Source organism: Podarcis cretensis, assembly GCF_951804945.1.
Source record: "Podarcis cretensis genome assembly, chromosome: 6".
In the NCBI taxonomy this organism is placed as follows: Eukaryota; Metazoa; Chordata; class Lepidosauria; order Squamata; family Lacertidae; genus Podarcis; species Podarcis cretensis.
In genome coordinates, this window is record NC_137175.1 from 4,263,024 (window position 1) to 4,381,904 (window position 118,881).

Sequence of the window (118,881 nt, forward strand, 5' to 3'; positions counted from 1 at the left end):
TTTCACCCTCAATAAAAGCTTCTTTAATTCCTCCTCACTTTCTGCCATCAAGGTTGTGTCATCTGCATATCTGAGGTTGTTGATATTTCTTCCGGCAATCTTCATTCCGGCTAGGGATTCATCCAGCCCAGCCTTTCGCATGATGAAATATGTGATTAGTATATGTCTGTAGGAGAGTCGGGGGCGGGGGAGAAAGAGGGAGCAGCCCGCTCTCCCTCTCCCGCCTCCTCCTCCTCCTCCTCCCTGAGGGGCAGCAGCCAAGATGGCGGCGGCGCCTGCTCTCCCCTCTCCCTCAGCCTCCCCTCTCCCTCTTTGCCCCTCCCACCGCGCGCGAGAAACGGCTGGGCGTGGCTCCGAGCTGCCGACTCCGGCGAGGCGAGGCCGGGCGGCGACGGCGTTGGGCGGGGCTTCCGTTCTAAACGGCAGGGCGCAGGCGCGGCTCCTCCCTCCTCCTCCTCCTCCTCCTTCGCTCCAGGCGTTGGTGGTTCGTCCGCCGTTGCTTCTCCTCCTTCTCGCCGCTGCCGCTCCTCCCGGTGCGCCTTTGGGGACTAGCATCGCCGCGGGCCGGGCCACATGGGCGTGCGCGTGGAGACCATCTCCCCCGGGGACGGTGAGCCGAGAGACCCCCCCTCCCCTCAACCGACGGACCCCCCCCCCCAATCAAGAGGTTAGGGGGCACCAGCCCCCTTTTCTCCCCCCCCCCCATTAATTAACTGCCTTTTTCTCTCATCTAGGGAGGACCTTCCCTAAGCGCGGGCAGACCTGCGTGGTGCACTACACGGGTGAGTCTCGTCGTCTGAATGACCCTCTTTTAACAACCCCCCCCCACTCGCCCCACTTCCCGGAATGTGGGGGTGGGGGGGGAGGCTTTTTGGTTGGGGTGGGGAGGGGTCGTCTGCAAACGGTCTCTCTCTGTGTCTGGTGGGGAGGGAGGGGGGGTCACAGCTGCGTTTTGTGCTTGGAGCAGAAAAGGGAGGGGTAGAGGGGGCAACTGTGCGAGTGGGGGGGGCGAGTGTGTCTCAGCTTGTAGGGGGTGAAATGTTATGGGGGGGGGAAGAGGCAGGAGCAGAAATCTGTGTGTCCCCCTCCTCCTCTCCCTTTCAGCAAAGGGTTAGGGTATGGCTGGGCACGCTGGCATAAGGTGCAGTGGTTAGAGGAAATCCTTAATTGTCAAAGGGGGGGGGGATGAGTGGCAGGCTGAGGCTCTTTCCTTACCTGGTTGCAAAAACAACCCCCTCCCTCCCTCGCATTTTAGATTAGATTAGATTAGATAAATTTATTGTCATTGTCCATATATACACAGTATACACAACAACGAAAATCAAACACCCAAGACCGGATTCACATACACATTTGCACGTATCTCCAACACTCTCATCCTATTCAGACATAATCTATTAAAACATACATAATCCAGAATATAACACAACCTATTAGAAGCATAGCATAACCTAAAACCTAAAACCGCCTCTTGGGCATCGCAACCGACCAACCTGCTTTTGGAAATAGGGTGGTGGGGACTCAAATCTGTGCCCTTTCTTCCCTTGGCAACAGATGCTCCTTGGGTCTTGCTGCATGCATTGAAGAGGGGTGGCTGTGTGGGGGTCTCTCCGCATGCCCCCCCCTTCCACGCCAGCGAGCTTTGTGGTCTACGGCACCCATGTTTAAACCCAATGTGTGGTTTTTCCCTGAGCTACCACCTGCTTAGAGGTACTATTGGAGCAGCCACAGATTCCCAAGCAGCTGTGCTTGGGCTAGGCGGAAAGGACCTCGCCAAAAGGAAGGTACTACTTAGATAAGCTGTTTGCCCTTAATACTGCAATTTCGTCATAAATCTTGTTGTTTCTGGCAGGGGTCTTAGGCTGTGGTTGGCATCTTGTGGGGTTTATGCCGCCCTCGCCTGCAACCGCATGCTTCTCCGTCTGCAAGGCTAAAAAACATGGTTGAGGTTTCTATGTTTCTGGTCTGCTCTGTTTCCCAAGTGATTGTCTGTCATGCCAGCTCTTGTAAGGGAGATCCAGTCTGCCCAAATTTATTTATTTGTTACAGTAGCTTGCTTACTTGCTTTTGAACGGTTGGAATATTTAAGGAACTTCCATCAGGACTGAGTGAAAAAATGTGTTTCATTTTGGGGGGCTGGGTTGTTGTTGTTTTTTAAATACTTCAGAAAAAAGCCTAAATTTCTTGGGTAGTGAGTGGAAGGAAGCACTGAGGAAGGGGCCATAGCTAAGTGATAGAGCCTGTGCTTTGGGTGCGAAAAGTCCCAGGTTAAGTACCTGGTCTCTCCAGGTACTGTTGTGGAGGACCCCTCCCTTCTGAAACCCTGGAGAGATCCAGTGGTTTGATTGAACATAAGGCAGATCCTTGTGTACTCTTGTTTCAGTGCATCTTTATATTTTTATATATGTACAAAGCTGCCTTAGGCAGACAGACCTTTAGTGCATTTTGCCTAGTGTCATTTATTTCAAGTGTCAGTGGCCTGGGTCCTTTTTCAGAAGCTGCTATGCCTGACATCCTGATCACGAGGACAGGACATGAGGTGCTGCTGCATGCTTTTGGTTAGTCTGGGTTGGTTAGTGGTCTTTGCGAATGGCTGTTAATGTGGAGTTCATTTTTCACACCTTTGTGGTTTTAGTGATATGTGGATAGGTCTGAGGTTCCATTTATTACTACATATCCGTTTGTGTGTGTTTAAAAATTGTGCTACCTTTCAGGTAGTCTCTGTTATCAAGTGTTCATTAGCATGTCAGTCACTGTTTCTGCACTCAGGCTGATTCTTTGGTGCTACATAGGTCATCTAACATATTTTTGTACTGCAAAATCTAATATTGGCAATGTGAGGAAAGCACAGGTCTTCAAACGATTGTGCCAAAGTACTGTACTTAATCACCTGGGTGCAGTACTGTGGTGATTTGCATATTATATTAGAAGTACTTCCATTTTGGCTCATGTTAAACCCTTTTAGCAAAGAGCTTGTTGCTCCCTAGGTTGATCAAAAGTGCCCAAATCATTGAGCGACGCCATGAATTTGATCTAGTTGGAAAGTCAGCTGCTGTGCTATGTGCAGTGAGAAAGCATTTAGTTGAAGCATGTTGCCTGTGCCCCTTTTTTGAGAACATGCCCCCCGATTTTGAGGGTGGCTCTAAATCTGGTGGAACGTGAATTCTGTGTTAACCTTCTTTGGTAGATATTTCGCTTTGCTGCTTGAAGCCCGATTGGTTAATCTGTGGAACTGACAGCTAATTTGTCCACTAAGGTGTTCCCCTTTCTGTACTGGGATTCATTGCTAGGAAGAGATGGAGGCGACAGCCCAGTCTCTTGGAAGAAGGCTTCATAGGCACCCATGGAATTGCTGGCTGCCCTCTATCTCTTACGGCTTCTAGCAACTTTAAATTGTAAATATTCACACAGCATTCTGAAATCCCTTGCCCTTCCTGCATGCAGTGAGTGATGATCCATACGTGAATTACTTATGGAAGGAAACCAGGGTCTGAGTATGGCAGACTTCTGAAGGGCTGTTGGATTCCACTACTGGATAGCAGCTGGCCGAAAGAGTCTCTATAGGCTCCATTGCCATTTTTACGGAGAGCCGTCTCACATCATTGCCTGACCCATGGAGAGACTGTGTGTGCCGCATAGAAGAGACCATCTGGGACAAGAATACAGGCAGTGACCATTCTAGGTACGTCCAAAATGTGTGCAAATGCACACACTTGCATTGTGCCAAACCTGGAAGTGAGTGGGTGTTTTGGATTATACATGATTTCACGTAAGTGTGCAGTGCCACGGAAGGTAGCCCCCGTGCAAATCGATCACGGCCTGTATCATAATGGCTCTAATGTTGGGAGTTGGTGCAGAGTTCCACATTCCTGATGCCACGCAGTGAACGGTATGCATTGTGCACCTGCAGAGCTGGCTGCCCACGAGGAGTGAAGGTTTGAGTTCTTTCCTTGTAGGGGCTTGAAGCTGTTTGTGGCGGGAGGGAGAACACCATGAAGTATGCAAGGCCAGAATACTTTGTCGAGGTTGTGCTGTAACAACCAAGCTGCTTATATGGGTAGAGCTTCTTCCAACAGCGGTTGGTTCGATGGATGGCCTGGTTCTTAGCAGCGTAGTGGCTGATTTTTCTTCTTGGCACCCCTTGCTTTGTACGCACTTCCAAGGGTTCTCATTGCGCCAGAAATATGAAGAAGGCGTAACGCTAGCTGAGTGGTAGCTGCTCTTCAAACATCCCTGGGTGGCGGGGGGGGGGGGGTAAGGGAGACAAACGGGTGGAAGCAGTAAGATAGCAGTTAAACGTGCAGTCTGGGGAGCGAAATCTTTTTTGGAAGCCTCCAGGGAAATTCTGGGAATGCTGTCGATGGAGAGTATCCTGTTTTTAGGGGAAGACGCCAGGTTGAATAACCAGTTCTTCCAGTTCCGTGATGTAGTTGTGGAAGCCAAAGTGATTTTCTGGCCTCCAGGCTGTGGGGAGTTGGCACGGCACCCCTTGGGTGCTTATGAGGGAGGACTCCCTGTGTAGCAGCCTTACTCTGGTGTGAGTTAAAACATCAAAGGGCCTGCCCCCTTGGAGAGGTTCTCTTTAGCTCTGTCCTGTATAGCTCGTGGAATGAGCTAGTTCTTCACTGGACTGCCGTCCTCCCCTTGCGATCTCCTTTCTCCTTCCTGTGTAGTATTTCCTGGGGACCCCGTTCTTGGATGCCAAAGGGAAGAAAAGGGAAGGCTTGGTGCCGACGCAGACCTCCTCCCTCTCCGCCTCTCCCGGATTAGCAGCCACTCCATCTGTTTCTCTTTCCTTCCCTGCTGTCATTGGGTGGGGAAAGGAAATGAGGATGGTCTCTCCCTGCCTCTTGCGCTGACAGGAAGAACAAAGGGATGGCTGGCAGGGGACCTGGAGGCTGTTGGTTGGGACAGGAGATTCGCCCGCCCTCTGGTGCTGGCAGCGCAGCCTTCCTTTTCTGTGTCTGTGGAGAATTTTGGGAGGGCTGAGGCATAGGCAGCGCCTTTCCGTCATCTCCACCTCATTTGGGTGTGTGGGTGGGTGTGTTTGGACAACACCGTCTTACCTTGAGCAAGCCCCGTGGTGCTAAAATGCAGCCGCTCTCCTTTCTCAGGTGTTTCATGCACTGGTTTAGCTTTTTTTTTTGGCAAGGGTGACATCTGCTCAATAGGTTGGCCTGGTCTGATTTAGCGAGCGGCATCTGATGTGAGGAGGATAGGGATCGTGATACAGACAGTGAGCAGTGACTACGTTATTACATGAGCACTGTTCCACAGCATTTGATATTTTCATTTACATACATTCATTCGAAATAAGATGGGTTTATGAAGCAATTCTATATCCTCCCACCACGCTGACGAAGAATTCTACGAAACAGTAGTCAATATCTGGAATCACTTTTCAGTGTTGGACATCATATTTGCCCAATACACAAAGCTTCACAGCTTGTCTTTCATCATATAAAGTCTGGTACCTCACATCATTTAAAGATTTACAGAGACTTTGAGACTAAAGATTTCATTTTGTACTTGTTATGGTTTGAAGGAATTCGATAAAGATTGTCTATTGCGTATGTACATGGCCATCGTGTTGCCTAGACATTGCTGACGTTCTCTTGGCAACACAACAGTTTTGGGAACAAAGCATGGAAGAAGAGGAGAAATGGTTTGGGGGCATGAGGGTTGCATGTTCTGTAGCACAGGAGTTAAAAAGTTAGGATGGTTCTCCGCCACAGCCTTCAGGGCATGTGTTGTGTGCTGGGAATTCTAAACTGCGATCCTGACCACACCTCATGGGGCAGTTTTGGACTATGCAAGCTATAAATGAATTATCTCTGGTGCCAGTGTGGGAGCAACAGGGAACCTGGGTCAGGTTCTGTGCCCGCAGCCTGTGTATTGGGGGCAGATGTGCTCATTCTTGTTAGTGCCTGAACTTCTTAGGAGTGGCAAAGACTGCGTAGCATTTTAGATGCATTTACAAGAACTGTCAGCTTAGTAGGAGCAGTTTGGGTTTCCCCACTGCAAGTAGTTTCCAGATGTGGCAGGCAAGGTGCTCCTCTCGCAAGCATGAAATTCATTTAAAATCAGCTTTATGTGATTGAGAGCAGGCCCTGTTTTGCACAGTCGACTTCTCCAACTGGCCTGGTGGGGTAAGAAGCATCTGTGCCCCCACCACTCCATTTTCATAACTGAACTGGAAGCAGGACACCTCTTAAAAAGAGAGCTGAACCAAATATCTGGTTTCATTCTTCAGGTAAAGGTAAAGGAAAAGGTACCCCTGCCCGTACGGGCCAGTCTTGACAGACTCTGGGATTGTGCGCCCATCTCACTCAAGAGGCCGGGGGCCAGCGCTGTCCGGAGACACTTCCGGGTCACGTGGCCAGCGTGACAAAGCTGCATCTGGCAAACCAGCGCAGCACACGGAAACGCCGTTTACCTTCCCGCTAGTAAGCGGTCCCTATTTATCTACTTGCACCCGGGGGTGCTTTCGAACTGCTAGGTTGGCAGGCGCTGGGACCGAGCAGCGGGAGCGCACCCCGCTGCGGGGATTCGAACTGCCAACCTTTCGATCGGCAAGCCCTAGGCGCTGAGGCTTTTACCCACAGCGCCATCTGTGTCCCCTTCATTCTTCAGGTAGAAGCTAGTAATTCTGAGACAAATGGTGTTCATATTCTTTTCTCTTCAGTCGCCTCTGATCCCATTAATTCTCCTCAGAGTATTGATCTCGGGTGATCTCAGCCATTCAGGGATCATGAATGCCACTGTATAGCCAATGGAAATGACTGTGAGATGAGTGTGATTCACCTAATGAACTCTGCCAGCGGAAGCCCTGCAAAAGGGCTTCCACTTTCGAAATGGGATTCCCCCCCCCCCTTATATCCCTGTGCTCCCTGAAACTTGCTCTGGGGTTTTGGGGTACCCCCAGAACAGTGCAAGGGAAATCTTTCTGCCTTGCAAGCGAAAATGCTTTTGCAGACCGAACACGTGTAATAGTGTGGCACTAAATTGCATGCACCCGATGTCATTTCAGACTGTTGAGGGTCAGGGCCAAACAACGTATAGACGTAGTTTGCAGGGGATGCCAGACATTGATAGTGTCAGCTTAAGGACTTATCAGACTGGTAACAGAAGTTAAAAGGCAATCTTCATTTTTCACCACGAGTTGGGAAAGGATTTTTCCTGTTCATGTTGGCCAGTATCCTTCACCTGGGATGTTGTGTGTCGGCATCTTACATAGCATGTTGCAAAACTTGCTGGGATGCGGCGCCGAATTGTTTAGGCCGTGTGCTGTTCAGATTACTATTTTGAGGAAAATAATATATATATAGCTTCTTCTGGCTCACTCGAAGCACACTTTTGGTTAGATCAGTGCTCCTGCAATGGGTTTTACTGGGTGCTACCTGTGGTGCTGTGGGTTAAAGCCTCAGCGCCTAGGGCTTGCCGATCGAAAGGTCGGCGGTTCGAATCCCTGCGGCGGGGTGCGCTCCCGCTGCTCGGTCCCAGCGCCTGCCAACCTAGCAGTTTGAAAGCACCTCTGGGTGCAAGTAGATAAATAGGGACCGCTTACCAGCAGGAAGGTAAACGGCGTTTCCGTGTGCGGCTCTGGCTCGCCAGAGCAGCGATGTCACGCTGGCCACGTGACCCGGAAGTGTCTCCGGACAGCGCTGGCCCTTGGCCTCTTAAGTGAGATGGGCGCACAACCCCAGAGTCTGTCAAGACTGGCCCGTGCGGGCAGGGGTACCTTTACCTTTACCTTACCTGTATTTTAAGGGACACGGGTGGCTAGTTAAACCACAGAGCCTAGGGCTTGCCGATCAGAAGGTCGGCGGTTCGAATCCCCGCGACGGGGTGAGCTCCCATTGCTCGGTCCCTGCTCCTGCCAACCTAGCAGTTCGAAAGCACGTCAAAGTGCAAGTAGATAAATAGGTAGCGCTCCGGCGGGAAGGTAAACGGCGTTTCCTTGCGCTGCTCTGGTTCGCCAGAAGCAACTTAGTCATGCTGGCCATATGACCTGGAAGCTGCACGCCAGCTCCCTCGGCCAGTAAAGCGAGATGAGCGCTGCAACCCCAGAGTTGGCCATGACTGGACCTAATGGTCAGGGGTCCCTTTACCTTTACCTGTATTTTATTTTACTTCTACACTTGGAACAAGCTAATTTAAATGGGTGGTTCTGCCCCCGTTTCTCATGTATACCATCTAATGGCTGCCTGAACGTGGTTGCCAGAACATGTCCTGGTTTTGGTCTGATCCAGCAGATCTTCTCTTATCCACAAGGAAGATGATCAGAGTTTGTTAAACCAGTTTTCTTTGACATCCAAATTGGGCCACTGTGTCCTTATTTCTGCTTGCAAACAAAGATATCAGACTATGATGAGGAGGCAGCACATGGGCCCATTAAGCCATCAGATCATTAGGTCTGAAGTGGACCAGGGTGTGTTCCAATCTTAAGAGTTAGATCTGGACCTAATGGCGGAGCCTTCAGTTGTCATGTCACACAGGAACACATCCTCTTTCATGTGTCTGTTCAGATGAAGGACTGGTTTCAGTTCATGGCTAGTGTTTCTAAAATTGCTGAGCCCCATGCTTTGCACAACCTTGGCAGCTGTGTAAAATTTGGTGGTGTCTGATCATTGGGTACATTTGGGGTACATTTATTTGGGTTTATACCGACTCCTAACTAAGTGGTCCTCCAGAAGCACTCTTCTGCTGGAAAAAAAATACTGTGTAGGCCCACAGATTCCTAACCATATCACAATTGTCCTTAATTTTTTTTTTTTTTTACATCTTTCCTACAGTGCTGGAGAAGGTTCCTTGGGGCTGGGTGATATATCACCCCAAATCAGTTTGAAATCCATATTGTGGCATCAGTTTCATAATTTTTGACCCAGCAATATATCACCGTGTGTGTGTGTGTGTGTGTGTGTGTGTGTGCTATGCAAAAATCACAATGCGGGGAAAACCATGAAGCCTGCAGGTGCTTCTGCATGGCTGCATCCTTATTTCAGACACTGTGATATATTAGCTGGTAATATATCCCGATGTTGAGAGCCAGGTATTGCCCAGCCCTAAAACTCATAACAGAATTGTGTGAGACTGTGGGATTAAATAAAAATTATCCATTAGAAACGTACAAAACCGTGGAAGCTGATAAGTAATAGCCAAGGCCAACTCGTAGGCTTGAGGTTTGAACTTGAGTCTTCTGGGTTCACAGTGCAATCTGGGTTTGACAACACTGCCCCTTCTCTGTGGTTTGTGTGTTGAGTTACTTTTGCTGAGGAATTAAGGATAACAGGGACAGAGGAGGGTGGTTGTCTTAGTGATCTGTCCAGTTCATGTTCTAGAAGTGAGATTGGATTGTTCCTTGCAGAACCATTCAAGGTTTCGTCGGCTTGGCTTTGGCAGTTGTTGAGCTCCCTTGTCGCTTGGATGATGCAGGAAGATGGAGATTCTGTCATGTCAGCATGGTGCACACAATGTTGTGGCTGCAGGTTTTATTGACGTAAGGCCCAGCTGCATATTTCTGCAGGGGGTTGAACTAGAGCAGCCTTTCTCAACCTGTGGGTACCCAGATGTTGTTGAACTACAACTCCCATCACCCCTAGCTAGCAAGGCCAGAGCTCCGGGATGATGGGAGTTGTAGTACAACAACATCTGGGGGCCCACAAGTTGAGAACTGCTGAACTAGATGATCCTCAGGGGTATCTTCCAACTCTGATTCCATTTTCTTCCATGAGAAAGCATGGGGGGGGGAGGTGTTTCTGGGGTGGGTTTTGGGTTATGAGATAAGTGACACCCTGGAAAGCAGTGGTCAAGAACACAAGAGCATAGATTTCAGGGGTCTAAGCAAAGCAGGTTGTCTCTGGGCTCTCTGCAAAAAGTGTGCTTGTAAATATGCCCACCTGCTTGGCAATGCGTGGCCCTGGGTGCCGAGCATGATTTGGGCCATGTCATGGCAGTTGAGGGGAGTGAGCCATTCAGAGGCAGCGCTGACAGGTGCCAAGAGACGCAGGCTCCTTTGGAGGCCCTGTTTGCCCATGAGTGCGCAAGCAGAGCTTTGTGGCTTTTCTGTTCCTCACTGGTCAGTGCTGGAAACTGGGGAAGCCCCAGCTTGCCTGTTCTCCCTCCCGCGTTCCCCTTTCCCAGGATCCCTTCCTTCTAAGCGAGCAACGTGTGTGTTCTGCCCTCCAATGGCCTGTGTCTTCTGGGCAGCTGCTGTGAGTGGTCTCCATCTTGCCTTTTTGTAGAACCTGACGAAGCTGGCCAAAGTTTGCAAATAAGCTGTCATCGGGTGACTGTGCCCTTTCGTATCCCGACTTAAATCTGGACCTTTGCCCACCACCGCCAAGCCTCTTGTTGCTAACAGGACCGGCTCCAGGCTCCATAGGCTGCCAGGGAATCGCGTCTCCGTTCCAGTGCAGCAAGATGGCACTCTAGGAAATGTTGCACATTCTGTTCGTACCTTCCCAAAGTAAACGGCTCCGGGACAGGAATGCCCATTGTTTCTCCAGCCGCTGGCTTTAACGGGGACGTTTGCCTGCTTGGGAAGGACTTTACTGTGTAAGGTGATGAGGAGCCTTTGTGGCTGAAAGGCCAAGTGTGCCGCCGGCACTTGAAGCGGCAGCGAAAGCAGCCTCTGAGGCGCTCCTTGCTCTCTCTGTGCTGCAAATCGAAGTGGGTGGGAACTCCTGGGCCGCCTCTTGCCAATTTGCACATTGCCTTCTGAGGCTCTGGAGGGCAGCCTGCCAACTGTGGCAAAGTCCCAGTGAATGCGAGATGTCTGCCCTTCTTGAAATGGAGCCATTCTTCATTCAATTCAAATTGCACGTATAGGAGTGTTGCCCAGGCTACAGGCACTCAGAGGGCTGCAGTTTCTCACTTCCTGCAACAAATGCAGCCTTTTGTTGTCTTCTGATCAAGTAACCTTTCAAGAGAGGGGCAGTGAGTTGCAGCAGAGTTACACAGGGTGTCTGCCGTCTGCGGCAAATGCTACAATTCTGTGCAAGATTACCTTGAGAGTAAATCTACTTGGGAGTGATTTTTACTGAAGGTGGGAGAGATAAATAAGTAGCACCGAATTCAATGGGGCTCACATCTAAGCAAGCTTAGCATTAGGCTTTAAATTGCTTTATCTAATTCCACAGTCAGAGAATGGCATTCAGGGCAGTTGATATACTTTCCTGCCCCTCTGTCTGCCAATTCACCTTAAGTTGACTTTGTGGGAGCTGCTCCATTTGAACCAGTGTGACCCACAGAAAGGTGAATTGGCTAATAAACGATGGCTGCCACAAATGCATGTTCAGCGGCTCAGTTACCATCTTTGTCCATACTGACTAGTTTTTAGCATCCTTGGAATTCTTCCAGCTTTTGAGAGAAGGATATGGATTTCCTTTGCAGGGGGCTTGAGCTCTTGAGTCGGGAGTGGAATCTTAGCTGTGCAGAATTCGCATGTTGTGGTTATTTGGAGTGCGTACTCAACATTTTTTGGATGCGGGTGGCGCTGTGGGTTAAACCACAGCGCCTAGGACTTGCCGATCAGAAGGTCGGTGGTTCGAATCCCCGCAACGGGGTGAGCTCCCGTGGCTCGGTCCCTGCTCCTGCCAACCTAGCAGTTCGAAATCACGTCAGAGTGCAAGTAGATAAATAGGTACCGCTCCAGTGGGAAGGTCAACGGCGTTTTCGTGTGCTGCTCTGGTTCTCCAGAAGAGGCTTAGTCATGCTGGCCACATGACCTGGAAGCTGTACGCCGGCTCCCTCAGCCAGTAAAGCGAGATGAGCGCCATGAGAGTCGGCCACGACTGGACCTAATGGTCAGGGGTTCCTTTACCTTTACTCAACATTTTAACTTCTTAAGATCAATTCAGGAGCCAGCCGAAAAAGGCTTTAAGGAGCGTGCCATTGTGTTCATGTCCTGCTTGGCCACTGAAAACAAAGTGCTGGATCTTTCATCTCATGCAGCAGCCAAACTCTTGTTAGGTTCATAATTATTATTATTATTTGCATTAGATACTGCATGCTATGCCATTTTACTTCGGTAAATGCATGCTGCATTCCTTGAGATAAGCCTTAACCCCCACACACCCGGGCAAAGATAAAACAGCCAAATGATGTGAAGTGCAAAAATAAATAAAATAAAATAGAAATATTAGCCAAATACAATTCTTGAACTGTATTTGGCTGCTATTGAACAGGAATATTTTTACCGCCTTCTGCAAAAAGGTGCCTCAGACATCTCTTAAAATATAATTCCAAGGAGCTAGAAAGCACGACGCCTTGTCCCAGGAGGAAGCTGAGCAGGGCTGCTGCTTCAAATGTGGAAGCTCTCGTACAGGCATTGGCCTCTTGCGAAAAACGGATGTTTGCTGCTTGGATCCCTCGATGTCTCAAGCTCCGCGTCCAAAGCTGCACTTTCTACCTTGTCAACTTTTCCTCTTTGTTCTCGGCCGTTCCCCTCCTTATCCATGGTGGCAAACATCTCCATCCATCCTCCTGCTCTGGAGGGGAGTCCTGGCTTTGTCTTCGGCTCTCCTCCTCCTCCTCCTCCTCCTCCGCCTCCGCCTCCTCCTCCTCCTCCTCCTCTTCTTCCTCCTGCTCCAAGTGGGGACTGTGCCTTGTCAGTATTTGGCAGTCTCCCCCGTGCTTGGAATGTTAGATTTGATTTTGCTGCAAGAATGTGTTTTGATTCACAAAAAATCGTGTGGGTTTGGTATTCTTTGGCCGTTTTGGAGGCTGGCTTAATTTGATAACGAGGCCAGTAAACATTTGTTACCCTAAGTGGGGACTATTATGCAATTCTGCATACATGGGGAAAAAACAAACCCCAAACTGTTGATTTCTTGTTGAGTGCTGCATTCTGAAGAGGATAAATGTCTTTGGGTTTAAAGAAAAAGTTTTTAAATTCCTGTTCCTCCAAGGCAGCCCAGAAAGATAACCATAGTTAGTACTGTACAGAATGCCTCTGAGAGGGCCAGGAGAACAAACAGGCTTTTGCTTCTTCACCTATCTCCCCTCCTGTGTCATCTGCTTGTGCAACAGAGATGGCTTCCAGGCCAAAATCTATCCTAGGAGGCATCTAGCATAACTAGTTTGAATCCAGAAACCCTAGAGTCATATTACGCAACCTGGTGGGTCAGTGGGTGTTCAAATCAGAGGGGTCCAGATATTATTTTCTTTCCAGCAGAGGCTGTATCACTGTCTCTTTGAATACCAAAGGCACAGACCTCTCTCTAGGGCAGCGGTTCTCAACCTGTAGGTCCCCAGATGTTGTTGGACTACAACTCCCATCATCCCTGACCCACTGGTCCTGCTAGCTACGGGTGATGGGAGTTGTAGTCCAACATCTGGGCACCCAGAGGTTGAGAACTGCTGCTCTAGGGGGAGCGGTTTCCACCTTCCACACACAGCCTCCCTTGTCCTTGTGTCCTGCTCCAGTGTTTCTCAAACACCAGCTGTTGCTGGACTACAACTCCCACCATCCCTGACCCCCTGGTCCTGCTAGCTAGGGATGATGGGAGTTGTAGTCCAACAATAGCTGGAGACCCACGTTTGAGAAACACTGTCCTACTGTTGAGCAAGCCCAAGTACTGAGGAGATTTCACCCCTCCCATATCCAAGAATCTCCTGACGAGTCTGCTGATTCTCCAGAGAGGAGGAGCAGTGTTTTGCTTTCTACTTATTCAGCTCCAGCACCAAGTCAGTCAGTCAGTGTGTGTGTGTGGGGGGGGGGGGGGAGAGAGAGAGAGAGAGAGAGAGAGAGAGAGAGAGAGACTGAGTGTTAGAGATCGTGTGTAGAGATAAGGTTGCTGCTAAGAGCAGCTGCAGACACTCAGTGCAGCATTCATTTATGCTTAGACCTATTTAGCTCTGTATATAGTTTTGTATTATAGTTGTAGTTATAGAATAAAAGAAGATACTGTACAGAGCTGCTCTCCGAGTCGTGTATACACTGCCAGACTCTGCTATACTCTGCTGTGCGACTCTGCTGTATTGTGAAAGTGAATCCGGTGCTCACAACTTTAAGCTGTGAGTCCACAGCACTTTGACCAGGTGGTCTCTGGAAGTGCTACCCAGCTCGCCTAGCCAAGTCGGGGTTGAAGTGCATGAGTCCAGTTGGTGACACTGGCTCAAGGGCGATGCTGACAAGTACAAGTAATGAAAACAATGCAGCTACTTCCTCCCTTTGCTCTTTTGAATTGCCCTTGGGCAAGGATGTGTTCCCTTGCACTGATGTGCTATATAAGTCTGCATAAGAGCGCACACTGTTCGAATCTGGCTTGGGCTGGGGAGAGTTCTGCCCAGCCCATGTGCAGAAGGGAATGCTGGCAGCGGAAGCAGACCCTGATCACGCCCGGTGCACAACAAATAGGAGATCTACACCTGTGTGTCTGCAGCTCCTGACATCAAAAACCAGGACTGTTAATGAGATCCATATCTGAGGTGCTTTAATACAGGGCATTGGCAACCTGAGAGCAGGTAGGTAGCGCAGGGGAGCTGTTGTGTTCTTCCCTACCTTCCCCCTTTGCAGGAACCTGGCCTTCGTTCCCCAAAGCAAAAGGCGCAAAGCATCGCATGGATTTTTAGGGATTATTCGAGCTCAGGTGCCTTTTGTGCTGTGCGCACGCGCATACAAGTTTCTCCTAAGAAGTCATTCTGTGAAGACATGTGGTGTTGCCCCAGAGTTCTTGTCAGCTCCCTAGGAAGAAAAAGAGAGTCGCAATTGTGGTAGTCAGGCAGCCTGGGAAAACCGGGGTATGGCTCTAATGAAGTCCTGTTTCTGTGCAGTATATACTTAAGAAATCTGAGTGCATGCAGCCACACCACTTTGTCGCCGTTCTTTAGTCCTAAGGCAGGATGTGCGTTACCGGCCGGCCTTGCCCTCCTTCTCACCACTTTGCTATCGCTGCTGTGGGCTCACACTATTTCAGTTTCAACCGCTGTCCTCACAGCTTTCAATGTCTTGCTGTTCAGGTCTGCCAGTCTGTCGGACTTCTACTGGCTAAACCCTTCCACCTTCCTCCAGCTGCTGCCCTGCACCTTCAGCTCATTTGATCTCTTTAAGGAAGGGACTGTGGACCCTTTTAGGCCTGTTTGGCACACCTCTCCTGCCTCAGAACAGTGTGGAAGGAAGCAAGAGGTGCATAGATCACACATCACTTTCCCAGAGGATCTGTGTAGTAGTAGTAGTAGAAGAAATAAATTATATAAATAAAATTTATTATTTATTCACTAGCCACTCTGGGCGGCTTCCAACAAGAGATTAAAAATACATTAAAACATCAGTCATTTAAAACTTCCCTAAACCAGGGTTGCCTTCAGACCTAGTCAGTTCCAGTAGAATTAATCCGAACCTTCAGGGGCACATACAGTCATACCTTGGTTTTCGAACAGCTTAGTTCTCGAACGTTTTGGCTCCTGAACGCCGCGAACCCGGAAATGACTGTTCTGGTTTGCAAACTATTTTTGGAAGCCGAATGTCCGACAGGGCTTCTGCAGCTTCCAATTGGCTGCAGGGGGTTCCTGCAGCCAATCAGAAGCCGCGCTTTGGTTTCTGAACGTTTTGGAAGTCGGATGGACTTCTGGAATGGATTCTGTTCGCCTTCCAAGGTACAACAGTACAGCCAAAAGTGTAAGTGGGAAAGAGTGCCTCTTTTTCAGCCTCCTCCTTGTCAGGTCTCAGAGGGGGAAGACCTCAACGCATACATGCATTGTGCCCTAGGCCATTGCAGACATTAGGCGCATGGAAGGTTTGCCAGTCAAAAGGAGTGGCTGGAACAGGAATGCATCCCTGGAGAGCAGTGTGACGGGGAGTCTGGAGAGCAGGATGGTGGTAGCATACAGATGCTCAGTTCCTTGCTCTCCGGTAAGATCGGAATCAAACCCTCATGCATCATTTGCAATGTGCTCTTTCCCTCACCCCCGTGCAGCCTCTAGACGTGTGTTCAGAACACTTAGGAGAAAATATCAGTCTGGTTAACCATTTTGTCGACAAGGTCTGTTTCTCAAAACTCGTTGTCATCAAGTTACGGGTGACATGGATGCTCCATGCAGAGAAGGACTCTGTTAGAGTCTGTCTGTCTGTCCCAGCCAAAGATCTGAGTACAGTGGTGCCCCGCAAGACGAATGCCTCGCAAGACGAAAAACTTGCTAGACGAAAGAGTTTTCCGTCTTTTGAGGTGCTTCGCAAGACGAATTTCCCTATGGGCTTGCTTCGCAAGACGAAATGTCTTGCGAGTTCTTGCGAGTTTTTGCGGGTTTCCCCCCCTTTTTCTAAGCCGCTAATAGCCGCTAAGCCGCTAATAGCCATGCTTCGCAGGACGAAAAAACCGCAAGACGAAGAGACTCGCGGAACGAATTAATTTCGTCTTGCGAGGCACCACTGTATTCCTGGCTAAACTGGGCATGGAACCCCTTTGCGTGATGACAACGTGTAACATGTTTGCGTTCTCCTTGAATATGTTTACCTGGCTAGAATGTGTCCTTGAAATCTGGTCACCCAGATGCAGAAACTGGCCTTCTGTAAAAAGGCAACGCCCACCAATGGCCATGTAACTGTTGGCAGGTTGCCTGGAAGAGAGTGCAGCAATTGGGTTGGAGGGAAAGGGTTCCTTGCTCCTGCCATGCACGTATAATTAGGTGTAAATCCCATTGGCCTTGGTGGGGCTTACTTCTGACTAGACGAGGACGGATTGCACCGTGAACATACCCAAACAAAACTGCTGATGCTTATCTTCATTGCTTGACTTGGGTCGAATTGCCTGGCGGGTTTAAATTTCCCAGGTTCCAAGAGTCCTTTTGTTCAGGGCTCTCCCAAAGGTCCTTGTGCTTGGATCCCAAAGGCTAATCTAGGCGTGCTCAGTGGAATTTTTCACACTCCCCGCAGCAGATTATCAAGCCAGCTCACCAACTTTGAAAAAGAGTTTCCCTGCCATGGGGCTGAGGCCTGCTCTTTTATAATACAAGGCCAAAGTTCTGTGGATGCTGAGAACTTTTAAATGTGTTGTGGAAGTGGGGCTTATTGGGTTGTCTTTGTCTTTATTGTGTATTTTGTCTTTTTTATATTGCAATTATACGTTGTGAATCGCCCTGAGATCTACAGGTATAGGGCAGGGACGCGGGTGGTGCTGTGGTCTAAACCACCGAGCCTCTTGGGCATGCCGATCAGAAGGTCGGCGGTTCGAATCCCCGTGACGGGGTGAGATCCCGTTGCTCTGTCCCAGCTCCTGCCAGCCTAGCAGTTCGAAAGCATGCCAGCGCAAGTAGATAAAAGTAGATAAATAGGTACCACTGCAGCGGGAAGGTAAACGGCGTTTCCATGCGCTGCTCTGGTTTCTGTCACGGTGTTCCGTTGCACCAGAAGAAGTTTAGTCCTGCTGGCCACATGACCCGGAAAGCTGTCTGTGGACAAACGCCGGTTCCCTCGCCCTGAAAGTGAGATGAGCATCACAACCCCATAGTCGCCTTTGACCATCCAGGGGTCCTTTACCTTCATAGGGCAGTATACAAGTTTTATCATCATCATCAGGCTGCTGTTCTTTGGATCCTGGACACGGTTTCTAGACCACCCTTGTCCTGAAGCATCTCTTAGATACTTACTGTTGCCTCAACACAGGTGTGAGCCTAGTTAGCCTTCTCATTTCCTTGACCAGTTAAACTTGGGCAAGTCATGGTTGACATAGCCAAGGAAGTGAGGATTTCAGAATGTGTAACATTCTTTTAGCTCCTGGGATCTATGCCGTTGTGCCTTTCAATTGACCTGTTTTAAAAATAACTGTGCGTGATTAATTCATCTGCTTTTGTTTAAGCTGTATTATGTGTGCACATTTTAGGCAAACGGTGCCTCGAAAGGTGACTTAGAAGCATGTTCTAAATAAAAGTGGAAGAATTGTGCTGAACGTGGGTCCTCACTCCTTCACCAAGCTCAAAACCTGTGAGCGCTTCAGGTTCAGAATTGGCCAGTGGGGGAAGAAGCAGACTAGACAAACGTACCAACCTCCTTGCTCTGGACATGAATGTCCCTGTATCTAGCTCGGCTGTCTCCCAAGATGAGTCTTGCCCTTTTAAAATGGAAGCCGATCCTGTCAAGCTTACCATTACAATGCAAGCTCACCACGGCTCTTAATTTGTAAAGAGCCCCATGGCAGGAGGGGTCCTGCACTGGATGTATACAGGACCTTCAAACAGTAAAGAGCTCCTTGCTGTTTTCTTCCCTGGACCAGAATTTAGGTCCTTGGAGCCTCCTTCCCTGCTGGTCTTAAGTTCTTGGCCAGCCCTGTGCTTAGCCGCATATCTCACTTAATCACAAACTAATCCTCTTTAATGGTTGTGGCAGTCCTGTTGCGGATGCCTGCGAGCTGCAAGGGCTCCCCAAAGGCTTTTCTCAGCTTGCTTTCTGCCTTTCCTGGTGTGCTGGAAATATCAGTCGGTGGGTCCTTTCTTGCAGCTACATGTGACCCGCTTTGCACAGTTGTGAGAAGAGAGCAGCACAGTTTACGTCTGGAAGCCTCCCCTAATGATACTTAATGTTCGTAGACTATTTTATAGTCAAAGCACTTCACAAAACTTATCACATACCGGACTTTTCTGTGTATAAGACTAGGTGTTGTTTTTTTTAATAAAAAAAGTATGCTAAAAAGTTGGGGTTGTCTTATACATGGATATTACATAGGGTAGGTGTTTGATTGGTTGCTGCCGCTGGTGTCAGCGGTTATTGGGTGTGTTATTGGTGGCTGCGTCAAGGGCAGTAAAGGTAAAGGTAAAGGGACCCCTGACCATTAGGTCCGGTCGTGGCCGACTCTGGGGTTGTGGCGCTCATCTCACTTTATTGGCTGAGGGAGCCGACGTACAGCTTCCGGGTCATGTGGCCAGCATGACTAAGCTGCTTCTGGCAAAACCAGGGCAGCACATGGAAATGCAGTTTACCTTCCCGCCGGAGCGGTACCTATTGATCTACTTGCACTTTGACGTGCTTTTGAACTGCTAGGTGGGCAGGAGCAGGGACCAAGCAATGGGAGCTAACCCCATCGCGGGGATTTGAACTGCCGACCTTCTGATCGGCAAGTCCTAGGCTCTGTGGTTTAACCCACAGCGCCACCCGCGTCAAGGGCAGTCCTCTCCACTAAAAAAGCTCAACAACTCTGTGCCACCCCCCATTTTCTAAAACATTAGTCCCCCATATACATGGGGGCGTCTAATATACTGAGAAATACAGTATTGAGAAGCAATGTTTTGAGCCTACATTATCTGCTTCCTTTAGTCCAGTTGCTGAAGAGCAAGTGGGAAGGACCTTTGACCTTTGAGTGCTGGTTCATGGCTGTTGAAAATAGGATACTGGACTTTCTACTAGTCCCCAGGTCTGTTCCAGGAGGGCTGCTTGTGTAGGCTTTGAAGGTCCTGTGTGAGTGTCTGGAGGCGGTTGGAGGATGGATGGTGGCTAACAGATTGAGGTGGCTAACAGATTGAGGGCTCATGGGAGTCCCTGGATAGGGACATCTCAGAATAGTAAGTGTGTGGCCTGTTTGTATGGAGTTTTACAGAGAGCTTATTTCTGAACAGTGTATGACCTAATTATCCATTGGCCTTAGTTAGACTCCTGGATTTGTTTTTTGTTAGAGCCTTACTGTGGCTTCTCATTCTTATTTTCAAAAGAAATCAAAACTCATTTTTTCAATCGTTGAATGCTGGCGTTGAGTGGTAGTTCTTTTAAGAGTACACTAAAGGCGTGTTATCAATTCTCTCCACTGCTTCCCAGAGGCGATGTGGGGCAGGCAAAACACAAGTTAATGTTGTGGTCCTCTCGTTTGGTGAACACCACAACTTCCTGTGCATCTAAGATGCTGTCGCTCTGTGGTTTCATCAGCCAAACTTGGTGTCGTGTAGCAAAGTTGGTCACGTTAGGTCTGGATGTTTCTGTAACCTCTGTAATTAAACGTGAACTTGGGGCACAAGGCTGATTTTGGATAACCCTGGGCTGGCCGAGAAAAAGTTAGTATCCTGCTCATGCCCCGCTACTGGAAAATTTCACAGTGCTTTAGAAGCAGCGCCTTTCCTTTAAAAAAGATTTTTTAAAAAAATATTGGTTTTTTAGCATATCATTTTCAACAATTGTTAAATATACTTTTATATCTTATACATTTTTTTTGCTTACATCTGAAAATTTTCCAATGTTTTCCACTTAATTTACATTTCTTACTTCCACTATTACTTTTAAATATAACTAATGTCTCTCTTCTTTTCTTTTCTTTGCAAATATTTCATATATTCCTCCTTACAAAACTTCTTGTAGTCCTACTAGCGTAATTTGATTCCAGTTGCTCTTCAAATAATTCGTATCTTTCTTCCAATGTTCTGTGAATCTCTAGTCCCGCAGGTTTCGAATCCTTCCTGTCATTTTATCCAATTCTACGTAGTCCGTTAATTTCGTCTGCCATCAGTATTTCTTCTTGCTTCCATTTCTGGGCCAACAATACTCTTGCCGCTGTCATTGCGTATAAAAACAGTTTCATATCCTGTCTATTCATGTCCTTACTTATAATACCAAGTAAAAATGCTTTAGAAGCAACGCCTGTCCTTGAAGGACACGTTGCGGTTGGGGTCTTAGGCACTCATTCAGCAGATGCAAAAGCTGTCAGCCAGGTGGTGGGTCTGTTCTGGTTTCTGCATGACATGGCATCATTCAATGAGTTGGCTACAGTGCTGGTAACCAAATCCCTGTCTTGTAATTCCCTTTTCCTTCCATGTTTCCGCTTTAGCAGCAGTGGATTTGGGGAGGCATTGTGTAGACATGACCGTGGTTTGAGGAATCCTGACTAATTGGGGGTGGGTGCTGGCTGGTTTTATCAGGGTGGGGTCTTTCTCTTGGTTTACTCACCAGAGCTCAGGAAAATGGGGTCATAGCATATTTTCATCTGGCAGCAGAAAGGGTTCAGAAAGGACATATCCTCTGCCCCAAGCAGCTTACAATCCCAAGTTTCCTTTGCACGGAGGAAGTGAAGGAAGGAAGAAATAGCAGAAATATGTGCAAACACAGTTAAGACGAATTAAACTTCCATTCAGTTGGGGAAGAGGACTGAGGGTCAAGTCTGTGGGATTCACTGAAGAATCACTGAGAAGGGATCTGAAGAAAAAGGGAATGGGCTCCATCTTTGTGGAGAGCGTCTCCCTGGTGCCTGGTTACCGATTTTGTATTACAGTCATACCCTGGTTTTCAAATTTAATCCATTCGAGAAACCAAGACGCAGTTTCTGATTGGCTGCAGGAGCGTCCTGCAGCCAATCAGAAGCTGCACTGGACGTTAGAGTTCCACGGCGTTCTGAGGTTCCACCGTAGTTGACCATTATCGACTGAAATCTGTCTCACTGAATTAATCTGCCATCTGAATTCCTCTCCCCACCCTAGTTGAGAGCCCTGTGCTTTTTGACATGTGTCGGATTTGTTTACTTTGTTGGCACCATCCTCCTGGGAAATGTTTCTCTTGGGTGTATTTTGCCCCCAGGATGACATGTGCTTCCTTTTCCATCGCAGGTATGCTGGAGGATGGAAAGAAGTTCGACTCGTCCCGTGACAGGAACAAGCCATTCAAGTTTGTGATGGGCAAACAGGAGGTCATCCGTGGCTGGGAAGAAGGGGTTGCCCAGGTGTGCAGGTTTGAACAGTGCCAGGTAGCAGGAGTTGGGCGGAGAGGAGAGTTGGGGGCTCTTCCTGCCTTCTGTGCACGAAGCGGGAAGGTTTGGCGGCTGAAAGGGACGGGGCGATATTTAGGGCCGGCTGGGATTTCTCCCCGCAATTGGGATCTGGCTCGTAATGACCTCAGTGGGGTTTACCTGGAGAGAACAACCTCTGTCTTATCCCTGCCTTTTGCATGTGAGTCACAGTGGTGAGAGATTTGCATATCATGCCAGCCATCTCGTGTTAAGACTGAGGTGGATGCAGACTAGAAATGGAGGCACCTCTCAGCATCCTTTCGGGAATAGTTTGCAGCTAAGCCTGTCTGCCTTGTCCTCGTTGCTGGAATGGAGGGAATATGAAGGATGTGGCCAGCCAGTGTCTCGCGGTCCGTCCATCCCCGACACAGCAGGGAAACCTGAGACCTTTTGCTGGCAGGCTTTTCTTTGTCCCCCTGTTGTGCACCTTGCCTTTTCCGGCCTGTGTGTTTCAGAAACGGGGATTCAGACACCTTCTGGAGAGGGAAACAAAGGCTGAAAGCGGGAGGTGGGAATAGGCTTCATCTGCTCTAACGGCCTGCTGTGTTCCTTTTGCAGATGAGCGTTGGGCAGCGAGCCAAGATGATAATCTCGCCAGACTATGCCTACGGTGCCACCGGCCACCCGGGTATCATCCCACCCAATGCCACCCTAATTTTTGACGTGGAGCTTCTAAAAATGGAATGACAAGAGGCATGTGTTCTTCCATTTCCCTGCTCCGGGGTAGGTGACGGTATCGGAAGACTCCTCTGTTTGTGTTTGTGCGAGAGAGAGAGAGAGAGAGAGAGAGAGAGAGAAGAGGCACTTCCAGTGGCTCAGGGAGAGGCAGTTGTTGGGAGGCCTCCGTCTGCGCAGTAATCTCTAGAACGAGGCATCCCGGCCCCATTCATCAGCCTGGCACAGAGCGTGACTATCTTGCCATAAGTGGCAATAGCAGGAGATTGAGAGCTTCCTGCCAGAGCTGAACTTGGCACCTGAGCAGGGTTGCCTGGGCAACTAATGGGTACAACGCCTTGAGTCAACAGGGCTGAGGTGTCGAATCTTCTCCACCTCTTTTTTATTTTGGCATTTGCGCCTGTTTTCTAGGCCCGCCCCCCCCTCTCTCTCTCATTCTCTGTACAGTGCAGCTGCACCCCTCCTCTCCAGGGCAAACTCTAAAGCAAGTTCCTTTCCCCCCCCCCCCCTTTTTCTCTGCTTTGACAGGTTTGGCACATGGAGAAATCCAGAAATCTCTGCTTCAAGACGAATGCACATGAATTTGTATGGAGCTTTCCCAGCTGTCCACTACATCCACCCTGATTTGAATGTTTTTGGGTCACTCGGCTCTGCTTCTGATTCTCCTTCCTTGTTTCCTTCCAATATTTGACATTTTTAAGCTACATGCTGTAAAACCTCAGCTTATCTGTTCTCTTGTTTTGGGGTTTATTGGTTTTTTGTTTTGTTTTGGTCAGGTTCTTTAATCTTATTATATATTTTTTTGGTGTAGACTTGAGTTGTGTATGATCGAGCATTGCTAGTAAATATACTGGTTGGTTCACATTATATAGGAAAAGTTGCTTGAAACGAGGCAAGCCTTTGTTTCGTTTCTGTATTAAAAAACCCGATTTTTCTGCTGCAAAGCCATACAAAGCAGTTTGAGAGGCTGTCAAGGGCTGAATCACCGGGCAGCCTCAGTCATAGGAGTTGATACGGTTCTCTGCCTGAAACCTGGGGCCACAAGGGACTCTTCCCCCCTCCCCCACCACTACCATCTTGGGGAAGGGGCATCTTCCATGGTGACGTAGTGTCAACCTTGTTGCTCTGGGGGCAGCTCTCTCCCCCAGCCCACTGACCTCTTCCACCGCACCCCCGCCAGTATTGTGGTGCGTGGTGTTTTCTACTGGATTTTCAGGATATTTTTACCTTTTAGCAGTCTGAATCCCCGCAGCTAGCTAAATTCAAGGACTTCAAAAGGTGCTGCTTTCCCCACGGGGGGTGGTGGGGGTGGTGTGAACCCGTGCCCGCCCCCCAGCCCCCCCCGAGTGCGGACACACCGTAGAGAGTTCTTAACGGAGATCTGATGCTGGTCATCGCAGCTTGCCACAGCCGCCTGGGCAATGCACCGGCCCCCGTCCTGGTGTCCTGCTGACCCCCTCCCCCTCCCCTCACGTAGTGAGTTTTGGTAAGAGAATTGCCGCTGCCTCTTCTTCCTCCGCCGCCGCCTCCTCCACCATCACCACCACGTAAACACATAGAGTTTTATTATTGCAATAAAAACGCTTTACGCTGGCTTTTCTCAACTCTGGGCATGTTGTTTGTCTTGGTTATTGCCTCCACTTGCTGCTCTGGGAAATGGGTTGGCCTCCGGCGTCTTTATTGGCTGTGTTCTTGTCCTGTTCTTTCCTTCGCATCTTGGCACCCGAGGCATCCAGCCACACGCCAGCCTAGCTCCTGCAAAGGGTCAAAGTGGTTCTGCAGTTTGGGCCCACGGTTTAGGCATGAGGTGTGTGGATAACCCTGTGCCAAGGTAGAATTCCAGTGTCACAGCTCAGATCAGCTGCCAAGAACCTGGCGTATTTTCTTATTAAAACAGGGGTAGGCCACACTGTGCCCTCCAGAGGTTATGGCGACGACTCACACCTTCCCTGACTGCTGCCCGTGCTGGCTGGGCCTTGTGGGATCTGTAGTCTTAAGACACCTGGAGGCAACATTTGAAATTAGCCAGGCACAAGGCACATTTTGCACCTGGCTTTCAACCACTTGTACCCAAGTGAAGGTGTCCAGGTGCCCGACACCTGTACCATCTGGAGGTACATGCCTGGGGGTGGGGGGAAATCCTTGGATCTTGACTGTTTTAAAACACAATAATAGCACATCCTGTAGAATTCCATCAGTTATATTTTATCTGCACAATCGGAATGAGTTTCAGGGACCAAAATAAGTTTTCTGTTTCACCTTGAGCAGGATCAATGAACAATTTTCTAGTTAGTTGCTGTAGCAGTCTTCCTCAGCCTCGGCCCTCCAGATGTTTTTGGCCTACCACTCCCATGATCCCTAGCTAGCAGGACCAGTGGTCAGGGATGTTGGGAATTGTAGTCTCAAAACATCTGGAGGGTTGAGGAAGCCTGTGCTGCAGCTTGTCTTCACTTGCCCCCAACACACTCCCCTGCTCACAGTTGTGAAGACTAGTCCTGCATTATGAATGGCCCATGTTACCATTAAGAAAAGGAGGTAAAAATAGACTTACTACCTATGTGGTTTGTCCCTGGATATAATAATAGTACAGTTACATTTGCTTCATGTTACGTTTTTTCAGGTTGCGTCCCATGGTGACCCAGAAGTACCGGAAAGGATTACTTCCGGGTTTCACCGCTCGCGCATGCACGCAAAATGATGTCATGTGCATGCGCAGAAGCGGCAAATCCCGACCCGCATGTGCGCAGACGCGGGTTGCGTTCCTTTCATGTTGTGAATGGGCCTCTGGAACGGATTCCGTTTTCAACCAGAGGTACCACTGTATTATTATTATTATTATTATTATTATTATTATTAATAATAATAAATTATTTAGACCCTGGCCATTTGGCTGGGTTTCCCCGGCCACTCTGGGCGGCTCCCAACAAAATATTAAAAATACAATAAAACGTCAGACATCAAAAACTTCTCTAAACCGTGCTGCCTTCAGATGTCTTCCAAAAGTCTGGTAGTTGTTTATTTCCTTGACATCTGGTGGGAGGGCGTTCCACAGGATGGATGCCACCATCGAGAAGGCCCTCTGCCTGGTCCCCTGTAACTTCGCTTCTCTCAGGGAGGGAACCGCTAGAAGGCCCTCGGAGCTGGACCTCAGTGTCCGGGCAGAACAATGGAGGTGGAGACGCTTCTTCAGGTATACTGGACCGAGGCCATTTAGGGCTTTGAAGGTCAGCACCAACACTTTGAATTGTGCTCGGAAACAAACTGTGATTCTTTTAAGTAGCCCTGTGTTGGTGGCACCTTAGTGTGCCCCTTGTTTTTAGAATGTCTCATCCATCTTCCTCCTGGGACATTTTAAGGTTTCCAGTCACGTGAAACTGAGCTGGAAACTTTGGAAGGTGAGGACGACACAGGCGAAATAGCCAGGTCTTCCTTTTGAAGCGCAATGTCCCGTTTGCGCTCAACAAGTAAGCGCTCCGCTTCGAGCCCCCTCCCTCTCCTGCTTAGGAGTGTCACTGACAGATCGGCCTGCCCTGGTGGACATCTAATTGCATTATGGTAAATCTATTACAGTCTCCTCCCGGCCTGCCACTTGAGACGAGGAGCGAGTGTTTTGTGCCTTGAGTGCCACCTCTCTGCTTGGTACGGAGGATTAGTCTCTCTGCGCGGAGATGGCTCCGCTTAAGAAGGTTGCGGTCTGAGCTCTCGATGTCGCTGAGCGGCGAGAAAGCCCAGGCGCTATTGTAGAAAACCCCACAAAGTCCAAGGGACCTGTAACTGGTATAAGGCCATCAGTGTAATTGGCAGAAATAATGCAATAAATTACAATAGTAGTGCCCGAAAAAGTGGGATAGGCATGAAACGGATTAATATTGCAAGACCCCTCACCCACCCGCTAAACAGACTGCAAATACAAATTGCTGAATGCTGAATGAATAGCATTGTTGATAAGATCTCAGGATCGTTGCTTCATCACAAGCAACTTAGAATTGAGAAATCTCTTGCGGTTGGCAGCTGAAAAACAACACATTGGCATCTTGTCTCTCTTCCAAAATTGGTTCATTTGCCCGTGCGCCGTTTAGGAGTCTCATTGACTTTGTGGTTTTGGGGACAGAGAGATACACCAGGGCCTGTTCATTTTTTTCCTGTGACCACAGCTCAGGAGGCTGCATTCTGGCGATCGTGGCTGTTGCTTTAACCTTTCGAAGCTGAAAACACGGCTGGCAGCTGATGAAATCTAGAGGGAACTGAGCAATGCCAGCATAGGTGGTTTGTGTCTCCCCTCGGAGACCCCACCTCTCCTAGCGCAAGCTGGATGAAACATGCCGTACAATAAAATATTGGGGCAAATGAAGGTTTGTTTGACAGTATAAAGTGTTCAGATTCTTCCTTGGCAGCATCCAGAAGGAAGAAGATTTCACGTGAGACGGCCTGGTGTCTTCCAGATGTTCCCAGCTATGGTGACGGAGCTGGGATCCAACATCTGGTAGACCCAGGCTGCGGAAAGGTCTGTCTTGGCACCTTGACCTGTGCGAGAGCTCTCTTTTGTTCAAAATTGTGTTACAAAATCTCGGCAAGAACCCAAGCAAACATTTCCCCATTTGCCTAATCAGTTCCTTTGCTTCGTTCTGCTTGGCTGATGTGGGCGAGGTAAATCGATTGCACCCAGGGCGTCTGACTTCCCTCTTCGCACTGGGGTGGGAGCAGGAGGTCTGCAAGGCCACCGCTGGAGCAAGTGGTATAGCGGTCTTTCTAGCCGAGGTGGTTGTGGTCAGATGGCAATCTTTCCTGATACACCATTTTGAAGGCTTCTGAAACGCTGCTAACAACAATGCTGTAAATACAGTGGTACCTCTGGTTAAGAACTTGATTTGTTCTGGAGGTCCGTTCTTAACCTGAAACTGTTCTTAACCTGAGGTACCACTTTAGCTAATGGGGCCTTGCACTGCCACTGCGCAATTTCTGTTGTCATCCTGAAGCAAAGTTCTCCCCCTCCCATTTTTTTTAATTCATTTTATAACACAAATAAACAACACAAACAGAAAAACAAACAATACAAACAAATTCTTGTCTTATTCTTATTTTTTCTAAACATTGTTAGGTGGGCTTCCCCAAATCCCCCCATCTGATTTTCATTTTACCTCATCTATAGCAGTTACATATATCGTAATTTCTAACCATTTTTAAAAATCACACTTACTTTAGAGCTGAAGCAAAGTTCTTAACCTGAGGTGGTATTTCTGGATTAGCGGAGTCTGTAACCTGAGGCATCTGTAACCTGAAGCGTCTGTAACCCGAGGTACCACTGTACAAGGAGAGGAAACTCCCATTCCAGTGTGGTGTAGTGGTTAAGAGTGGTGGACTTGTAATCTGGGGAACCGGGTTTGCATCTCCGCTCCTCCACATGCAGCTGCTGGGTGACCTTGGGCCAGTCACACTTCTCTCTGAACTCTCTCAGCCCCACTCACCTCACAGAGGGAGGGAGGGAAAGGGGGTTGTGAGCCGCTTTGAGACTCCTTCAGGTAGTGATAAAGCAGGATATCAAATCCAAACTCCTCCTTCTACTGGACCATGTGCAGCATGGCATAGTTAAACTATGGAACTCTCTGCCACAAGAGGCAGTGGTTGCCACCAACCTGGGTGGCTTTCAAAAGAAGGGGCGCTTAACAACAACAACAACAATAATAAATTTTATTTATATCCCGCCCTCCCCAGCCAAGACCGGGCTCAGGGAGGCTAACACCAAATATAAAAACAATTGATTGAAATACAGCTTAAAAAACAAGATTAAAGTACAACATTAAAACATTAAAATGCAGCCTCATTTCAGTGGAAACTCAATCAAAAACTTTTTTGGGGATGAAAACGTCAAGTCTTCACCAAGAACTGGTCCTACATGGGCCAGAAAAAAGCCAGGGAAGTCCCCAAATAGGAGTTCCAACACAGAAGGAGAAAGGAAAAAAGAGGAAGGGAATCAAGTTGATTCCAAGCCAAAGGCCAGGCGGAACAACTCTGTCTTACAGGCCCTGCGGAAAGAAATCAGACCCTGCAGGGCCCTGATCTCATGAGACAGAGCGTTCCACCAGTGTTGAAAAGGCCCTGCCTGGCTCTGGTTGAGGCTCACCTGACTTCCTTAGGGACCTCTAGGGTGTTGCTATTTATGGACCTTAAGGTCCTCCTTGGGGCATCTCGCTTTCAGGCCGAGGGAGCCAGCGTTTATCCACAGACAGCTTTCTGGATCATGTGGCCAACATGACTAAACCATTTCTGGTGCAACTGGACACACTGATGGAATCCAGAGTGCATGGAAATGCAATTTACCTTCCCACCGGAGTGGTACCTATTTATCTACTTGCACTTTGTGCTTTCGAACTGCTAAGTTGGAAGGAGCTGGGACCGAGCAACGGGAGCTCACCCCGTCGTGGGGATTCGAACCGCCAACCTTCTGATCTGCAAGCCCAAGAGGCTCAGTGGTTTAGACCACAGCGCCACCCTTTAGTCCAGAGGATGCCAGACTAGGATGTGCCATTGGCTTGATCCAGTAGGCTCTTACATTCTTCTGGTTGGGTCACGGTGGCTGTTTCTGCCATCTCTTGATTTCTACTCAAGACAATGACTCGCCGCTGAGTGAGTCCCTTGAAGCAAACTGTCACGCCGGGTGAATTATGAGTGGGTGGTTTTGATGTCTCACTGACACACGCTTTTGATGCCTTGGTGAGTTACGTGATAAACATCCCCGTGCCCAGAGCTCTCTGGGTGTGCGTGTGAAGACCCAGCTCTGGTTAGCGGGCCGGATTCATTCATCCTCCTCTCCAGCACCCTCTGAGCCAATCTGGGCTGCCCCAGCTGCTTTGTGGTCTTGTGGCTAAAAAAGCAAGTTCACCTGAGGACTTGGGCCGCCCTCGCTGCCAAGAGCTTAACTGAACAAAAGGCGCCCATTGCAAAGAGCAGTCGGCGCTTCCGAATGGTCCGATACGAAATTCTTCTGGGTGTGCAAAGCTCCGGAGGCCACGCGGATTTGCCTGGTGTTCCGGCGCCAGCTTTGTAGTGCCCTGGAAGACGGGCTAAGTCGTGTGAGAAGATTAGTCTGGTTTTCATCAGGTAAATCATTCACTCATCTAATTAATTGTGCATGAGCTCAGGTGGCGTGGAGCCAATCCAGCAGCTGCCTTGTCCGCTTGCTCTGCCGGATAAGCCCCCACCTGGCTCCTCCCAAGGAACAATAATAATATAATTTATTGTATATACCCTGACCATCTGGCTGGGCTTCCCCAGCCACTCTGGGCAGCTTCCAACAGAATATTAAAAAGACAATAAAACATCAAACATTAAAAACCTCCCTATACAGGGCTGCATTCAGATGTCTTCTAAATGTCAGGTAATTGTTTATCTCTTTGACATCTGGTGGGAGGGTGTTCCACAGGGCAGGTGCCACTACCGAGAAGGCCCTCTGCCTGGTTCCCTGTCGCTTCACTCATCGCAGGGAGGGAACCGCTAGAAGGCCCTCACAGCTGGACCTCAGTGTCTGGGATGAATGATGGGAGTGGAGACGGTCCTTCAGGAACCCTGGGAATTATAGTTTCGGGAGGGTTGAGGTCAGTTAGCACAACCCACCGTACAAATCGTATCAAGTCCTGAGACGCTGAGAACTACAGACCCTTTCAGGGGCCAAGATCGGTGGGTGGAAGGCATATTGTTTGGTCCACAGCCTTCAGAAGCTTGGTGGAGCAGGGTGATAGCCTGGGAAATGGCCTTCTCTTTGGTGGCTCCAAAATTTTGGAATGCCCCACACCGACAAATGCTGAAGAGGCGCCTCTTTACTGTGGCTTTTGAACCCAGAGGTGTATATTTTTACACCTTATTTCTGCAATTTTGCCTTGAGCTGTTTTATTGTGCAATACATTGTGTATGGGTGTTAATATTATGCTTTAATTGCTGTAACCCATGGGTAGGCAAACTTAGGCCCGGGGGCCAGATCTGGTCCAATCGCCTTCTAAACCCGGCCCATGGACAGTACAGGAATCAGCATGTTTTTACATGAGTAGAATGTGTGCTTTTATTTAAAATGCATCTCTGGGTTATTTGTGGGGCATAGGAATTCGTTCATTTTTTCCCCTTCCAAAATATGGTCCGGCCCCCCACAAGGTCTGAGGGATAGTGGACCAGCCCTCTGCTGAAAAAGTTTGCTGACCCCTGCTGTAACCTGTTGTGGGGCTTGGGGTGGTTTTATAATAATAAATAACTGATTTGTCGTTGCCAGTGCCCTGTTGCTTTTCTGTATGAAGTTTTATTAAGACATTTTGCAATACAATGAAAAGCAAACTCTTCAAAATGGAAAATGATAAAAGAGAAGAGAGAAAGAAGAAAGAGAAGAGAAAAAGCCAGAAGAACACAAAGTAAAAGAAGATAATAAAAGAACAGAGAAAAGAAATAAAGAGATCGGTAAAAGCAAAGAAATGAGTATAACAGAATAAAGCAAAAGAGAAGAGATATAAATAAAAGTGTTTAGGGAAGCTTTTAATGTTTAATAGGTTATTGTATTTTAATATTCCGTTGGAAGCCGCCCAGAGTGGCTGGAGAAACCCAGGCAGATGGGCTGGGTATGAATAATAAATTATTATTATTATTATTATTATTATTATTATTATTATTATTATTACTATTACTACTACTACTATTACTTTAATCCAATGTTTAACCCCGAATGACGTTCTTCCTCTACTAGCTGATGTTTTCTCAATAATTAATTCAGGCATCTCCCCTTGTTCCTCATCTTTTCCATCCAAGAGGTCCTAGAGAGGTTCTCCAATTATTATTCAATATAAGAATCCCCTGCTGCTTCTCTAGATCACACCAAAGGTCTTTGTGATCTGGCATCCTCTGTCTCTCTCAGAAACCACCCTGATGCCTCTGGCCAGCAGGACCTGAGAGTGTCAGACTAGGACCTGGAAGACCAGAGTTCGAATCTCCCACTCGTGCAGGGAGCTTGCCTTGGGACAGCCGCTATCTCCCAGGCAACACATGTAGGGTTCAGACCTTCTGGGCTCCAGCAAGGTTGGAAATTCCTCAGGTTCCTTCCCAGCTCACCTTATTCTCTCTCCCTGGCAGGCTAGCGTTGTTTCGTGCTTAGGAGAAGGTTATGCAAGGTTATGAAAAGACTTGTCTACATTTTTCCCAACCTGCCACCTCCATCCCAGGGACATAGGATTTATTCCAAACTTCCCAGAGTTCTCCCTGTAATGGGGCAACATGCAAATAAAGACGGCTAATCATAGATTTAAAAGAAAACAAATATTCAAAAATTGAAAGCTCCCCTCCCCTCTCAAAAATATCCCCTCCCCAACACCCTGCATTTGAGGCAGGGCAGGGAAGACTTCCCAGGATGGGATGCTGGGAGAAAACTAATTTTGTATTTAGATTAGTTTGGTTTTCGTTGGATGGCACGTCGAAAAATTTCAATAAAAACTCCTATCAGAAATTGTCCCCCCAGCACAAATATACAGGTGAAACTCGAAAAATTAGAATATCGTGGAAAAGTTCATTTATTTCAGTAATTCAACTTAAAAGAAACTGAGCAATGCAGAAGAGCTGAAGGCTGCTATTGAAGCATCCTGGTCTTCCATAACACCTCAGCAGTGCCACAGGCTGATAGCATCCATGCCACACCGCATTGAGGCAGTAATTGAGGCAAAAGGGGCCCAAACCAAGTACTGAGTACATATGCATGCTTCTACTTCTCAGAGGTCCAATATTGCTCTATTTGCAATCCTTGTTTTGCTGATTTCATTTCATATTTTCATTTTCTGAGATTGTTAAGTTGGGGGTTTCATCAGCTGTATGCCGTGATCATCACAAATATAACCAATAAAGGCTTGCCATATCTCGCTTTGCATGTCATGAGTCTATCGCATATATTAGTTTCACCTTTTAAGTTGAATTACTGAAAAAAATGATATTCTAATTTTTCGAGTTTCACCTGTATAACATTTGACTAAAATGTTAATTGTGAGTTAAATCCAGCTAAGAGAAGCTTAGGCTGGATTTCGGCGACCTGGTGGCCTTCAGATGCTGTCAGACTACAATGCCCATCGGCAGGCTGGATGGGACTGGTGGGAGTTGTAGTCAGAAAACACCTGGAGGGGCAGGGTGCTGATGGGAATTGTAGTCTCATGCCTTCACAGCTGGTGGAGATTCTGAGGGCCCAACATCCACAGCAGGAGTGCCCCCTGGGGGCACAAAGCGGAGAGACAAAGGGTTGACACAGAGTTTGCAAAGAGCATTCCTGAATTGCGATGGTTGTTGCTGCTGCTCCTCCTCTTTCTCCTCCCTTGGGTTCCATTACATAAAGTTTCCATTTCCAGAGGACTTGTTCTCCTGCAGCAAAAACAACAAAGTCTTGTGGCACTTTAAAAACAAAGGCTTTTATTCAGGCGTCGGCTTTCGTGAACTTCGGTTTGGGTGGTGCAAAGCAGTGAGTTGCAAAAGCAGCCTGCGATTCCGTTGATTCTCCTCGATCTCTCAGCAGCTTTCAGGGCCATCAACCACGGTCTCCATCCTGGAGATGCCATTGGCTATTGAACCCAGGGCCTGCGGCATGCAGAGCAGATGGTCTGCCACTGAGCCATGGCCTTCCCTTTGTGTTTCACCACCACCACCACTTTGTGGTGGTTCTGGTCCTCCTCGGCCAACTTCTCTCAAAACATGAACTCATGAACGTCCAGCGAAGCTGATTCAGTTGGAAGAATCAGGACAGAGATAAATACTTCAACAACAACAACAACAATTTATTATTTATACCCCGCCCATCTGGCTGGGTTTCCCCAGCCACTTTGGGCGGCTTCCAGCAAAATATTACAATAGTCTATTAAACATTAAAAGCTTCCCTAAACAGGGCTGCCTTCAGATGTCTTCTAAAAGTCAGATAGCTGTTTATTTCCTTGATATCTGATGGGAGGGCGTTCTACAGGGCGGGCGCCACTACCGAGAAGGCCCTTTGCCTGGTTCCCTGTAACTTCACTTCTCGCAGTGAGGGAACCGCCAGAAGGCCCTCAGCGCTGGAGCTCAGTGTCTGGGCAGAATGATGGGGGTGGAGACGCTCCTTCAGGTATACTGGACGGAGGCCGTTTAGGGTTTTAAAGGTCAGCACCAACCCTTTGAATTGTGCTCGGAATCGTACTGGAAGCCAATATAGTTTTCATGTAGTTAATGAATAGAACTGAGGGGAGAGAGACTTACTGCAGGCAATGGCTTTTCCACCTGTCTTGTCCTACCCAATGGGCATAACCAGGATTTTGGTTAGGGGGCGCTTTTTTTAAAAAGCCTGGAACAGAAAGACAAGGTTCTATGTTGTGAACAAATAAACTCAGGTAAAGGAGCATTTGGATATATATTTAAAAGTCTCTGCAGCTCCCATTTTTCCCAGTGGGGTCTGTGCAGTAGAACTTCCCGATGGACTGTCCCCCTGCTACTTTAAGATCAAAATTGAGCGTGGAGACTTCATACCCATTGGGTTCTCTTTCCTTCTCTGCTGTTGACTCACAGCATGGACAACGGGTCACAATCTCCCTCTGTGAAATGGGCACAAGACCTTCAAAGAGTGCAAGATGTTCATGTAATGAATAGCACAGGATCCCAAGGACACCTCAGTCATGGCAACGCAGTGAAGCATGGAGAGTTGTCACCGGAAATGGATGTGATAACAGCAGGTTAGTTAAGGACTATGGCATCTGACTTCACCATTTGTCTCCAGGGCTGACCTGTCTACTAGGCAGCGCTGCAGGTAATTATACTCTAGACAGCTTCCTTGATTTATCAGCTGCCCAATTTGCTGAAGGGTGTACGGGTTGCCCTTGCAAATTCAAGCATGGAGAGGTATGGCCTCTGATGAGCAGAATCTGTGACACATTCGCTTGCAAGAACTTCCGGATTGCCTTGCTGAGTGAGGCCAGGTTATCTCTCGCTTGGACTACTGCAATGCGCTCTACGTGGGGCTCCCTTTGAAGGTGACCCGGAAACTACAACTAATCCAGAACGCAGCAGCTAGACTGGTGACTGGGAGCAGCAGCCGAGACCACATAACACCGGTCTTGAAAGACCTACATTGGCTCCCAGTACGTTTCCGAGCACAATTCAAAGTGTTGGTGCTGACCTTTAAAACCCTAAACGGCCTCGGTCCAGTATACCTGAAGGACCGTCTCCAGCCCCATCGTTTTGCCCGCACACGGAGGTCCAGCGCCGAGGGCCTTCTGGCGGTTCCCTCCCTGCGAGAAGCCAAGTTACAGGGAACCAGGCAGAGGGCCTTCTCGGTAGTGGCACCCGCCCTGTGGAACGCCCTCCCACCAGATGTCAAAGAGAAAAACAACTACCAGTATTGGCGGCCGCTCCCAGTCACCAGTCTAGCTGCCTCATTCTGGATTAGTTTTAGTTTCCGCGTCACCTTCAAAGGTAGCCCCACATAGAGCGCATTGCAGTAGACGAAGCAGGAGATAACCAGAGCATGCAGTCTGCAGGCAGGTAGGGTCTCATCCTGTGTACCAGATGGAGTTGGTAAACAGTTGCCCTGGACACAGAATTGACCTGCGCCTCCATGGACAGCTGTGAGTCCAAAATGACCCCCAGGCTGCACACCTGGTCCTTCAGGGGCACAGTGACCCCATTCAGGACCAGAGAGTGCTCCACACCTGCCCGCCCCCCTGCCCCCCAAAAATAGTACAGTGGTGCCTCGCAAGACGAAATTAATCCGTTCCGTGAGGCTCTTCGTATAGCGGTTTTTTTGTCTTGCGAAGCAAGCCCATTGACAGCTTAGCGTATTAGCGGTTTAGCGGCTTTTAGCAATCAGCTGATAAGCGGCTTAGCGGCTTAGGAAAAGGGGGGAAAAGGGGGGAAAAACCCGCAGGAACTCGCAAGACATTTTCGTCTTGCGAAGCAAGCCCATAGGGAAATTTGTTTTGCGAAGCGCCTCCAAAACGGAAAACCCTTTCGTCTAGCGGGTTTTCCGTCTTGCGAGGCGTTCGTCTTGCGGGGCACCACTGTACTTCTGTCTTGTCAGGATTCACCCTCAATCTGTTAGCCGCCATCCAGCCTCCAACCGCCTCCAGACATTAGCAGCGCTGAAGTGACCTTCCTCAGGACGCAAGCTTCGGCAGTGTGCCTGGAGGTCTTCAGCTGCCCAGGCGACAAGACCCACCCCCCAGCCTTGCTAATGTGTTCCGAAGCAAAGCTGAGCAAGACGTTGTGTACCTGCTGTGGACTGAATATATTCAGCTGCAGGCTGACCTTTGGAGGAAAAAAAATGAGGAGGACAGAATGGAGTTTCCTGGAAGAGGGTCTGGCTGACCAGCTGCTCCTCTTCAGGGTTCCACCCCACACTGCTGCAAATTCCACTTGCACTGGGCCGGCTGGCTGAAGTCTGTCACCTGACGTTCCTCTGCTTCATTGCAACACATGGCAGAACCAGTGCCTCTCTAATCTGAGCCGCCTCCCCTGACGTCATCCAGGTGCACTGACCTGGTTCTCTCTTCTGCCACCTGAGTTTCGCTTCCTAGTCAGCTGATGCCCCCGCCCAGCCCAGGCTGAGCCCTGGCCCTTGTTATAAAGTCAGAGGCAGGCTGGGAGCACGCAAGCCAAGAGCAGAATTCTTGCCAGAGGCAGCAGACAGGTAAGAGCGCCGCTCTGTTTTGTGTGTGGAAGGGGGAAGGGAGAGCGAAGGCATCTATTTGGATAAAATCTACGCTCCCACCTTGGATTGTAAAACCCAGACAGCTGTTTGGAAAGGCTTCTAAAGCTGCTCTGCATCTGCCACCCTGAATTTGCAAAGAGGGTGGTTTTCCTTGCTGCTCTCCACTGAGTTGGGAGAGCCACTGATTCCCTGCTCTGGATGCTGCTTGTGGCTGCTATTAATTAGCCGCCAGTTAGTTAATAAGCGCTCTCTTTCCAGCATTTTGTGTTCTCCTGGACTCCCTCACCAGGGACTTTCTCTCGCAGTCCCAGGATGTTCAACTTTTACGAACTTCTGTTAGAAGCTGATTTTGCAAACCAGAAAGGCAGCTGCCGATGTCCTGACCATATTTAGTGAATTTCTTAAAGTTATTTTGGAGGAGGATTCTTGAGGACGAAAGAGGCTTTTGGACCTACTGTCTTTAAACCCTTTCGTGACATTTTGTTACGTAAAATCAAGGAGTTTACACAGGAAGATATGGAAATGGTTCTCATCTTGGCAGTAATTAAGAAATGAATTAAGAAAGGAAGAATCTGCTCTAAGTGGATTGGGTGTTGATATGAGAGTCGACATATTTGTGTATCAGAGTAGACCCACTGATATTAATAAACCTAAGTTACCCATCACCATTTTCTTCAACTCTGAGTAGGATGAGCCTTGAATATGCATTGATTTTAAAGTGTTCCATTTTTATAATGTGTTGGAATATTAAGCTGCAAGACTATGTACGACAACAGAAGATATTTGGAATTATTGCAGATGCGATAAATTTGTTTACATTGTATTCTTAAAGCATTATTATTGAACATTTTGAAACCTGATGATAGTTTTACTACATTTGGTTTAACATTAAGCGATCTATTTTTTGTGTGTAAGTTTGTTCTCAGAATAAAGGCTCAATTTTTTATTTTTAAAAACACAGAATATTGGGCTACTCGAGTTGTAGGATTCCTTCAACAATGCAATTCTTCTTCTTTAATAAATATAGTTTTATTGATTTCCAATATATAACAATTACAAAAGAGAGACAGAAAGGTGTAAAAACAAAATCCCAAAGCAATTCTTGTACTTAAGAAAACGAGAAAACTTTATCACAAATCAGAAGAAAAGAGCTATGTGGTTGGGAAACAGAGTGCTATGTAAACTGGGGTCAGAGGTCATGGTAATGGTCATAGTTTACCTTCTTGCCAGAGCGGTACCTATTTATCTGCTTGCACTTTGATGTGCTTTTGAACTGCTAGGTTGGCAGGAGCAGGGACCGAGCAACAGGAGCTCACCCCATCGCAGGGATTCGAACCGCCGACCTTCTGATCGGCAAGTCCTAGGCTCTGTGGTTTAACCCACAGCGCCACCCGCATCCCAGTATATTAATAGTGAAATGCAATTAAGAAGAAGTATATTTTTTTTGGGGGGGGCCAAGAGAGTGGGGCCCTAAGTTATAGCTTGTTTAGCTTATACGTAAATCCGGCACTGGATATTCCCTCTTTGCCCTGGTTGTTGCAGTGATGGCATCCTGCTGGCTGGAGGGGCAGTGCTGGTGCCACCCGTGGAGAACTGCCAGGCTTGAAATCAAGTTCTTCCAAGATCTAATTTTAAAACCGCCCACCCCTGTGGCACACATGCCAAGTGGCGAAATGCAATCATTGCATTGTCCTGGAAGATCCTGCATTTTCCTATGACTAACTTTTTATGATCCGGTGATCACTCCTGTGTGTGATGCAAGTTAACCTGTGATCCTGACTCCCATGGCATCAATTAGCCGGGCACGATAACACCTATCAAGTCATCGTCATGGGACAATCTTTTTCAAGTGATTGAGCAACTGCATTGCGTAGTTCCTAACCATTTTTTAGAAAATAGCTGCCGCATTAATCTGTTAAGACAATTAGATGAATCTGTTAAAGGAACTTCTAGCCAGCGACAGGTGTCACCGGGTACCTTTGGGTGAAGGGCTGGCGATAACTTTTATAATGATAATTATCCTGATTCATAGAATGGCAGTGGTTGGTTTGCTTTTAATCCTTGTGTGTGTCTCCAAGTTCTTTTTAAAACCTGAGGGTCAAACTAGCAGGTGTGGATTTATTCAAATCTGATTGCATATGGCTACTCAATTAATATACAGTCATACCTCGGGTTACAACTGCTTCAGGTTGTGTTTTTTCAGGTTGCGGACCGCCGAAACCCGGAAGTACCGGAACGGGTTACTTCCGGGTTTCAGTGGCCGCGCATGCGCAGAAGCGCTAAATTGTGCTTTGCGCATGCGCAGAAGCGCAGAATCGCAACCCGCGCATGCGCAGACGCAGTTTGCGAGTGCTGCGGGTTGCGAACGCACATCCCACACGGATCACGTTCGCAACCCAAGCGTCCACTGTGTTTTTTAAATTAAAAAATCAGTGACTGTTCCCCCCACAAAGTGGCAGTACCTCCCCAAAAGTAGAACATTGAGGAAACACTGATGTTCTCCTGCGTATTCAGGAACCCAGAGCTGTAGCCTCACCTTGGCATCTTCCTCTGTGTGCTTCACCCCCCAGAAAGAAGCAGCAAACATGGCGACGTTGTACCCATCTCTCGAGGACATGAAAGTGGACCACGTTCTGAAGGTGAGAGACCAGTCGGTCCTTCCCTTGGGCTTCTTCCTTTCGTTTTTTGTTTTTATTATGTGTTTTGTGTTTTGATTTTGCATTTCTATGCTGTAAACCACCCTGAGATCCCTGGATGAAGGGCGGCATAACAAACAAAACAAGCAAACAAACAAACAAACAAACACACCAGGCGGACATCACTTCTGTTGCCTTTTTGCCTTATTGCAGGGCAGATTCGAGGGTAAACCATACATGGAACGAGTCTGCCCCTGCGGCTTGATGGAGGTAGAAACTGTCTCTCATGCCTTGTTACGCTGCCGTTTCAACGGAGTTATACCGTTGGTATTCATCACTCCTGTTATACAAAAATCTCCAAATGGGTCCGAACTTCAGTGTCTAAAACTCCTGGTAGAGGACAAGGATCTAGAGATCACGCCAAGAGTGGCCAAATTCTGTGCAATTGCCATAAAACTCAGGGAACAAGCTGTACTACCAAAATGAGTAAGGTTTTAAATGACCATTTTAGGTTATATTTTAATGATCAAGATTTAATATATATATATATATATATATATATATATATATATATATATATATATATTTAACTGCCGCTATATCTGAATTGTCTCTGTTATACCCATTGCAATTCAATGTATCCCTGTTGTGTTTTATGATTTTCCTGATATTGTAAGTGAGCCGGAACTGGTCTGTGAGCATAATAATAAAATTCACTCACGCCTTTTTGCCACCCACTAAAGACCTTCCCTTTCCAACAAGCCTTTTAAATGCAGGTCTTGACACTGTTGTTCCTATAAACGAGATTGTTCTTAATTGCTTGTGTCAGGGGCTCAGGAGCAGAGGCACAGGGGAGAGAGGAAATGGAGAGCGAAGGGGAAGAATCTGAGGGCAGCGTAGGGGAGTATGACAGTGGCACGAGAGATTCCATGAGCTTCTCCAGCGAATCAGAAGATTCCCAGAGGGGGGCGCCGAGGGCCAGGGCAAGGGGGGTCCCAGGGGGGATGCACCAGAAGCAAGGGGCCAGCGGGGACTCCCAAAGCAGCAGCGGGAGATCAGGACCAGCTCCCCCACCAGAGCGTAGTGGGGGGGGAAGAGTCCCATGTATCAGGGCCAGCGTCTCCTCCAGCAGGGAGAGAAGATGAGTCAGGACTGACCACGCCTCTATCGGAGAGTGAGGGAACGGAGGGGAAGTCAGGTCCAGCTAGCCTCCCCGAAGGGGGAAGCAGTGACAGGAGCAGTGTAACGGTCAGGAGAAAGGTTGCCGGCTGGGCGCGCGCGCCAAGTTCGAATGTACAGGCACGCGGGATGGCAGAAAACCCGGATTGGGAACCAGGTCCTAAAGCCCGCCGGAGGGAGGGGGCAGACTCAGGGGACTCAGCGTCAGAAGAGTCTAGAAAGGGCAAGACCCCAGCGGACAGGCGGACCCAGAGGAGGAAAGAGCAAAGGAAGAGGTGGAGCAAGGCTAGAGTCTTAAACTGGTGTCTGGGGGGAGGAGATTCAGACGGAGCTTCAGCGGTCTAGAGTTTGAGACGTAGAGCTGCGCGCCGCGGCTTTGAAATCGAAACTGAACGTCAATAAAGACTTTTGTATATAACAACGAACTGGCGTTGGTCCTTTGTGAGCTGGGACCTCGGGCAGCCCTGACAGCTTGTGTCTTTAATTGGCCAATTGCTCCGAGGTGTTTCCTAGAAAAGGATTCCTTTATGGAAGCATATAAACAGCATGCACATGGGACCTTCATGCATCGGCTCAGTCCTGGTTCAAATCGCTCCTCCTGGAAAGCAGGATCTTTGGGGTCCGGTGGGGAGGAGAAGACCCTGGAGATGCCAACCTAATCACTTGCCCTTCTTGCCTCCGCAGGCCCAGGCACACGCAGCCCCCAAGGCGCCAGCCTCCATCCCTGCTCCGCTCCCTGCCCTCGTTGTGCCATCAGCTCCTCCAGCTTCTCCCGCAGAGAAGGCCGAGCCACCCAAGCCAGCAGGTAACACAATCCAGAGGTGACAAAAAGCCTTCAGTGGCACCAGAGGCTCGCAATGCAAGCTTCAACAGTGCCGAGATGTCATGTAGCTTTCTTTGTGGCTTAGGGTCCTCGTATCTACGGGACTGCCTCTCCTGGTCTGCCCCGTAGAGGAATCATAGAATCATGGAATCATAGAATCCTAGAGTTGGAAGAGACCACAAGGGCCATCGAGTCCAACCCCCTGCCAAGCAGGAAACACCATCAGAGCACTCCTGACATATGGTTGTCAAGCCTCTGCTTAAAGACCTCCAAAGAAGGAGACTCCACCACACTCCTTGGCAGCAAATTCCACTGTCAAACAGCTCTTACTGTCAGGAAGTTCTTCCTAATGTTTAGGTGGAATCTTCTTTCTTGTAGTTTGGAGCCATTGCTCCGTGTCCGCTTCTCTGGAGCAGCAGAAAACAACCTTTCTCCCTCCTCTATGTGACATCCTTTTATATATTTGAACATGGCTATCATATCACCCCTTAACCTCCTCTTCTCCAGGCTAAAATGCCCAGCTCCCTTAGCCGTTCCTTAAGGTCCATGAATAACCTTAAGGTCCATGAATAACCATAGTTTAGAGGTCCCTAAAGAAGTCAGACTATCCTCCACCAGGGCCAGGGCCTTTTCAGTGATGGCTCCGACCTGGTGGAATGCTCTGTCCCATGAGACCAGGGCCCTGCAGGATTTAACCTCCTTGCATCAGGCCTGGAAGACAGAGCTATTCCACCTGGCCTTTAATTTGAATTCAGCCTGATCTTTTATTTCCCTTTGCTTCCCCTTTTATGAAGATCACCCGCTCTGAGACCCCACAGCTAATTCTCCCCTGGCCCAAGTAGGACCAATTCAGCCAGCTAGCCCTGGAGATTATCTAATTGATTTTTTATTTTTATTGTTATTCATGTTTTTATACTGTATTTTATGCTGCTTTTATAATTAAGTGTTTTAAATTTGTTGTTAGCTGCCCTGAGCCCGGTTTTTGAGCCAGGAAGGGCGGGATATAAATAAAAAAGTATTATTATTATTATGTAGAGAGAGATTGTAGAGTTGGAGGAGGTTCAGAAAACGGGATGGACCTCTAAGAAGAACAGTTACAGTGTCTGGGAGTTTTTAGCTTGCAGAAAAGGCGAGGAAAAGAACACATGATAGAAGGTTTACAAAATCATGTAGGGCATGGAGAAAGGGGAGAGAGAGGAAAGCTTTCCTTCCTCTCTCATAACGCTAGAATTCATGGGAAGCTGAACGTTGGAAGATTCAGGTCTGATAAAAGAAACTCACACCGCACAGGCGGTGATTAGACGGAGGGCTAGCCCTTATTGTCAACATGTGCAAACACATCGTGAGATCTAGAGACTTGATTTTTGTGTTTTGTTTTGCATTCTCCACAGCTGACGCACGAAATAATGCGCAGAGTGCATTATCGTGCAGCTTACGCTCTGAATTCACTTCTCCCTCTTTCTTTCCTCTCCAGCCCTGCCAGTTTTGTACCCGAACCTCACGGACTTAAATGATTACATGGGCCTCTCCCTCTCCAGTGAGGAGGTCCAAAAGAATCTGGGACTTGCCCCGGCAGGTGGAAACGTAAGCATTTCTGAGGGTCATCTGCAACAGCTTTTCATTTGTCGGTTGCATTTGCAGATTCCCTGTGCGCAGGGGCATTCTGCCAAGACCTGCCTATCTCTAACTCTTGGATAAATCTGCCGTCCAGCGCGTTTCCCCTGGGCCAAACTCTGTGGAAAACGACCTAGGCAGAGGTGCAGAGTCGCAGCGGTTGCCTTCCGTGTGAGAAGAAGAAGTAAAAAGTCCAGAGACTGTTTCTTCTATCTCTAAAAGCGTTTATTTACAGCCATAAATCAGTCCACAAAAACCATCACAACTTGGAGACATTCTCTCAGTGCCGGAGCACAAAAGACACACTCTGTGTATCTCAGCGTCTCAGCCTAAACTGAAAGTACCGTATTTTTTTGCTCTATAAGGCTCACTTTTTGCCTCCTAAAAAGTAAGGGGAAATGTGTGAGCGTCTTATGGAGCGAATGCAGGCTGTGCAGCTATCACAGAAGCCAGAACAGCAAGAGGGATTGCTGCTTTCACTGTGCAGCGATCCCTCTTGCTGTTCTGGCTTCTGAGATTCAGAATATTTTTTTTCTTGTTTTCCTCCTCCAAAAACTAGGTGCGTCTTGTGGTCTGGTGCGTCTTATAGAGCGAAAAATACGGTAACTCACAGACAAAGAACTGTGACGCACAGCTTCACATGGTAGCTCCTCCCAGATACAGGACACCACTGGAGGTTAACCCTATAACCACCATACTCCACACTAACTCTGGGGTGGAGAACCTTCTCCACCAAAGGGCCACATCCCCCTCTGTGTAACCTTGGCAGGGCCACATGCCAAGGGTGGGTGGGAACAGAGTCAAAAGTGAGTGGAGCAATGAATGGGAATCATAGCAGTGTTGCATAGTGGTTAGAGTGTTGGCCTAGGACCAGCGAGACCTGGGTTCAAATCCCTGCTCCGTCCTGAAACTCATTGGGTGACCTTTAACGGTGGCCTCAGATCCTGGTGGTTCCTTGATTTCCCACCATGACATTATCTTGCTGAGTCAGTCGGAGGAAGATAGAAAGCTGCCTTCTGCTGAGTCTGGACCGCTGGCCCACTTAGCTCAGTATTGTCTACTCGGACTGGCAGCAGCTCTCCAGGTTTTCAGGGATCCCCAACCCTATGGGGAGATGCTGGGAATTAAACAAGGGCCTTTCTGCATGCAAAGTGGGTGCTCTAACCACTGAGCCATGCTGCTTTTCTAGGAATGCAAATTTGTACAGTGACCCAGTGAAAGGCTGTTCTGGAACTAGGATAGCCAGGTCAGGAGCATTGCAGACCCTGAGATTTCAGTGACCTAGAAGTGACCTTTGGTGATTCTCCTTCTGTGCTACCTCCCACCGCTGAGCCTTGGAGATGGAGGTTAATTGGGAGATGGGAGGAGGATAGACGCCCGAGCTAAAGCTTGCAGGCTTCACACATTGAATGGATATTCAATGGCAGGCCAACCTGGAGATTTCAGGATAGCCCTGGACTTCAGGAAACTTTATCAGGAATGTCCCTACCACACAGGACAGGCTTCCTCAACTTCGGCCCTCCAGATGTTTTTTGGCCTACAACTCCCATGATCCCTAGCTAGCAGGACCAGTGGTCAGGGATGATGGGAATTGTAGTCTCAAAACATAATGTGGAGAATGAACCAGCCGCATTATCCAGTGTGTGCGTGGGTGAAAATTAAATTGACTGTTCCACAACTTGGGTTCTTTGGCAGGCTGTGACCTCAGCGCCCACCGCATCGGGCTTGGTGGTTGCCCCCGTGACGGGAAGCGACCTGGGGATTCGTCGGGCGGAGATCAAGCCCGGCTTGCGGGAGGTTCACCTCTGCAAGGACGAGCGTGGGAAGACAGGACTGAAGCTAAGGAACATTGATAAGGTGAGTTCTGAGGTTAGGACTTTCGGAGGCAGGAAGAGCCAGAGAGTGCTACTGGATGAAGCCAAAGGCCCATCTAATTCAGCCTTGCGGTTTTTACAGTGGCTGTGTCTGGGTCAGCGTTCTTTGTTGTTGTTTAGTCATTTAGTCATGTCTGCCTCTTCGTGACCCCCTGGACCAGAGCACGCCAGGCCCTCCTGTCTTCCACTGCCTCCTGCAGTTTGGTCAAACTCATGCTGGTAGCTTTGAGAACACTGTCCAACCATCTCGTCCTCTGTTTTCCCCTTCTCCTTGCACCCTCTATCTTTCCCAACATCAGGGTCTTTTCCAGGGAGTCTTCTCTTCTCATGAGGTGGCCAAGACTGCCTTTAAACCTCTTTTGTTGACCATTACGCTTTCCATTTTTAAGTTCGGAATAGAGTAGTTGCTTTGGAAGACAATCATCAGGCATCCACACAACATGACCAGTCCAATGAAGTTGACGTTGAAGAATCATTGCTTCAACACTGGTGATCTTTGCTTCTTCCAGTACACTGGTAATCGTTCGCCTGTCTTCCCAAGTGATGTGTAAATTTTTTTGGAGACACCGTTGATGGAATCTTTCGAGGAGCTGGAGATGGCGTTTATAAGTGGTCCATGTTTGTGATGCCAATCAGCCCAGCTGTTGGGTGCCCAAGCCATCAACTCCCTCCCCTTCTGAGAGATGTGGGACTGGCTTCCTCGAAATCCCATCTCACCTGCTGCCCAGGGACGCCTGCCTCTGGGCTCTAGGCAGATGTGGCTCTTTCCTTGCTGGTCTCGTTTTAGAAAACAAGTATGTCGGTTTTCACCAGCCCAATGTCTTCTGCAGGGCTTGTTTGTGCAGCTGGTCAAGGCCAACTCCCCGGCTTCTCTGGTGGGCCTGCGCTTTGGAGATCAGATCCTGCAGATCGACGGGAAGGATTGCGCAGGCTGGAACACGGACAAGGCTAAGCGGGCGCTGAAGAAAGCCTCTCCGGAGAAAATCGTCATGGTGCTCCGGGACAGGTGAGGAGCAGGAAGTGGCTGTGGTTATCTGAGTCGTTTTATCACCCTAAAGGGCTGCCTTTCCTAAGAACCATAGAACTGCCTGCAATATTAAGGATTGTCAGGGACTCAGCGGGAGCGCAGGGAGGAGAGGAGATGGAGAGCGAGGGGGAGCAATCCGAGGGCAGCGTAGGAGAATATGACAGCAGCCCGATAGATTCCACGAGCCTCTCCAGCGAATCGGAAGATTCACAGAAGGGGGCGCCGATGGGCAGGGCAAGGGGGGACCCAAGGGGGACACCCCAGAAGCAAGGGGCCAGCGGGGACTCCCAGAGCAGCAGTTGGAAATCAGGACCAGCTTCCCCACCAGAGCGTAGTGGGGGGGAGGAGTCCCAGGTATCAGAGCCCACATATTCACCACCAGCGAGAGAAGATGAGTCAGGGGTGGCCACGCCTCCATCGGAGAGCGAGGGAACGGTCAAGAGGAAAGTTGCAGGCTGGGCGCATGCGCCAAGTTCAAATGTACAGGCGAGCGGCACAGAAGGTAGCCCGGATAGGGAACCAGGTCCTAAAGCCCGCCGGAAGGAGGGGGAAGAATCATCAGGGTCAGCGTCAGAGGAGTCCAGAAAGGATGAAACCCTAGCGGGCAGGAGGGCCCAGAGGAGAAAGGAACTTAGGAAGAGGTGGAGCAAAGCGAGAGTCTTAAACTGGTGTGGAAGGGGCGGAGACTCAGACGGGACTTCGCCGGTCTAAGGTCGAGACGTAGAGCTGCGCGATGCGGCTTTAAAATGGAAACTGAACCTCAATAAAGACTTTTGTACATAACTACAGCCTAGCGTTGGTCCTCTGTGAGCTGGGACCTGGAGGCAGCTCTGACAAGGATGCTCATAAAATGCAAGTCCCAGGCGCTTCTCCTCTGCTTGCCTTTTCAGGAATACCATACTTTTCCATCTATAAGATGAGGATTTTTAATTAAAAATTAGCTTTAAAATTATCCCTTGTCTTATACATGGGTAGGGACGCGGGTGGCGCTGTGGGTTAAACCACAGAGCCTAGGACTTGCTGATCAGAAGGTTGGCGGTTCGAATCCCTGTGACGGGGTGAGCTCCCGTTGCTCGCTCCCTGCTCCTGCCAACCTAGCAGTTCGAAAGCACGTCAGAGTGCAAGTAGATAAATAGGTACCGCTCCAGCGGGAAGGTAAACAGCATTTCCGTGTGCTGCTCTGGTTCGCCAGAAGCAGCTTAGTCATGCTGGCCACATGACCCAGAAGCTGTATGCCGGCTCCCTCTGCCAGTAAAGCGAGATGAGTGCCGCAACCCCAGAGTCGGTCACGACTGGACCTAATGGTCAGGGGTCCCTTTAACTTTACCTTATACATGGGTAGTGGAGAGGTGGGTTGGGCGATTGGTCGCAGCGGCAAGTGGGAGATTCTCAGCGGCGATATTGTGGGTGATTGGTGGCTGTGAGAAGGGCTGCAGGTGATTGGCTGCCGCTACGGCAATGTCTTCAGCAACATGTGCAATTGTCAATGGCGGGTGAGTGGTTTTCGCCAATCAACGACTCTGGGCAATCCTCCCCATTTTCTTGATTTGGAGTTCCCAAAAATAGGAGGTGTCTTGTAGATGGAAAAATATGGTATATCTAAAAATATAGGAAAGGGGTTGAAAATAAAACCCACCCAAATCCTAATGGCTTCCAGGCTCAAAGGCCTGGTTTCCCAAGCTCTGGTTTTCTGGATATTGGAAATGGCTAAGCCGGTGTATGCTCTTTTCCCCGGCAACTCAATCAGAAAGGTGGGGTACAATGAGTAAAATGATAATTGTATTTATAGTGTGATACGCTATTACATGACTTTAACATTATAATCTTTGCTCGGTAGGCCCTTCCAACGCACGGTGACATTGCACAAGGATAGCATGGGCCATGTGGGCTTCATTGTCAAGAAAGGGCAAGTCAACTCGCTTGCCAAAGGCAGCTCTGCGGCTCGGAACGGGCTCCTCATCAACCATTACATCTGTGAAGTGAACGGGCAGAATGTCATTGGCCTGAGGGTAAGGACTCTTGTGTGAAAGGGGCAGTGGAGCAAAGGATGCTGCGGAGAGCTCTGTGGAGCCACGGAAATTTCGGGCTGTGTTCAAATCCTTAAAAGCTGGAAACTTGCTTTTTAAAAAACACAAAAACAAAACACAACTCAATCAAAAAATCCAAGCTGTATTTTGCACCCAGTCCCCAAATCCAGATGCAGCCATGCCCATTTCTCTCAGTGCTCTACTGTGACTGCGTCAATATTATTACGTTTATTTGCAAGTCCTCTGTTATGTGCAGCATCTAGCATTCTTTGGGCACATATACAGGTCCACACCTTCTGCCTGGTTTTGTTTGGAACTGATGGGTCAGAGGAGGTTTGGAGGAAAGATTTCAAGAGCAGGGAGAAAGCGGTGGCTGGCATAAAATAGTCCTTTTCTGGAGGGGTGTCCAGGCATGTGGGGCAGCGAGAAAGAGGAGGTCCATTTAGGGCAAGCATAGGAAATCTCTGGCATGGGTTCCAGTCTGCCTCACAAAGCTTTCCACACCCCAGCCACACTTAGAGCAGAGCATTCCAAACTTTTCACCTTGGTGGTGCACTTTTGAGACGTGCATCATTTTGCAACACAGTAATTCAGTTTTGCATCATTTCATGACACAGTCATTCAGTTTTACTATCAAACTGGAGGTTAAACTAACCCCTTTCTAGCCCCAGGAAAAGCGCAGGGAGAATTTGTGCGGTGTAGCTACACACTGCAGCCGACACACTAACGTGTCACGACACACAGTTTGGAAAGCTCTGACGTGGGGTGAGCTGCCAATGCTTCCCTTTGACGTTGGGTCGCCCGACATCATGGTGACATCGGGTGATTGACAGGTGGGCAGGTTGAGCCTGCCTGATTGTCAGAAGTGGCCTCTGGGAGTTCATGGGGAGAGAGAGAGATGGGAATCTGGCCCACCAGCTAGATCCTGTCCCCGCCCTCCCGATTTGAGGTACTTGGGGACATTCTGGACGGGCAAGTCTTAGTGGAGCTTGGGTGGCACAGGACAGAACATACTGGGCTATGAGGGGAGAAAGGTAAAAGGGGGGGCAAGCATGGATAGCTCAGTGGGTAGAGCGTGAGACTCTGACTCTCAGGGTTGCGGGTTCAAGCACCACGTTGGGCCAAAAAGATTCCTGCATTGCAGGGGGTTGGGCTAGATGACCCTTGTGGTCCCTTCCCAACTTTCCAATTCTACGATTCAAGATCCTCCTTCAAATAGTGTTGGGATCTCCTGGCTTTGCTCTCTTTCCCCCAGGGAGCTGTCAGGGGCCCCAGACAACAGGGGGGGGGGGGCACAAGAAAAAATGTCGTTTTTTAATGGGTACAGGAAGGGGGGGCTCCCTTGTGTAATTCAGTAAAGGGGCAGCTCGCCCCATCTTTGTTTTTTTTTGTTTTTTCAATTTTTAAAATTGATTTTCCAAAACAAACAAACAAACAAACAAACATACATACATCTTAATTGTACTTAATCCAATCTTACTAACATTGTTAAGTGACTTCCTCAAATCCCCCTGGCTGAATTTCAGTGTATATCATTGTAACAGTTTTCCAAAACCAATTTTCTCATAAAATTAACTTAATCACTTAACATCTTTCTTTCTTTTCATTTTAACTTTAAACATGTTATTCTCTAACATTACATATTTAAATCCTAAGCCTATCTGGTATTTGCAAGTTTTTCCAGTTAAGTTATCTTAGCATATTTAGTTAAATATTCTTTAAATTTCATCCATTCTTCCTGGTACTCCTCCTCCTTCTGGTCGCGGACTCTTCCAGTCAGGTCGGCTAGCTCTGAAAAGTCCATCATCTTCATCTGCCATTCCTTCACTGTTGGGACTTCTTGTGTTTTCCGATTCTAAGCTAACAAAATTCTAGCTGCAGTTGTGGCATACAAAAACAGTCTAACATCTTTCTTGGGCAATTCCAAACCTGTTATTCCATCTTTGAGCAACCTTCTTCTTGAACTCTTCCTTCTCAAGGACAAGGAGATCACAGAGGTCCTCACCAATGCCGGCAACATCATCACTCTGACCATTGTCCCTGCCGTGATCTACGAACACATGGTCAAAAAGTGAGTAGCCTAGGGTTTGGGGGAGTGGTAGTGGGCAGAACGGCTAAGTGAGGGAGCTGAGAAATGCCCACCCAATCCGTAGGTCACCCCAGCTGGGAACTTGCTGCCACAGAGATGAAGAACCTGTGGCTTTAGATCTTGAGAACATCAGAAGGGTTTGCTGGACCAGACCCATCAAGTCCAGGATCCTGTTCTCACAGTGGCCAACCCAATACCTTTGGGAAACTAGGAAGCAGGACATGGGCAAAGGGGATCTCCCTCCAGCCACTGGCATTCAGAAGCATTGCTGCCTCTGTCTATGGAGTCTGAGCCAAGCCATAATAATAATAATAATAATAATAATAATAATAATAATAAAAAATAATAAATTTTATTTATATCCCGCCCTCCCCAGCCGAAACCAGGCTCAGGGCGGCTAACAACACTAAAGTAGTGCAACATTATAAAAACATTATAAAAATTAATTAAAATCAAAAATTGATGGCAACCATAAACTAAAGTTTTGTAAAGATTGCCAAAGGAGGGAGTCAGGCTGTGCCCTGACCAAAGGCCTGGCGGAACAGCTCTGTCTTGCAGGCCCTGCGGAAAGATGTCAAGTCCCGCAGGGCCCTAATCTCTTGTGTCAGAGTATTCCACCACGTTGGAGCCGCAGCCGAAAAAGCCCTGGCTCTAGTTGAGGCCAGCCTAACCTTTCTGTGGCCTGGGACCTTCAAGATGTTTTTATTTGAAGACCGTAAGTTCCTCTGTGGGGCATACCAGGAGAGGCGGTCCCGTAGGTACGAGGGTCCTAGGCCGTATAGGGCTTTGAAGGTTAAAACCAGCACCTTAAACCTGATCCTGTACTCCACCGGGAGCCAGTGCAGCTGGTATAGCACCGGATGAATGTGATCTCGCAGCGAAGACCCCGTAAGGAGTCTCGCTGCGGCATTCTGCACCCGCTGGCCTGTAGCAACTGATAGCCCTCTCCCCCTCCATGAACTTGCCCAACCCTCTTTTAAAGCCATCCAAGTTGATGGCTTCTTCCTGTGGGTGGGAGTTCCATAGTCTAATCATGCACCACATGAAGAATTGCTTTATCTGCTCTGAATGTTCCGGGACATTGTTGGAGTCCAAGCTTCCATCATCTCTGAACGTTGGCCACCATGGCTGGGGTTTGATGTGACTTGGAGTCCAGCAACCTCCAGGGGGCCACAGATTCCCCCAGTCCTGTGCCAGACAAGTCACAGAAGCTCCCAGTCTCTGTTGTCCACCTTGAACATAAATATAAGAACACAAGGAGAGCCCAGACCAAGGGTCAAGTAGTCCAGCATCCTGTTCCCAACGGCAGTCAGCCAGAGGCCTTTGGAAAGTCCATAAGGAGGGCATGAAGGCAACACTCATCCATTTTTGACCCTTAGCAAATGGCATTCCGAGACAGATTGCCTCTGAATCTGGAGGCTCCATTTATATAGAATGGCTGAAGGGCCCAACCACCATGAATTGGTCTGTTCTTCTTTTAAGAGTCACTTAATGGCTAGGGACGTGGGTGGCGCTGTGGGTTAAACCACAGAGCCTAGGGCTTGCCAATCAGAAGGTTGGCGGTTTGAATCCCCGTGATGGGGTGAGCTCCCGTTGTTCGGTCTTTGCTCCTGCCAACCTAGCAGTTCGAAAGCACATCAAAGTGCAAGTCGATAAATAGGTACCGCTCCAGCGGGAAGGTAAACGGTGTTTCCGTGCGCTGCTCTGGTTCGCCAGAAGCGGCTTAGTCATGCTGGCCACATGACCCGGAAGTTGTACGCCGGCTCCCTCGGCCAATAAAGTGAGATGAGCGCCGCAAACCCAGAGTTGTCCGCGACTGGACCTAATGGAAACGATGCCTTATGAGGAACAGCTAAGGGAGCTGGGCATGTTTAGCCTGGAGAAGAGGAGGTTAAGGGGTGATATGATAGCCATGTTCAAATATATAAAAGGATGTCACATAGAGGAGGGAGAAAGGTTGTTTTCTGCTGCTCCAGAGAAGCGGACACGGAGCAATGGCTCCAAACTACAAGAAAGAAGATTCCACCTAAACATCAGGAAGAACTTCCTGACAGTAAGAGCTGTTTGACAGTGGAATTTGCTGCCAAGGAGTGTGGTGGAGTCTCCTTCTTTGGAGGTCTTTAAGCAGAGGCTTGACAACCATATGTCAGGAGTGCTCTGATGGTGTTTCCTGCTTGGCCGGGGGTTGGACTCGATGGCCCTTGTGGTCTCTTCCAACTCTATGATTCTATGATTTACCTTTACCTTTTAAGGTAATGGCAGGCACCATATCAGAGGCAGGAAGCAATGCAATCTAATAATGTGTTATGAAAAATAATACTTCCTTCTGGCTCTCCCATCGCTAGTCAATTTAACTAAGTGACTTTAACTTCTAGTATTACTCGGGTGGGAGAGGAGGAAAAAACTTTTGTGGCCTTAGCTGTAAAACAGAATTTTGCAGGGAGTATTTTGACCCCTTTTAAAGGGCTCTTGCGACACTCAGGCTGATTCCTGTTCCTTCTGTCTCCTAAGGCTTTCGAGTGGGCTGGCAAAATCTTCCATGGACCGCTCAGTTCCTGATGTTTAAAATTGCTCAAGACTTTCCACTGCCTCTCTCTTCCGGGATGAAATACACCACAGATGACTCCTCCAGAACCCTTTCAGTCTCACTGGAGAATACTCAAGAGGTGCAGAAAGATTAATCAATTCCTTGAAGCTTTCAGCTATTCTTTAAGGACTTCAGAGATTTGATGGGGACATAGTGGAGTTTATTGCATTCCTGGGTGATTCTTATCTCCATGAGGAAGTGAAGCAGCTGATTCTCTGATCTTCATAGCTTAAATGTAAACCGAAGAAACCCAACCTGCCCTTCTGCTGCCTATTCAGACAACCAAATCAGACCTGGGTGCCTCCTATTTAGCAGAATAGCCAACCTCGGGCTTGCATAGCTTTAACACCAGAACCACTGTGGTCCAGCAATGTGTTCCAAATTTACAAAGCAAACAGCCTGACTCTCTTAGGGAAACACTAGCCTGTGTTAAGTGATGCCAACGGTGCGCTCTTGTTTAAGCACATTGGACATGATTGCAGGGCCACCTCGATCGGTGCCAGAATGAAAGAGTGCCTGCTTTGAATGCCATGTCAGAAAGAGAGCAGGGATATAAATGCACTAAAGTCATTCCTTTGCAGGGATTTGAGCATGTACTGGAAATTAAGGTTTGCCCAGTTAAAGTAGATTAAAGTGCTCTGCTGCAACAAATCCACTTAAGAAAGGACTGGTTGTGATTAACAGAGCGATGGGGCAATGCACTGAAAAAAGTGTGAGATGAATTGGTGATCAATGGGAAGATATATCCACACCCTGCAAGCAAACCAGGATGAATGCTTGTTGTTGTACAGCTTCTCTGCAATCAAAGCAGAACAAATAAAGGCTGGATGTGGTCAAACTTCTGTGTAAGCTTAGGCCAAGCCTGTTGGAATGAACACTCCATGAACAGGCAATCTGAAGGAGATCAAAATCAATATAGGCAGTGCCTGACAGAACCAGAGCCCACAGTTCACCCAAGCTAACATACTTTGAATGAATGCTAGGAGCTAGCAGGCCGGTAGCTGGCCAGTGGTCCACCGGTGGATTGCAGTCTTAGCTTCCACCCATCCTTTGAGTCTTGGCTGTGTACAGAAGGAGGGTTTGCTACCTCCAAGTGCCCCTGTGCTTTTTGTCGCATGTTTGCTGCAGGATATTGAGCAATGATAGCTGCTCATGGGCATAGCTGTCAACTTACAGATTTGAAAATAAGGGACCAGCAGCCTCGAAAATAAGGGATCAGCAGCCAAAATAAGGGATTTTGCTTAGCTTATACAGACATCTGCCACTGATGGAGCCATGTTGCTTTTGCTGCGAGTGACTGTGTTTTGCAGGGGGTTGGACTAGATGATCCTAAGGGTCTACATCTCCAACCAAAGAAGAGGGGCAGACAAAACTGATGAACGACGTCAAGATGGCAAAGCTTACAGGCAGAATTAGAAACCAGGAAGAGGACCTCTTTCATAAAGAATGGGGAACGTTTATAATTTATTTGAAAAGCTATTGTAAAGAGTTACATGCATTGGTATGATTGACAGAAAACTTGTAGTAAAAATTTGAACTATGGATGGACAAATGATTTATAAAAATAGAGTTATGAAAGGGATCCAGAGGGGAAAATCACTACAGTAAGATGCTGCACTGGTTGGAGGGAATGCTAAGCAGTACGTCGGGGCTGCCGTCGTCCTGGCACGAGGAGTTCCATTGAGAGAGGGAGGGAGGGAGGGAGGGAGGGAGACTCTCGCCCACGCCACCCCCGAGCCCAGCATGAGGCGGTTGTGGCGCCGCGGCAGCCGCTGAAGCACCACCCTTCTGCGTCCCTCCCCATCCCCTCCTCTTTCTCCTCCCTCAGGCCGCCTCCTCAGCCGCTGCTGCCGCCGCCTCCAGCTTCCCCTGGCAGTGCGGCGGAAGTCTCACAAGAGAGGGGCTGCCTGCCCGCCCGCCGCCACCAGTCTCCTCATGGCGCACCCCAGAGGGGGAAAAGGGAGAGACCGAGACACGGCAGCTCGTGCGCACACTGTCTCGAGGCGGAGGACCCCAAGCCGCTGCTTCTCTCCCGAGCCGGGTGAGCATGAAACCCGGGAAATTTAAGGGACATCATCAATAAGGGACAGCAGGAGGACACGGCGCTGGGAGAAGGGAGTTTCCCACCAAATAAGGGATGGTTGACAGCTATGCTCATGGGGCAACTTGGCCCTTGGTTTGGTTCTGCTGCCCCTGTGCAGAGTAAGCCAGTGTGCAAGCGAAGTCTGGCTCCTTCTTCCCCTCCCGGTTTCAGCCTAGACAAATCATGGAAAGCAAGACGCCTTTGGAGACCGAAACGACATTTTATTACAGCCACCAAACAGACGAAGGTTACAGGACAGTGGAAATCAAAACCCAAGAAGAGTATACAGCTTTTAAGTTCTGTATTTAAAAATATATTATATAGATTTTTTTCTTCTTCTCTTTCAAATATAGTCATACATTTATTTCTCGGCAGAGCTTTGGATAGTCTAACAGATGTGTACACATATCCACAAGTACATCACACGGGCGGCTTTCCTCGTAGCGCACCACCAGCCATGTTTGCCACCCTTTCACCAAAATCCACTCTTTCGTGCTCTCCTTCCCTACCCAAATACTTCACGTTACAGTTAAAACAGAGGCAAAACTTACCTCCCACTGGCTAGCTCATTTGGAAAATCTGCCTTCTATGTTTCCCCTAACCCTTGCCCCTTTCTGTCACCCAAGCAAACCGAGGGTTATCATAGATTCCGGTGTCTAAGATGACTTTTTAACCCCGGAAAAGAGGTTAAAAAGTCGGGGGGTCGTCTTATACGCCGGGTACTGCCTCCAAGGCAGCAGCGGGCGGCGGGCTCCGCGTCGCGCTGGGCGGCTTCCTCCTGCCCAGCATATAAGGCTGGGCTTATAAGACGAAACCCAAAATTGGCACTGCCAATTTGGGGGGTCGTCTTAAACGCCCAGTCGCCTAATACGCCAGAATCTACGGTATTCAATCTACCCTCGACTCTTTCAAATCCTTGCGGAGGCCGAATCACATGGGCTGTTTGTTTGCCACAAGCTCAGGCACAGATGCTGCGGCCGCCACTGCTCGACTGGCTTCAGGAGGCTCGTGAAACTCTGGGCCTGTGCTTGCGACACAACTTGCCCAACCTGTTTGCCCTTGCTGCTACTTCGTGAGCCTGAAGGGGAGAGAAGCACAGGCCAACTGAGCGGCTCGTGAAGCCCCCCGGTCACAAATGGGAGCCTTGTGGTCAGGGCAGCTGAAGACCTGGGGTGCAAACTGTGACACTGGTACCAAGCGGGGTGGGATGGGACCATGTGCTCGCTAGCATTGGCTCTGCCTGCAACAGAGTCCCCATTAAATCCAAACGTAAGCCCAGCTCTAGTACCTTCAATTGCACAAAACACATGAAATACAGTGAAAATATCTTAAACGAGAAGCAATTGACTAGAAATATTCTCTTACGGATCGCTCCCGGGGTTTCCGGGGGGGGGGGGGTTGCCTTTTAATTCACATTCCACTTTTCTCCTCCAGCCCAGTCTTATAATTTTCCATCGCGAAGTTAATAATTTTATCAAAAAAAGGTTACACTCGATCTTAGTTGTCAAATCCTTTGCTTTAGCTCCTCTACAACAGGGGGGAGGCTGACTTCCTTTTTGCACCTCCCCCGCTCGCTCCGAATTTAAACAGAATTTCCCCCCTTTTTTAATCCAAGTTCCAATTACTCACGGGTTATTCTTTTAAAGACCAAATTTTCAATGGAAGAAGTCAGCGCTCTCTGTCGAATGGCATGCGGCTTCGCTCGGCAGGGGAAGCAGAGGACTCACAGCACCACCCCCCCCTGTCACCCGCTCCGCAGCCTTTAAAAAGGCTCCGTCGCGGGTCGGGGGGGCGCAAACGGTGCCCGCCGAGTCACCATGCCCATGGGTTTCAGCGCCCATGGTTTTTGAGGGTCCCCGCGTCGCCGGCGCGGTAGAACCCAGCCCCTGCCGAGCAGGCTCCCTCCGGAGCTCGGAGGGAGTCTGCCATTCGGCGATGGCGCCAACCCGGAAGTCAAGAAAAGTTAAAAAAAAAAAACTTAAGGGAAAACCTAAAATAGAACAAAGCCTTAACGGGATGCCGGCTACAAACCTCGTTTCACTGAAGTATTCCGTTTCCTCAGAAGGAAATAGAAAAATATAAACTTTAAATGACCAAAATTCAAACAAGGGTTGAATCCTAAAAATTCTGACGTATTATAATCCTTGCTCAACCTAGGTAAAGCAAAACGCAATAATAAAAGATTGAAGACTCAAAAGTACAGTTTCTAATACGGAATTTACAAAAAAGGTTTGAAAACCTAAATAGCAAGTTTTAAACAAAGCCCAACTTGAAGAAGGCAAAGCACAATAGTAAGGGCTTGAAGGCTCAACTATGAAAATTCCGGTGCTGCTTTTACAAAAAGGTTTAAAAACCTAAATGGCACAAATTCAAAGAAAGGAATACAAGATAAAGCTGTTTTAGGTTTTGAACAAACTCAAGAACAGGGCTGAAACGCTCCCATGGTCTAGATGTGACTGCTGATGTTAAAGACTGATTTGATGTCCACAAGATAATATTTCTAGCTGATTTCCACATTTTAATAATATTTCTAGTTTATAATATTTATAATATTTATAATATATTAATATTTCTAGTTGGTAATATTTCTAGTTGATTCCCACAAGATAATATTTCTAGTTGATTACTTCTTGTTTCAGGGATTTTCGTGGCATTTCATTAGTTTTGTGCAATTTCTCGGTTCCATGGCTGTTGCTTCCATAGCTGAGGCTCTCTCTGTGCCATAGGGCTGGCATTGGCGATTGGCATTGCTGAGCATCCTCTGAGGCCCACGTCTTTACAAGGTGACCCCCAGCTACCCTTTGAGCTTTGCAGCCCTCCTTCTCCTTCCCTGTTCATCTGCCCTCTCTGAGCACACAAGTCCTGACGAGGGATAAGACACGGCCATTTTCTCCACCGCCTTTTGTCCCCCCTGTGGGCAGTTGTCCAGACTGGACCCAGAGGGAAGGGCAAGCAGTGTCCCAAGAGCAAGGAACCACAGGGCCTGCTGAGGGCACTTGCCATTGCCTTCATCTCCTGGGACAGCCAAGCTTGCAGCGATGTTTGCTTGGCTGTTTCCCCCCCTGCCCAGTCCTGTGGCCTTGCAACGGCTTGCAACAACTTGATCACTTGTAGGATGGACGGTTTCAAGAAATGGACAGGGTCATTTAAAAAAATAGAATCATAGAACTGTAGAGCTGGGAGGGACCTCAAGGGCCATGTAGTTCAACTCCCTGCAATGCAGGAATCTCAGCTAAAGAATCCCTCACAGACAGCCACCCAGCCTCTGCCTAAAAACCTGAAGGAAAATACAAAATTTCTTTTTGTCCATTCATATTTTTATTTCTTCCCATCATCTTATGCTTTAATGATAATAACAGTAATAATTTTAAATTAATTTAATTATTTAAATTGCATTTTAACCTGTATTTTAAATTGGTTTTTCCCCTCCCTACTATGTTTTTACTGTAATTTTACTGGTGTTAGCCGCCCTGAGCCCAGCTTTGGCTGGGGAGGGCGGGATAGAATCATAGAATCATAGAGTTGGAAGAGACCACAAGGGCCATGGAGTCCAACCCCCTGCCAAGCAGGAAACACCATCAGAGCACTCCTGACATATGGTTGTCAAGCCTCTGCATAAAGACCTCCAAAGAAGGAGACTCCACCACACTCCTTGGCAGCAAATTCCACTGTCAAACAGCTCTTACTGTCAGGAAGTTCTTCCTAATGTTTAGGTGGAATCTTCTTTCTTGTAGTTTGGATCCATTGCTCCGTGTCCACTTCTCTGGAGCAGCAGAAAACAACCTTTCTCCCTCCTCTATGTGACATCCTTTTATATATATAAATAAATTTATTATTAAATATAAATTTATATAAATTAATTTATTATTATTATTATTATTATTATTATTATTATTATTATTATGCCACCCATCTGAGTGCATTGCCCCAATCGGTCTGGGCGGCTCCCAGCAAAATATTGAATATACAATAAAACCTCAGACATTGAAAATTTCCCTAGATGAGTCTTGGGCTCCCTTTTCCAGCTCTAAACTTCTATGATTCTTGGATACTCTAGTAGGACTGAAAAACAGAAACACAGGAAGGGGCCACGCAAGCCAGGGAAGGCTTTCTTTAGTGCCCGGTGGTCACTAGGAACATCTTAAGCTCCATCGCCAGTGAATGCACCCAGTACTTTCTTTCTCCCAGATGAATAAATGGTTGTCGCTCACTCCTACAAGGAAACATATCACATTGCATTTGAGGGATGCTTCGTGGGGAGGGCGGAACTTACCTGTTGTCCCCCTGCCCCCCAATTAGGGATCTTGTACGGGAGTGCCCTCCCCAAAGAGATCTGCAGTATACAAGCCCTCCCTCCCACCTATCCTGACGACAGACGTTTTGCTAATACAGAGTAAATAGCAGTCATAGAATTTAAGGCTGTATGAAACTGACCCTCAAGCACTGAAGGGAAAAGTCTCCATGCAAGGAGGAGAAGGGAGCGCAGTCTTTTCACTAAATACTTCCCTTGGCCTCTGCTCGCACCAATCCCTTTAAACCAGCCCACCCAGGGGCATCCCAGTAGTCCAGAACTGGAACTGGAAGTGCAGCAGAGAGATACTCCCAGCTCCCTCCAACAGCATCACCCAAACACCCATAAGCTTAAGCTCAAATAAGACAAAAGGACCCATTGAGCCACCTGTGGCTTATATTTCTTCTCTCAAAGCTCATACTAATTATGGAAGAAGCAACCAGGTAGGAGAACCGTATCCCGGCTTCCTTCACCTCTTCAGTTCTGAAAAATGGGCTTTTCCAACAGCATGGTGGAGAGCTGGTTAGCGGGACAGGAAACCAACTGCCTGAAGCTGTCAGCCGATAACCTTTGCATGGTAGGGTTCAAGTTTGCCAAAAGTGAACATAGTGCAAAGCAAGACAAAAACTGAATTAAGGACTCCTTAATTACTGCCCCAAGCGAGGGGGGAGGCCAGTTGCTCTACTCGAGGTATATTATCTGGCTCTTCTGCATCTCGGCCAGAAGCAGCTTCCAAGAAGTGGACGACATACAATTCAGTTCCCAGCTGGGGGAAGTCAGAGCCAAAGAGAGTTCGAAAAGTCTCGTCATGAACGTGAAGGGGAGAAGTGACAATAACGCGGTCGTCAAAAGTGAAGTTTTCGCACAACATTCGTGATCCACTACGTTCTGTTAACATTCTCAAGTGGGGGGGGGAGGGAGGCCGAAGGGCTGGGATTTCTCTCTGTAATTCTGCAACACTTTGGGGGTAAATAGGCGAAAGTGAGCCCAGGCTCAAATTTGAAATGTCTGCTTCCCCGGCCCTGCCTGTTTAGTTCTTGCCTTCCAGATCAGAGAACCAAACTTTTGAACATGGTAGAGCACCATTTGGGTGCATTAGGTGCTAGTGATCAGGGCTTGACGTGAGACAAAGATCCCCAAGCTTTAGCCCTGGGAAATGTGAACGCATGGAGTGTCTCTGAGAAAGTGCAAAGTGCCTTTCCCTTCCCCCTGAGTAGCCACAACCAACTCTGGGGATTAAGGAAAAGGAAACCCAAAGCAGAGGGCATGACTTCAAGACAGGCCTGAGTCTTAAATCCTAACAATAAAAATCCAGTTTATACGTACTACACAGTGTGTCATCCCTGGGGCTCCTACACCACCTAGAGGAGATATATGTTGAGTCTTAAAACAATCATACATCTAGGCATTCATTCATTCCATCCCATGTGAGCTCTCTTCCTACTGGTTTTTCCTTGGAGTGCGCAGAGTCATCACTAATGGGACAAAAAAAGCAGCAAGAATGTGTCTGTGTGCATTGTTCCTTCGTGGTTGCTTTGAAAAAGCACAGTGGGTAATTGGAACACCAGTGGCAGGAATGAGAAGTTGTGGGCTCATGAAACAGGTTGCTGGATTTGAGAGAAAAGGGGGGCACAGCACATCTTAGTGGTGTGAGCAGCAGCATTTGTTTGGGGTTGGTTAAAGCACTGGTTTTTCAACAGGTGGGTTGGGACTGACTTCTGGGCCATGGCTTGATCTATGATGGGTCACAACAGCAGCAGTTGCACTATGGTAAAAAATAATAATGAGGAATGTTTGGGTCGAAGGTGGGTCCTGGGTGTGAAAAGACTGAAGACTACTGGACTAAAGAATACTGTTTTGGATCAACCCCTTACGAAGTTTGCCAAAGGAGCATCCAGATGAAAGCTTCTGTTTTTCTTAGGGGATTCTTGGGCACAAAATCTGAAGGGAGCAGGTGAATAGGAAGAAAATTGAGTTGGGAAGGGAGTTGTATTGCATGACTCCAGCATAAAAGATAAAGGGACCCCTGACCATTAGGTCCAGTCGTGGCCGACTCTGGGGTTGTGTCGCTCATCTCGCTTTATGGGCCGAGGGAGCCAGCGTACAGCTTCCGGGTCATGTGGCCAGCATGACTAAGCCGCTTCTGGCAAACCAGAGCAGCGCACGAAAATGCCGTTTACCTTCCTGCCGGAGCGGGACCTATTTATCTACTTGCACTTTGAGGTGCTTTCGAACTGTTAGGTTGGCAGGAGCAGGGACCGAGCCACGGGAGCTCGCCCCGTCGCGGGGATTCGAACCGCCAACCTTCTGATCAGCAAGTCCTAGGCTCTGTGGTTTAACCCACAGCGCCACCCGCATCCAGCATAAGAGACTATTTATTGGGCATCACTGTCTGGCAAGTGGGGGCAGGGGAAAGAGCAGAGCAGGATGAAGCCACAGGGACATGGGATAGCATTGGGCAGTTTCCTTATTCGGACCACTCAGCCACCCAACATGGCATTATCTATCCTGACCAGCAGTGATTTATCCGGGGTCTCTTATCCCTCCCCCCCATGATCATGTCCATTGACTTGCGCCTAAGGCAGGCAGTAATGAAAACATTAAGAACAAAGAGGACACTCCTAATACAGTGGTACCTTGGTTTACAACCATAATCTGTTCCGGAGGTCCGTTTGTAAACCAAAACAGGTTGTAACCCAAGGCGTGCTTTCACCAATGGGACCTCCCAAAAAAAAATTGGTTCATAATCCAAAAAAAATGGGCTGTAATCCAAAAAAGGTTGCAAACCAGGACATGAACTTCTGGATTTGACGTGTTTGTAATCCAAAACGTATGCAAACCAAGGTAGCACTGTATTGGACCACGGCCAGGGCGCATGCGCAGCACATGTGCACTGCCCTCTCTGCCTGCAGAAGCTACTACTGAACAGTAGCCCTGCTACTGCCCCTGGTGGATTGGAAGGGAACATACTTAAGGTGCCAAAATGACTGGCACCAATAGCACAGAAAGGGCGACTGGAGAGGGTTGGAATGCGGGATTATAAATTGGTAAAGTCATTTTTTTTGTTTGGGAAGAAGAAGAAACTCAAACTGTGAACTGAGCTTGAAAATGCAAGCGCCGACTTGCTTTAGTAAGACTGGGGAAATGGTAACCCATTTCGAAGGAAGGAATTTGCCATTTTAAACTGTCAGGAAGGTGACAGGTGTTGTGTCATTAGATGGAGAAAGGGCTCTGCTTTATTTTTTGTGCCCCATGAAAGAAAGATGAAGGTCCCTTTGCCTGTCACTGGATGAAAGGAGGAAAGTGATGTCTCTGGGTCCATGGACCATATGAAGCTATCTCATGTGGAGTCAGATAACTGGTCCATCTAGGCCAGTGCTGCCTACACTGACTGGCAGAGGTCTCTCCCAGTCCCACCTGGAGGTGCTGGGGAATGAATTTGGAGCCTTTTGCATGCAAAGCAGGTGATCGATTGCTGAGCTATGAAATCCACTCCCTCCTCACTTCTGAGTCAACCTGGCAGTGGGTGGGAATATATCTCGTCACTGCAAGGCAACTGTGATGTGCCCCTTCTCTTCCCACCGGGAGCCGGCAAAAGGCTCAGGCAGGATCTGTAGTTACTGCTGCAAAATCCTGTAAGTGAGGGAACACGAGCAAAAGCGGGTGGCGGGTGGCGGCCTAGTGAGGATTAGGGACACTGGTGGTTTCTAGAGTAGCCTTAGAAAAAGCAGAAGAGAAAGGAACAAGTTATCGGAGAGCTTTTTCAGCGTATCGCAAAAATGGCCAGAAAGAGCCTACTGTGGAAAGGAGAGAGATTGCGAAAAAGTCTCGTAACTTCCCTGAAGTGGAATGAGAGGCAAACTTCCACAAGCTACAGCACCTACGGTGCAAGGGTCTTTCAGCAGGGAGGCCAGCTGCCCAATCCCAGCTCCTTGCAATTCCTCCAGGGTTGCAGAAAGAGGGGCAATGCTAACTCCCCCAAGTCATTTGTATAAATCGAGATGCAGCAGATCAGAACTGTCACCCAGGTGCCCCCCCCAAATAAATACCAAAATAAATAAAAAGTCTCAGTGCGTGGATGAAATGTACAATCAGTGGTCAGCTAAATTATGGTCGTTTCCATGAACTGGCTCTCTCTGGGCGAAGCATGTGTGCGGCGCAACGGGCTGGGCGGGGGAAGGAGATCATGGCTGGGAGCAGGAGCTGCTGGTGTTGGTGACGGAGCGGCAGCTGATCTTGCGGATGGAGTGCAGGGCGACCGTGCAGCAGCCCCGCAGGAGCGAGCTAATGTTGTAGATGGGCTGTCCCTGCCTCCTCTGCGAGCGGCACAGCCAGGCCACCGTAGGCACTGCTGGCACCACCACAGCCAGGAGATCCACGATGAAGTGGCGGCTCCAGTAAGTTTGAGGCTCTGCTGCCGCTGCTGCTGCTACGAGCTCCTGGCCTGGCTCAGCTTCTTCTTCTTCTTCTTCTGGGGCGCACATGACGCTCACCGACTGGCTGGCGCTAGAAGGCTGGTGCACGGTTGGGCTGTTGGCCACTGGGCTTGGCGAAGCTGCTTGCTCAGTAGCGTTCTCTCCCTCCTCTACTGCGCTGATTGACACAGCTGAGCTGGGATCAGCAGCTGCCATGTCCGTTGTCCCCCCAGGAAGGCTCTGGCCCTGGATCTCCAAGCTACGCGGTTCAGCTGCATCCTCCATTTCAGACACCCACACGGACGTGGGGCTGGCCAGGCTGCAAGCCTGGGATTTCATCACCTTCTCTAGGATGGTATCGAGATCCGGCTGGTACTGCACAAAGTCCGTCTGTATGGCTTGCTCCTGCATGCAGCTGGCTTGCACCGCCGCCTCGACGCTGTGCTGAGACCCCATCAGCTTCTCGTACGTGGAGCTGGTGGGCACCCGGGACCCCAGGGTGAAGTTGGTCTGCAGGGAGGTGTCGTCTGTGCCGCACTCCACCCCTGAGGACAGGAGGCTGCTCTGGTCCAGCAAGTCCGTCCGGCTCAAGGAGTCGTCTGCAGCCACAAAGCCACTGTCACAGGCCACTTCTTCCACTGAGATCTGGGAGCCGCCCAGGTTCCTGTCGGCGGCTCCTTGGTCGCTCAGCTTGGTGTAGGTGGAGCTGCGGGTGAGGGAACGGGCCGGAGAGCCCCCCGCGGACTCGGCAGCCCCCTCTTCTTTAACCGTCCCGTCCTGGGAAAGCTCCATGCAGTGCAGCAAGGTCTCCAGCTTCTTGTTCTGAATGTTGATGTCCACAAAGTACTTTTGGAGCCCTTTGTCTTTCTCCATCAGGTTGTTCTTGACGGTGTCGATGACCTGCTTCAGCTGCTTGATCTCCTTCCGGGCCTCCTTCAGCGCCAGCTGGGCCTCCACGCGATGGCACTCCTCCTCGATCCAGTCCTCCTGCATCCTGGAGAGCTGCGTCTTCAGGTCATCGATCTCGGCATCCCTGTAGCAGATGGACAAGCAGACGGTCACTGCCCTTGCTAGCTCTGCAACAGACTGTCTCGCCAGAGTGGTGCATGCTCTGGTTATCTCCCGCTTGGACTACTGCAATGTGCTCTACGTGGGGCTACCTTTGAAGGTGACCCGGAAACTACAACTAATCCAGAATGCAGCAGCTAGACTGGTGACTGGGAGTGGATGCCGAGACCACATAACACCGGTCTTGAAAGACCTGCAATGGCTTCCAGTACATTTCTGAGCACAATTCAAAGTGTTGGTGTTGACCTTTAAAGCCCTAAACGGCCTCGGTCCAGTATACCTGAAGGAGCGTCTCCACCCCCATCGTTCTGCCCAGACACTGAGGTCCAGTGCCGAGGGCCTTCTGGCGGTTCCCTCACTGCAAGAAGCCAAGTTACAGGGAACCAGGCAGAGGGCCTTCTTGGTAGTGGCACCCGCCCTGTGGAATGCCCTCCCACCAGATGTCAAAGAGAAGAACTACCACCAGACTTTTAGAAGACATCTGAAGGCAGCCCTGATTAGGGAAGCTTTTAATGTTTAACAGACTACTGTATTTTAATACTTTGTTGGAAGCTGCCCAGAGTGGCTGGGGAAACACAGCCAGATGGGTGGAGTATAAATAATAAATTCTATTCTATTCTATTCTATTCTATTCTATTCTATTCTATTCTATTCTATTCTATCCTACGGCACAAGCTGAATCCTCCTTCCATCGAGCACTGGTGGGCGGTAAGGAAATTGTACCATAAAGAAAGATGCATTAGTGGGTGGTAGGTATAAAAAGGTTGACTACCCCTGGTATAGAGTGAAAGTTAAATTCTGTGAGTTGACTGTACAAATTTAGCAAAGTTACCTTTATCTGCTTCTCTTAGGCAGCAATCCTATGCACACTTACCTGTGAGTAAGGGTTAGGGTTTGCTGCCTGAGGTGAAGTGCACGAAGCTGGCTAAATTTGCAGCTGAATCTTCAGCACTGGCAAGGAGCCACTTCCACAGCAAATATCAGGAAGGTGCGTCGTTCCCATGAAGCCAGCTATTGTAATCTATCAATCATTAGCACCTGAAAAGTTCCACCTGACACAGCTCTGAGCGGCCCGCAAGGCTGACTGCTGCTTGCTTGGCCTAGTATGTTCAGGGGAATGCCGAGCCTCAAATTCCTCCACCCCAGATGCAAGAGCCCCCAAATACTGACCTGTCCTGCAGCCTCTCATGTGTGTCTTTCAGCCTGGCCCTGAGGTGTCGAATGCAGACCTCCTTCTGCTGGAGAGGGGTAAGGTACTGCTCTGGCGTCGGGGGCTTGATCCCATGGTTGTCACTGCACAGCAAGTACTTGACTGGGCGCCTGAAAAGACAGGAACGTTCATCAGTGCCTTGGAAGATTTCCCTTCCTGGTCCGGGGAAGGTTCAGAGCACATGATTGCATCTCCTCACTTTCTCACACTCACGCTCTTGTTCTCTCTCCCATGGCTGAAAATTAGACTAAAGGCACCTTGGGGTTCACCTTTGAAGCTTCAGAAACTCGGGACAGTGCTGCCTATGTTGACACTGCTAAGTTACCGTATTTTTCGCTCTATAACGCGCACCTGACCATAAGGTGCACCTACTTTTTTTGGGGGGGGGGGTGGGATTCAAGAAAAAAATAATGCAGCTCTTGGGGGCTTTTGCGGGAGGTGGGGGAAGTGAGAGAGCCTCACTCTGTCCCTTCCCCCCCCCCGCAAAAGCCAGGGATAGCCACGTGAAGCCTCTCCAGGGCAGCGGAATGAAGGCTCCCCGCTGCCCTGCGGAGGCTTCGTGGGCTACCCCAGAAGCGTTTTCCCCCACCACCAGCCCCAAAGAACAGGTCGGGGCTGGCAGGGGAAGCCCGGGTCCCCCCCCCCCCAGCCCCAGGGACCACACATTCACTCCATAAGACACACAGACATTTCCCCTTAGATTTTAAGAGGAAAAAACTGCGTCTTATGGAGCAAAAAATACGGTAACTGTGCACGTTTTGAGCTCAGATTTTTCTGCTCCTTTCTCCAGATTTTTCTTCCAAAGCCAAGCAAGAACAGAGGAGAACAACGACCCCGTGCAGAGGATGTTTTAGTGCTGCCTCTTGCCCAGGATGGAGTAGTGTGGAGATATAGCAGACTAATGACTGTAGCAAATGAAGAAACAGAGAAGAGCAGCAGCAGAGGGGGAAATCAGACAGACATTTAAGACGAAAGACGCTTCTTTACGCTTGCAAGACCCTTGACATTGTGTCGATTTGCCAAACCCTAGTACTTTGCACCCTTTCTGTATTTATCAATAACCATTGACCTTGGCTAGTTTTCTGCCTTTGGGGAGCAATGGGGGATCATAAATACATAGCTAAAATAAGTTAAAAAATAAATTTGTTGTACAGTAATATTCTCCTGTAGAAAACCCCCACAAAAAACAGCTCTCCAGAGCTTAGGCTGTGGCAGGGGCCCTGATCCTATCAGTGTCAATGAGGGGAAGTTGCTTTTTTCCAGGGTTAAAATGCTTTGCCCAGGGAAGTGTGTCTGTTTCCTATCTCTCCCCACCTTGCCCTGGCTTTTTAAGCATGATGTTTTATATCCTTGATTTTTTTAACAGTAAACTGCATTAGACTACTGTTGATTTTTGAATGGTATGAATGCTTTATTACGTATATATTGATTCCATGATGTGTACTTTAGCTGTCAAGCTGTAGAAAAGACTACATTTTAATTGGTTTATTTTAGACATTTCTACCTCCACCCTTCAAAGAATTTTTTTCCCCAGGGCACATTAAAAATGACTAAAGTAAATAATTAAGTGGGGTTTTGTGCAGCTTAATTATTCAAAGGTAAAGGTAAAGGGACCCCTAACCATTAGGTCCAGTTGTGGCCGACTCTGGGGTTGCGGCGCTCATCTCGCTTTATTGGCCAAGGGAGCCGGCGTACAGCTTCCGGGTCATGTGGCCAGCATGATTAAGCCACTTCTGGCGAACCAGAGCAGCGCACAGAAACGCCGTTTACCTTCCCACCGGAGCGGTACCTATTTATCTACTTGCACTTTGATGTGCTTTCGAACTGCTAGGTTGGCAGGAGCAGGGACCAAGCAACAGGAGCTCACTCTGTCGCGGGGATTTGAACTGCCAACCTTCTGATGGGCAAGTCCTAGGCTCTGTGGTTTAACCCACAGCACCACCCGCATCCCTTAATTATTCAAAAGGGCTTGCTTAATAGGGACGTTGGACTGTGGACCTCATCTATCTGCTACTGTCAGGGTTGAAGTCAGTGTCTTGCCTGCCTGGCAGTGTCCTGGCAGTTTTGAATACAGCCAGTGAAAGGGAAGAGTATGAGTTTAAGCCTGGTTTGAACAGGTGGCTAAAAGTTTCCTGGCTGATCGGCAGCTTTCAAGAACATTGGAGTGTGGGACTGATGCTGTCTCTAGATTTCCTGTCCACATTTATACTTGCTTCCTAAATGCTCAGTGTCTACAAAAAAGAGAAAATACCTGGGAAAGTCTATGTGCAATCCTGAGTGTAGAGTTAGGAATCTGGGACCTGGCCTGTCTTCCTTAATTTGGTCCATCTCTATGCCAGTTCACTCCTCCTCCTTCCTTCCCAGAGAGCTCAAAAGGATTGCCTTTAAATGTAATGGCAGCAGAAGACCCTTTTGGTAAGGTGAGACTTTAGCCTTTCAGAACTGTACTGGGAATGAGGCCCGGACTCCCAAGGAGGATGGCCCCAGTACTACTGAATCAGATTCAATATTAAAGGTTATTATTATGATTATTAAATGGGATCAAGTCCAATGTTACGAACTTGCAGTGGAAATATATGTTACAAAGAATGCAGGCTTATAAAAATATATACCGTATTTTCCGCTCTATAGGACACACCCGACCATAGGACGCACCTTGTTTTAGAGGGGGAGAACAAGAAAAAAAAATCTCCCCCTCTCTGCTCAGCGCCCCTTCAGCAAAGCAGCAGGAGAAATGGAGCCCCTTCCATTTCTCCTCCCGCTTTGCTGAAGGGGCGCTGCATAGCTCTCCCTCTCTGCTGAAGCCAGGAGACTCTTGTTCTCCTGGCTTCAGCAAAAGGAACCCGAAGCCACAGGCTTCAGGTTCCTTTTGCTGAAGCCTGGAAAACGAGAGGGGTCGGTGCGCACCGACCCCTCTCACTCTCCAGGCTTCAGGGGTAGACTCTCCTGGCTTCAGCGAAAGCAACGCGAAGCCTCCAGAGTGCAGAGGGAGCGCGCTCTCTGTGCTTCGGAGGCTTTGCTTTGCTATCGCTGAAGCCAAGGAGCCTGCATTTGCTCCATAAAACGTACACACATTTCCCCTTAATTTTTGGAGGGGGAAAAGTGTGTCCTATAGAGCGAAAAATATGATATATATGCTTATGCATGGCTCCCTGGTCCTGCCAGTGATGCGGAGCAGGGAATCTGATGGCAGGCAGGACACACACATCATCATGACGCCAAGTAGGCTGGGCTGGATGTTATAGATGGGAGAAGCAGGAGCTGAGAACAGGAACACTGCCAAAAATGTGTAACGTGAAAGTACATCCTTAGAGCACTATTCCATTTGCAGCTGCAATAACTGGGGACCTTCACAAAGTTTCTGTTGAATGGAGCCTTTTCCTTTCCTTTCCTTTTTCCTATTGCAACATTGGACTTAATTTTTAGGGTTCCTGAAATACAATCCATATTTATTTATATTTTAATTCCAGGTCAATACATAGGTTGTATGCAAAGGACAGGTGCATAAGAGCAATTGTGATATCTATCTATCTATCTATCTATCTATCTATCTATCTGTCTATCTAGATATAGATACATAGATGCATGGAATCTGTTGGCAACTTTCCTGCCTTTCCGCACTAATGGTGAATTTGATCACTTCTGAAACTCTGTATCAAGGGACATACGTTATGCCCCAGTTTTAGCGGCGTGTAACTGCCCTCATTTCAACTGAGTTCGGAATTAGTATGCGCATACTAGTGTATTTTTTGTGTATTTTTCATCTTTGTTGGAAGCCGCCCAGAGTGGCTGGGGAAACCCAGCCAGATGGGCGGGGTACAAATAATAAAATATTATTATTATTATTATTATTATTATTATTATTATTATTATTATTATACTGCAGTACTGCTCTTTTGAAACAGCTACTTTTAAAGACAGAATCCAACCCCTTTTATGGGGTTTATTTATTTATTGGGGTTCATTCACAGGTCCAGCCTTATTATCAGCAGCTGAATTCATATTCACGGTTGCTTACAAATATAGTTAGCCATGTAGTTCAATAAAAGAGTAATAATAATAATAATAAATTTTATTTATATCCCGCCCTCCCCAGCCGAAGCTGGGCTCAGGGCGGCTAACAGCAATCAAAATAATCCAACGATTCTAAAAACATTTCATTATAAAAATTAATTAAAATCAAATTGATGGCAACCATTAAGCAAAATTCTGTGCAGATTGCCAGAGGAGGGGGGGGGGGGGTCAGGCTGTGCCTTGGCCAAAGGCCTGGTGGAACAGCTCTGTCTTGCAGGCCCTGCGGAAAGATGTCAAGTCCCGAAGGGCCTTTGTCTCTTGTGACAGAGCGTTCCACCAGATCGGGGCCACAGCCGAAAAGGCCCTGGGCTCTGGTTGAGGCCAGCCTAACCTTCCTGTGGCCCAGGATCTCCAAGATGTTTTTTATTTGCAGACCGTAAGTTCCTCCGTGGGACATACCAGGAGAGGCAGTTCTGTAGGTACGAGGGTCCTAGGCTGTATAGGACTTTAAAGGTACAGGCAGATTACCTTCCAGTTGCTTCCTAGCTACTCTTCTGTGCTGCAGGACAGCCTGAGTGAACCTGCATTAGGAGTTAAATCTGCCATTATTTGGCAGTCCACCTGGATCACTGGTGCCAGGTTAAAGGTAAAGGTAAAGGTACCCCTGCCCGTACGGGCCAGTCTTGACAGACTCTGGGGTTGTGCGCCCATCTCACTTAAGAGGCCAGGGGCCAGCGCTGTCCGGAGACACTTCCGGGTCACGTGGCCAGCGTGACATCGCTGCTCTGGCGAGCCAGAGCCGCACACGGAAACGCCGTTTACCTTCCCGCTGGTAAGCGGTCCCTATTTATCTACTTGCACCCGGAGGTGCTTTCGAACTGCTAGGTTGGCAGGCGCTGGGACCGAGCAGCGGGAGCGCACCCCGCCGCAGGGATTCGAACCGCCGACCTTTCGATCGGCAAGTCCTAGGCGCTGAGGCTTTAACCCACAGCGCCACCTGCGTCCCAATTAATCAATTGCATTTCCCCAGTTATATTGGACATGTTGAGGTTAAAGGTAAAGGTAAAGGGACCCCTGACCATTAGGTCCAGTTGTGGCCGACTCTGGGGTTGCGGCGCTCATCTCACTTTATTGGCCAGGGGAGCTGGTGTACAGCTTCCGGGTCATGTGGCCAGCATGACTAAGCTGCTGCTGGCGAACCAGAGCAGCGCACGGAAACGCAATTCACCTTCCCACTGGAGCGGTACCTATTTATCTACTTGCACTTTGATGTGCTTTCGAACTGCTAGGTGGGCAGGAGCAGGGACCGAGCAATGGGAGCTCACCCCGTCACAGGGATTCGAACCGCTGACCTTCTGATCGGCAAGTCCTAGGCTCTGTGGTTTAACCTATGTTGGGGTTAGGTGATGGCTATTAGCCAGAACGGCTAAATTAGCCTTTGCCAGCTGGGTGCCCTTCAAATGTTTTCATAGAATCACAGTTAGAAGGGACCCCAAGGGCCATCTAGTCCAACTCCCTGCAATACAACCTCTGCTTGAAAACCTCCAGTGAATCTTATGAAGGACTCCATTCCACGGTTGAACAGCTCTTACTGCCAGAAAGTTCTTCTTGATGTTTCAGAAAAACCTGCCCACTATAAGGAAATTCTGCCCTTGGTATGTTCATTTTCCACCTCTCCATTTTGATTTTCTGGCCCCATATCTGCACAAACTTATGATCCCAAAATACAGACGTGCTTTTACACTTGAAAGACTGGATGTTTTGCCATCTCCGGTACTTGAGGGTCGATTCCAAAAGATCCTGCCTGAGAAACGTCTTTGCCCCTGTGGAGATGGCAGCACCGAAACCGCAGCACACGTCCTCCTGTCCTGTACTCTCTACAAAGACCTGAGGAACGAGATCCTCACCCCACCCGTACTAACCATCCCAGGGCGCTCAACCACTGCCACAATGTCCTTTCTTCTATCAGATCAAAATGAGCAGATAACAGCAAAGGTGGCTAGGTTCACAGCAGGGGCAATCAGAATAAGGGCCACTAACTGACTGCTGATTCAGGACTTTAAATTGTGCTCTTATATCAAACTTCCTTTTCTATGTATACTGTAATGTTTTACTGTTGGTATGGCCATTGGCTAATGCAAATAAAGTTTTATCTTATCTATCTATCTTCCTGATGTTTAGTCAGAATCTACTTTCTTGCAACTTGAATCCATTGATTTGAGTCCTACCCTCCAGAGCAGTAGAAAACATGCTTGCTCCAGCTTCCACGCGACAGACCTTCACAGGTGTTTGGAGATGGCTATCCCATCTCTCCACTTTTCCAGGCTAGGCATATCCAGATCCTTCAACCGTTCCTCATACGGCTTGGTTTCCAGACCCTTGATCATCCTTTGGGACTACAACTCCCATCAGCCTAGGCTGATGGGAGTTGTAGTTCAAAACATGTGGAGGCTGCCAGGTTGGCAAAGACCAAGCTGAGCAGAACCTTCCATATTCAGAGGTGGTATACTCCCAGACTACCAGGTGCTATGGACTAATGCGCCTCTATCGTGCTCAGCTTGCAGCTATCCCAGAGGCTAATTCTCCCCTGGCCTCCTTGCTGGCCCAAAGAGGACTAATTTAGCCAGCTAGCACTGGTGATCATCTAATGTTTAATGCGTGGATTTTCCACTAAATTGATTTTAGAACTTTCAATTTATTGTTATTCACACTTTTAGACTGTATTTTATGCTGTTTTCTTGTTGTATAATTAAGTGTTTTAAATTTGTTGTTAGCCACCCTGAGCCCGGTTTTCTGAACCGGGAAGGGTGGGGTATAAATAAATTATGATTATGATTATGATTATTATTAAAAACAGAAGTACTGTTTTGGGAGGACAGGGGGTGGGCTGGTGTGGTGGACTCAATGGTCCTGAATGGGGTAACTGTGCCCCTGAAGGACCAGGTGCGCAGCCTGGGAGTCATTTTGGACTCACAGCTGTCCATGGAGGCGCAGGTTAATTCTGTGTCCAGGGCAGCTGTCTACCAGCTCCATCTGGTACGCAGGATGAGACCCCACCTGCCTGCAGACTGTCTAGCCAGAGTGGTGCATGCTCTAGTTATCTCCTGCTTGGACTACTGCAATGCGCTCTACGTGGGGCTACCTTTGCAGGTGACCCGGAAACTGCAATTAATCCAGAATGCAGCAGCTAGACTGGTGACTGGGAGCGGCCGCCGGGACCACATATCACCAATTCAAAGTGTTGGTGCTGACCTTTAAAGCCCTAAACAGCCTCGGTCCAGTATACCTAAAGGAGCGTCTCCACCCCCATCGTTCTGCCCGGACACTGAGGTCCAGCTCCGAGGGCCTTCTGGCAGTTCCCTCACTGTGAGAAGCCAAGTTACAGGGAACCAGGTAGAGGGCCTTCTCGATGGTGGCGCCTGCCCTGTGGAATGCCCTCCCACCAGATGTCAAGGAAATAAACAACTCTCTGACTTTTAGAAGACATCTGAAGGCAGCCCTGTTTGGGGAAGCTTTTAATGTTTGGTGCTGTATTGTTTTTAACACTTGATTGGGAGCTGCCCAGAGTTGCTGGGGAAACTCAGCCAGATGGGTGGGGTATAAATAAATCATCATCATCATCATCATCATCATCATCTAGCAGGCCACTCTTAGGTTGGCAAGGCAATTCTCTCTCTTATGTTGGACGCTTGTGGTGTGTGTGTGTGTGTGTGTGTGTGTGTGTGTGTGTGTGTTTGTGTGTGCTGCCCTTCCAGGAGCCAAGGGTTACCTTGGGGTGGGGCTGCTGTCGCTGCCCTTGCAGGACCCGGAGTTGCTGCTGCTGCTGAGCGAGGAGGTGCCGTAGGTGTCCCGCATGCTCACTGGCGGAGAGGGACGCCTGGAGGCAGGAAGAAGAGGCTGTTTCTCAGTCGGAGTGGCAGGGGCCGTTGCAGACTTAAAGAACGAGGCAAAGCCACTCCTTCCGTAAAACTCACGGCTTAAAACAAACAAACAAACAAAAAAACACCACCAAAGGAAAACACGAATACAGGAAGAAGAAAAAAACAGAACAGAACAGAACAGAACAAAACAAACGACAAGAACAAACAGGCGGGGTTCAAAATGGAACGTGGCAAAAGCTCTCTCTGCAAACAGGTTAGTGAAGCAGTAGCAAAGGCGGGCCTGAGGAGGGCGCTGCAAGCCCCCAGCACCACTCCCCAGCACCCCAGCAGGAGCACCCCATCACTTTCACGGAGCTCAGAGCCCAGGAAAAAGCATCTGATCATAAGCGCTAGAGGGGAAGTGCTGGAAAGTACCGTATTTTTCCGTCTATAAGACGCCTCCATGTATAAGACACCCCCTATTTGGGGGGACTCACCAATCGCCAACCCACCCTTAGCACTATCCGTGTATAAGACGCCCCCTAATTTTTGACATTTTTAAAAGGAAAAAAACCTAGTCTCATACACAGAAAAATACAGTATCATTCTTAGGCCCAGGCTGCCTTTGGGATGACAAGAGGCGGCAGAGACCCTTTAAGCAACATTCTAGATAGATGGATAGGAAAAGGTAGGAGAGAAGCTTGCAAGGGAACATGTATTAATTGACTATATACACACACAGTCAAACCTCGGTTTTCGATAGTCTCGGCTGCCGAATGTTTCGGAAGCCGAACGCCAAAAACCCGGAAAGGAATGCTTCCGTTTTCGAATGCATCTCAGAAGTTGAACGGTTTCTGAGGTGTGTGTTTCTCAATTTTCCCCATTGAACTTGCTGACAGACCTTTGGTCCTCGGTTTCCGAATCTTTTGGAAGTCGAATGGATTTCCAGAACGGATTACGTTCGAAAACCAAGATTCCATTGTATATATAATAACGTTGTCTTAATTTGCTTTTGACTTTACCCTCGTGCTGTATTTCTACATCTGAACCTGTACATCTATTCGTGCATTGAAGGGGGTTAGGCCAGATGACCCCTGGGACCCCTTCCAAATCTACAATCTCATGATTCTACATCTTTAAAGTTGTAATGTGCCCAGGGAATTTATTGCTCATGGATAGTACAGTCATACCTCAGGTTTCAGACACTTCAGGCTGCGTTTTTTAAGGTTACGGACGCTCCGAAACCCGGAAGTACCAGAACAAGTTACTTCTGGGTTTCGGAGGTTGCACATGCACAGAAGCGCAAAATTGCACTTTGCACATGTGCAGAAGCACAGATGCGTCGCTGCAGGTTGCGAACGCTGCGGGTTGCAAATGTGCATCCTGCACAGATCACGTTCGCAACCCGAGCGTCCACTGTATAGAAACACTGTAAATAAAAATTAAAACTATGATAAGGAGTCATATAATCAAAGGCTTGGAAAGGACACTCCTATCTACTTTCGAGAATGTATAACTTGCTGCTTAAATGGAACACACAGGATGAGACTGTTAAATCAGCCATGATAAAATGGGCTCAGGATATTGGGTATAACATTATGTTTGAGGACTGGGAAAGGTTATGGACCACCGGAATAAAATTCACGGCATGTAATGCCTTGAAGGAGAATATTATGAAAATGATATATAGGTGGTACATGACCCCAGTCAAGCTTGCAAAAATATATCACCTGTCTGATAATAAATGCTGGAAATGTAGAGAGGCTGAGGGGACATTCTTTCACCTCTGGTGGACATGCCCAAAAGTGAGGGTCTTCTGGGAAATGATCTATAATGAACTAAAAAAGGTATTTAAATATACCTTTGTTAAGAAACCGGAGGCCTTCCTCTTGGGCATTGTTGGCCAGAAAGCGTCAAAGAAGGACAGAAGTTTCTTTATGTATGCGACAACAGCAGCAAGAATACTTATTGCAAAGTATTGGAAGACACAAGACTTGCCCACACTGGAAGAGTGGCAGACGCAATTGATGGATTATATGGAATTGGCTGAAATGACTGGCAGAATCCGAGACTTGGGAGAAGAAACAACGGAAGAGGACTGGAAGAAATTTAAGGACTATTTACAAAAACAATATAAGTTGTATGAATGTTAAGTATCTGCACAATTTGGAAAATCTCAGTTCCAGCAAATAGATTTTGTAAAATAGAAAATTAAGTTATAAGTAAGAAAAGGTCGAAATTTAAGGCAACAATATGTTTAAATTTAAGGTATGAGTAAATGATAAAAATTATCTTAAATTTAGAAGTATAATATTTGGAAAGTACAAAATAAGGTATGAAACAAGGTAATAATTTGCTGATATTTTTAATATAAATAATGCAGGGTAAAGGAGATGTGAGGAAGTCCAGTTAGTTATATATAAAAAAATTGTATTGAATGGTTGGTTTTTTTCTTTTTCTTTTTTCTTTTTTATTTCCTTTTTTCTATATGGTTTTTTGGTGTATTTGTTCTGGCTTTTTTGTGTATTATTTTTTTGGTGAAGGGATCTTGTATGTATATTGTGTACTATGAAAATTTAATAAAATATTTTTTTTTAAAGAAAAGAAAAGAAAGGACACTCCTATCTGAGTGCGCTAGGTACTAAGTGCTTGACATGTCTCTGTTTTGACATTCCACAGCACCACAAGCAGCTTACTAACACGTTTCGCCCAAATCTGTCTCCTTGTACTTTAGATCCATGGCAATTCCTAGTCCTTTTCAGCAGGTGAAAATGGTCGGCACACCCTCTCCTCGCTCCCATCCATATTAACACACATGCTTTCGTTCCTGAGAAAGAACCCAGGGAACTCAGGCGCCTGACAACAGCTCAGCATTGCTCTGCTCTCCCCGGACAGGGCTGGCATTTTCAAACAACAACAAGCGTTGCTCTTGTGGCAGGACCTGACAGGTCACTGAGCGTGACAGGAGAGTTGTGCTTGGCTTGGCTCATCGCAAGCTTCGCAGGCTTGCCTTAAAGGCACAGGAGCAGAGCCTATTGAAGAGCCCGGCAGCCCTGTTCTCAGGAGGTGCCTTCGCAAATGGGAATGGCAGGGACCTCCGATGTATGAAAACACACTAAGGGACAGGAAGAAACTCAGCAAAGGGAAAACCACCAGCGCCAACAGACCACCCCCCCCCCAGCTCCTGAGGAAGCAGCTGCCCCAAAGACTGCCTTTGGCTACCCAGAACTGAAGTGCTGATTCCAGCTTCAGTTATTGTGATGGAGCGGTTCACACATGCACAACAGGTGAGGAGGCATGCAAATGTTGTGCCAAGGTGTGATCAACAGGCATGCAACTTTGGATTACGGCAGCCACAAGGAAACAACTTGTCCCTCCTTCCTAGCAGCTCTGCAGTCCCCACAAGGCACTGTGCAGCATTCATAATCCTGTACATTTGCGAAGCACATGGAAGGAGAAGGGGCTCCTTCCATATTGCTGGGGAGCACCCAGGCTCTCTCTTCGCTCTAGGAAAGCAGCATGGGCAAGGCTGGGGTGGGGGCGATAACAGTTCCTTTGCTGTGAACCAGCAGGGATGCTGCCGGAAGTCCCATTCTGCAATGGAGAGGGGAAGGGTTCGTGATATTCACCTCCGGGATCCCGTTGAGGGTCTTCTGCTCCCTGGCAGGGACATAGCCATGGAACCGCAGGTCTTGGCGGTGACGTTGGCTGTCACTCCAGCTGGGGAAAGAGCAAGAGATATAAAAAGGGGGAGGGAAAGGATTTTGGGGTTAGAACAAACATGGGTTGTAGCAAGGGACATTTGGGGATGCCTAGATTTCAAACCATAAAGCTTTTCCTGCTTGGTAAGATGCTTTTATTTGCAGAGACTTGTTTCAGGTGCTTGTATAGCCTCTGGTTTAATATTCAATAATTCATTATTTGGTTTTAATATTGCATCAACATTTTTTTAAAAAATTTGTATACCATCTTTCTATCTTACAATACTCAAGGCGGTTTACAAGCTGAAGAAACAAAAAATGTACATCTTATAACAATGTAATGCAATACAAAAACGTGATAATAATGCAAAACTTTAAAACAAGCAACCTACATCAAAAAGTAACATTCAACAAAAGTAACATTAGAGTAGTATAAAATAATACCAGCATATAAAAGTTGCAGAAATTCACCCTTAACAGTTACGATAAATAATTTCTAAACTATAATCAGTAAAACATCGGCAAGCCACAGTACATGAAATAATAAAATACAAATTGAGAAGCAGGGACTAGAGGATGGAGCAAGGCAGGAGGAAGGAGGCCTTGCCAGATGGAGTCTCTTCCCTCACAGTTCTTCCTCCAGGCACTGCCTCCTTCAAAGATGGGCTCCTAACTTGTTCCCTGGGTGAGTCCATAAAGGTGGAAAGGACAAGGTGTGGTGTGAACACAATGGATAACAAGGTCCTTCTAACAATGGGGTATGTATGGCAGGATCAGAACATGACTCCCCCCTTTTATTTAGGGCTGATGGATTTCATCTTCCTGTTCAGGGATGTGAAATATTTCTATGTAGGGATATTTCTATTTTTATGTAGGCCACCCTGGAATCCATATGTGGACGAAAGCACGGTTTATGCATCTTAAAAAGGAACAGATTTTTTTAAAAATGCTTTCTTTTGTCCCAGCTGGCTGGCCTTCATCCCCACAGCCCCATAAAACTCATCTCCCTCTCTCCAGCCTGGTCCTGTTTTTGGGCCTGAACTAGACTTTGGGTTATAGCAGCTGGTCATCTTTTGGAGAATGACAAACTCCACATGCAAAATGGATACACCGAAATCTCCTCCCAGCCCTATTCAGAGAGACAGGGAACAATTGCCACAGCCATTAACGAATCAATGAACGATCAGATAATAATTCTGAATTGCGCTCAGGGATGAGAATGAGCAAGGAGAAGGGGAGAAAGGGAGCAGAGCAAATGGCAGGCAAATTGCCCCAGGATGCCTCTGCAGCTTTGTGCCAAGTTTCTACAATTGGCACAGGAGAAAGTACTTCTACATGCAGTGCTGCAGGTTTAACCTGTGGAACTGGCTCCTGCAGGACGCAGTAATGACCATCTACTTAGATAGCTTTAAAAGAGGACTGGGCAAATTCAGGGAGGCTAAGTAGGGATGCGGGTGGCGCTGTGGGTTAAACCACAGAGCCTAGGGCTTGCCGATCAGAAGGTTGGCGGTTCAAATCCCGGCGACGAGGTGAGCTCCCGTTGCTCAGTCCCTGCTCCTGCCAACCTAGCAGTTCAAAAGCATGTCAGAGTGCAAGTAGATAAATAGGTCCCGCTCCGGCAGGAAGGTAAACGGCGTTTCCGTGCGCTGCTCTGGTTCGCCAGAAGCGGCTTAGTCATGCTGGCCACATGACCCAGAAGCTGTATGCCAGCCCCCTCGGCCAATAAAGCGAGATGAGTGCCGCAACCCCAGAGTCGGCCACGACTGGACCTAATGGTCAGGGGTCCCTTTACCTTTACCTTTAAGTCTATCAGTGGCAGTGCTCTTTCCTACACAGTTAGAGGCAGTATGCTTCTGAACACCAGGTGCTGGGAATCAGAAGTGGGGAGAGGGCTTTTGTGCTTGGGTGCTGCTTGCAGGCTTCTCATAGACATCTGGTTGGCCACTGGTTATCTCTCGCTTGGACTACTGTAATGCGCTCTACGTGGGGCTACCTTTGAAGGTGACCCGGAAACTGCAATTAATCCAGAATGCAGCAGCTAGACTAGTGACTGGGAGCTGCTGCCGAGACCACATAACACCGGTCCTGAGAGATCTACATTGGCTCCCAGTACGTTTCCGAGCACAATTCAAAGAGTTGGTGCTGACCTTTAAAGCCCTAAACGGCCTCGGTCCAGTATACCTGAAGGAGCGTCTCCACCTCTATCATTCAGCCCAGACACTGAGGTCCAGCGCCGAGGGCCTTCTGGTGGTTCCCTCCCTGCGAGAAGGCAAGTTACAGGGAACCAGGCAGAGGGCCTTATCGGTGGTGGCACCCTCCCTGTGGAATGCCCTCCCATCAGATGTCAAAGAGAACAACAACTACCAGACTTTTAGAAGACATCTGAAGGCAGCCCTGTTTAGGGAAGCTTTTAATGTTTGATGGACTACTGTATTTTAATCTTTTGTTGGAAGCAGGCTATAAATAATAAATTGTTGTTGTTGTTTTTAAAGGATGCTGGACTAGATGGTCCACTGGCCTGATCCAGGCTGCTCTTCTAATGGTCCACGACTTCTCAAGAGTCAAATGCGGCCCTCCAGAGCTCTATCTGGCTCTGGGACTTTCCTGAGGTCCTGTCTCTTCCACAGGTCACTGGCCCTGCTCCAGGCTTTCATTGAGCACCTTAGCCTGGCTGGAATGTGTCCCTGAACTGTGTTTGTTTATTTATTTGTAGGATATGCTATCCACTCTTCACCATAAGATCCCAGGGCAGGTTAGAACAGCTCCGAGATGCTACAACTGACGATCAGATAAAGGTAACGCATAACACAACACCTGAAATGCAATTTAGAAACAGAGAATAAAGGTAATCTCTAAAATATCTAACTCAGCCATCAAAGGATGGGTAAAGGGTTAGATTGTCAGCATACAGGGATAGCCCTACAATGAGGACATCAGATGCACCTCTACAGGAAGAGAACCCCACACTTGGGGGGCTGCTGCAAAGAATGTCCTCTTACACCCCACTACCACTTGGACATCTTTGCTGATCTTAACACACAGGATGGTGTTTGTCTTAACATATTGTTGTCTTTTAAGGTATTTTAGGCCTTAATCATTTAGGTCCCAAGAACTCTTCCATCCTGTAAACAACCAGTTTTGATTTTACACAAAGACACCACAAACCTTCAGAAGAAGCTGTCCTGAGTTTCACAAAGGGGGAGTTAAGACAGTAGGTTCCGCTAAACTTTGAAATCTGTGTTTTATCCCTTCACTCCCGAAAGGGAGGGAAGTGGGGAGATGCTGGGGGGCAGGAGTCTCCAGCTGTGTGCAGCGCAGGCTGCCTTTCTGGATAAAAGCTCCCCAATCGATGAAGTCTTCCTCCCCAAGATGCAAAGCTGCAGGGGTTTTTGCTAATGCGCCACGATTAGTCATCACCCGGCTTGATTGCATGCTGCGAGTGAAGAGACGCAGCAAAGCCTGCTGACTGCAGCACTGAGCCAGGAAAAACCCATCACCCTGGCTGCACCAGAGAGTGGCAAAGGAAAGGAATTTAGGGGGGCATTTTGGCTAGACAAAAGCTTAGAGGGGCTGGGATGCAGAAAACAGCAGGGGCTGTGCTTGTGAAACAGTATAGACATAAAACAGGCTGATTCCACAAGCAACCCCAAAGCTTTTGTGCTAGGTGCAGTTACTCAGGAGAAAGCTCCACTGAACTTGATGGACCCTTCATCTAAGCAAACATTTATAGGACTAGGCTACAAGAACGTTTTTGCACTTTAGCCTCTCTGGTGGCTCTTGGGAATGGACAGAAGCTGTGCCCTAAAACCTATTGTTATTTCAGACAGGCCTTTGCCACGTGAGTCTGATTTTACAAACTAGGATCTCTTTTTGTTTTTACTGATGCTTTTATTAAGGTTTTACTGATGTTTTTTATTGACCTTATTGCAACTTTATATGCTGCATACTGCCACACTGTATTTTTATGGAAGCATAGTCTATAAATACTTAAATAAATAAATAAAAATACACTGAACCAACACCACTTTTGGAGTTGACTGAGGACACAGCCAGAAGGCAGCTTTACAAAGCACATTTAAAGGCTTATACACTGGTTTAGGGTACCTGCGAGGCCTGCAGCTAAGCATAATTTCACACATACTTGTTTATCACTGTAACACCAAGAAAGTTGTTTGCATGAACAAATTCTTATATACAGAGCCAAACTACAGATCCTCCCTCTTCACTACAGGCTCAGCCCTGATTATACCCCTGGTCTGCTATTTAAGGATTTATTTATTTATTTATTTTAAAAAGGTAAAGGTAAAGGGACCCCTGACCATTAGGTCCAGTTGTGGCCGACTCTGGGGTTACGGCGCTCATCTCGCTTTACTGGCCGAGGGAGCCGGCGTACAGCTTCTGGGTCATGTGGTCAGCATGACTAAGCCACTTCTGGCAAACCAGAGCAACACACAGAAACACCGTTTACCTTCCCACCGGAGCGGTACCTATTTATCTACTTGCACTTTGACGTGCTTTCGAACTGCTAGGTTGGCAGGAGCAGGGACCGAGCAACGGGAGCTCACCCCGTCGCGGGGATTCGAACCGCCGACCTTCAAGGCACACCCATCACCTCAACAGCCCATACCATTCTTAAAAGAGTTCTGATACACAGCACTTCCTAAAACCCAGGAGGGCAGTTTCTTTTGAAAGGGAGTTCCACCGTGAGGGTGCCAGCACTGTTAAGGCCTTGAGCACTTAGCAAGACACTAAAGAAATGTCAATAACCGCCCTGTTATGTAAGTCAGTATTTCCGTCTAGTGAGTTCATAGCAAAAGTGCCACTTCAATCACAATCTTCCTCAGGCTGAAAACACATTATCATCTTAAAATGCAGGGAGGTTGTTCTATTGTCAAAATTTGGATCAAAGGTGGTTTGGGGGGAAATGCACCAAATATTTCATAGGAAATGGCAAGATAGATACAGATTGCGGCTAATGTTCATGTGCACACCAGTGGGAGAGCAGTGAGAGTGCACAGGGGTAGGGTTTACATAAAATCATATAACTGTAGAGTTGAAAGGGAATTTCAGGGTCATCTAGAGTAACCCCTGCAATGCAGGAATCTCAGTTAAACCATCCATGACACAAATAGCCTCAAACTCTTGGCCACTGTGCTATATTAACTCTTCTTTTTGAAGTAAGGTAAAGATAAAGGTAAAGGAAAAGGATCCCTGGATGGTTAAGTCCAGTCAAAGATCACTATGGGGTCGCGGCGCTCATATCGCTTGCAGGCCGAGGGAGCTGGCGTTTGTCCACAGACAGCTTTCCCGGTCATGTGGCCAGCAGGACTAAGCCGATTCTGACACAACAGAACACTGTGACAGAAACCAGAGTGCACGGAAACATTGTTTACCTTCTCGCCGCAGTGGTACCTATTTATCTACTTGCACTGGCGTGCTTTCGAACTGCTAGGTTGGCAGGAGCTGGGACAGAGCAACGAGAGCTCACCTCATCATGGGGATTCGAAACACCAGCCTTCCGATTGGCAAGCCCAGGAGGCTCAGTGGTTTAAACCACAGTGCTACTCGCATCCCTTGTTTAGGTAGCCTCTATCAGTTATCAAGGAAAAATATTAGGGATAAGAGAAGTATAGGGGAGATGTCTCGCCTTCATGTATTCCAGACCCAAGGTCAATACGTTTCCGAGCACAATTCAAAGTGTTGGTGCTGACCTTTAAAGCCCTAAATGGCCTTGGCCCAGTATACCTGAAGGAGCGTCTCCACCCCCATCATTCTGCCCGGACACTGAGGTCCAGCGGCGAGGGCCTTCTGGCGGTTCCCTCACTGCGAGAAGCCAAGTTGTAGGGAACCAGGCGGAGGGCCTTCTCGGTAGTGGCACCCGCCCTGTGGAACACCCTCCCACCAAATGTCAAAGAGAAGAACAACTACCAGACTTTTAGAAGACATCTGAAAGCAGCCCTGTTTAGGGAAGCTTTTAACTTCTAACAGACCACTGTATTTTTATACTTTGTTGGAAGCCGCCCAGTGTGGCTGGGGAAACCCAGCCAGATGGGTGGGGTATAAATAATAAATTATATTATTTATACAATACCAGCACCATTAGCTGGGACTGGAAAACAACAGAATGAAGTGAGCCACTGAATATTGTTTCATATCACCCCAATCTCTGAACAGTGCAAGATTCTAGAGGTTCCAGGCACACTTAGGGCTCGTGTTTCCTTTGGGAATAAGGCACAGCAGAGTGTGGTGTTTTCATGATATATGGTTTATTCACACCTATACACAACTTGAGCCTATGATAGAGGGGTTCACAGCATTAGCACCCCAGTTGGGGCATGTTTCTCCCATAGCCACAGCCTTTGATTCAAACAGAAATCAAACACCGCTCTCAAATGTTGCTCTGACTCTCTCTGCAGCTGGCTGCTTTAATGGTAAAGGTAAAGGGACCCCTGACCATTAGGTCCAGTCGTGGCCGACTCTGGGGTTGCGGCGCTCATCTCGCTTTATTGGACGAGGGAGCCGGCGTACAACTTCCGGGTCATGTGGCCAGCATGACTAAGCCGCTTCTAGCGAACCAGAGCAGTGCACGGAAACGCCGTTTACCTTCCTGCCAGAGCGGTACCTATTGATCTACTTGCACTTTGACGCGCTTTCAAACTGCTAGGTTGGCAGGAGCAGGGACAAACCGCTGCCACTTTCAACTCCAAACTCAGGCTTTGTCCTTCTAACTGCAGTATCTCTGAGTTGAGAGAGATCCATCTGTTGTCTCACATAGAGCCCCCTTTCCTTTTGTCTCTTAGTGGCCCATCACCCAGGTGGTCACCTCAACACAAGAAGCTAGCTTGGCTTATATTTTAATTGCTGGACTCATGGGTTAGAATGGTATCGCATACATCCTATTTCCTCTCCCCTAAACTCATAACAATATGATTACTGCAGAAAGACTTTGCATATCACCCACAGCCAACTTTGGTGCAATGCTATCCAAGATACACAGCTGAACCCATTTGGCCATTCTGAAGCGATGAACATATATATGTGGGGCGTCACCCTGAATTCACTGCTCAGACAAGAGTTCTAGAGGAGTGGGGGAGGCAGAACTCCCCCGCCAACAAAAAGTAGTCCTTCCAACCTACTAATTGCTCCTTTTAAAAAGTAGCAAGAAAAGAATAAAGGCTTCTGGAAGAGTTCGGTTCTCCATGGTGACAAATGATGTGGGAGGACTGGGGAAAGAAGCCACAAAAAACGTGGAACACAAAATTGTCATGTCGAGGTTAAAGCAATGACGAAGGAACCACGCAGAGGGAGAGGGGCAGGGCAGCTCCAACGTAAAAACACCCACATACTTCCTTCTGCAAAGCAAACCGGTATGTTCAAATGCTGAATTCATGGGTGTCTCTTAAGAGCAGACACACTGCAGAATATTCATTTATTCTACTTATTCAGTCTCCATACCACCCTTCATTTGAGGATCACAGATCAATTTACAATATGAGAACACAAAAAATACATACCGTATTTTTTGCACCATAACACTCACTTTTTTCCTCCTAGAAAGTAAGGGGAAATGTCTGTGCGTGTTATGGAGCGAATGCCTGCAGGTGGCGGGGGGGCGGGATCTGTTGCAGTCGTGAGCAGAGGATCCATGGTTCCCCTTCCTTCCTTCCCTCCTCCGTGGTTACAAAGCATGGATCCACATGGATCCTCAGGATTTTTGCATTGGGCTACTCCAAACTCACTGTCAGATCACATGTCTGTGGCCACAGCATGAACCACAAAAATCATATATCCACTATTTCGTTTAAATTTTTTTCTTCTTCTTGTTTTCCTTCTCTAAAAACTACGTGCGTGTTATGGTCTGGTGCGTGTTATAGAGCAAAAAATACATATTATATTAACAAACAACACCCCACCCACAAAGGCCATAAATTGTTTAATTAGCCAAAGGCCTGGGAGTGGAGGAATGTTTTTTGCCTAGTGCCTAAAGATATGTAATGAAGGTGGGCCTACTGGGGGGAGAGCATTCCACAAATGGGGAGCCCCAGCAGATAACATCACATAGACCTAGAGCTGTGCATTTCATATTGTGCACAACTTGGTGGGAAGATCATTTGAAATCCAGAGCTTTGAAAGAGCACCTTGATGGAAATTCTAGGAAGCAACATATTTGTTAAAATGTGTTACCCTTTTGAAGAGCAGCTGTACATGAGTGATAGGCTACATATCTTGTTTGTAGAAAGTCCCTGTTCACCCCTTGGCATCTCCAGTTAAAACCATCATAAGGATGCTGAAAGGGACACGGGTGGCGCTGTGGGTTAAACCACACAGCCTAGGACTTGACGATCAGAAGGTCGGAGGTTCGAATCCCCGTGACGGGGTGAGCTCCCATTGCTCGGTCCCTACTCCTGCCAACCTAGCAGTTCGAAAGCATGTCAAAGTGCAAGTAGATAAATAGGTACCGCTCCGGCGGAAAGGTAAACGGCGTTTCCGTGTGCTGCTCTGGTTCACCAGAAGCGGCTTAGTCATGCTGGCCACATGATCCAGAAGCTGTACTCCCTCGGCCAATAAAGCGAGATGAGCGCCGCAACCCCAGTTATCTGCGACTGGACCTAATGGTCAGGGGGCCCTTTACCTTTAAGCATGCTGAAGTACATGCACCATTGGTCTGATGAAGCAAAAGCCTCTCCTCCTACCAGAGGGGAGGAGTTGTGAGCGGGAGCATTGGCGGGGGGGGGGGGCGTATTCGGCCCCCTGTGTCAGTTTCCTGGCTGCTGCGCCTGTCAGCCAGCCAATAGGGCTGGCTTGGGGGCAGGGTTTAGCCTCATTCAAGTGGCCGTGGCAGCACCGTGCCCTCATGCTGCTGCCTGGAGTCCTCGGTTGGTAGCCCTGGTTGCCCAGGGGGCCTGGTAGGAATTTTTATCCATTTGGCAAATTAGCAACAGCCTGTTGGTTTCTCGCCTACCTCGTAACAAATCGTCACAACTTTTCGGGTATTGGCGGTTATGCACTGGAATATGTGTCGTGTGTTGGAGCGAAAGGTTGTGGCCATCGCCTATCCCTCCCCTTGTTGGGTATTCGGTTAAAGGAATCCAGCGGTCGTGGATCCTGTCCGATGCCCTGCTAGGGCCATGGCACGACCCCCAGTGATGTCATGGGGTGGCCTCCAGTTGTATTTGCATCAACAAGCTCCTCCCCCTGGTTGTTAGGATGATTCCCCGCTGAGCGGGGTGGAGTCATATATAGATTGTTTGACCCAGTGCCTAAGCCAATACCAGTCACATGCTGTAAACAACAAAGTTGTGGCCTTCTTTAGCCCATTAACCTAAAATACATGTGTCCTTGTGTCTTATTTATCCCTAAGCGGGTGGCGGGTCCTTGACTCACAACTGTTATGTTCTTATGACTGGGAAAGATCTCTTCCTAGGACCATGGAGAGTTCCTGCTAGAGTAATGAGCTACTAACTAGGCCAGGGGACAGCAAACTTTTTCAGCAGGGGGCCGGTCCACTCTCCCTCAGACCTTGTGGGGGGCCGGACTATTTTTTTTTTGGGGGGGGAATGAACGAATTCCGATGCCCCACAAATAACCCAGGGACACATTTTAAATGAAAGCACATATTCTACTCATGTAAAAACAACAGGCAGGCCCCACAAATAACCCAGAGATGCATTTTAAATCAAAGGACACATTCTACTCATGTAAAAACACGCTGATTCCCGGACCGTCCACGAGCCGGATTTAGAAGGCGATTAGGCCAGATCCGGCCCCCGGGCCTTAGTTTGCCTACCCATGAACCAGGCGGACAAATGGTCTGGCTCAGGTTAAGGCATAAGAGAGAAGAAGAAGAAGAAGAAGAAGAAGAAGAAGAAGAAGAAGAGGAGGAGGAGGAGGAGGAGGAGGAGGAGGAGTAGTAGTAGTAGTAGTAGTAGTAGTTTGGATTTGATATCCCGCTTTATCACTACCTGAAGGAGTCTCAAAGCAGCTAAAATTCTCCTTTCCCATCCTCCCCAACAACAAACACTCAGTGAGGTGAGTGGGGCTGAGAGACTTCAGAGAGGTGTGACTAGCCCAAGGTCACCCAGCAGCTGCATGGGGAGGAGCGGAGACGCGAACCTGATTCCCCAGATTACGAGTCTACTGCTCTTAACCACTACACCACACTGGCTTTGATGGGCTTTCGAATTGCTAGGTTGTCAGGAGCTGGGACTGAGCAACGGGAGCTCACCCCGTTGCGGGGAATTGAACCGCTGACCTTCCGATCGGCAAGTCCTAGGCTCTGTGGTTTATTCTTTGCTTAAAGTAAAGGTAAACGTACCCCTGCCCGTACGGGCCAGTCGTGTCCGACTCTAGGGTTGTGCGCTCATCTCACTTAAGAGGCTGGGAGCCAGCGCTGTCCTCAGACACTTCTGGGTTACGTGGCCAGCGTGACAAAGCTGCTCTGGCGAGCCGGCACCAGCGCAGCACACGGAAACCCGGTTCCCCAAAGAGAGAGCTGTGTCCTTTCCTTCTCTGTCCTTGCCATTTTTTCTCTGCGCCTGACTGGCTCCCGTGTGTAGCCAGTACGATGCTATCCAGATGTCGCTGAACCTCCATTCCCATGCGCCCCAGATGGCATAGCCAGTGGTCATGGGTGATGGAAGTTGTAGTTCAGCAATGGCTGGAGAGAACCAATTGACTATCCCTGCTCTAAGATGGCAAAGGAAGTGAATCCAGGTCAGGAAACTGAGCCCATGCAAAACTGGGCTCAGTTCTCAACAGCTCCCATTAAATCCTGTGGGAGAAGGTTAAGTTGGCAGTGATTTGGGACACAGTTGTGGGTATGTATGAATGTGAGAATCTGTTTCTGGCCTCCAGACCCTGAGGCTAGAGGTCTGCAACATACAGGCTTTCCTCTACCACCAGCCTGATAATAAGAATTTAAGAAGTTCAAAAGCCCTTCTCTGTTCCAGCATTTTGATCAACCAGACGCAAACACATCACTAATTCTGCCTAGGGAAATAAAAATGGACAAATGTGGGAGTGAGGAAAAGGGGTGGAGGGAAGAAACTGCTAATAACACTCCAAGCATTTCGACTGCTATGAAAGGCAGGGGAATTATAAGAGATCTCTGGCAGAGCAGTGACTCAGCAGTGCAAAGCCATCAACACTGCAGCTGCAAGCAAGGAGGGAAAAAGTAATTTCAGGATTTGCAGAACTGAAGGCACAGAAGGTGACAGTGTTGGCTGACTGTTATTTATTACCACAACCGCCAATCTAGAAAAGCCACTGAAAAACATTATTGCAATCCTGTGCCTAGAAATCAACACACACTTTATGTATTTTGCATAACTCATTTTCCTTCTCTATTATGCAGAAGGGCATTTAAGAGGCAGCTGCTGGCCAGTGGATTCCCTGTTCAGACTTCCTCTGCTCCTCAGCACAACTTCTGTGATATCACAAGGCACCGTGAGCGCATTTTCAAATCTGCATTCCAGACTTAAGGACCAGAAACGTGCCAAAAATAGAAATTAAAAAATGGTAAGATTTCGCACTAATATGCAATTCCACACTTTGATGGCAACCCTGTGGATATGCTGCTATGCTAGTGGCATGAATGCACGATTACAGATGACTACATGGGAATGACACTGGTTTCAAATCTGGGTACTTTAAGATCTTCCCAATGCATAGAGGATGCAATTCAGAGATTCTGCTGAATCCTTTTAATTTCAGATTTCTGGAAAGTTAGGAAGCCCAAACATTCCTTAGATTACAATCAAATAATTCAGTATGTATTTTCAGAAGCCCTGGGTTCATCTCTCACTTCAAAAGTACAGGGGATTCTTGGAATGTCACTGAGCTGGTTCAGACATAACATTTTCCAAACATGAGAAGCTTCTTAGCAAAAATTCAAAGAGCAAATACAAGCATCTTTCCATAAGTCGTTTGCTCAGCACAACCACCCGAGCTGCAGATTTGGTGCACAGCCACATCCTTGATCTCCTTCCCTGCCCCCCAAAGCACGCCCCCCCCCCAGCTTCCTATCACTACGCAGAACTGTGATGAGGCAACCCTGATTGTTTCAACCCATGCAAAGAGTTGTCATGGCAACAAGGGCAGGGCTTAGGAGATCATTGGATGCTGCCGTGGACAGGACAAAAACCCAAACTCCAGCCGGCATGCTTCTCAGCTGATGTTCAGCTTTGGGTTCAACAATGAATAATTATCTGCCACAGCAAGTGCTGGCTGGGCTATGAGCAGCCAGGAAGCATTTATTCACAACCCATCACATTTAAGAATCACCCAACATTGCGGTATGCTCAGACTGCAACCTTAGGGCAATGAAGTGTTTATCTATTTATAGGACAGTGAAGATAAGGAATGGGGGAAGGGTAGCAAGGAATTCTATTATTTAAGAAACAGTTTAAAGCCAAGTGACAGCGGAACTGGCATGGGGCCATCAAGATTAACCCCAGGTGTCTAAAGAGGCATGTCTGCATTAAGCACAAGTTACAGAATGCATATGGGACATAGGTGGCGCTGTGGTCTAAACCACAGAGCCTAGGACTTGCTGATCAGAAGGTCGGCGGTTCGAATCCCTGCGACGGGGTGAGCTCCCGTTGCTCGGTCCCTGCTCCTGCCAACCTAGCAGTTCGAAAGCATGTCAAAGTGCAAGTAGATAAAAAGGTACCGCTCCGGCGGGAAGGTAAACGGCGTTTCCGTGCGCTGCTCTGGTTTGCCAGAAGCGGCTTAGTCATGCTGGCCACATGACCCGGAAGCTGTACGCCAGCTCCTTCGGCCAGTAAAGCGAGATGAGCGTCGCAACCCCAGAGTCAGTCACGACTGGACTTAATGGTCAGGGTTCCCTTTACAGAATGCATGCCTGCTCCTACATCCAGTGCCTGACAAATATTATGTGTTATGGTCCACAGCAGGTGATGTGACACATATTAGCAGCTGAATGTCAATTTTCAGCAGAAGCATTTCAGTCTGAAAGCTGCTGCTGCTTCTACTTTGTGTGTCCAAAAGGTTGTGTCCAAAGTAAATGACTCATTTCATCAGTGCAAGGATTTCTTTTTGCACCATGAAACTACCCCCCTCTCCTCCCTCCCTCCCTCCCGTGCATCCCCTACATCTGTTCTAAGAGTTCAATGAATCCTCTGGAACATGGGGGGCGGGGGAGAGATGGGAGGAAACCCCACTGTGCAAGCAAAAATCCTTATGTTGATGGGATGTGTTAGCTGAATAAAGTCAGGAGTGGGTGACTGGCAATGAAGTAGCAGGAGGGGTTGGGGGATTAACTTGTCACACGCATGCCCTTTCCCCCTTGCAGTCCCCCACCATTTCCCCCCCCCCCACCCTCCAGACACCAGTTTCATTGTACTAAATGCTTTCTCAGCAGTGAAATTCCCGTGCAAAATGACACAGAGCTGGACTAAAACAGCCAATTGAGCAGAAACCTGATAGTTCAATTAATCAGTTTCACATTGAAGTCTTATCAGATGTTTTTGTGGATGCTCTGAAAAAGATATCTTTTTGTAACCATGGTGCTACAGGAAGAAAACACCAGCTATCACTATGGGATGAGTGTTCCTTTTAAGTTGATTTTATAACAAAGAGACTTGTGGCACCCTAAAAACTAACAATTTTTATTGTGGCAGAAGCTTTCATGGAATACAACCAACTTCTTCAGCTGTATGGAGATAGCCCACGGAAGCTCAGGTCACAATAACATAATCAGCCACAGGGCTCTTTATTTTCTCTGCAATGTATTAACGTGGCTACCCCAATGGAAATTGTGTGTTATAAAGGGACAAAAAAGTATGTTCAATCCCCCAGAAAATGGCCAGCTGTTTCCAGCTCAGATGAAAGCTGAAAACAGCAGGAAACGTATTTCAACCATGCCTCAAAGCATTTTTGTACTAGCTTGCAAATAAAAACATAAATGCAACATAATAAAAACTACATATCTGAGCATGAAGGTGGACTGTGCGAGACAGTTCCAAGGAAAGGACGGAGGCAGCAAGAGAGGAAAGGGGGCAGAAGACTTATGGACAGTGAAAGGTGGTGGAGCTAGAGAAAGGATGTTTCTGGATATAGGGACTGGTAATGTCAGTGTGTTACTGTTAGTATATAAAGTCCTTTGTGGAAAGGACTTTGGTGCACAAGGGCCAACATTGATGCCAAAATCCAGCATCGCCTGAGCTCTGCGAGTGCAGCTTTCTCCCGACTGAAGTGCAGAGTGTTAGAGGACTGCAACATTTGCAGGGAAACCAAAATGCTTGTTTACAAAGCTACTGTACTACCAACCTTACTATATGCTTGTGAAACATGGACCACTTATAAACGCCATCTCCAACTCCATGAAAGATTCCATCAACGGTGCCTCCAAAAAATTTTACACATCACTTGGGAAGATAGGTGAACTAATATCAGTGTACTGGAAGAAGCAAAGATCACCAGTGTTGAAGAAATGATTCTTCAACATCAACTTTGTTGGACTGGTCATGTTGTACGGATGCCTGATGATCGTCTTCCAAAGCAACTACTCTATTCCAAACTTAAAAATGGAAAGCGTAATGCTGGTGGTCAACAAAAGAGGTTTAAAGACTGTCTCAAGGCAAATCTAAAAAAAATGTAGTATAAACACTGATAACTGGGAAACACTGGCCTGTGAGCGCTCCAGTTGGAGAACAGCCTTTACCAAAGATGTCCTGGGCTTTGAAGATGCTTGAACTCAGGACGCAAGGGAGAAACGTGCTAAGAGGAAGGCACGCTTGGCAAACCCTCACCATGATCAACTCCTGCCCAGAAACCAATGTCCCCACTGTGGAAGGATGTGTGGGTCCAGAATTGGCCTCCACAGTGACTTACGGACTCATTGTTAAAACCGTGGTTATGGATGACACTCAGCTATGAGTGATTGCCAAAGAAGAAGATAAAGTCATCTTCATCATAATCAGCAGCAGCAGGAGGAGGAGGAGGGAACCAGTTCAGCTGAAGGATTGCTTTATGCAATATGTGCCTACTCTACCCCTTTAATTTGCAGGGCTGACACTTTTACACATGCCAAATAACATTCATTCCACATTTGCATGTTTGGAACTCCCTGTCCATGAAGATTGGGCAAGCACCCTTGCTGTATTATTTTCGGTGCCTTCTAAAAATGGTTGTTTAGGCAAGTCTAGCTAGATATGTAATTTTATTATGTTTCAAAAACTACTAAAGCCTTGGAGGACTTTGAAGACACTAGATCTAGGAAACAAGACAGCAGTATGGATACAGATTTAAGGCAGGGCTTCCCTGGATCAAAGCACCAAGAGAGATGAAATCAAATAACTGATCTGAACAGCTTGGTGTCGAATCTGATTCTATCAAGCATACGATATTCTACAAAATCACACACTTCTATATGCCTGCCTTCCCCTAATCAATAACTTTGCCAATGCAGGTACTGTCTGAAAGAGAGAGGAAGCTAAAAGGTCTGAGTTGAAGGATTGCAGAGACTGCTTTCTTCACCTGGGAAAAGAGAGGCCCAAATGCTCTCTCCTCCCATAATAATAATAATAATAATAATAATACCTCCTTTATGGTCAATGTTCAACCTGTATACAATGAAATTAACTGAGCCTCACCCCCTCCACAAACACTCAATCTCACTGCACTCTGTATGCTTGTCGCACAACACACTAACCCCGAAAGTCAGTTGCACTATATTATTTTCCGTTCAGCAGCCTCACAGCCCACGGATAGAAACTGTTTTTAGCCTGTTGGTACAACTGATTATAAGGGACGCAGGTGGCGCTGTGGGTTAAAGCCTCAGCGCCTAGGACTTGCCGATCGAAAGGTCGGCGGTTCGAATCCCTGCGGCGGGGTGCGCTCCCGCTGCTTGGTCCCAGCGCCTGCCAACCTAGCAGTTCGAAAGCACCTCCGGGTGCAAGTAGATAAATAGGGACCGCTTACCAGCGGGAAGGTAAACGGCGTTTCCGTGTGCGGCTCTGGCTCGCCAGAGCAGCGATGTCACGCTGGCCACGTGACCCGGAAGTGTCTCCGGACAGCGCTGGCCCCTGGCCTCTTAAGTGAGATGGGCGCACAACCCCAGAGTCTGTCAAGACTGGCCCGTACGGGCAGGGGTACCTTTACCTTTACCTTTACAACTGATTATACTTCTAGATCTCCTGCCCCACGGTAGAAGATTAAAGAGGTGCTGGCCAGGGTGTGACTCGTCCCTGAGAATTTTTCTCGCTCTCCTAAGGCAACGATCCCTTGCGATGTCATCTAGCAGGCTCAGGGGACAGCCCATGATATCATGTGCTGTGTTCACCACCCTCTATGAAGACTTTTCCTGCCTTAGAAGATGCACTGGGCAGTAGCAATAGTTCCCCCTGGTTTGTGACATCAGCACCCACTATGCCAATCTCTGCTCTCATCTTGGACTTAGGTAAAGGGACCCCTGGCCATTAGGTCCAGTTGTGGCCGACTCTGGGGTTGCGGCGTTCATCTCACTTTATTTGACGAGGGAGCCAGCGTACAGCTTCCGGGTCATGTGGCCAGCATGATGAAGCCGATTCTGGCAAACTAGAGCAGTGCACGGAAACGCCGTTTACCTTCCCACCGGAGCGGTACCTATTTATCTACTTGCACTCTGACATGCTTTCGAACTGCTAGGTTGGCAGGAGCAGGGACCGAGCAATGGGAGCTCACCCCGTCGCAGGGATTCTTGGACTTATCTGCATGCTAAACAACCAATTCATCCCAAGCAAAAGAAGCAGGCGAAGAGTGCCGTGGTCAGCAGCCCTAGAAAGTGTGCTTAAATGACATTTACGGTACATTAATGGAAGCAAGATCTTTATTTTAATTCCTGACACTGCAGCCTTATTCACACTTGCTTGGGACCAAGTACCACTGAACTCAGCAGTTCAACTTGTTAGTCAATCGTTACCCAAGAGGTCTTCAAGTGCCTGACAACGTATTAAAAGTGTACAGTATAATATAAACACATTTACATAAAATCTTTCAAATGAAAATGCATGTAATACTAAAAAATACACAAAAAACCCCTGCTTTTCCCCACCATCATGAGAAGCGGTAGAAAGTTCTGGCAGCACATTAACAGCAGACAACATCATCATAGTCCATCAAAAGCCTGTAATAAGAGGTAAGCTGTTTCTTGACACCGAAAAAATGTCAGTGAAGGTCCCTGGCAGACTTCTCTAGGGAGGGTGTTCTACAAATGGGGTGCTACAGCTCACTGGAAGGACAGATCCTGAAGCTGAGGCTCCAAAACTTTGGCCCCCTCATGAGAAGAAAAGACTCCTTGGAAAAGACCCTGATGTTGGGAAAGATGGAGGGCACAAGGAGAAGGGGACGACAGAGGACGACAGAGGTTGGGCAGTGTTCTTGAAGCTACCAGCATGAGTTTGACCAAACCGTGGGAGGCAGTGGAAGACAGAAGTGCCTGGAGTGCTCTGGTCCAGGGGGTCACAAAGAGGCGGACATGACTAAACAACAGCAACAAAGTGGCTAGTCTGAGTCTGAACAGAATTATGCAGCTGGTGCGCACCCCTACAAAATATCATATATCTGTGTCGTATATCAATTCATGGTGTACTTTGCAATATTAAAACAAATGGGAGTTGAGAGAGGTGGAACAGAAAGAGAGCGTAGCATGGTTTGGTAGACAGAATGCAGGAGACACCTTGGGAATCAGAGTTCAGCCTCCATTTCAGTCATGATGAGAATTTGCAGGAAGTTATGCAATGTCTGGCAATGTACAGCTTCCAGGCCTGGGGATACTGGGGGTATTGGAATTTTACCGTATTCCCAATGATGACTACAAGGAGTGTTATGTACTGAAGTTCTCACCCTGGGCCAGCAGGGGGATACTGTAGATAGTTTTCACTCAGGTCCGCATATGCAAATAAGGACTTGAAAGTTACGTTCAGTGATTGGACAGTTACAGAAAGTTGTTACTGTTGCTTTGTAGTTGAGCTCTATATAAGCAGGCTGGCTGAACCCTTCAGTTCTGTTCTGGCCTGTGAATAAACAAGAGCTGTCTGAAGAATCGCTGTGTCGTCTGATATGTTCACCCACAACTTAACAAGGAGAGATAGCTGTGTGCATGCACATGGATGCAGATCCGTCCTTGTCTTCAGAAGCAGGGTAGGCGGCTAAAGACAGAGGGGTCACATGCTGAAGGTCCAAAGTTCAGTCCCTTGCATTCTGCCTGGGAGCCTTTGGGGAAATTGCTTGCCAGGTTCTCTTAATACATACATTTGAAGTAGAATGGTCCAGCCTTTGGTGAACTTGTCTGACTAGCCTGAGTTTCAGTTCCAGACTAAGTCCCGCTTTACACAAGAGGGATTTTCTACATAGATACTGTGAAGTGGCCAACTCACTCACCGGCATTTTTGAAAACGAATATATTTCAGAATGAGACCGTAATCCATGCCTTGAAGCAGAAGACAGCTCACAATGGACCATGGGGAAATCTAAACACACAGGCTTTAATTCTCAGGAGATTGCATTAAATGAGAAAGAGGGGGAAATTGTGGATGGGAGCTAACAGGGAATTCTGACCAAAGGGCATCCATTGAAGATTTCTCTGCAGCAAAAGTTAATTGTGCAGAACACAGCTGCGACACTGCTCCAAAGCTACACCTGGCAGAATTCTCCATTCCATGCAACCCTTAAAGGTATAGAAGCTCTTTGGGGTCTGGTGCTGGCAACATCACATACGGCAGGCATCTATGGCTTCGTCCCTGATTTGTCAAGATAGTAACTTCATATTGTTTCTAACGTTGTCCTTTCCTAATCCAAAGACTCAGCTTAAGAATTCAGACACCATGTGAGAGACTTCTCGGAAAAGATTTATAATGAATTTTTTAAAAAGATGAAATATACATTTATTAAGAAACCAGAGGCCTTTCTCCTTGGAATAATAGGTTCTGAATTACCCAAGAAAGATGTAAAGTTATTTTTGTATGCCACAACTGCTGCTCGAATTCTTATAGCCAAGAAATGGAAAACACAAGAACTACCAACTGTGGAAGAATGGCAGATGAAAATGATGGACTATATGGAGTTGGCTGACCTTACTGGAAGAATCTGCGACCAGAAAGAAGAGGAATATCAAGAAGAGAGGAAGAAATTTAAAGACTATTTGAATAAATAATGCAACATTAAAAATTAGAAATTTATTGAAAGTACTAAATAGGCCTAGGATGAAATTAAGAGTTAGTTAAATAATTGAGATTTAGAACCTTAAGAAAAGTTAAGAAATTTTATTTTAATTTGAATACTGTGTTTTAATAATGATATTAGAAAACTGCTACATTTCAATATAAGGAAATTGAGATGGGAGGGCTCAGAGGAAGTCCAAAACATATTTATGATGCTAGAAGTTTATATAACCAATTAATTTGTATTGTCTAGGTGTTTGTTAACACGTATTCTTCCTTTCTTCCTTCCTTCCTTCCCTTCCTTCCTTCCTTCCTTCCTTCCTTTCTTCTTTTCTTCCTTTCTTCCTTTCTTCCCCTTTTCCCTATTTTCTTTTTGGTTTATATTTTTGACTTTGTTTTTTCTTTTTTGTCATAGTATGGGTTATATTTGTAAGAAACTTAATAAAAACTATTTTTTTTAAAAAAGAATTCAGACACCATGGCAGAATGTATATGTTAAGTTGTGGGTGAATATATCAGACGACACAGCGATTCTTCAAACAGCTCTTGTTTATTCACAGGCCAGGACAGAACTGAACTGAAGAGTTCAGCCAGCCTGTTTATATAGAGCTCCAGTACAACGTAACTGTAGCAATTTTCTAAAACTATCCAATCACTGAATGTCACTTTCGATCCCTTATTTGCATAACTATCTACAGTATCCCCCTGCTGGCCCAGGGTGAGAACTTCAGTACATAACAGTATAACTGCAATGCCTTCCCACCTGTCTCTCAGCTGTTTCTTAGCTCTCCTTTCTCTCTCGCACATTCTCATATGCAGGATTATGACTGCACTCTGCAGCAGTGGGGCTATAGAGAGGGGAGATGCAGGCACAGAATGAAAAGTGCCCTTACAGACTTTGGGCTAAGACTTATAGTAACACGCAGAGTCTCCAGTTGGAGACGACTGGGTTGCTTTGTTTGGCTAAGGCACACTGAGACGATTGCACACAAAAAAAACACTGCCAGGTTCAAAATCTGAGAGGTGTATATTTTTTTTTGGGGGGGGGGTAGAATAATCAGAGGTGCAGAGATCAAGCAGTTATATGATCTGAATGTTGGCCACTCACGGCCAAAAAGAAGGCAAAAGAGGGAAAAGATTGGCATTTCCTAACGAGTATGTCTAGACGCACGTTTTAAAACAATTACTATTGTTTAAACAGAAATGCATCTGTTTAAATATCTCTAGGTAGACTGACAAGGTGACCTGTATGCCTGCTCAGTCTCCTCTCCAGGTGCTGATAACTGTGGGTGGGCAACTTCAAGCTCCCCTCTCCCCAATCTTATAGTTATTTATCTTCCAATTGGATGTTGCCATCATCCTGGAATCTTCTGATAAAGGGCGGTATATAAAATGAAAGAATGAAAGAATGAAAGAATGAAAGAAAGGAGGAGGAGGAGGAGGAAGAAGAAGAAGACGACAGCCCTTTCAAAAGACGTGTGCCCTCTGTAAAGTAGGACATATGATCACCCTACCAAACATCTTATTTCTTCTCCCATCTGCATCAAAACACTTAGGATCACATTTCACAGAAAAGGTTTGAAATATACTCGGAGGTCAGATTGGATTGCATGCTCTTTATTCAGCTTAGTGGTGAGGAGGAATGGAAGTTCCCCCGGAATGTCTGCTTTATATACATTACTTACACAAAGGGCCCCACGTGATTGGCTAATTCCAGGATTCTCTTGTAGGCCAATCAGGTTGTGGATTCACTTCCACCTGGAGCTGGATTGGGTGGCTCCTGTGGACCAATCAGACTGCTGCATTCTAGGTCCTATTGTTCTAGGACCAATCAGACTGCTGCATTCTGAATCGTATTCAACTCAGTACATAATAGGTTAAAAAAATCCGTTCAGATATTCTGACTAGTGAATCCAAATAGTAAAATACATAATAAGGTCGTTTAAAAGTTGATATTCCTTCCATATGGGAAACACAGCTGTAGCTGAAGACACATTTATTAATAGCAGAATCTTTGTTTCTAAATCAAGTCAGTATTTGGGGAACAAGGATGGTTTGAAACAGAGGAGGATGAACGAGCAGGGAAGTGTAGGCTAGGGCACACCGACATTGCAGCCAAGGGCAGCGTGGGAGAATCTTTGCGGATGCATCCAGAATCACGTGGATCCAGAGGATCTGCTGCTGCACCGTTAATTTGGGAGCAGATGCTCCCTTTGCAGGCCTGTCTGGCTTGATGAGGCGTCAGCCAGGGAGCAGTGGAGCTCTCCCTGGCAGAAGGAACCTGCAGGGAGTTCAGCAATGAGTAGCAATTCCCAGCTTCCATGCCTGGGGGTGGCGGCTGTATCTGAGCCGGGTTCTTCCCTCACCAGAACAGTAATGGATGACAACAACAAAGAGGAGCAGCTTAGCGTGTTTATGGGTGCAGGACCCTTCTTGCCTGAACCCCCATTAAGACAGGAATAAGCAGATAACCAGGGAAGGGCTGCACGTTGCAGGTTCCAGGCTCAATCATCAAAAGTCCAAGGCCCTGGAAACGTCGTCACTTTTACTGGTGGAATGGGCTGGTGTGGAATACAAGCAGAACCTCTTCTTCAACATTGTTCTTTAAGGTTCAAGCGGCAGGATAATATTAAGGCAGTTCCAGGAAAAGCAAACTGATGGATTATATATGAATGAAGACAGTGTAAAACCTGATGGATTAATGACTCTGAAAGAAGACATAAAGGCAGGACGTTTTGCTTGTACAGTGGTACCTCGGGTTACAGATGCTTCAGGTTACAGACGCTTCAGGTTACAGACTCTGCTAACCCAGAAATAATACCTCGGGTTAAGAACTTTGCTTCAGGGTGAGAACAGAAATCATGTGGTGGCAGTGGGAGGCCCCATTAGCTAAAGTGGTGCCTCTGGTTAAGAACAGTTTCAGGTTAAGAACGGACCTCCAGAATGAATTAAGTTCTTAACCCGAGGTAGCACTGTACTGCTGCCACAATTTTCACAAGAAAGAAGATAAGAAAAAGTGAATTTGTCCTTTATAAACATGATAGCAGCTTCATGCCTAGCACTGCTAAGGAATGCCAAGAAATAAAACAAAACAAAAATCAGTGCAGTTTTGAAATCAGTGATTAAAGTACAGTTTTGGAAGATTCATTCCCCTTTCGGCACGGTTTCAACTATGGAAAGGCAGCATACAGATAAAATGATGTGGATGACCTTGATTCAAAATGGCAGCCAACAATATCCAAACACAGATGCTCCTTAATCTCAGGAACGATCAAGCAAAATTTGATAATATCTTAAGAGGTATCCAGAAAGTGGTGGTGGGGGATGAATGTTCACACCCCTGGGCTCTCACTTGTGGGGTGCCTCAGGGCTCCATCCTCTCCCCAATGCTTTTTAACATCGATAGGAAGCCGCTGGGAGAAATCATCAGAGGGGTTGGGCTGGGTGTTCACCAGTATGTGAATGATACACAGCACTACCTCTCTTTTACATCAGAACCAGTGAAGGTGGTGAATATCCTGTGTGAGGACAGTTGGAGGATGGATGGATGGCAGCTAATGGACTGAAGTTGAATTCCGACAAGACAGAAATACTGTTTCTAGGGGACAGGGGGCGGGCAGGTGTGGGGACTCCCTGGTTCTGAATGGGGTAAATATGAAGGACCAGGTGAGCAGCTTGGGAGTCATTTTGGACTCACAGCTGTCCATGGAGGCACAGGTTAATTCTGCGTCCAGGGCAGCTGTCTACCAGCTCCATCTAGTATGCTAGCTGAGACTCTACCTGCCTGCACACTGTCTCGCCAGGGTGATGATACATGCTCTGGTTATCTCCCGCTTGGACTACTGCAATGTGCTCTACATGGGGCTACCTTTGAAGGTGACTTGGAAACTACAATTAATCCAGAATGCGAGAGCTAGACTGGTGACTGGGAGCAGCTGCTGAGACCATATCACACCGGTCCTGAAAGATCTACATTGGCTCCCAGTACATTTCTGAGCACAATTCCAAGTGTTGGTGCTGACCTTTAAAGCCTTAAACAGCCTTGGACCAGTACAACCGAAGGAGCTCCAGCCCAGACTCTGAGGTCCAGCACCGAGGGTTTTCTGGTGGTTCCCTCACTGTGAGAAGTGAGGTTACAGGGAAGCAGGCAGAGGGCCTTCTCAGTGGTGGCGCCTGCCCTGTGGAACAACCTCCCATCAGAAGAAAAACACAACTTTTAGAAGACATCTGAAGGCAGTCCTGTTTAGGGAAGTTTTTAATGTTTGATTCTATTTTTAATATTCTGTTGGAAGCCGCCCAGAGTGGCTGGGGCAACCCAGTCAGATGGGATGGGTATAAATAAATAAATAATATTAAATGCATAGTAAACAAACAAAATATGGGACGCGGGTGGCACTGTGGGTAAAACCTCAGTGCCTAGGGCTTGCCGATTGTATGGTCGGCGGTTCGAATCCCCGCAGCGGGGTGAGCTCTCATCCTTTGGTCCCAGCTCCTGCCCACCAAGCAGTTCAAAAGCACCCCTAAGTGCAAGTAGATAAATAGGTACCGCTTTATAGCGGGAAGGTAAACGGCGTTTCCGTGTGCTGTGCTGGTGCTGGCTTGCCAGTTGCAGCTTTGTCACGCTGGCCACGTGACCCGGAAGTGTCTGCGGACAGCGCTGGCCCCTGGCCTCTTAAGTGAGATGGGCGCACAACCCTAGAGTCAGACACGACTGGCCCGTACGGGCAGTGGTACCTTTACCTTTTAAACAAACAAAATAGTAGACACTGCACCAAAGATTGTCCCAGCCAAGCAAAACCAGACTTTCAGAGCTTTACGCAGGCCTTGTTCACATGTGAGCCTCAGACTCTCCCACTCCCTGCCCCCTTTTCTTCTAGAGAACCCAGGAGGTCAAGGTTTTTGCTTCGTTTTTAGACTTAAAAACAACAACACACACCTCAGAGTCTGGTCCCCCTGCTTCCCCTAGTACAAAAAATCCATTAGAAAATGATTTCTATAGTTTGAAATGTGATGTGGTAATGTACTTGCGGGAGGGATGAATGAATGACTAAAGGGAAGATGTGTAAACATCCTGCAAGCGAATCAGAATGATTGCTAATTGTCACATAACTGGCCCATAAACAGATCAGAATGAATGCTCAATAAAGGCTAGATATAATCTTACCATGTAGGGTAACTCTTGTATAAGCAAAACAGGATGAATGCTCAGTTAAATAGGTTGTCTGGAGGGGCCCTAAATGTCTCATCAATCAGAGGTCTTGAAACCAAGTCGTATGAGGATCAGTTGAAAGAGCTAAGTACATTTAGCCTGACAAAGAGTTCATGGGGGCGGAGGAGATAGTGATCTTCACATATATATATGAAGGGCTGGCATGCAGAAGATGGGATAAACTTTGCTACAGAGGACAGAACCAAAACCAATGGATGGAAACTGCTGGGAACCAATGGATGGAAACTTGGGCTTTTTCTGACTGCAAAATCTATTTGACAGGGAACAGACTGCCTTGGGAGGCGTGGTCTCTCCTCCACCTCAGGTATTTAAGCAGAGACTGAACAGCTATAGTTTCACCCTGCATTGCAGATCCTGAATGGGGCAGGGGGATGAACTAAATAACCTCCAAGGTCCCTTCTAACTCTGTAATCCAATGATGCATTAGATTATCCCAGATTCCAGAATTATGAGAGGGAAAAATTCCACCCACCCCATAGGCCCTTCAGCTATATCCAGAATAAGGTAAAGGTAAAGGGACCCCTGACCGTTAGGTCCAGTTGTGGCCGACTCTGGGGTTGCGGCACTCATCTCGCTTTACTGGCTGAGGGAGCTGGCGTACAGCTTCCGGGTCATGTGGCCAGCAGGACTAAGCCACTTCTGGCGAACCAGAGCAGCACACAGAAATACCGTTTACCTTCCCACTGGAGCGGTACCTATTTATCTACTTGCACTTTGACGTGCTTTTGAACTGCTAGGTTGGCAGGAGCAGGGACCGAGCAACAGGAGCTCACCCCGTCGCAGGGATTCGAACCGCTGACCTTCCAAACAGCAAGCCCTAGGCTCAGTGGTTTAGACCACAGCGCCACCCGAGTCCCACATATATCCTGAATAGCTTGGGGAAAAACAAGTCGATCCCCTCAGTTTAAGGATGCTAAATTGCTGCTGTTCAAACACAGGATGGCACCCTGAACCAACCCATGGAGTGATCATAACAGAAACTATTCTATTTTTTTTTAAATATTTATTAACATTTTAAAGACTGTAAAAGAAAGACAAAGAATTAAACAAAACAAAACAATACAATGCAAAAACAAAAACACCACACAACACCAACCCCCAAACATTAAATTAACAAAACCAAACAAACACAATTTAAAACACATCTAATAAGTTCAATATCTTAACTTTCATTTACTTGTTTCAACGACCTCCTCACACCTCCCTTTTTGTCTTCCACTTTAATTAACTGTTTCAGCAATTCCTTTCCATCTTCCTCTGTTTTCTGTCCTGCAATTTATCTTAGCATATTCTAACCTTATTTTTCCCTTTAATAAATAATTGACTTAACATATTTTAACTTTATTTTCCCTTTAGTACTCTAATAATCTATTTGTACTTAGTTCCTTGTAACATTTCTACTAAAGCCATGTAGCTCCTTTCCAACATTTTTCTAACACTCATTAATTTTACAATATTTTTATAAATAGTCTTTAAACTTTTTCCAATCTTCTTCCACCGACTCTTCTCCCTGGTCCCGGATTCTGCCACTCATATCTGCCAATTCCCTATAGTCCATCAACCTGGTGATCTTCTGTCCGATGCTCTTAACTCTTTTCCAAGTCCCTTCTGCAAGTCTTCTTCATACATGAACTTTACTTTGTCTTCCACTGATCTTATTTCCATTTTCCTTCCTTTGAGGCTAAAGAGTAGATCCCGGGGAAACTCCCACCTAAAGATGATTTTATTCCTTCTCGACAGGGCAACCAAACCTCCGTAGTTAAATCTAAGATCCGAAAGGTATTTCAGGACGTCTTTCAAAATTTCCACTCTTGACTGTTGTTCTTCTAAGTTCCTCTGGTATTTCCAACAGTCCCTTATTTTGATCTTCTCTTTCCCCCCTCCTCTTCTAAGTCCGAGAGCCCTCACAGTTTTAACCTCTTCTTGACCCAAGTCCCGGTCCCAAAAGTCATCAAATTCCTGTGTAGGGAAATCTATCAAACTTTCCTTCTCCAGTTCAGGTAGGGCTCTGATCCTCGAAATCTGATTTTCTTTAAATTCAATCATAGCAGGCATCACCTTTTGATTATCAAATTGCATCTCTAAGGCTGGGACTCTCTCTCTCTCTCTCTCTCTCTCTCTCCAATTGTGTTACTTTAGGTTCAACGGCAATAACTTTCTCCCTAGCCTTCTCCGCAGTTTGCCATGTCAAAGTAGATTCCTGTGTCAATTTCTGAATAGTTTCTATATTGATGCTCACTTTTTGTCCCAAATTGTCAATTTTGGTGGTTACCACATCCACCTTTTTGTGAAGCTGTTCCAATGAGTCACTTATCTTGCATAATACATCCACTAAGGCCTCTTCTGTCAACATTCTTAACCGATTCAAGGTCCCCAGAATCTCACAGGTTTTTATCTTGCAGCTGGAGATTCCCCCAGCTCAACTCTTGTGACAGTTTCAAAAGCTTCCTCTAGAGGGAAACAGTTCCCCTAGAGGAAAACAGTTTCTATTTGTATTAGTCCTTTTAAACTCAATTCAAACAATAAAGTTAGTTTCAATTTTCTGTTACTTTTACTCCTTTTTAAACGCAGACGGAGACCATGGAAACAATGTATTCCTCTTATTTAACTAACTGTCAGTGAACGTTCTAATCACGGTCAGTCCTGTTGGCAGCCCATTTCCAGGATCGGAGCAGTGGTATATTAACTCTGTTTGCTCTCTCCTGTAGGTATACTCAGTCCAAAACTTTCCCCCCTCTTCTCCTGCCACCAAGGGGGGTTTAGTATTTTTTACTGATGGAAATTTAGTCCTTTACAATAGGCTTTCCGAGACTTCAGCTTGCATCCTCATTGCTTCAATCTATTTACAAAAGGGGAAGGTGGACTTCCTGTTTTAGACCTCCCCGTTTCGGCACCAAATTAAGACGTTTAAAAATCCAATTCTCAGCTCTACTCACGGGTAGTTGCTTTAAGATCAAATTGTCCACAGGAGAAAGTCAGCGCTCTCCGGCAACAGCTATGCGGCTTCGCTCCGTGGAAGAAGCAGTCAATTCGAAGCACCGCGCCGCTCACCCCACGTCGCTCCGGATCCCCGAAACCGGGTCTCCCCGCAAGTAGGGGAGGCGCAAAAGGTGCCAGCCGAATCCCACGTTCACAGGCTTCACCTGCCTGTGATTTCTAGTGGGTCTCCGCCTTTGCCGTGGCGGCCAGACCCAGATTTCCACGAGGCAAATTCCTCTGATCAGGAATTCAGCCATTACCGGAGGCGCTAACCCAGAAGTCCTCATAACAGAAACTATTCTAATGCCACCAGTGCTCAGACCAGTTGTGGCAGGGAGCAATGGGCTTGAACTGCTAGCAACAGATTTAGGATTAAGAAAAACATCCTAATTATTGTAAGAGATGACCAGTGACAGAGTAATCTGCTTAGGCAGGGTGTCAGATCTACTGAAAAATGGTTTCTTCAGATGCTGCTCAAATCTTTTTTTTTTTTTTTTTAAAGTTTGCTCAGGCATCTCCTAAGAACACTTTAGGTCCAAATTCCAATCTTAAAACAGAAGTTAAACTAGGTAAGCTAATTTTATGATTCTATCATTATGAAAGATACTGCATCTACTATCAATATAAAACAATACAATTTATGCACAAATCACAAACATCTTATTGTATTTTAAGCTTTAAATGTATTTTTGTACAGGTATGAAATGTCATTATTGTATAACAGGCATCGTTAAGCACAAAAGTCAAGACATTTCTTGACATTCCATAGTTCTATTTTAAAAAAATTAATGAACAGGGAAATTTAGTTTCAGAATAGTTACATCGTACCAGTTCAGCATGTTGTGAATGCAAAGCGGTCCCAAAATCAATCCCTGACATTTCCAGTTAAATATGGGTGTCAGATACCAGGACTGAGCGTTGGAGAATCGCTTCTGTTCAGAATAGACAACACATAGCTAGATAGATCAATGATCTGACTCTGTGTAAGAGAGCTGTTATTGGATCAATGACATTTATATAGCCTGTTCTTACTTTATGACATTTCAATAAGGACAGCAATCCAGGTCTATGGTTTTAAGCATGGCCCATTTAAGTTGGCTCAAGCCTGGGCTTCTCCTCCATGAAGGTCCAACACCAGATTTCTGTTTCCTTCCTTAGCTGTTGTGCACCAGACCTATTCATAGATGCCAACCAAAGAGCAGTTCCCTGGACAATTTGAGGGCAGGAAACTGCTTAACAGAAGCCAACATAGCTAATGGAGAGCTCAGAAAGATCCATTCTGGGCCAAGTTTTCAACAGGGCCCTTTTAACAGAAAGGCTGACATCAGATGCACCTAATGTGACCACTGTGTCCTCAGATTTCTATTTGGAGGGAATTTTGGACCAGAGTTTGCTTGAAACAGGGGTTTCGGAGTTTGCCACAAGTTCTAAATCATCCACCATGATAATTATGAAGTTCTGATGAAGCCAAAGGTCTGGTTGGTTATTTCAAAGCAATATATGAACCCCTGCTAGGAGCGACAGCATCCTAGAAGGGTGATGCACACCTCCAATCTCTTCCCATATTCTCTTCCTTCCCCTCTCAGCCTTTCTACTTCCCTTTCTTCCCTTAAGGCCACCCCCTCCTTCCAATCCTTCAGCTTTTGCCCTCTTCCCTTGATAAGCACTGAGTTTATGTTTCCAACCTTTATGCAATGTCCACTTTGCTTGGTTGGATGGAAACCATGAAACATCCCTAGCAGAGACATCAATCACCTTGCCAACAAAGGTCCATATAGTTAAAGCTATGGTTTTCCCAACAGTGATGTATGGAAGTGAGAGCTGGACCATAAAGAAGGCTGATCGCTGAAGAATTTACGCTTTAGAATTCTGGTGCTAGAGGAGACTCTTGAGAGTCCCATGGACTGCAAGAAGATCAAACCTATCCATTCTGAAGGAAATCAGCCCTGAGTGCTCACTGGAAGGACAGATCCTGAAGCTGGGGCTCCAGTACATTGGCCACCTCATGAGAAGAGAAGACTCCCTGGAAAAGACCCTGATGTTGGGAAAGATGGAGGGCACAAGGAGAAGGGGACGACAGAGGATGAGATGGTTGGACAGTGTTCTTGAAGCTACCAGCATGAGTTTGACCAAACTGCGGGAGGCAGTGGAAGACAGGAGTGCCTGGCGTGCTCTGGCCCAGGGGGTCACGAAGAGTTGGAAACAACTAAATGACTAAACAACAACAACAGCTCTTGCAATGTTTCCCATCCTAGCCAAGGTCCTGCCATCTCACCATCTCTGTGGAACTTGTAGAAAGTTATTTGCTCCCTGGATGCATGCAGGTCTACATATTCACCCATCAACCCAGACAACCCATTCCTTTCATTAGTTTTGTTCTGATACTGCACAGCTCTGATGACTTCCAAATAAGGGGAGGTATAAGAGTGTGCAGTATAAGACATACAGCATTTTTCAAGCTGTCTGCTCCAAAACATAGTCATCATCTAGCGCAGTGGTTCTCAACCTTGGGTCCCCAGATGTTTTTGGCCTACAACTCCCATGATCCCTAGCTTGCAAGACCAGTGGTCAGGGATGATGGGAGTTGTAGGCCAAAAACATCTGGGGACCCAAGGTTAGCAGAAGGGGAAACAGAAGGGCAGGGCAAAAAGCACATGAAGCAAGAGATATGACTCTTACCTTCACACAGCAGACTACACACCAGCCACACAAAGGTCTCTCCATTATTACAATTCGTTACTGAGGAGGGCACAGAGGAAGGTGGCAAAAGGCACACTTCCAATGGCCAGAGAGAAAGGCCTGGGGGGCTGCATTCAGATCTTGGGCCCATCTCTGCTGAAAATTTTCTCAGCTTCTCACCGTCTTAAAAGTGTGTTACTCTTTCAGGACGTGTTTGCACAGCAAGAGAACATGCTGCTGTTTGGTGCAGCCTAAGCACTGACTCACAAATCATAAAAGAGAGGGACAGTATAAGAGCTGAACTACAACATTTGAGGTGTCTTTCAAGCTATCCAGTTTTGTTCCCTGCAAAATTCTAACAGCAGTCACACAATTGCTCTGGTCTCTTTAGTAAATTCCATTTATTTGTGAACTTATGCCATTGCAAAAATAAAAAAAAGATAAGAATGATTGAAATAAGGAGATGAAAGGAACACAGTAATAATTAATAACTGCAGATCCACCTCCTTCTAGTGAAAACTGAGGCAGGATTTGGGGGGGGAATGGGTTAGGAAGAAATGGGAAGTATAAGAAAGAGGAAGTTTCTTCCTCTTTATCCAAACTAAATGTAGCACAACTGCACCAATCCTTCTTTGGGAAAAAATTTTTATCAGTGATTTATGACAACTTGAGACCCTGCAAGCAAAGTACAACTCAATAGTTTGTGTTGTGGGCTGCCATGAGACAACCAAACCCCTGTCTTTGCTATCCAAAAAAAGGAAGTGAGAGCTGGACCATAAAGAAGGCTGATTGCCGAAGAATTGATGCTTTTGAATTCTGGTGCTGGAGGAGACTATTAAGAGTCCCATGGACTGCAAGAAGATAACACCTCTCCATTCTGAAGGAAATCAGCCCTGAGTGCTCACTGGAAGGACAGATCCTGAAGCTGAGGCTCCAATACTTTGGCCACCTCATGAGAAGAGAAGACTCCCTGGAAAAGACCCTGATGTTGGGAAAGATGGAGGGCACAAGGAGAAGGGGACGACGGAGGACGAGATGGTGGGACAGTGTTCTCGAAGTTACCAGCATGAGTCTGACCAAACTGCAGGAGGCAGTGGAAGACAGAAGTGCCTGGCATGCTCTGGTCCAGGGGGTCACGAAGAGTCGGGCACGACTAAATGACTAAACAACAATAACAAGTGAGCTCCTCTGGGCTAGCCATAGGTGGCTACTAGGCTGCATCAAGATTGGTGCTCCTATCATATAACAACTCACCCTTGCTATTGCTATCATAAAACACTGATTTGCTGAAGGGTTTGTTCTTTGGCAGATGTGTAGGAAGGGAATCCTCTGTGCACCTGCCATATTAATTACCGGCGTGTTTTAAAGGACCTAGCCTCTTAAGGGAGGTCCAAGGAGAGCTGGTGGCTCAGAGATAACAGGCGGCGGAAAACTGCTGTTTACAGAAGGAAAAATGCCACATTACATGGAAGAAAGGATGACATACGCCTTTGAAACAAAGGCTAGCAGGCTGGCCAGATGAAATTACATTTCCATACCGAATAGTGGGGGGGGGGGGGCGGAGAGAGAGATCCCAGGAGATCAGATATCATAAATCAAGATGCATAATGCTTTGTAGAGATCACAAGTACATACCCTATTCTAGCACTAGGGAGCAAAAAAATAATAAAGGGGGGGGGGAGGAAGCAGAGAGGCATGTTACCTATTACAGAGCCCTTGATTTGGTACAGGCCCAGGCTGCAAAGGTACCGGTAAGTCTCTTTTTAGATCAAGATGGAGAAGCTTGGGGATCTGAAACAGGATGATTTTGTGAGGGAGGAGTTCTAGCAATGACCTTGAATGGAGGGGGGGGGGGGACGACGACACAGAAACCAAAAAGGCACCACACACCCTGCAGGGCCAGCCCAATTCATGTGTTTCACTGTCACCTCAAAGAGACTGCAACAATGACGATGGAAAACATTTTTATTTATTTTTTTAAAAACTACAATAGATTTACACTGTGCTGCGAGAGGTGCCAGGGTCTGTCTGAACAGATGCATTTGCCAACGGGTGTGTCTGATCCAGAGCAGACTCTCCCTACCTGCTCTTAATGGAGGGGGAGGAGAAAAGGAGAAAAAAGAATGACAGGCACTGAGAAGCACCTTCCGGCTCTCGCAGGTATGCAGCCGCTCTCTTTGCAAAGCATCTTCATGGATCATCTTTTTAAGTTTTCAGCAAAAAAAGGGTGGGTGGGTGGGGTGGGGAAGGCATGCTCAACCCTTTTCCATGCACAAGAGGTGCACATGTGTGACGGCTGAATGCCCTAAATTCACAGACTTGCTCCCCATCCCTTGCACATTTGCAAAAACCAACAGCCCCGCACTCTATCCCTCCCAGGAAGGATGCAAAAAATTAATCTCTCCGTGGTACTTACCCGAGACAGTTCAGTCGTGGGGTGGGGTAGTCGGGGTAATTTCCAAAAGCAAACCTCTTCTTGGTGACACCTTGGGGGAGGGGAGGGTGGATGAGGGCGCAGCCCCAATGCGGTACTTGCATGAGGAAGCCAGCTAGCTGGCTGGATCAGCGACCTGTCACCGGCCAAGGAAAATAGAAAACAGGGAGCAGATAAGAGCCAAGCGTTCCAGCTGGATCTTTGGTCCCAAGGAGATTAGATGCCCTTAGATTCCTCCCAGACCCTAAATATGCCCCCTACCCTTGCAAAAATAAAATAAAGAAAAGAGTGTCCACAACCAAAGGATAACGTTTGCAACTCCCTGCATCATCACCTGTGCGTATTTCTTCTTCCATGCTCTTCGCCTTGATGCTCTCCCTTGCAGGGCTTGTGGGAGAGGCGGCTGGGCTGAGCTGTTCTCTCCGGCTGGGGCCGATGGGAGGGGAGGGCGGCTGAGCTGCCCAGGCAGCTGCGTACTTTGCGGTTGTCTCCGCACTTCCTCCTTAAAGAGACAGCATCGTGAAAAACCGGCTGGAGGCGCGCAGGGCTGGCTCGGAAGAATTGTCACCCGGTCTTGCTTCTGGGCGCAATTCAATCAAGCGAAAGTGCTTTTCCATAACTTCATCTGCATGCCGGGGGGGGGGGGGGGAGCTTCACGTGTGTAGTTTCTGCAGGTCAAGAGGCTGCTGTTAGAGCCACAACAGCAGAGCCAAATTTAAAGCAATAAGCACACAAGACGTAACCGGCTGTACTTTTGAATAAATAAGGTATGCAATTGATTGTATCAGTTTGTAGATTTCAACAGAAGTCTCATAAAGTTCAACGAAAAAAAGCAGAAGATCCAGTGGATCAGTTCATTCTCTAGTTAGTTCATGCATAAGGTCCATACATGTATAAGTATCTATTCCACCTGTCTGTTCAAAGAGTCCAATAATCCACGTGAAGGGTTGTTACAGTAAAACAGGCTCATATACTATGCTATAAGATCCACCATGCTGTAATATTACATATGAGCCTGTTCTACTGTTGAAACCTAGGATGGCGAAACAAGTCTAATATTCCAGAAATCCTTGCCTTAGACTCTGTGAAAGGATTCTGTGGAACTGTAACAACCCTTCATGTGGATTATTGAACTCTTTGAACAGACAGGTGGAATAGATATACATGTATGGACCTTTCGCATGAACTGACTAGAGAATGAACTGATCCACTGGGTCTTCTGCTTTTCCCGTCAAACTTTATGAGACTTCTGTTGAAATCTACAAATTGATACAATCAATAGTACAGTGGTACCTCGGGTTACATATGCTTCAGGTTACAGACTCTGCTAACCCAGAAATAGTGCTTCAGGTTAAGAACTTTGCTTCAGGATGAGAACAGAAATTGTGCTCCGGCGGCGCGGCAGCAGCGGGAGGCCCCATTAGCTAAAGTGGTGCTTCAGGTTAAGAACAGTTTCAGGTTAAGAACGGATCTCCGGAACAAATTAAGTACTTAACCTGAGGTACCACTGTATACCTTATTTATTCAAAAGTACAGCCGGTTACGTTTTGTGTGTTTATTGAGAATGTTCCATTTAACCATAGGTTTGTTGTTGTTGTTTTGTGAAATTTAAAACAATGGCAGCCCTATTCTGGTTTTCTGGACAAGAGCAGTGCCACCACACTTTGTGCAACAACTATAATGGGTACAGCAACACCAGAACATCATCAGTGTTTCCCACTGTGAACAACAGACACCACCACATCCTTAAACCAGTGTGCCCTGGGAGCTTTGTCCAATAAGGATTCAGAAACACACGTGTACACACACAGGTTTTTAAAGCATCCTTCACAATTCCTGTTCCCTATAGGAATTTGCACTAAGCAGTTAGTGCACAAAGCACAGAACTTCTGTAAAGCCTGGCAAGCGGATCCTATACAGAGATAGGCTGGCGTAAGCCCGCTGAAATCAATGGGTTTACACATGCTCAACTCTGGCTAGGATTAGGTTGTCAAGACGTATAGAAAAGCCGCTTGACAGGACTCATCTTTGAAGATTTCAAAGAGAAAATTCTTCCCTGTGCTCTAAAGAACTTTAAAACCTGCACGTTATTTTGTCATATTTTGACTGTTTAAACAAATGGACTCCGGAAATTTTAAATTAAATGATCTATTATTTATGTCCCCAAGGGTTGGCTGCCTCAATGTGCCCTACAGTTTTATATTAGGTTTATTGCTGCCCATCATTTGTTAATGAAAGCTATTTTATTGTATTTAGTAAGAATATATACATATATATTATGCCTCTTGTACACCATCTGGGAATCCTTTGGGATGAAGAGTGATCTACAACTCTAAATATATGAGAGAGACAAGGGCAGGGCAAGGCGGGAAAATATAACTTTTCCCCACCCTTTCTTTCTCATTTTCTCTGTTAAATGGTTTAAATGTACAAGTTAATGTGGCTTTGTTATCATTTAATAGCTGCTCCATTATGCCAGAAAGTCAGGGAGCCATGTAAATGAAATTGATGGTGATATTTATAATGCAGTATGTATAAGGCAGAAGGTCAATTACATTTTATTTGCTAAGGAAAAGATGCAGCAACACAATGAACTCACTTTAAAGGACAGCTGACAACTGTCTTTGAATTCCCTCCATGGGCATAGCCAGGATTTTTGTGGAGGGAGGCGGGACTTTTGTTAGGGGGGCAGAACTTCTGCGATTGGTCAGTTAGTTATTTCTATTGTTTTACTTGATGGGGGCAGCTCCCCCCCCCCTTTGGCTATAGCCATGATTCCCTCACTGCATATTCTGCAGCTGCCTGGGTATTTGTCGAAAATACATCTCACAATGAGCATTAGAAAAAACAGCTAAGTGTTTAGAAAAAACAGCTAAGTGTTTAGAAAAAAACAGCTAAGCATTAGAAAAAACAGCTAACAGCTATACTTTTAAAAAATGTGTTTGATTAGGTCTGAGACGATAATGGTGCGTAATCATTGATAACATATTTGGTCGGTTGCAATCTTATACTTACCTGCTTAGCTATAAGCCCCATTGAACTCAGTGGGTGTTACTTTAAGTAAGGTAAAGGGACCCCTGACCATTAGGTCCAGTCATGGCAGACTCTGAGGTTGCGGTGCTCATCTCGCTTTATTGGCCGAGGGAACCGGCGTACAGCTTCTGGGTCATGTGGCCAGCATGACTAAGCCGCTTCTGGCGAACCAGAGCAGGGCACGGAAATGGCGTTTACCTTCCTTCCAGAGTGGTACCTATTTATCTACTTGCACTTTGACGTGCTTTTGAACTGCTAGGTTGGCAGGAGCAGGGACCGAGCTGTTGAATGGTTTCTTTAAATGTAAAGGTTCATCATTGTTCCACCCAATGTGTATGTCTTTAAGGGGCCAGAGCAAGGGCCAGAGCAAAATAACGAGACCCAGCTTTACAGCTGTGAAACATAGCAGGTGCTGCTGAGTTGTATTGATTAAGCTGTGTCAGCAATTGGGTGTAGTATATAAGGACGCAGTATATATGGGACGCAGGTGGCGCTGTGGGTTAAAGCCTCAGCGCCTAGGGCTTGCCGATCAAAAGGTCGGCGGTTCGAATCCCTGCGGCGGGGTGCGCTCCCGCTGCTCGGTCCCAGCGCCTGCCAACCTAGCAGTTCGAAAGCAGCTCCGGGTGCAAGTAGATAAATAGGGACCGCTTACCAGCGGGAAGGTAAACGGCGTTTCCGTGTGCGGCTCTGGCTCGCCAGAGCAGCGATGTCACGCTGGCCACGTGACCCGGAAGTGTCTCCGGACAGCGCTGGCCCCTGGCCTCTTAAGTGAGATGGGCGCACAACCCCAGAGTCTGTCAAGACTGGCCCGTACGGGCAGGGGTACCTTTACCTTTATATAAGGAGCAGCACCTAGCTCTCCCATTACCCTGGGGGATGGGTTGGTGGTTGGGTCTGGTTTGTTTGTTGATGTATTTAGTGTATAAGGAGTTTTTGTTTTTGTAATTAAAACCTTGTTTAAGTTATTTTTGAGTCCCTTTTTAATGCATGGTCTCCCCAGCAAGCTCTCTGCAGCGCTAAAGGTAAAGGTGAAGGTACCCCTGCCCATACGGGCCAGTCTTGACAGACTCTGGGGTTGTGCGCCCATCTCACTTAAGAGGCCAGGGGCCAGCGCTGTCCGGAGACACTTCTGGGTCACGTGGCCAGCGTGACATCGCTGCTCTGGCGAGCCAGAGCCGCACACGGAAACGCCGTTTACCTTCCCGCTGGTAAGCGGTCCCTATTTATCTACTTGCACCCGGAGGTGCTTTCGAACTGCTAGGTTGGCAGGCGCTGGGACCGAGCAGCGGGAGCGCACCCCGCCGCAGGGATTCGAACCGCCGACCTTTCGATCGGCAAGTCCTAGGCGCTGAGGCTTTAACCCACAGCGCCACCTGCGTCCCTCTCTGCAGCGCTACCATACTGTAAATAGCCAACACGAGCAACGGGAACTCACCCCATCATGGGGATTCACCAACCTTCTGATCAGCAAGTCCTAGGCTCTGTGGTTTAACCCTCAGCGCCACCCGCATCCCCCATAAAACTTAGGCTACCATAAGTAAGTTTTTCATCCACCACAGGATCCTGCTGCTCTTCCTACTCAGCTAATCTTTTACAGTTATTAATAGAAATAAAATAGGACTTGCAACAAATTATTGAAGTGCCACTCATGCCCTCTTCCAAGATAAATGCACTATGCATCCCAAATGATTTCCCATCCTATCCCAATTTTCCCCAGTGTCAGCATTCAGTATCCACAGTAGACACTGGAGATTATTTTCCCCTCTAAATATTTTTTTGTAGTACTAAAAAATTGGGGGCTCCCTCGGCCTATAGAGTGAGATGAGCGCTGCAACCCCAGAGTCGGCCACGACTGGACCTAATGGTCAGGGGTCCCTTTACCTTTACCTAAGTTTTTGGGGGGCTAGAGGACTCTCTGATACCCTTGCTCTGCAAAGGTTATTGTTGCATTTCCTCCTTTTATCTCCAGTCCCACAAGGTAAGATTATCCCAAAGGTGCCAACTGATGTGACAGACTACATGTTACATGCAAAAGTGTTCCATGGTAACTAAATGGTTTTTTTGGGGAGGAAGAAAAGCTGTAGGCAGAAGGAGAGACTTGGAGAATAGAAGCGGAGGAGGCAGCAGTGAATGTTTCCTCCGCCTGCCTGCCATTTCTCTGCTCAAAATTGCAACCCACCAAGTGTCCCCCTCCCTTTTCAAATGTGTTTATCCTCATTCTCTGGTGTATGACACCCCCTTGTGATGCAAACGGAATAGTATCCCGTCTCCTCCCACCCACCCGGCACCTTCAGAAAACCATCACCTAACACATCTGCCAGAAGCTGCCTGTGGTTTTTCAGCGAGCCAGCACCACACTGTGAGAACTCAGGATAATTTGTAGCTAAGGATCAAACGGGAAACCCTACAAAAGAGAGAGCAAAACGCAACGGCATTATGAAAGCAACAAATCAGCCTGCACGCTTATTTTTCGTTTTGTGCAGTTTCCAGCAGTACAACTTGCCAGTGTTTCATTCTGTGCTACTGTATTGTTCCAGCTACTGCAGAGTTCAAGGGCATTTTCCTTCCCCTTGCAGGCAAGCCCCCTGCTGGTCTTCATCTCCTAACACTGATGACACTCACACTGTGTGCACGCCATACTGTGCTATCCTCTCCTGCACTGTTCTGATCTCTTTGAGCAGCCTTTCAGCTCTGCTACCACACTGGCGGGGGGGAAAAGAAAGGACACTCAAATAATGGTAGCCAAGTGTGGTTGTTGTTGTTATCTCTAGTCCACATTTCCTCCCAAAAATACTGCCCTGGGATCTACAGGTAAAGGGCGGTATACAGTTCATAGAATCATAGAGTTGGAAGAGACCACAAGGGCCATCGAGTCCAACCCCCTGCCAAGCAGGAAACACCACCAGAGCACTCCTGACATATGGTTGTCAAGCCTCTGCTTAAAGACCTCCAAAGAAGGAGACTCCACCACACTCCTTGGCAGCAAATTCCACTGTCAAACAGCTCTTACTGTCAGGAAGTTCTTCCTAATGTTTAGGTGGAATCTTCTTTCTTGTAGTTTGGAGCCATTGCTCCGTGTCCGCTTCTCTGGAGCAGCAGAAAACAACCTTTCTCCCTCCTCTATGTGACATCCTTTTATATATTTGGAATCCCGGGAATGTCCAGGAAAATCTGGACGTATGGCAGCCCTAGCTACACCATACTACCAAACACACAATTATTTTAACCACTGCATTTGCTCTATCCCAGGCATGTCTAACTCCCAAGAGACTACGATCTACTCACAGTATAAAAACTGGCAGTGATCAACCCATTGTCATTGAAGGAGCCAGAGTTGTTGAGCTTTTTTGGGGGGGCAGAGATCAACCAGGAACACCCCGCGATCGACCAGTAAATCGCAATCAACTTGTTGGGCATGCCTGCTCTATTCTAACACTGAAAAAAAATGTTCTATTGCCTACTTAAAAGAGTTCCTTATCCAAGTTTTTGGACTTTCCTTGTCCATTTTGTGGACTTCTATACTCTTTGCTCAGCTGGTTAGAGTGGGGGGTTGATAACACCAAGGTTAGTGCGCACCCCGGAAATAATCTCTTTCAGCTTCTGCCTTCTGGAAGAAGGTACAGGGTTATAAGGACTAGGACTAGCAGCCTGAGAAACAGTTTCTATCCAAATGCGATTTTGGTTTTAAACGCAGTGTAAGGAGTCTCTGAGGGACGCAGGTGGCGCTGTGGGTTAAAGCCTCAGCGCCTAGGACTTGCCGATCGAAAGGTCGGCGGTTCGAATCCCTGCGGCGGGGTGCGCTCCCGCTGCTCGGTCCCAGCGCCTGCCAACCTAGCAGTTCGAAAGCACCTCCGGGTGCAAGTAGATAAATAGGGACCGCTTACCAGCGGGAAGGTAAACGGCGTTTCCGTGTGCGGCTCTGGCTCGCCAGAGCAGCGATGTCACGCTGGCCACGTGACCCAGAAGTGTCTCCGGACAGCGCTGGCCCCTGGCCTCTTAAGTGAGATGGGCGCACAACCCCAGAGTCTGTCAAGACTGGCCCGTACGGGCAGGGGTACCTTTACCTTTACCTTTAAGGAGTCTCTATGGGAGTATATTGTATTTTTAAAATGGGGTATCAGAGTTTTTAGGGGGCTAACCAGATGGGGATAGCTGGGATAGCAGGCCTGTTGGTTTTGAATGTCTTACGTAGATCCCCCCCCCAATTTCGTTGTTCTGTATGGGACAATGACAATAAAGATTATCGTATCTGTCAGGGGTTCAGGAGCAGAGGCACAGGGAAGAGAGGAGATGGAGAGCGAAGGGGAAGAATCCGAGGGGAGCGTAGGAGAAGAGGACAGTGGACCGAGGGATTCCACGAGCCTCTCCAGCGAATCGGAAGATTCAGAGAAGGGGGCGCCAGTGGCCAGGGGTAGGGGGTTCCCAAGGGGAAAGCCCCAGGAGCAAGGGGGCAGCAGGGACTCCCAGAGCAGTAGTTGGAAATCAGGACCAGCTTCCCCACCAGAGCAGAGTGGGGGGGGGAAGAGTCCCAAGGATCGGGGCCAGTGCATTCCCCACCAGGGAGAGAAGATAAGGCAGGGCTGACCACACCTCCATCGGAGAGTCAGACAATGGAGGGGAGGTCAGATCCGGCCAGTATCCCGGAAGAGGGAAGCAGTGACAGAAGTAGTGTAACGGTCAGGAGGAAGGTCACTGGGTTGGCGCGAGAGGCAAGTTCAAATGTACAGGAGCGCGGGACAGCAGAGAATGAGGATTGGGAACCGGGTCCCAAAGCCCGCCGGAGGGAGGGGGAGGAGCTGAGTGACTCAGCGTCGGAAGAGTCCAGAAAGGGCAATGCCCCAGCGGGCAGGAGGACCCAGAGGAGGAGAGAGCAGCGTAAAAGGTGGAGCAAGGCTAGGATCTTAAACTGGTGTCATAGGGGAGGAGACTCAGACGGTACTTCGCTGGTCTAGGATTAAGACGTAGAGCTGCGCGCTGCGGCTTTGAAATGGAAACTGAACCTCAATAAAGACTTTTGTACATAACGACAGCCTGGCGTTGGTCCTCTGTGAGCTGGGACCTAGGGGCAGCTCTGACAGTATCGTACCGTTACGGGTTTGAACCCCATGTGGGCCACCTGCATCTTCCTGCATTGCAGAGGGGTTGGACTAGATGACTCTCTGGTCCCTTCCAACTCTACAATTCTATGATTCTTACCTCCATTCTGCAGACACATCCTCCACAAATCAACAACACATCCTATTAGCACCAGCCTCCCAGGAAAATACCAAGTGCAACCCAATTGTTCACATACATCATCATCATTCTCTACCTATTAGTGGGAAAGGGTGAAACACAGAAGATTAATTTTGGGTTGCTTTCCATAAATTCCCCCACATCCTTCCTCATACACTCACGACTCACCCAGTAACTACAGTTCACTCTCAGAGGCATATGAAATTGGGTTCCAGTCAAGACTGAGGAATACTTACCAGCAATTTCATGAAGACTCTTGAAGTGAATAGAAAAGTAACCTGTTAGAACAGAAGAACCCTCTTGCTTCCAGAGTGAAATGACATAAGGGCAATAACAAACCAGGCCGGAGCTACCAGAAGTGCAAATTACAATTTGTAAAAAGCATTAATGAAGAGCCTAAGCAAGAGATTATTTTGTTTGCTTGATTTGTAAAAAGTTGAGTATGCTACATACTCATTTTTGCTGATGTGCTTCAAATTTGTGTCCAATTCCTACAACCCTAAATGTTTGCCAAATATGCCTTGCCCTCAACACTTGGTGAGACGAATTTTTTTTTTTGGAACAAACTGAAACAGTCAGCCCATATTCTACAGTGCATCTCAGATTATGTAAATTGGCTGTTAGGTATGCTTTTGCGTGCTGTATATAGCTGGCAAGCAATGAAGTCTTCATTCCAAGAAAGAATGAAGGCACTGTCCCTCAGACCTTGTGGGGGGCCAGACTACAGTGGTGTCTCACAAGATGAAAAGAATCCGTTCCACGATTCTCTTCGTCTAGCGGTTTTTTCGTCTTGCGAAGCAAGCCCATTGACGGCTTAGCGGATTAGCGCTATTAGCGGCTTTTAGCGGCTTATCAGCTTAGCAGATAAACGGCTTAGAAAAAGGGGGGGGGGGAGGGGAAAAAGTCGGGAAAACTCGCAAGACATTTCGTCTTGCGAAGCAAGCCCATAGGGAAATTCGTTTTGCGAAGCGCCTCCAAAATGGAAAACCCTTTCGTCTAGCGGGTTTTTCGTCTTGCGAGGCATTCGTCTTGCGGGGCACCACTGTATATTTTGGAAGAAAAAAAAATATGAACGAATTCTTATGCCCCACAAATAACCCAGAGATGCATTTTAAATAAAAGGGACACATTCTACTCATGTAGAAACACACTGATTCCCGGACTGTCTGTAGGCCGGATTTAGAAGGCAATTGGGCCAGTTCAGGCCCCCAGGCCTTAGTTTGCCTACCCATGGCTTAGGGAAACCCCCAGCGCCAATTATGTGGGGTGGTGGGGCTTTTTGATACAACTCAATGTGCCTGCACCAGCTGCATGGGCCAAGACTTGCAAAGGTATGTCCAAATCACACATGAAGGTTGTGTATGTGTGTTGTGTGTGTACAGTTTTTAGACAACAGGGACTAGGAATGATGTCAAAGTTCCCAAAAGTAAGCTTAAAACCTTCCCCAAAAAAATCACGTTTGCCTCCATGGGTGACTGGGTTCCATACTACTCTCCAATTACATCTTCTGTGGCACTGGGGAGGGCAGAGAGAGAAGAGGCCTGTCGGAATCCTCCAACATGGGCAAATCAGCTCTCTAAGGCTGCAG

At 47.5% G+C, this 118,881-nt stretch overlaps 3 protein-coding genes across 7 annotated transcripts; 2 read left to right on the plus strand and 1 right to left on the minus strand.

Moving 5' to 3' along the window:
* The first annotated feature begins 450 nt into the window (after positions 1-450).
* Positions 451-23,974, plus strand: FKBP1A (FKBP prolyl isomerase 1A). Of its 2 annotated transcripts, none has more exons than XM_079980155.1 (5): positions 451-610; positions 735-782; positions 21,517-21,629; positions 22,254-22,418; positions 22,899-23,974. In XM_079980155.1, exons 1-4 carry the CDS (start codon positions 574-576, stop codon positions 22,380-22,382), a joined length of 327 nt encoding a protein of 108 aa, XP_079836281.1. In that variant the 5' UTR covers positions 451-573; the 3' UTR covers positions 22,383-22,418; positions 22,899-23,974. The 2 variants fall into 2 exon arrangements, with proteins under 2 accessions (XP_079836281.1, XP_079836282.1); XM_079980156.1 differs by having other exon boundaries at positions 22,254-22,388.
* An 11,701-nt stretch (positions 23,975-35,675) lies between these two features.
* On the plus strand, positions 35,676-53,102 carry SDCBP2 (syndecan binding protein 2). Of its 2 annotated transcripts, none has more exons than XM_079979858.1 (9): positions 35,676-36,024; positions 38,616-38,684; positions 40,545-40,665; positions 42,158-42,267; positions 43,993-44,154; positions 45,002-45,177; positions 47,036-47,207; positions 49,205-49,296; positions 51,826-53,102. In XM_079979858.1, exons 2-9 carry the CDS (start codon positions 38,631-38,633, stop codon positions 51,878-51,880), a joined length of 942 nt encoding a protein of 313 aa, XP_079835984.1. In that variant the 5' UTR covers positions 35,676-36,024; positions 38,616-38,630; the 3' UTR covers positions 51,881-53,102. The 2 variants fall into 2 exon arrangements, with proteins under 2 accessions (XP_079835984.1, XP_079835983.1); XM_079979857.1 differs by having other exon boundaries at positions 35,677-36,024; positions 38,560-38,684.
* A 7,380-nt stretch (positions 53,103-60,482) lies between these two features.
* Positions 60,483-109,505, minus strand: SNPH (syntaphilin). Of its 3 annotated transcripts, none has more exons than XM_079979409.1 (6): positions 109,360-109,505; positions 109,008-109,161; positions 76,472-76,562; positions 72,752-72,958; positions 64,929-65,078; positions 60,483-63,723 (listed from the first exon to the last, which is right to left on the minus strand). In XM_079979409.1, the coding sequence occupies exons 3-6, from the start codon at positions 76,519-76,521 to the stop codon at positions 62,460-62,462; spliced, it is 1,671 nt and encodes a 556-aa protein (XP_079835535.1). In that variant the 5' UTR covers positions 76,522-76,562; positions 109,008-109,161; positions 109,360-109,505; the 3' UTR covers positions 60,483-62,459. The 3 variants fall into 3 exon arrangements, with proteins under 3 accessions (XP_079835535.1, XP_079835536.1, XP_079835537.1); XM_079979410.1 differs by having other exon boundaries at positions 60,484-63,723; positions 72,752-72,859; XM_079979411.1 differs by lacking the exon at positions 72,752-72,958 and having other exon boundaries at positions 60,484-63,723; positions 109,360-109,504.
* Positions 109,506-118,881: the final 9,376 nt, after the last annotated feature.

What these genes read in the sequence shown, in the direction of transcription:
- SNPH (XM_079979409.1), bottom strand. Translation starts at nt 76,521, where the DNA reads ATGGCTATGTCCCTGCCAGGGAGCAGAAGACCCTCAACGGGATCCCGG. An exon ending in CCCTCAACGGGATCCCGGAG is followed by an intron (nt 72,959 to 76,471) that starts GTGAATATCACG and finishes GTTTGTTTTAAG; the next exon opens with CCGTGAGTTTTACGGAAGGA. An exon ending in GACAGCAGCCCCACCCCAAG is followed by an intron (nt 65,079 to 72,751) that starts GTAACCCTTGGC and finishes CTGTCTTTTCAG; the next exon opens with GCGCCCAGTCAAGTACTTGC.
- FKBP1A (XM_079980155.1), top strand. Translation starts at nt 574, where the DNA reads ATGGGCGTGCGCGTGGAGACCATCTCCCCCGGGGACG. An exon ending in GACCATCTCCCCCGGGGACG is followed by an intron (nt 611 to 734) that starts GTGAGCCGAGAG and finishes TCTCTCATCTAG; the next exon opens with GGAGGACCTTCCCTAAGCGC. An exon ending in CTGCGTGGTGCACTACACGG is followed by an intron (nt 783 to 21,516) that starts GTGAGTCTCGTC and finishes TTTCCATCGCAG; the next exon opens with GTATGCTGGAGGATGGAAAG.
- SDCBP2 (XM_079979858.1), top strand. Translation starts at nt 38,631, where the DNA reads ATGGCGACGTTGTACCCATCTCTCGAGGACATGAAAGTGGACCACGTT. An exon ending in AAGTGGACCACGTTCTGAAG is followed by an intron (nt 38,685 to 40,544) that starts GTGAGAGACCAG and finishes TTGCCTCCGCAG; the next exon opens with GCCCAGGCACACGCAGCCCC. An exon ending in TACGAACACATGGTCAAAAA is followed by an intron (nt 49,297 to 51,825) that starts GTGAGTAGCCTA and finishes CTGTCTCCTAAG; the next exon opens with GCTTTCGAGTGGGCTGGCAA.